The sequence below is a fragment of the Dysidea avara genome, chromosome 5, assembly GCF_963678975.1.
Source record: "Dysidea avara chromosome 5, odDysAvar1.4, whole genome shotgun sequence".
Taxonomy (NCBI): domain Eukaryota; kingdom Metazoa; phylum Porifera; class Demospongiae; order Dictyoceratida; family Dysideidae; genus Dysidea; species Dysidea avara.
In genome coordinates this window covers 30,030,127-30,169,737 of record NC_089276.1, presented here as the reverse complement: position 1 = coordinate 30,169,737, position 139,611 = coordinate 30,030,127, and the positions used below count along the sequence as shown (strand labels likewise).

Sequence of the window (139,611 nt, the reverse complement as noted above, 5' to 3'; positions counted from 1 at the left end):
CCTTTCTTCAGTTTCTTGAAAATGTCAGAGCACGCCAATTGGGCGCAACCATCAACACCACTTACTGCTTATTTTGTTTCATTGATTCCACGAAAATCCAGCAGAAATATTACATAACCCAACTGGAATTAGTCTAGTTTAAAATATCTACCCTTCGTAACTCTACACGAATGGAAATTTCGATTGTGTTTTTTGATAATCGGAATTTTCATTTCGGTAATAATAATAATAATAATAATAATAATAAACTTTACAGTGTACATATACCTACATACATACAAGTTGCAGATGTTGGTATGATACAATTGGGACATATGGCAGCACACTGATGGTCCACTGACATCCTGTGTCAGTGGCCGGAAGCTAAATTGTAGCAGTGATTAGCTACAAAGTTTACTTACTAGTCTAAGATTACTTAAAAGGGGGGGAAGTTAACAGTTAAAGGGAGTTGAAGTTAGGTTGGTGAGGGATCTTTGAACACTTTGAGCATGGACATAGAAATGAAAAAGAGCAGGTGTTGTTGGAGGTGAAATTGGCAGTGAAATGATTCCACAGATAATCTAAAAGTTTGGCCTTTATCTTGAGTGGATTGTCCTGGTAGTTGATAATGGGAAGGGCATTCCAGATGCGAGGAAGCCGGTTAAAATAAAAGTTACTAGTGGAATTGTCAGGTGATCTTGTTTGGAGTAGCTTGTTTCCAGAAGCTAGACGTGTGTGACCAGTTGCAAATTTAATGAAATTATTGATGTCAAATCCATTGTGGGGGTTGTGGAGATTTTTAAGAAAGAACATCACATCATTTACATCAAGAATGTACATCAGGGGTAGCATATGGAGATTAATAAGACGAGACTTGTAGTCAGTAGAGTAATCATTTAGAATGTATTTAGTTGCACGCCTCTGAACACGTTCGAGTTGCTGAATGTGCTTAATTAGGTGGGGTTTCCAGATGACCGAGCAGTAGAAAAATTGGGATCTAACAAGAGAGGTATATAGTCGAGATTTGGCTTGGACATAATTTTGTAGGGAGAAAGATCTTCTTAGAAGTCCAAGTACCTGATAGGATTTGGAGATAATGTGGTTATAGTGAGCATCCCATGACAGGTCGCTTGATAACATAATTCCTAGATCTTTGTATGTATCAACACAAGAAATCTGGGAGGTGCCGATATTGTAAGATGTTGGAGATTTCCTTTTAAAGGATAGCAGAAAGATTTTTGATAGACCGAATAGAAGATTCCAGTGGGTACTCCAAAAGTTTAAATTATTTAAGTCTTCTTGAAGTTTAAGTGAATCTAGTGGTGAGGAGATAGTTTTGATGCATTTGGTATCGTCTGCAAATAGAAACAATAGACAAAATTTAATGATGTCCGGAATATCATTAACATATATGAGAAATAGAAGTGGGCCAAGTATACTTCCCTGTGGGATTCCGGATAGAACTGGGAGAAGGTGAGACAAAGAGTTGTTAATCTTCACACACTGATAACGATTAAGTAGGTATGATTCAAACCATGACCAAAGCTTGCCAGAAATTCCAAGTGATCGAAGTTTGAATAACAGTTCCTTGTGGGGGACACTGTCAAAAGCCTTTTTGAAGTCAAGATAGACTACATCAGTTTGGTCATTAGTACTATGTATGGTGTTCAACATGAGAAGCAACTGTTGCACTGTGGATCGATTTTTTAAGAAGCCAAACTGCTGAGGTGAGAGAAAACTTGAAATGTAAGAAATGGTTTTGTTGTAAACTAGTTGTTCTAATACCTTAGATGTTATACAGAGTAGAGAAATTGGACGATAGTTAGTAACTTGAGTCTTGTCACCAGATTTATGTACAGGAACAATCGTGTGTATGCGCCATTCATAAGGTATGGAGCAACTATTTAAACTGATTGTAAACAAATGGTGCAATGGCTTAGCAAGAATGTTAGCATATTGTTTGAGAATCCTTGGGCCAATACCATCAATACCAGTGGCCTTGTCAGTATGGAGTGAGACGAGTGCTTCATATACTTCCTGTTCAGATATTTGGATTGATACTAAATGACATCTGACAGATGGGTCAATTTTGTCAGGGTAGGGTGGGAGTACGAAGTCTGAAGAGGTAAACACAGAGAAGAAATATTCATTAAAAAGAGAGGCTTTATCAGCACTGTCAGTGGCAGGAGCACCGTTGTAAAGGACAGAGGATGGTATAGAGCTGGATTTTTTGACACTTCTTATATATTTGTAGACCATGGAGTTATTATTTGGTGCAAAGTTAATTATTAACTTTCTTTCAAACTCTGACCTGGCTTTATGGATTTCATCAGACAGTGACTGTTCAGCAGTGTGTAAACGATTCCTGATACTGGAGGAGGGAGATCTGCGAAGTCTTCGTTTAAGAGACCTGATAGAGTTAATCTGATGTCTGATTGCTGGAGTGAAATATTTGGGCTGATGAGTAGAATTGAGCTTGATCTTTGGAATAAATTTTGCCATGGCATCGCATAAGGAGGATTTTATATATAACCAGATAAATTCAACATTGTTAGACTGGAAACAACTAGAAAAATCAATATTGCACAGAAAGTTAGTCAGGCCATCGTAGTCTCCCTTATTGTAGTCAAAAATGTAGATTGGTTCAGAGGTGATACTGTGCTGGGTAGTTGATAGCTGGAATTTGAAGCTGATTAAGTAATGGTCAGACTTTGTTTCCGGATTTAGATCATTAGATATAACAATGTCTGTGACTGAGTCGGGTGAATTAGTGAAGATTAAGTCAAGGGTATTGCCATGAATATGGGTTGGACTGTCAATAACTTGAGAGAAATCATTTGTATAAACCTGTAGAGTACAATATTTAGAGCTAGACTAACTCCATTTTCGCTCTATTACATTTTTGCTGGTTTTCCTGTCATTTTTTCGTGGAACCAATGAAACAAAATAAGCATTAACTGGTGTTGATGGTTGCGCCCAATTGGCGTGCTCTGACATTTTCAAGAAACTGAAGAAAGGTGCCTACACAGACGAAGGTGATTGAAATGTCCAGCAAGGATGCAGAGAGGTAAACCAGCATGTTTGACTTGTAAAACTTCCTAAAACTGATGACAAATGGTGAGATGGGCATTTTGATGGATTTTGGCCTCGATAAGAGAGCCGCCAGTGCCACCCTATGGACGAATATAACTAAACAAGGATGCAGCATGACTTTAGAGAGGCAAAGCATCACGTTTGATGTGCAAGATTTCTTTAATGCAGTGTAAATTGGTCGATATCGGCAAAATTCGTGGATATCGGCATTTGTCGGTTTTTGAGGTCGCTAGAAGAGCTGCCAGACCAATCCTATAAATGAAAGCTACTGGCTATGGATCTAGTAAGCTTTTGAGAAGTAAACTAGCACATCTGGCTAGCAAAGGTTCTCGTCAGTGAATAAAATCGGCATTTTAGACGAATTTTTGACACCCGTAAAGCTCAGCCAGATGGCAAACAATTTTGGAATTCCATGATATTTGGTGTGGTAGTAGTTGGACCCATGCCAGACCAGTTTGACCTGGGAGGGTTACTTTGGCATCGCTACTGTGTGCTTCAGTGGCATCGAAACTTTTTTCGAGTCCGAAATTTCATTTTCGCGATGCTGCGGCTGGAAATCGCTCCAGACAATGCAGCCATGGATGGTTTTAGTTTAGAGTACAGTTAGTAAGAAAGGTTGAGAGTGCATATTATAGCTTTAAAAGACATTTACTTGAAGATATAGCAAAAAATCTCGTAATTTGTAAGCATATTCGCCGATTTGCACGACAAAACGTTAATGAAAATTAACACCAAACTGGCGTTTTCTAAGTGGTACCTAGCCTAGCATTTGTGGGTGGTTTGGTAGTTGATTCTCGGAGGTCGAAATTTCACGTTGCGGACCCTACTTTAGGACTGTAGACGGTCTTCAAATAAGGTGTATAGTAAGCGACCGATTATCGACCGGTACCTATTATCGACCTAAGTATTTTCCGTGTTTCTTTCGGTTACTCCCCGTGTTATTCTACTACCTCGTGCTAATGGTCTTGCCAATTCTCACGTATTTTCAGTCGTCTGTAAGCTGAATTATGTATAGTGATATATGTTTAGCTTGTAACCATTGCTTATAATCATTTTTTACCAGGTTGTTCGATATGCCACGACGCCAAGGACAGAGGAAAGTATTGAAGAAAAGGAAGCGTTCGAAGTCAGCACCGGCGGTATTACACACACCAACTAAGAAAAGAAGGAAGCAGTGGACAAATGAGCAAATGAAAAATGCCATGGAAGCTGTAGAAACCACCACGTGTGGAGTTAATGAAGCTGCTAGAGTCTATGGTGTTCCAGCTACAACATTAAAAGATAGGGTTAGTGGCAGAGTAAAACATGGGACAAAATCTGGTCCACCAAAATACCTAAGTGATGATGAAGAGAAAGAACTTGCAGATTTTTTAAAGGAATCTTCTGAGGTGGGCTTTGGGAAGACAAGAAGAGACGTTCTAAATATTGCAGAATCATATGCAAAGCAAAAGGGTGTGTTAAGAAAAGAGAGTGGGATAACTCAAGGTTGGTGGAGGTCATTCAGGGATAGGCAGGGTGATTTGTCATTAAGAAGAGGAGATAATACTGCACATGTTCGCATGGATGCGGTAAACGAAGAGACAATTAGTGATTACTTTGCTTTGCTTCAGACTGTGATGCAGAAACATGGAATAACGAACTCCCCAGGGCAGATATATAATGTTGATGAAAGTGGAGTCCCTTTGGATCCTAAGGCACCTAACGTTGTGACAAAAACTGGAGCTAAAAAGGTTCGATATCGTTCAACAGGCACAAAAGGACAAATAACTATTGTTGCTTGTGGGAGTGCTACTGGGCAAGTCATCCCACCTACTATAATTTTTGAAGCAAATGGCGTTAACCATGCATGGACCAGTGGTGGTTTGCCTGGTATGACTTATGATTACAGTGATTCTGGGTGGATCACCACTGATTTGTTTGAATCTTGGTTGAGTGGACACTTCCTGAAGCACGCAGTGTGTGAATGTCCACTTCTGTTGCTCCTAGATGGGCACAGTACCCATTATCAGCCTGAGGCTGTTCGGTATGCTAAAAGAAATGAAGTGTTGCTTCTATGTTTGCCTCCACACACCACTCGTGAGGCTCAGCCTCTAGACTGTACAGTTATTTCCCCACTTAAAGCACAGTGGAGAACTGTGTGTCACGATTTTTTTCAGACCAATCCTGAAAAAAATCCTGTGTGTGTGTAGTGTTTGTGTGTGTGTGTGTGTTGTGTGTGTGTGTGTAGTGTGTGTGTGTGTGTGTGTGTGTGTGTAGTGTGTGTGTGTGTGTGTGTGTGTGTGTGTAGTGTGTGTGTGTGTAATGTGTGCGTAATAAAGATTTTTTTTAAATTCACCAATTTAAATGTGACTATTTTTTCCACAGGTTTATATGTTGGAGAACTGCAAACAAATAACTTGAAATTTTTATAATGACCATTTTTAAAAATATTTATTTGATTACATGTACAAAATACAAAGATGTATCACGTGATCAAAAAAAGTTATTAGCATGATGTACAAGGACTATTGACCATTGAAAAGTTGATGAATTAAACATTCAAGAACGGAATACTTCTCCATTGCAACTCGCCCACGCAATATAGCGCGCGTCACTAATAATCAGTGATCAGCCAGGGTATGCGACTATTGGATTGAGATAGTGATTTTTATAAAATTATTTGTACCGTGTAAAACGTTCGTCACGAACGGTATAGCTAGCTGAAGTAATCAAGAAAGGATAGATCTAGCCTGGTATAACCTGGAATCGTTAAAAAGTTCGCGCCTGGATTGTTGGGGTGAGCCAATATTTTCATTGCCAATGGTTCTATGTGTAATGTTAAACTCCCTACTTTGTACCATGAAGAAGACCGTATTAAGCTGTTACATTTTACGTGAAAGTAGATGTCATGCTGGCCATTCCTGCTAGAACCTGGGAAAGGTTTAAAAGTTATCTGACGCTCCATAACAGAGCCTTGAAAACCTGCTTCCAGTGTAGACGCGTGTATCTTGCCAATAAAAAAATTATTAAAAGTCGCTTAATTGTTGGATATGACAATTCAGGTGAATTTGCATTGCCTCCTCCACTAGGATTCGGCACCAAATTCACCTTAATTGTCGTAATTAAAATTTTTGCCATTGACCTACCACCACAGTCATTTCTTGGCCGCCACCTTGGATTTCACATCCTTTTTCATCTTGGCCTTTTTGGGGGCCGCACTTTTTTTTTACAGCTTGGCTGTTTTGGTTTAGATATACCTTACGGTATAATATATTATCTATGTCGCTACACACTGCTCTAATACTATAACTGCTTTATTAGAGTGACTATACTCTATTAGAGTATCTCGATCTTTATCGCGGTTTTCAGCCCCACTCCAAGAAGGACAATTTTGGCGTGACATCATTCTGAACGGGGCTTCAACCCCCTAGCCCCCTCCCCCCTTTCCGCCGCTTATGTACAAGACTACTCATCTGTTCATTTGTACAATAGTACTGTATGTACTGACTTAGCTAGCTACATGTAAATCATGGAGTTCACAAAACCTGTAAAGAATTGTGCAATTCCAATAATGAATTCCAAACTTTCATACATCTCTACTGTGCAATATTTCCATCACAAAATATGGCAAAGATTACAACAATCATCAAAATACATACAGATGGCCAGTTTATCATTGTACAACAACAATTATGGTTATTATGATGTCGACTGGTCAAGGTACTCTACTCGAAACTCTGTTCATCACACAAGAGGACACCACTTGAAACTTTTCAAAAAACCATCACGTCTACTTTTAAGGTCGAATTTTTTCACCCAGAGAGTGATAAATACATGGAACTCCCTGCCAGCAGAAGTTGTTTCAGCACCAACAATATTTACTTTCAAAGCAAGTCTTGATAATTATTGGAATGACATAGGATATGGATATGAACAAAGGCCTAGTGCCTAAACTTTACTTTTGTAACCCTGTTTGTATGTCCATCCATCCATTAATAATAGTAATTGATTGTAGCACAAGTTATGCTATATACAGTACGTTTTTTGCTATATATGCATAGACTATCGGGTGAGCTGGAGATGTACTATCTAGCAATGACAGCAGGGGCGTAGGGAGGGGGGGTTCCGGGGGTTCAGGAACCCCCCCTGTAAAATTTAGACTTCTGCAAGCAGGATCCTAACACACCATTTAGTGTGGCAGGACAAAATGAGTGAGCAATATAGTGTAATGGCACAGCACAACAATTGATAAAACTTACATTCATCTCTCAGGGAAGGATTTACAGAGGTAACATGAGCCCTCTTCAAAACTTGTTAAAAAGATCGATATACTCTAATAGAGCAGTCAGGTATATACTCTAATAGAGCAGTCAGGTATACTCTAATAGAACATGCATGTAAATATCCATGTCCATATGAAGTTTTTCAGACATTCCAACATTAAATGCAAAACTTAGCATGACCTTATACTGCTATAGCTTTGGTGTGCAGTGTTTAAAGATATAGAGCTCCAGTAATTTATCACTTTTGTTATGCAAAATGAATTCATACTATGCATATTTGTATAGTTATATTGTTTTGATTGTTATTTGTATCAGTGGATTCATGGCTCTTATACCACAGTGAGATATAACCATCACTTACAGATTACTATATCTGTCTCTATGTGTTATGCTGTCTGTTTCCACTAGGTGACTTTATCTAGTACTACCTTCATCCCAGGGCACTTAATGCATCATAATTAATGTACTTTTTGCATAAAATATAGCACTTTGCTGAGTTTTGATGTATTAAAATATTGAAAGTCTCTCAGCAGCTGGGCTGCACCCCCAGACCCCTGCTTCTACTAACTCAAAGCTGGTGCTGGAACCCCCCTTCAAAAAATCCTGGCTACGCCCCTGCACTACAATCAGCAAAACCCGCAATCATTTCTTTCTTGTGCCCACAATTTAAATCCACAATTGATGTTTAAAAACGTTTGTATAAAAGTAATGTGATGAATGCAGGTTTGTCACTTCCTTCACCTATTAGGCCGCGGCGGAGGAAGTAGTTGATATGAGGGGGGGCTGGGCTGACCCAGACTTATTTCTATAGTTTGGTAAGGTGATACCAAAAAAAAAAAAACAAAAAAAAAAAAAACAGGTCACAACCAACTGACAAGAGCTTTCCACCTCACTAGCTACCATTTCTAGCTGATAAACTACGTAAAAATCCTTACATATAGCTCGCTACACACTGACTACTTTATTAGAGTGACTGCTCTATTAGAGTATCTCGATCTTTATGACGGTTTTCAGCCCCACTCCAAGAAAGATAATTTCGGTGTGATATCATTCTGAGGGGGGCTAAGCCCCCTAGCCTCCCCCTTTCCGCCGCCTATGCTATTAGGTGAGCAGCTGCAGCCCTGAGTGGTATCATACAGTATGATATGCATGGTATTGTATAGTAGGGACCACAAAGGTTTGGGGGTCGTGGGACCACATAGAAAGGCTAGCTTTTATGATGACAATAATACTGATTGCAGAAAATTAATCATTTCTGTGGCTAGGCCTGTGTCAAATAAGCATAATAGGCATACTTCCCAGCAATTAGTAGGTGGATATTTCAGACTATGGAGCTAAATTGAATGAAATTAAATTGATAATCCCTACTAGAGCAGTCAGTGGAAACTGCAATAGTCTATTAAGTACCAGTTTATTACAGGGCAGATCTAGGATTTCCCAAGGGGGATTCTCCATGCATACACCCCATAAATCTACCCTTGTATTATGTTGGCATATAATAAATGCTTTGAAGCCGCATGCATAATAGGCAAAATGATGGTGCTAAACTGTAAAAATTTCCAATGAGTGTGAATCCCATTGTAAAAATTAATATCAATCTTAACATGCAGTAAATCTAAGAGGAGTTTTGAAGCCTGGAGTTCAGAGCCTGGAGTTTGGTAGGTAATATATATAAGCTTGTGAAAATGCATATCTTCATTTATACATTATGTGTGCTTAAACTAAATTATCAACCTGTTGGGGGAAGCTTCTGTACTAACTTAACTCCACTTTAAGGAGTAATCAATAGATGTGGAGCCCAGAGGAGGGAGTTTGGCTCTGACTATATAAAACCTAAGATTTCTGGGTTTTTGTAAGACTAAACTATAGGTATTGGGAGTTTTACCTTGTCAAATTGTTTAAGTTGTGTGATAGTAGGCCAACATGTTTCCTCGAAATATGTATGAAAGACTTTGCAATTGGTAACTGAGGGTTTGGACCTAATCACAAATGGCAAGACATTAGCTATATGTTTCTTATAGTCCTATTTGTGTTTTCAATGGCGGATCCAGGATAGGGCAGTTAGGGAAAATGCCCCCGTCCCATCCTTTGTGGAGCAGCCATAGCCATAGCTACGTACATAGCTACTCCTTTTGATTTGATTAAAATATTAGATCTTTCCAGGCCAAAATCACTTCAGCTATTAAAACATGCATTTTTGCAAACTCACCTAAACCCAAAGTCAAGCAGTTGTCAAACTGTTCCCAGCTCCCTTTTGTGTACTATAAATCATTTTCATGTTGCTGGTGTTTGAGACATTCATAGCCTTTTAAACAGCTTTTAAAACTTCACAGCTATCTATAAAGGCTATAATGGATGAACGGTGAGAGACTACTATGAAGTGATTATTTGCAGCTTCAAGTATACAGCAACTAACAAGAGAATCTGCTCAGTATCCCCAACCACATACAACTTAGCCTGTTTGTGCCCCTCCCCTTGTCAGCTCCTGGATCTGCCCCTGGTTTTGGTAGAGTTCTGAGATTCTGTCATTATAGTCTATATACCTTATTGACGTGAATCTCTGTGAATGCCCTCTACTTCTAAGCCGGGTTGATTTTATGTTTTGATTCACCATAGAATGTGTCTGCACATGAATTCATATGGAGGTATATATCTTTTCAGCTCACCTATGGCCATAGTCTTGCCTGTGCTAGGAGGACGTATAGTTGATAATGAATTTGTAGATTTTTTTGTAAGTTTCTGCATCTAATTTGAAAAATGGGATCCTTTAAGAATGTTGATATCTACACTGTAAGAAGGTGAATTAAGTTTGACTGATTTCAGAAGGGAACTTAATAGAAGGGTAGAAATATTCATGCTTAGACTGTAAAAAGTCAAGTAACTCAGTCTACTCAGATCAGGCATAGGGTGTGCCAGCAATACCACAATATCATCAATGTATACGTACCTGGCTGTGATAGTAAAGGGGCTTAATTTGTTTATTATGTTTTTATTTAATAAGACTTTACAGCACACAAGTTCTGAAGATCTGTAGGACTCCTGATCCTACAGCTTGTGTAAATTTGTTACAGAAACTATGTTTGAAAAGGTGGGGAAAGGAAAAAAATCCATGATTGGACCTGGGCAGCTTTGAACCTGCAGCCATCCAATTAATGGCTTGAATGCTTACAGGAGTTTTCCAGGTGGTCAGGATGTCTTCTCCTGGTTAATTTCAAGTATATATGTATCCATAGGAACCTTAAGAAGGGGCTGAGAGTGTATCGCATGCCCCAGTTTACCAATGAATATAATGGCATATACGATTATGTGATGTCATTCCTTGTATTTGGTGAAAGGTCTTCCATCAAATTCAAATCTGTTGTATTTTAAAACAATCTCCAACAACATATAGTAATAAAGTATCCGTATCTGGTTGTTCAGGGTTATTTACTTTCAAATTCATAAGGGCGTCTCTGCATGTATATAGCTATCAGGGTATTTATTACTTCTTGCAACATTGGAGAGTGAAAAGCGTAGAGTGTGGCATGGCTTCTTACATGTTAACTAGCCACAAACATATATATTTCACTCCCATTATGGTGGTTGTTTACTGTTATCATTCCTAATATGGACTATAGAACAACATTCTTTGGTCAATTAAAGAAGCCATATGACCCTTTATGCTTCTTGAATTTTGCCTTCTGTGTTGCAAGAAGTAATAAATCCTCTGTACCAAGACTCCACTACTATGTTAAAACACCACAAGACCATAAAATACTTCAAGATGATTTAAACACACTAACAAGGTGGGAAACTGACTGGATGATGGAATTCAACATCTCCAAATGTAAAATTTTACAGATAACAACACACCATAACAAAAGTACTTTCACATACAAAATGTCTGACATTCCACTGGCTACAGTATTAGAACACAATTACCTTGGAATCCGTCTCCACCACAAATTATCATGGGATCCTCACATCAATTACATCTGTGACAAGGAAAATCGACTCCTTGGATTCTTAAAAAGAAATCTCCACAATGCGCCATCAGAAATTAAAGAACACGTCTACAAACAATTGCTCTTACCATCATTAGAATACTGCTCAGCTATCTGGGACCCCTATCATCACACTAGTATTAGTAAACTAGAAATGATTCAACACCGCGCTGCTCGTTTCATTTTAAACAAACCCTGGCACAGATCTAACCAAAACCATGATAGCATCACAGACATGTTAACCAGTCTTGAATGGCCTACACTTCAAAACAGAAGAACAATTGCTAGACTCACCTTCCTATTCAAGATTGTCAGGGACTTACTAGCAATCCCTGATCATTGCTTACCGTCACCAACTCCAGTGTCCTGCACCCGTGCTCAACAACCTCTCACGCTAACTCAATTGCAAACAAGAGTTGATGTGTACAAATACTCCTTCCTCCCTCGAACAATTATTCAATGGAACTCCCTTCAAATTCCTAACATCGACACAATAGATCTCGAAACATTTAAGAACACTGTAAGTAATATAATATGTGATTGTAATGCTCATTAGCGTGTTGCCCCTAGTGGGCTTTGCTAATTAACAATAATAATCAAGACACACGGTAGTGTGTCGTGCGGCCAAAGAAGCCGGCGTGCCACCCGTGAGTATATTAACAGGAAGAAAGAAAACGCAATTTTCACACCTATGTAGCTCTGTGATCCCTTATCCGATTGGAACCAAATTTGCTAGAGAGGTGCCGGCCAGCAAGGGGAGTCTACACACCAAATTTGAAGAAAATCGCTCCTGCCATTTCCGAGATACGAGCGAACAAAATTTTGTTTTAATTTCTTCGTTTTTTCTTCTTCTATACTTCTTCATTTCGCACACTTCGCAAAATCCGCCATAAAACACGAATGCGTGCTCGGATCAGGCTGAAATGTGACTGGATCTACGAAAACCGTTCTTATCGCCCAAGACAGGAAGTTTGATTTTTTCACACAAACACAAAACTTAATGAATGCACTATCAAGTTTCACTGCCACAGTCGACCAGAGTGAAGTGGTCTGCTTTTGCTGGCTGATTTTTCAGAGCACAGTGGCGAGCCGTACGAGTGGTCTGGGGTCTTGATGGAGCCCTGGCCGAGGGGTCCGTCACGGGCTGGAATCCCGTACAAGTCATTTGGAATCCCTCGGAATCTCGCACAAAATCTGGAATCTTGCCTTGGAATCTGGAATCTTTTGGTTGATTATAGTCCGTGAATTTCCGAATAATTCCGGATATTCTAATAGCGTGCAACTCGTGGTATGCAGCTATAAGCTTGTTGGCCTGTTATAACTTGCCTTGAGCTGTTAAGTTCACTTCGCTTTAAACTTACTGTGTCTATATAGGTGTTTAAGAGCTTTTATGGATTCAACAGAGCACGAGTGTAGAGTCGAACTGCTGAATAGTTTTTTGTTTTTTTTTTAAGATTAGAACATACAAATAACAGTTAAACAATTAAATCAAAAACTGAGTCTCTGACTGCTGAATAGTCGAGTCTCGAGTTTTTCCGAGTCTGTAGTTGTGTCTCCGATTAACAGCGAACCACAAGGCGAATCCAGAGCCTATCCCAGGTACAGCGAAGTCTACAATGAGTAGCTAATGAAGTTTAGGTGCGAGTTGAACACGAAGTTGAGCAGCATTGTCTGAGCTCGCCGGCATTCGAGGAGAGTGTCCGAGGCACTGATCGTCTATCCAAGAGAGTAGCTCGAGGTAGCTGTTACTTTTCCACGCATTGCTGTAGGGCTAGCGTGTCATTAATTTAGTTTGAGTACAGAATTTTAATTTTGTTAATTGGATTTCAGTAATTTAAATATTTCTTGGAATCCGGAATCTTGCCTGAAATTTCGTGGGATTCGGAATCTCGTACAGGATTTTAAGGTCGTGGCGGACCCCTCGGCCCTGGCCAACCAGGTGATGGCTGTGTGTGGCCGTACAGCTCCGTGGTGTTGGACAATGACCTGTGCTGTAAATTTCCTTTCATTTTAGCCAGTTCTGAGCCCTGAATGGCCTACAACTTGGCCCAGTTCATCCCAGCACGTTTCTTTTCAATTTTTGAATACCATTTTGCCCGCCGTCCAGGGCCCCCGCCTCCCACCCTTCTGGAGCTCGCCTGATACAGACAACCTCGGTTTAAAAACTATCTAAAATGGCGGGAAACTTAGCTGCTGATTACTTCTTCAGTGGATGATCAGGAAGGTAAGACATTGCTGTGAAACGTGTGAAAATTTGGTATGCGTACCTACCACCATTGGCCAGCTACAACACACTGAATGTTTAAAACCGACGTTTCTCGATACTTTTGAATGGGCGATAAGACCGGTTTTCCCAGAGACAGTCACAAATTTAGCACACTTAAAGGGCTCATTAAGGCGGATCTCTGTACCAACTTTGGTAGGAATCCGATGAACATTCACGGAGTTATGACCGATTATTTGCGTAAATTAAGGTCGAAGGTCTGTCACGCCTACAGGGTAAACCCCTTTGAGGAATCAGCTGAAAATTGCAATGTAGATGGAGCAACCATCGTAGGAGTGCCTTTTTGTGGTTTGAAAGGAATCGGGATAAAGACCACGGAGATATGACACAAAACCCAACCTGTGTCAAAATTACGCGATCGATTTTTATGAATAAAAATACTATTAGTTTTCGTGTCTATCAGGCAAACCGCTTAGAGCAATGAGCTGAAAATCAGTATGTAGCTGGAATAATCATCATATAAAGTCCTTGCAGTAGTACAGAAGAATCGGATTACAAACCACTGAGTTATGATTCGAAAGGCAACTACGTGTAGCAATGCGAGATCGAGATACTCTAATAGAACAGTCACCCTAATAAAGCATTCAGCTGCATTTATAATTTAGAGAGTTCAGCTACAAAGAAACCATCATGTAGAGAGTTCAGCTCAAACAAATTGCCCTGTAGAGAGATCAGCTAGAAGAAGTTACCTTGTAGAGAGTTCAGTTACAAAGAAACAATCATGCAAAGAGTTCAGCTGCAAACAAATCACCCAGTACAAAGTTCCGCTATGAACAGATCACACTGTAGAGAGTTCAGTTAGAAACAAGTCATCTTGTAGGGAGATCATGATCAGCTAGAAGAAGTCACCTTGTATAGAGAGTTCAGCTACAAAGAAACCACCATGTAAGAGAGTTCAGCTGCAAACAAATCAACTGTAGAGAGTTCAGCTAGGAACAAGTCACCCTGTACAGAGATCAGCTAGAAACAAGTCACCCTGTAGAGAATTCAGCTACAAACAAATCACCTTGTAAAAAGATCAGCTAGAAGAAGTTACCTTGTAGAGAGTTCAGCTACAAACAAATCACCCTGTAGAGAGTTCAGCTACAAACAAGTCACCCTGTAGAGAGATCAGCTAGAAACAAGTCACCCTGTAGAGAGTTCAGCTAGAAGAAGTTACATTGTAGTACAAAGAAACTACCATGTAGAGAGTTCAGCTGCAAACAAATCGCCCTGTAGAAAATTCAGCTACAAACAAACCATCCTGTAGAGAGTTCAGCTACAAACAAGTCATCCGGTAGAGAGATCAGCTAGAAGGATAACCTTGTAGAGAGGTCAACTACAAAGAAATCACCCTGCTTCATCTTTTCTTCTTCCTGTGGTAAAGAAAATATGATAGGTTAAAAAAAGCCTGGGGGTATACAAATACAAAAAGAAGTGAAATCTAATCCAAAACAGCCAAGCTGTAAAAAAAGTGCGGCCCTCAGAAAGGCTATGGTGAAAAAAGATGTGAAATCCAAGGTGGCAGCCAAGAAATGGCTGTGATGGTAGGTTAATGGTAAAAAATTTTAATAATGACAATTCAGGTGAATTTTGTGCCAAGACCAAGCGGCACCAAATTCACCTGAATTGTCGTTATTAAAATATTTACATAAAACACGAATGCGTACTCGGATAGGGCTGAAATTTGGCACACTTGAAGGGCTCATTAAAGCGGATCTCAGTACCAACATTGGTAGGAATCCGATGAGCATACACGGAATTATGATCGATTATGTGCGTAAAATAAGGTCGAAGGTCTGTCACGCCTACAGGGTAAACCCCTTGGAGGAATGAGTTGAAAATTTATATGTAGATGGACTAACCATCGTAGGAGTGACTTTTTGTGGTTTGAAAGGAATTGAGATAAAGACCATGGCGATATGACACAAAACTCGACCAGTGTCAAAATTACGCGATCGATATTTATGAATAAAAAACTATTAGTTTTCACATCTACCAGGCAAACCGCTTAGAGCAATGAGCTGAAAATCAGTGTGTAGCTAGAATAATCATCATAGAAAGTCCTTGCAGTAGTACAGAAGAATCGGATTACAAACCACTGAGTTATGATTCGAAAGGCAACTACGTGTAGCAAATGCGAGATCGAGATACTCTAAAAGAACAGTCACCCCAATAGAGCATTCTGCTACGTTTATTACTTACTCCATTACAGAATTATATTACATTGCAGGATATTCTGTATGGAATTCAGCTACAAACAATTAATTTGATAGACAATTCAGCTACATGCAAGTCACCCTGTAGAGAGTTCATCTAGAAACAAGTCACCCTGTATCAGCTAGAAGAAGTCACCTTGTAGAGAGCTCAGCTACAAAGAAACCATCATGTAGAGAGTTCAGCTGCAAACAAATCACCTTGTAGAGAACACAGCTACAAACAAACATGCCCTGTAAAAAGATCAGCTAGAAGAAGTTACCTTGTAGAGAGTTCAGCTACAAAGAAACCACCATGTAGAGAGTTAAGCTGCATACAATTCACCCAGTAGAAAGTTCAGCTATGAACAGATCACCCTGTTGAGAGTTCAGTTAGAAACAAGTCATACTGTAGAGAGATCAGCTAGAAGTATCACCTTGTAGAAAGTTCAGCTACAAACAAATCACCTGTAGAGAGTTCAGCTACAAACAAATCACCCTGCAGAGAAATCAGCTAGAAGAAGTCACCTTGTAGAGAGTTCAGCTATAAAGAAACCACCATGTAAAGAGTTCAGCTGCAAACAAATCCCCTGTAGAGAGTTCAGCTAGAAATAAGTCACCCTGTAGAGAGATCAGCTAGAAACAAGTCACCCTGTAGAGAGTTCAGCTAGAAGAAGTCACATTGTAGAGAGTTCAGCTACAAAGAAACTACCATGTAGAGAGTTCAGCTGCAAACAAATCACCCTGTAGAGAACTCAGCTACAAACAAATCGCCCTGTAGAAAGATCAGCTAGAAGAAGTTACCTTGTAGGGAGTTCAGCTACGAACAGATCACCCTGTAGAGAATTCAGCTACAAACAAATCACCCTGTAGAGAGTTCAGTTACAAAGAAACCACCATGTGGAGAGTTCAGCTGCAAAAAAATGAATCACTCTGTAGAGAGTTCAGCTAGAAGAAGTCACCTTGTAGAGAGTTCAGCTGCAAATAAATCACCCTGTAGAGAGTTCAACTATGAAAAGATCATCCTGTAGAGAGTTCAGCTAGAAGAAGTCACCTTTTAGAGAGTTCAGCTACAAAGCAACCACCATGTAGAGAGTTCAGCTGTAAACACATCACTCTGTAGAGAATTCAGCTACAAACAAATCGCCACCCTGTAGAGAGACCAGCTAGAAACATGTCATCCTGTAGACAGATCAGCTAGAAGAAGTTACCTTGTAGAGAGTTCAGAGCTGCAAACAAATCACCCTGTAGAGAATTCAACTACAAACAGATAACCCTGCAGAGAGTTCAGCTAGAGTCAAGTAACCCTGTAGAGAGAATCCTGTAAAGAGTTCATCTACGTACAAGCAGATCACCCTGTAGAGAGTTCAGCTACATTTCAAGTCACCCAGTAGAGAGATCAGCTGCAAATTATTCTGTGGGGATTAATTGACATGTAATAAATATATGCATTATATATATATATAATTTGTACATTTACTGATAAAATCAGAATGAGTTAAAGTATTTATAAAATCTGCTGCATCTTTTTCTTTTTCCTGTAGTAAAAAAAAAATATATAGGTTAAAAAGCCCCAAAGCTGGCCATAGGCCGGCTTTGGGGTATACAAATACAAAAAGAAGTGAAATCTAATCAAAAACAGCCAAGCTGTAAAAAAAGGAGTGCAGCCCTTGAAAAGGCTATGGTGAAAAAAGATGTGAAATCCAAGGTGGCGGCCAAGAAATGGCTGTGATGGTCGGTTAATGGTAAAAATTTTAATAACGACAATTCAGGTGAATTTTGTGCCAAGACCAAATTCACCTGAATTGTCGTTATTAAAATTTTTACCATTAACCTACCATCACAGCCATTTCTTGGCCACCACCTTGGATTTCACATCTTTTTTCACCATAGCCTTTTCAAGGGCCGCACTCCTTTTTTTACAGCTTGGCTGTTTTTGATTAGATAATAATTATTATGAACTTTTGGTGGACTTCGATTCATAGCCAAACACTAGTGTATCTGGCTTCTTGTGTTATTGTAGTTATTGTTTTATGGGATCATCATATTAATGTAAACGTTTAGTACAGAGGCGGATCGGGGGGGGGGGGGGGGGGGGGCTTTGGGGGCTGAAGCTCCCCCCTTCATATTCAGGCAATATGCTGAGTATTATAATGAAATTTTGTCTTAGCATAATTATATGATCACTAATAATACAAATACTCATAAAACCACCTTATAAACATCTTTCCAAGGTATTATCAGTGGATTTATCCTAACAAGGACCCGGATCAGCATTGGAGGTGTACAAGATCGAGATACTCTAATAGAGCAGTCAGCTAACTACTCTAATAGAACATTCATTGGAAACATGTAGTTGGTTTTGTTACGGAATTTTTCCAAATCTGCCTGCACCTATACATACAATGAAGTGTATTGGTCTGTTTAAAGGGATTCATTCATCTACTTGTGTAGTTAATATGTATGGCAATACTTAATTCAGGTACACAATAACCATTGAAAATGCTCTCAGATTCAATCTTGTATTGTTCAAATTTCAAAATTTTCCACTTTCAACATTCTTATTCTAACATGCACCTATTCAGTGTTGTGCAATTGTGAGAGGGGTGCATCATGCACTAGGTTGTCTGTATCCACCCAAACTTTTCCATTAGCAAAATGCTTCAGAGAGCCATACCTAGAATCTAAAGGCAGTATATAAAATATCTACAGACAGAAAATATTATGAATTTTATGTGGAAATGTCTCCAAATTGCAGTATTTTAGCAACTATTTTTCAAAATTTTCCTGGGGGGGCATGCCCCCAGACCCCCCCTAGTTCCAGCATGTGACTTCGCACACGTCTACCCAAGAGATTAGTACCTTGAATTAGCCCCACCCCCTTTTATAAATCCTAGATCCGCCCCTGTAGTATTACAGTATATTCTTATTGTGGGTGGTTGCATGAGGGTCTAACAAGTGCTGTGACTGAAAGGTGATGCGCTGATTCTGGCTTTTAGTGCCGGAACACTGAAGTTAGCTACAATGGCACTGAATGGCTGGGGCGGGAATAGAGACGTACACGGATAATGTAGCAGTAAATTACTTCAACTGTATCACAACACTACAGCGGGAATGAAACAGCACAGTAAAAACAAACTAGTGAACGTCACTACTAAATGTAGTGAACGTCACTACTAATGTCTGCCACAATACTCACTATTTTTGTGTAGTGACGCTCACTACTAATTTTGTAGTGAACGTCGCTACATTAAGTAGTGACGTTCACTGCAAAATGAGTGACGTTCACTACAAAAAGTAGTGAACGTCACTACTCAAAAGTAGTGAGTATTGTGGCAGAGCAATTCACTACTAATTTTTTACAGTGAGCTATATTCCGGTACGACCCTACATGGGGGTAACGCTATAACGAGTCGGTGGAGGCATACCGTGGCGAATTTAAAACAAATCAGTGACTGGACTCACAATTAAACCCGGAGTTGACAGCACAGTGTCCATCAAATCAGCCAGCTCGCTATGGCTAATGACCTTGCCCACTTCCACGCTGTTCAGGGAATTGAGGCGGGCGCCTCACACCTCGACATCATGGCGGCAAGTTTGAATCTTCAAAGAGCACAAAATCGATCTCATAAACTAACAAACAACTTTTAGCGAAATTAAATTTACAGATACATTGTGTAAAAAGCCCCTGATAGCCGCAGCCTTTTTACAATACGACTTCATGGTTGAAAGAAAATCGCCCCAATGGGATGCGATGACGAAGAAAATGAAAAAAAGAACGATGCACATTTGAATAAATAATTCAATTAATGCGTTGTAAATGGGTGGGCGATGGAACAAACTACTCCAACAATTCGCCTGATTTTTCGTGTGGTAGTTACTCATTATACAATTAAAGGTGGAGGCATGGAGGCCTCACATTTGTTCGCCACAATGCTTTGCGAAACATCACTGCAGAGTGGCTTTCCAAGACATGTCATGGTGTGGCCCTTGAGCCACTTTTACAGCCACTTACTTGGGAGATCATTGCACCTAAGACTGCCAACCTTCAGGATGAGGCTAGGGCAGACATACATGCATGCTAGGGGATTCTGGGGCAGCGGCAAAGTGCCTTTTTTGACGTAAGGGTGTTTCATCCTAATGCACCGAGCTACTGCAACACCAGTGTCCCCTCTTTGTATCGACGTCACGATGCACAGAAGAAACGTGAGTATGGTGACCGTGTCAGAGAGGTTGAGCAGGCCTCCTTCACTCCCCTTGTGTTTGCGACCACTGGATGTATGGGAAGGGAGGCAATAGTTTTCTACCGTCGTTTGGCTGACCATCTATCTCGCCGCGGCTCTACTAGTTACAGTCAGACTCTGGCTTTTATCCGATGCACATTGTCTTTTTCTCTACTTCGGTCAGCTACAATGTGCATACGTGGAAGTAGGTCCATCTCGGAGCACAGGGACTTTTAAATTTTCAGCAATCTGGTCCTTTTTATTCAGTTGTCCAGCACGTGCTTTCTTTGTGCTGGGGGTGGTAGGCAAGGGCAGTCCATCCAGCCCGGGGAAAAAAATACAATTAAAGGTTACGTTCCCACTGGTTTCGAAGTGGAATCTTTTAGTAAGGCTGAGATTTCGCCATGCGGATTTTAAAAGATTGCGTAATCGATCTCTCATGTAAATGACTCACAGTGGTGGTCGCGTGTTTATTATTGTGGGCGCGCGCTTTGTGCTTCTTGGTCTCTAGGCTTAAGTCTATTATGCTCCAAAATATTCCTATTATTCTTTCTGGCACTTTTTTATTCACCTATTATGCTCAAAATTATTCCTGAGTCTACCTATTATTCTCAAATTATTCCTAAATATGTGTGCCAAATTAGTACTTTTGTTAGGGTTTTTAAACAAGTGACTGCTCTATTAGAATTATGTACTCGAAGTTGACTGCTCTATTAGAGTAAGTGACTGCTCTATTAGAGTATCTCAATCGTTTTCACCGTTTTTATGCTTGTACTGTTTTGGTAGTAAATCTAAAAGATTTTTACACTGCACCACAACAAAAACTTATAATTTTGTACCAATTATTCGTAGAATTGATCCGATTATTCCGGAATATTCCCCAATGCTTTTCAGTACCTATTATTCCAGAAATTATGCCGGCATAATAGACGCATGCCTTGGCCTCGCGATTCACTACCGTGAGCCTTGATTGGCTGACCACTACTATTACGGTGAGGTAGCTTTAGTGAGGTAGCTTTAGTGAGGTAGCTTAGCAAAATTATTGTTACTGGGTGGATAAAAGCACTGTCTATTTAGATTCTTTACAGTGTACTTATCAATGGTATACACAAGCTATTGTTATGTGTGGGCTGGAAACAAAATGGCCATCAAGTAGCCCCAGTACAGTATTAACTACATTCACAGTATATTACACATGCACTTGAATATGGAATGAAATGCACTTATGTAGTTTTCCTATTGTAATTGAATTATAATATTTTATTTTGCATTCAATATGTACAGACTTTTCAAATGGATTAGTAAATGGCACTGTAAGTTAATTTTACATGTGTGCAATTCGAGTAGTCTTCTTAGACCAGTTAGTGGCAGTTACTACCAACGTTTAAGATGCATGTTCACAACCATGCTTTGTTTAATGCATCAGCAGGCATTTAGAGTATATAGTCAAATTTGGTTCAAGCTATAGCTCATGCACACCATGTAGACTGTTAATGTTAGACCCATAAAGAAGACTGTGTACTCAAACTGTACACATGTGAAAGTTAACCTTGCTGATTCATTACAAGTTTGTACATGTTGAAAACCAAATTAAAATAGGAAAACTACACAAGTGCATTTCACTTCATATTCAAGTGTATGATATACTGTAAATGTATACTGGGGCTCCTTGACGGTGTTGGGCAAGTTACTTTGTTAAAGTAACTAGTTACATAATATTACATATTACTTGCAACTGAACTATTTAGTATTTAGTTACAGTTACATATTACCCATAAAATAAAGTAACTATAATAATATTACATATTATATTACTTTGTGCCCACAGCCTTATACTGTCACGTGTGAAACTACCACTTTATCACATGACATGATTGCGTTGTTGGACAATGTGCAAATCTTGGTTATAAGTAAGAAGCTGGTGAATAAGCTTCATTCAGTAGGCTTCGTTACTTCGTTTTGGCTAGGCGTTACTCAGAAGTTAACTAACGAGATTAGTAACTTCGTTACTTGTAGTAATAATATTACGTGAAATTAGACTCGTTATAGTAACTATATTACTTAGGTAACGCTATTAAAGTAAATCGAGTTATATTACCCGTTTTTCTAGCGTATTTCGTTATATTACTTAGTTACCACAAAAGTAATAATATTACGTAACACATTACTTATATAATGCGCCTATCAATGTATTGCCCCACTACCCCCCCCCCCCCCCCCTCGGGAATATATGGGGCTATAGTGGGGATTTGACACAGCCGAATGTCAAATGCCCCATAGTAGGGCAAACGTGACCTATCGTGTCAAATCCCCACCGTTGGCCCCAGTTGCAACGCGGGATTTACTCCGGATTTGACATAGCGAAGGAAGTTACAACAAAAAATATTTGGGCGCTTACTGAACGATCGTCAAATGCCCCATAGTGGGGCAGCAGTTTCGTGTCAATTCTCCCTGCAAAGCCCCACTTACGCCCGAGGAGGGGGTGGTGGGGCAATACATTGATAGGTGCATAACACGTTACTCCCAGCACTAGTACTTGATGACCATTTTGTTTTCATCCCATACAAAATTAGGGTTTATACATCTTTCTCAACACTTTTTAAAGTTTCCATCGATGTGAAAGATTTAGTATTGTCTTTATGACAAGCTAGTATAAAGATGCAAGGGTAGGTTGTTCAGCAAATAAACTGAATTTGCTGAACAACCTACCCTTGCATCTAGCTTGTCATAAAGGCAATACTAAATCTTTCACATTGCTGGAAACCTTAAAAGGTGCTGGGAAACACTGTGAAAAAGGTGGGATATAATATGGTATTTCCAGTGGCTTATTGAATACAAATAAGCCTTAATATAAATCCTGTATTATACTCATCTTATACTTTAGTATAATGCATACTATACTATTGCATGTATGGTTTCAGTTTAATTACCACAATACTTGGAATAGTTTATATCTGATATAATGCCCACACTATACTATCACATATATGGTTTCAGTATGTTTAACACATTAACTAAAGCCTTATAGGGATTGTTAGTATAATACAGGTTATACCAAGCTTTTTTGTATTCACTGGAAATACTATCTTATATCCCTCTTTTTTCACAGTGAAAGATGCATAAACTGTTTAGAATCTAGACAGCTTTCTTGGATGGCTACTAAAACTACACTTTCCACCAAACACACATTCTTGCTTTTTCCCTTGAAAGCTTGCTTTTTGCAAAAGTTAGGTAGTAACATTGGAAGAGTCTGTAATATAGGATTTTTTTCAAAATTGGCTCAATAGTTCAGAAAATGTGTTCAGCACCAACGTTTAAGCAAACTAGTAATCTATATTAATGTTCGAGCCACAATTATTGTAGCTATAGCTCATTAGACAAATAAGATGACTATACTCCCCAGGAATATTTTAGATTATAAAAGGTCTATTATAGAATTTTAGACCATTCTTACTGTGTTTTTGCTGATAAATTATTAGCTACAGCTTATTAATGGAGATATATACAATATATATTATTTTGTTAGACGTTGACTGCTCTATTTGAGTATTTAGATTTTTGCTACAAGCAGTGACCAACAATAACGGGGGCATGGCACCCCTTCTAAAAATGGTCCAAATGCTTCAACAAAATTGGTACTTTTATCTGCTTCATAATGATTTCTTCAGGATTTGATGCTAAGGTATCCTACTATATAGTATATTAAACACATAGCTAATACTAATCCACAAAGTAGCCTATATAGCATTAAAATCCATGTTTATTTTCACACAAGCGACAAGTTTATTATTATTATTAGCCATGCACAAGCCACAAGTTTAATGTCCATTAAAATTTATTAGCAAAACATGGGAAATAAGGCATAAACATTGAGCACAAAGCCATACAAACTTATTTGTTTCTCATTTCCACCTGCATGACTGCTTTTCTTACCACATCAAGGATTTTTGTACTACTGGTGGCTGAGTGCAGCTATCCAGCACCTTTAAAAGTTGTACTAGTTAGAGCATGCGCAGTCTAAGAACAATTAAATTAAATGCTTTCTGAGTCATTTAGCTATGAAAATCTGCTCTCTTGCACTGAGTATCAGGGAATGAGAAACTAACAAGTAAGTTTATGAGGCCTAATAGGCAGAATTTTTTAGCACTGCAGCATAAACATAGTAGATAAAACTAAAAGGACATAATACAGGCTGATGCTCATAGCTAATTATGTGGGCTAATGTGTAGCAGGGCAGGTCTATGATCACCCCCTTGGATCGTAAGAATGCAGAGAATGTACATAGGTATGACTTCTTTCATAGCTTGAACATTATGGTAGTCATGCAATATTATATAACTGTGCTTTTCTGGGAAGTGTTTGATTGCAAATGTCATCAGATAATTCCATACAGCATAACATTATAATTCACTTGCTTGAAAATCAGAGAAAAAATGTAATTACCTCATTGACTATATAGTCCTACACAATTTGGTGGTGCTAAAATGAAGTCTTGTTAACTAGCTATAAGGTGGCGGATTGTGAAGAAGTTTGACTTTCCATTGCAGTCAGTGACAGTTGTAAAGTTCCATTTTCTGTGCGTTGGTTTCTTCTGGAACTGCACCGACACTTCATGTAGCAGATAATACTAGTACATACTGTGATTACTCCAGCTATCATTGCCAAAACCACACCAACTATTGTTGGAAGTTTGCTTTTACTGTCATCTGATAAATGAAAAATAGTAGGGGACTGGTAGGGACCAGTTGGAAAAAGGTCAGTACAAGTTATCCCGTAGTATCCATAGAAGCAAACACATTCTTGTTGTCTTTTGTCACAATTACCATGTATACAGTAACTGCAGTTTATAATGCACTGTTTATCAATGTCCTGTATCTCGTATTCCGCCTCACACATTCTGGCACATTTTGTATCCGTCATATTAGTGCACTGTGCAACAACGCGATATCCACTCTGACACTTGCTACAGTTTGTACAGACGCTATTTGTTAGCTTCTGTCCTTCACCACACTGGCCTGCTGCACCTCTCCAACAATTCAGTAGCAGCAGGGCGGCAACACATATAGTGTTAATCCTCATGTTACAGGATCAATAACAAAATATTAATAACTATCCGAGGCATGCAGCGAGGCAGTAGCTCAAAGGGAAGTAGTTTAAATTTATTTTTCGAGAAACCAATCAAACATGATAGCAAACATGTTTGTGGTCACGCACAGTTCGCTTGGGGTACCCCTAACGTCTAAGTCCTTGTAATTAGGTTAGGTAATCCTAAGGCTGCAGCACAAGTTGCTGTCAGACCTTCAGTCCTGGTCACTGTAAAATGTTAATAAGGCCACTCCAAATTTTTTTTTTCCCGGGATAGATGTAATGGCCACTCCAAATAAATTCTCTGTTTCCCGTCCACCGCCCGCATCTAGTTACTGTCAGCTCTAAATATTCCATTATTCCGTATTCTTCAATTATTTTCCGGTTATTCTTGCATACCAGTGTCAGCTCACATGTCAGCAGTCATCAAGTTGGCACAAACTTCACACGTTTGTACTATTTTTGCAACTTAAAAAGGAAGGAACAAGCTTAAGCATGCTTTTTTTTGCAGCTTTTATGGCTGTGCCAGACAAATAATGGCTTGAAAAGCTGCCAATCTTATAATGAACTAATGGAAATGGACCGCCTGCCCGCCCGCATGCTAATATGCTTGAGTCCAGGACGGGAAACAGAGAATTTATTTGTAGTGGCCTTATAATAAAATCTGGTTTCTGATTAGTCTTGCGCCGCCCGATTCCTAATGTGGGGGCGACAAGTACTACATACAGCGAGAGATACAACGCGTCATAGATGTCCTGAGGTCATTAAACACCGTATGTAGCTATAAGTCAGTGGCGTTTCAATACGTACTATACAAGATGTTATGTTGCACCTGACGGGCCCAACCAACTGTTTTTTCAATGAAAGTCACATGATATCAGGGGCTGATCCAGGAATAAATGAAAGGGGGTGGCTGGCTTAGTTCACAAGCTTTACATGTGCAGTAAGGGTGTAGCTATACACTGGTGAGAGAGGTGACTGCAGACAGCGTGCGGAGCACGCTTAGCGAAGTGCGAAGCACGAGCTGTCTAGGGGGGTCTGGGGGCATGCCCCCCCAGGAAAATTTTTAAAATTAGGTGTTCAAAACATGCTATTTAGATCAAATTTTACTTAGTTTCAAAACTTTTGTTCTTATACAGTAACTGTTGGCTGCTACTGCTACTGCCCTAACTACACTATAGTGTACAGATACAATATCCTAAAAGGGTCCCTTTAGGATAAATTGTATCTGTACACTGTAGTGTAGTTAGAGCAGTAGCAGCTAAGAAAAGCAGTAGCAGCTAACAGTTACTGTATAAGAACAAAAGTTTTACCGTAGCCCCCTTCCCTCCACCCTGAATCCACCAAAGAATTAGATTGAATCTGGAAGTGATTTTGACTGAAAAGAACAATTGTATGTAGCTACTAGCTAGAATTTCAGACAGTGTACTAGCTGTTTAGAAGAAACACTGTAAAGCTAGCTACAGCATATAGTTTAAAAACTTGTTGGCAGCTGTGCTATTATGTCCATTTAACAACTGCAGCTGTAAATGAACAAAACCATAATAATAAATGTCCACCTGAAGGTTTTGCTTCAAATAAAGTGCACTGTTAGTGTAGATGCCATGTGCTAGTTTGTACAGATGTCCAGGTCTATTTTAGATTATTTTAGATCAAAAGTTATAGCCCAACAAGGACAGAATCCTCTAAGTGAAACCCTTACTACTGATGGAAGTAACAGTGACAGTGAAGTTGGGGAAGAAGGTTTGATTGACAATGAGACTGAGTCTGGAAGTGAAACTCCAGTCACAATCACTAATGAAAGTGGTATCAACAATGACAGTGATGGGAATGAATGTCAATCTCAGGGCATAAATGAAGAGACAGAGGCTACCCCTTCCACTACTGAAAGTATTAGAGTTAATGCGGATTTCATTGAAGCAGCTAACTGGCCAGATAATTTGACAGTGAGCCTTCAACAATCAACTGGTGAGCTTTGCCGTGAGGTTGCACCAGAAACTTTCCATGATAGTGATCCTGTTGAATTTAATAGCAATGGTGAGCCATCTTATCCTAACGTGAACTTTGTATCTAACTCAGAATCTAGTGATATTCTGCAAGTGGCCATTAGTAGATCAAGAATAATAAAAGATCATGAAAAATATGAATTGATTACTTCATCACAAAGCAATCTAAGGAGCACTGATTTTGACACAGTCTACTTCACTGTTTCTGGAGGAAGGAAAAGAAAACAGATAACTTTTCAATCTCGATGGCTTCAAGATTACAAATGGTTACGTTATGGTTTGGAGAATAGTCAAGGAGGATGGTGTTTGCCCTGCATTTTGTTTTTAACTGACAGTGAAAAGACACATCTCGGTGCATTTGTGTGTACGCCCTTCAAGAATTACAACAAATCCAAGGAGTTGATGGAGAGGCATGCCAAACATGCATATCATTTGAGAGCAGTAGATCATGCCTTTGAATTTACAAGAAGGTGGGCTAATCCTGAATCAAGAATCGATAGTCAGTTAATTGATAAAAGCTCTAAGAATTTTAAATTTAATACTGAAGTATTGCCAACAATTGCTGAGACAGTATTATTGTGTGCAAAGCAACGAATTTCTCTCCAAGGTCACAATCAGGATAAGGTGAACTTTACACAGGAGCCATTAAGAAATGAAGGAAATTTCATTGCCATACTTAGATTGCTGGCAAAGAACAATAAAGCACTGAGCGAACACTTAATACTTGGTCCAAAGAATGCAAAATATACCAGTAAGACCATTCAAAACGAGATACTGGAAATAGCTGCTGACCAAATTCGTGCATTTTATCGAACCTGCATACAGAAGTGTCCACATTTTTCATTAATTGCTGATGAAGCTACATCTCATGGTAAGGAGATTTTGTCGGTTTGCTTAAGGTTCTTGGAAATTGATAATGAAAATTTTCGTGTGAAGCCAATAAAGCACGAAGTGTTACTTGACTTCCATTTTCTTCAGAGGATAACTGGGAAAAGCATTGCAGATGGCATCTTGCAAGTTTTACAAAAACATGAAATTGATGTTAAAAATTGCCGAGGGCAGGCATACGATACAACAGCTTCCATGAGCTCTTCAAATTCTGGTGTACAAGCACATATAAAGAATAATGCACCAGATGCAGAATTTCAAGGTTGCTGCCTGCATAGTTTGAATCTAGTAATATGCCATTCTTCAAAGGTTCAAGCTGTAAAAAATATGATTGATAACTGTCATCAGGCGTTCTTATACTTCCACAACTCTCCAAAGAGACAACGGTTTCTTGAACACATAATTCAGCGCTTGTGTCCATCTGCCAGGAAATCTAAGATAAATGGGCTGTGTAAAACAAGATGGGTTGAACGGCATAATACTTTCACCACAATTTTAGAATTGTATCCTTACCTTATTAAGACTTGGGAACATATTTGTTCACCTGCTGATGATGACAATGAAATTTATCCTGATGGAAATACTTGGAACTGGGATTCTGAATCTCGTAGCACTGCTAATGGTTTGAAGCACATTTTTACTAGCTTTGAGCACGTGGTTGCATTTTTGCTATCAAAAGAATTATTGGAGCCGATTAAACCAATTGCAGAATGTTTACAAGGTAGACTACAAGAGGTATACTTTGGTTTTAAAAAAGTTGATGAAGTCAAGGAGCATTACAAGCAACTTCGTGAAAATGTAAATGCTGAACATAATAGAATTTATCATAAAGCTCTAAATCTATGCAGGGATATTAGCAGCAGCGAAAGTATGCCCCGTGTTATAAGAGGCCGTCAAACTAGACCAAACCCTACAGTAAGCTCACCAACTGATTACTGGAGAGTGACAATTACCATTCCTTTGTTAGACTCAATTATAAGTGAATTGGAAGCCAGATTTTCTGTAGATACACGAGCACATTATGAACTGTGTGCATTGGTGCCCACTGTAATTACCACAAAAGACGAACATCAACTGTGTACCATCTTAAAATCTAAATGGAGTCATTTGCTACCAGCAGAAGATGACCTTGACAGTGAACTTGCTAGATGGAAAGCTCACTGCAATAAATTCCATGCCACTTTAAAGGAGAAGTCTATAACTCACTTGCTGAGTGAAGATGCAGATCCAATATTCTTCCCCAATATAAGAGAACTCCTGTGCATATTGGTAATACTTCCGATTGGAAGCACTGAAGCAGAAAGGACCTTTTCTTGTCTCAGGCAAATTCATTTGTGGTTGCGCACCACTATGACGGATGAAAGACTGGGCAACCTTGGGGTGTTAGCAATGCAAGGATTTAGCTTTCAACTGAATGTTGAACAAATATGTAAAGAGTTTGCAACTAAACATAGCAGAAAAATGTGTACAAGTAGTGTTTTATATGATTAGTATGAGCTGTTAATGCTTAATTTGCATGCCGTGATATATAGTTTAATCCAGGGTGGGTGGCTAGCCACCCCATCCACCCCCCCTGGATCAGCCCCTGGATATTGGTCCAAATAAATTCTCTGTTTCCGGTCCACCGCCCCCATCTGGTTACTGTCAGCCCTAAATATTCCATTATTCCGTATTCTTCCATTATTTTCCGGTTATTCTTGCATACTGATAGGCTCAGTAAAAGCAGTCTTAGTTCACGTGTCAGTCAGTACAAACTTCACGTTTGTGTTATTTTTGCAACTTATAAAGAAAGAAGCAACCTTAACCATGCCTTTTTACAGCACTGTAAATTCAAAAGTGTGAAGTTCATACTGATGGTTTGACTCCTGTGGTCGCTTAGTGTGATCATCATACTTCAGAAGTATGAGCATCACACTTTGAAGTATGATCATGACCGCAGGAGTCATACCATCAATTTACAGTGAGCTTTTTATGATTGTACCAGGTAAACAGTGGCTTGAAAATCTGCTAATCGTATAATGAAATAATGGAAATGGACTGCCTGCCCGCATGCGAATATGCCTGAGTGCAGGACGGGAAACAGAGAATTTATTTGGAGTGGCCTTACGTGTGCTGAAATGGCATCACAAGACCACTTAAAATGCAATTGGGAGTGGTGAATAAGTCTTAAAAGTCTCAAAGATGCTTTACAGATGAAGATCTTCCAAACAAATCACTTCCTTAGCACGTAATTGCAAGAGATTAATTTCAGTGTAGCTATGTAGTAATACATTGTACAGAGTGTAAGACACCCTTAAGCTTCTTCATGTTTATTATTTTGTTGTTGTAGAACTCTTTTAAATTTTATCTTTGTTGCTTGAATTATGTTTTTGCAAATTATATTAATATTATCAAACTGCATGTGTGAGTGTGTGTTTATCAGTGTTGTCACAGGTGGAGCAACATCTTCAAAGTAATTAAATTGTTTAATTACAATGTAGAAAATAATATTAATTGGTGAAGAAAAAGGATTGCCAGACTGCACGAATTTGATTAATTGGAATGTTATACAGTACAGTGCATGGTTACAAAGTTGAGGCTCATCACATGTCACAGTAGAAGGGTAGCTACTATATTTGGGTCGGATCTAGGAACTGGTAAGGGGAGGCCAGGACCCAGGGGCACAAACAAGCTTAAGATTTGCACCATTAAAAAAGGGAAGCCACTCTGAACAGCTAGTGACTATAATAGCCATACTTTATAGCAATGATTGATCACCTCTCAGTTGTTATAAGTGTTGAATTTTACCATTTAGAAATCTTAAAAGGCTATTGAACCTGCCAAAGTAATGGTACTTATATTTGGAGGCACTTAGCTACTGTGCATGAAGGTGCTGGGTGACAGTTTGAGTTTGGTTTTGCAGTAAAAAGAGGAGATATGTCTGCCTTTCGACACATAATTCTTGAGCAATATACTGAATTTGGTCTTTACTGGCATATCAAAGTGACTATCTTTAAAGAATTGGCAGAGGAGGGGATGCTTCATACTTGTTAAAAGGAAATTGAGAAATAGGACCCTCTGATTTTGAAGACAGTTTCTATAAGCTATTGTGGAAAATGCAGTCCATCTCATTGCCAAACTTTAATACTGCCAAACTTTTGTAATTTTACGGTAGTTATATATTAATTTTATGATGCCTACAATGCATATCTAAAATGTTTACGCTGTTATTAAATTGCAATGAAGTTGTGCAATACATTAGTAACCACTAGCCAGCTAGAGGTTGCATAATTGGTGCTTTGACCCAATTGATCATGACTAAATGACTGCCAAGTGTCTCCAAACCTTACGTGAAGCCGAGGATGAGCATTGACGATAATTAATGATACATATGATAACTGTCTTCTATTCAAGTGAAAGACTTGCATAACACATTACCAGTATAGCTACTGTTGCTGCATTTGGATACCAATATTTTTGTTGTTGTGTATGTGGTAGAGGAAGTAAAGACACTCATTGTTGTTTCACGATTGGTGCTTGCATTATAGTTATATCACAGCATGGAGTAATATGTGTGACTTGGCCTGCAAAAATAGGGCATGTGGGCACACAATACAATGGCGGATCCAGCATGGGCATTTGGGGCAAATGGCTGGCTCAAATGGCTGGCTCCTCCAACTTGTGGAGGAGCCAGCCATGCTTCTGATTAAAATAGCTAGCTACTAAACTTTGTGTCAGGCCAAGATTAGTTTATCAACACATGAAAATATGCACATTTACTAATATTTAATACAAATTCACCTGAAACTAAAAGAAACCAAAGTCAAACTAGCAGTGAAATTGCCACCCAGCACCTTCGTGCGTACTAAGCGCCTCTAAAAATAATTATCGTGTTGCTGGTTTAAAGACATTCAGAGCCTTTTAAATAACTTTTATGACTTCACAACCATCTAAAAAGGCCAAAATGGCAAAAATCAACTGTGAGACACTACTAAGAGGTGATTACTTGCTGCTTCATATATGCATCACTGAACTAGAGAATCTGGCTTTCTTTAACCATCTACAACTTAGCCTGTTTGTGCCCCTCCCCTTGTTAGCTCCTGGATCCGCCCCTGAAATATTATATAAAATTCGAATTTTCATCATTCATAACTTTTTATGGCATCATGCTATGGCCATGCAATTTTTAGCCCTCTAAGTGCTATATTGACGTATAGCATGAGCCTAGGCAGTGCTTTAACTGTTATAGAGAGCTGTCAACTTGAGGTGTCCACAAGACACACTAAACAATAAGAAACTCACAAAGTAGTCTTATCATCAGTAGAATAAGTGCTGCATTTACATTAATCTTTTTGTGTACTTGGACAAGCCTACAGTAGTCCTGACATCTTATAATTAGCTATTAAAAAGATTTTGATTATGGTATAGAGCATATTTCCATGATACTCATCCAATAAACATAGTAGAAACATTCACTGCTGCTGACCATCATCATCAAAATCTATCAATACAATGTGGCTCAAAAGCTACTGAAATGAAGGAATCTTTGTATTTTTGCTTGTCATAAGTCTGAACAGTGCTTTTAGATAGAAAATAGTAGTCACTTGCCATTTACAATGAAATCTTACTGATCAATTATGTGAGCTACCTGTATCACTATTAGGCACCAGCCTATTATGCTGGCATAATTTTGAGCATAATAGGTGCCTGAAAGCATCAAGCATAATGCTAGCATAATAGGCAGAATAATTGTCATGCTGTAAGCAAAAATGCATGCCACAGAAAAAGGTTGACTTACAACAATAGAACAGTTGATGCCACTGATATAGCATTAAGTAGTTATCTGACACGACTGTTATTATGGTTTACAATGCAGCCAAATTCTCAATGCACAATGAGTACTTTTTACATTTAACCAATTGTTCATAAGCCAAAGTTTATTATTATCCATAGAAAGTAACAAAACATTGGAACTGCGGCAAAAGGTTTGAGCATAATTATGAGCATAATATGCAAAATTTTGAGCACTGCAGCATAGCATAATAGGCAAAATTAAAAGCATAATAGGCTGGTGCCTAATCGCTATCAACCCTTTTGGTATCAAGTATCAATACTCAGTTGTATGTATCATACTATCGTATTGCTAGTATCGATACTTTTGGAATAATATCTTCAATCTCTAGTACTGGCCAGAATGGGTGATTGTTCACTCAAAGCAGACTATTAGCCTGCAGATAGGCCTTGGCACATTAATGTGTCATACACAGTTCTGTATCTACCTGATGTAGAGCTGTGGGTCTATCAAAGTGTATTATAGAATTGTTGAGTTCTGTATATATGGCTACTATGGAACAGTTTTTTTTGCTTTGATCCTCCCACACAAGCTTAAGGTTCTTTTAATGAAACCATGCTTCAAAATGTTTACTAAAACTGTATAGTAGTTTTTTGCCTAGGCAGTTACCACCATACAGGTGTTTAATTATAACATTTGCCAAAAAGCAAATGCAGTAAAACAATTACTACAAGTGTGCAACAAGGTGCCCTGACATTAGACTTTCCTCTAATGTTAGTAACCCATGTACATAAAGTACCTGCAAGACTTTGAAAAGCCATTTAATTAGCTATACAACAGCACCCTGAAAATATCTAAATTATTGACATCTGTCCTCTACTTTGCCCCAGACTCATGTCAACAACTAAATAATATGTGACTGGGCCTGCAAAATAGGGCAGTTTGCATTCTGTAACTTGTATCATAGAGCCAATTAAATGTTTAATGAGAGTGACAGATTGGTGTCAATAAGAGCCACCCACTAGCTATTGACACCGATGTGGACTACAGAATGAAATGCACTAATTGTATAAAGGTAAGTTTTTGGTAAGTTCAAGGTAAGCTAGGGTTGAAGCAACCGAAGTGAGCATCCCAGCAAAGCCAGCTAGATCGTCTTGAACTCACCAAAAACTTGACAGTGAAAGATATCAAAACAAAAACAGCCAAGCTGTAAAAAAAGAGTGCGGCCTGCTAAAAGGCCAGTGTGAAAAAAATGTGAAATAAAGGTGGCAGCCAAGAAATGGCTGTGATGGTAAGTTATTGGCAATAATTTTAATAATGACAATTCTGGTGAATTTTTGCTGCCTCCTCCAAGGATTCGGCACCAAATTGTCATTATTAAAATTTTTGCCATTAACCTACCATCACAGCCATTTCTTGTGATTTCACATCTTTTTTCACCCTGGCCTTTTTGGGGGCCGCACTCTTTTTTTTACAGCTTGGCTGTTTTGGTTTAGATATCACTTCTTTTTGTTTTGCAAGCCACAAAGCCAGCCATAAACTGGCTTTGGTGCTTCCTTTTAACTTGTTTTTTTTTCTTCACTGCAGGAATTGTGAAACAAAGGAAGCAATTGTGTGTATACCTTTTTGTCTGATTAAATATTTGTATATTTAACAATGAATGATTATCACATAGGTAATATATAAAGTGACTTACATAACTGAACTGTAGCTGAAACTCTCATCTCATTGTTTGCAGTTGAACTCCTTTCAGGGTTACTTGTTTCTAGCTGGGCTCTCTACATGGTGATTTGTTTCCAGCACTTATTTCTACAGGGTGATTTGTTTGTAGCTGATCTCTCTATAGGGTAACTTGTTTCTTTAGCTGATATCTCTACAGGGTGACTTGTTTCCAGCTGATCTTTCTACAGGGTGATTTGTTTGTAGCTGATCTCTCTACAGGGTGACTTGTCTCTAGCTGAACTCTCTAGATTTAAGATTAGATACTGGGCAGACAGCTCAGTTGGTTGCCCTGGGGGTGAAATAACCTAAAAGATACAATAACATGCATACATTCTATTAAACAATAATTAAGATTAAGTAAGTAAGTAAGTAAATTCATCTATGTCTCTTGATTCAATGACATTCATTGGTAAATTGTTCCAATCTTTAATTGTTCTAGGGTAGAAATTGTACTTATAAGTATTAAGGGTGGCTTGTGGCAGGATAAAGTGATTCAGGTGGTGTTGCCTTGTGTGAAATTGGGTACGTTGGTAATGTGCGGAAATAGAGATAGGTAGTGAGTTGTTCATTTTTTTGTAGAATGTTAGCCTTGATGGTTGACGACGCTGTTGTATCGTGGTCTGTATTTATGACAGCTATACTGTGACGATTAGTAACGAATTACTAATTGTGCAGAATAGCTGACTCAATGTGTTCATCTTCAGATGTATCGACTAGGGAACTTAATGCATGACTTGTTTTTACTAGTATGTGAGTTGTTTTTGCTTACTTTGACTTTAGAATGCACAGTCTGGGGCCCAGCCTTTCTAATCGGCATAAATCAGCATGTAGCTACACTACAAAGGAAACAAGTATGGTGACAAACTGAATCAACTCAGTCTAAGCAGAATCTAAAGGAATTTTGTGCAGTGTGTGAGGAGCAAACATTCAGATACCTCAAGGAGTCTATATTGTGTGAACATCAATGATTCATTAACAGTGCAGTGGACTAATGCCAGATATCTCAGCCTGAGTAGTGAGTTGAATCCAGGATGGGGCCTATTTTACAGAATGGAATGCTTTCTGAATCAAAACTTGCAGCTTGGCTAGCCGCTATCATTGCTGAAATTGCATTCTATCAGTGGAGCCTCCAGGAAAATGGAATAGGAATAAAATATCAATAGTTGTCTCATACAGTGATTGTTCTACTACCTGATACGTCAAGCAGGTCTCTTCAATTCATGACCAAGGCAAGTTTTGTTACTATATACAATACAGTTGCCGACTGGATGTCAGTTGTTTCTGCTGATCTTGACAAGATAGTTTAGAAGACCACTCAATTTCTTCAGTTTCAGAGCATAATATCCACAGAGAAATTAACTAGAAAGTTACTGGTGACAGGAAAAGGCTAGGTGATCATGACTTTATTCAGTCTAATAAACAGAATATATTGTTGATTGAGTGAGGTATCACTTTCAGAATGTTCAGGCGACCAGCGATGAGATGTATGGATTCATCAAATTTTTGTTGCAGTTGGAGACATTAAATATCCAAAAGCAAATTGAATGTATAATAGATTAATTCACTTTATATTTTTTTCAATTTTGAGCCTGTATACAAATAATTACTAGTAAGTTGTTTAGTCAATAGAAATCCTAGAATAAGATGGGAGAGAAAATTATCTTTGTTTACCTATACTGTACAACTTCAAAGAAAAATGAAGAAAACATACAGACAAATCAATAAAATTAGTACAACTACAATAAGGTGAATTACAGATTTAAATACTTAATATGAATTAGAGCCTTTAGATAATTATTGTTCCAAAGCAAAATTGTAGATGGAAAAAATAAAGACTGGTAAGATCTTGGTTAATTAACGACAGTGGTTGGAGATTAAAAGGGTGGTAACTTCTTGAATATGTTGTAAAGTGGAGGTACAAATCAAAATGGGATATCAATTTCATTATGAAAAATTTGTATACATAAATAATCTAGCACTACTGTATTCATTTGTCCTCCACTTAAATATGCTACAACAATGTTGGTACATTGGCAGTCTACCTTGAAATCTCAACTCTAGAGTACAAATACATGTGATCCCACTGTAATTTCATGGACCAGCTGGATTGGGAATCACTTGAAAATAGACAAACAGATTTAACCTGTTTTGTTTGAAGTGAAGCATGTGAAATGTTATACTTAAGAAATCCTAGAATTCTTAGGTGGTATGTAAAGAGTGTTCCATTTCAGGTCTGACTAGATACATTGAAGCGAAATTACACACACATTTTGATCCAAATCACATTTTCCTGGTGGCTATGGGCATGGCTTCACATGCATAGAAGGCTTATAATTGAGATTTGGTTGATCTTGGAGTTTTGGCATTTAGCCTGATTCAAGGCTAGCAGTCAGACACATCCTTGAATTTGTGTAACAGAAAAAATCAGCTCACTATTGAACACGGTATTAGTCCACTGCACCGGCTGTTAATAACTCCATCAGCGTTGAAACCGGGTCGGATCATCCGGGTCACATTTTCTCCGGGTCATCCGGGTCTGACCCGGTTTACAATTTATCCGGGTCTGACCCGGTTTACAATTTATCCGGGTCTGACCCGGATTGGATCACGTGAGAAACGAAATTGTTCGTTTGACGACGTGGAACTTATAAACGCTATCGCGTAGCTCTTTCGTGAGCCACGCCCACCTATCGCATTACCAACATATGCTCAGCCACGCCCATTTGTTAGTAAGTGCAGTATGTAGCACGAAACTGAAGGTATCTATGGTGAGGGGTAGCTATTGTCAGTAGGTGAATACCTTTTTTTTTTTTTTTGGTCTCCAACCTACAACTAGGCTGAAGTTGCATTACTAAACACGAATCGAACGCTCAAAATGTAGACTCGTTCGCTCGCTCGAGACTAGCCGAAACACGTCTCGGCTTTAATTAATCCGGGTCACATCCGGATCTGACCCGGATTGCTATCCGGGTCAGTGGGTCATCCGGGTCAGCAGTAGTGACCCGGTTTCAACGTTGAACTCCATGCATACACTTCAGTGATGTTTGCAGAATATAGTCTCCTTGCGGTCTGCCAAAATATTTGCTCCTCACACACTGCACAAAATTCTTCAAGTTTTAATTCAGTTTGGCTCTTTCCTGTTACCAGTGTCTTCCTGCTTGCTTTATTTGTACACTGACTTATGACACTGACTTATGACTTGAAAAGCTGACCCAGACTGTTTTCTAAAGTAAAAATATGCAAAACATCTCACATAAAGTGCCCTTCTTGATATATCCGTAGGTGAGCTATGGATGAACATCACTGATACAGCTCATCCCACAATTAATACTTCGTTACTAATGACAACCAACAAGAACCCACAATCGATCCTTTAATTCTTTTTATCTTAAGCTTAATCACCCACTGGAGGTGCCACTGATAACTTGTAAGGGTAGTTTCAGCAATGGTAAGTTGCACGCTTCAATTTGAGAAAGCGTTCCGTTCCGTGGTTTAGTCCATCGTTCCGTTCCGTTCCGTAGAATAGACCCTAGTCTCGCGTGGCCAGACCGCTTTTTCTAAGAAAAAAAAATAAAAAACTTTTTTCTTCGTCACGGCGCTTATCGATTAGAGATTATAAGCGCCTACTCCGAAATAGGGTCTGGTCCAGAATCAATTCGTAAACTCGTTTTCACACCCCAAGCAAGAGCTCGGGGTGTTTAATCAACTTTCGTCATAAAACGTATATACTTCCTTTTAAATTTCAAGCCACGTACGCACCGGAAATGCCATGAACGATAGCCGATAGAGTCGATGAGAAACACTGAGGCTGGTTTTCTAAGGCTAAAAAGAACACGGGTTGATTCCTTGTTCAGTTCGCCTTTAGCCTTTTCGTTTTCACAAGGAATCGATCCGTGACCTTTTTAATCGTAGAAAACCAGCTTCAGTGTCTCTCATCAACTCCACCGGCTATCGTTCATAGCATTTCCAGTGCGTACGTGGCTTGAAATTTAAAAGGAAGTATACGTTTTATGACGAAAGTTGATTAAACACCCCGAGCTCTTGCTTGGGGTGTGAAAACGAGTTTACGTATTGATTCTGGACCAGACCCTATTTCGGAGTAGGCGCTTATAATCTCTAATCGATAAGCGCCGTGACGAAGAAAAAGCGGTCTGGCCACGCGAGACTAGAATAGACCCCACCCTTGATAACATAATATAATTCCTAGATCTTTGTATGTATCAACACAAGAAATCTGGGAGGTGCCAATATTGTAAGATGTTGGAGATTTCCTTTTAAAGATAGCAGAAAGATTTTTGATAGACCGAATAGAAGATTCCAGTGGGTACTCCAAAGGTTTAAATTATTTAAGTCTTCTTGAAGTTTAAGTGAATCTAGTGGTGAGGAGATAGTTTTGATGCATTTGGTGTCATCTGCAAATAGAAACAATAGACAAAATTTAATGATGTCCGGAATATCATTAATGTATATGAGAAATAGAAGTGGGCCAAGTATACTTCCTTGTGGGATTCCGGATAGAACTGGGAGAAGGTGAGACAAAGAGTTGTCAATCTTCACACACTGATAACGATTAAGTAGATATGATTCAAGCCATGACCAAAGCTTGCCAGAAATTCCAAGTAATGTTCTGAGGCTGTCGATTTGTATGCGTAGGCATACTTGAATTGAGTCCTGTGATTCAGTAGTTGTCACTGAAAATTCACTGTTGAACAACTGCACACGTACTAGTTTGTATTTGTATTTTAAGGATAAAGGCTTATGCCTGTACATCCATAAACAGATAATGTACTTAGAGTAAGCCACCAATGTTCAACCACCATTGGTTCGGACGCGATTTTTCTTCAAACGGCAAAGAAAATTTCTGCTATTGCTATGCCTTTGGAGAGGTCTAGGCCATAAACTCTTGCATGCAAAATTTCAAACCTGCAGCTTTCTTCGTCTGGCTGCAGGAGCTACAAAAGTGACCTGTCCGAATGTTCTCAATTCTCGGACAAAAATATGTATTATCGGTTGAGTGGCACTGCTCGTAATGCTTGAAGAGCTGATCAAGTCTTTCTGTGCTTGATATGAAAGAGCAACTCTTATACTCTCCAAATATATGCAGATATTTGGCTTAGTCCTTATTGGCTGTGAATTACAAAGCTCCAAAATCACCTCTGTCATGCAATCTTAAATTCGACCACATGTGACGCTCGTGCAAGTCATACTTGCCTAGAGACTGGAAAGTCCATAAGATTGTCCCAATTTTTAAATCAGGTGATTCCACCTCAGTGAAAAATTATTGTCCAATTTCTCTACTCAGTAATACATCTAAAGTTCTAGAACGTATTATCTATAACAAAATGGTTGATCATGTTTCAACCTTCATCAACCCTGCTCAATTTGGATTTATGTGCAATCAGTCTACTACTCAACAGCTACTTCTATGTTTACACAATGCATTTTCTTCTCATGACCAATTTGATGCCATCTACTTAGATATCAGTAAGGCATTTGATTTGGTTTCCCATTCTTATCTATTGTCCAAACTTCATAACTTTAACATTTCAGGTAGCTTGTGGCTTTGGCTTCAAGCCTACCTTAGTACCAGATTCCAGTTTGTTTCTATTAATAATTGTTATTCTGATCTTTTATCTGTTGAATCTGGGATACCCCAGGGCAGTATCCTCGGTCCACTTCTCTTTATCATGTTTATGAATGATCTACCTAATTCTATCACTGACAGTGAAGCTCTACTCCTTGCAGATGACACCAAATGTTTCAGGCACATTAAGACACCTCCTGGTGAACAACTGTTACAACATGACATTGACAACCTTTTTAGCTGGAGTACATCCTCTAATTTACATTTTAACTCATCTAAAAGCTGCCATTTATCTTTTAACCAGAAGTTTCCTACATCATATACTATTAGTGGTAACATAATCATTACTAAACAATCACATAAAGATCTTGGAGTTACAATAAGTGATAATCTTGAATGGAAAATTCATCATGACATTATTTTAAGTAAAGCCTATAAGACATTGGGTCTTGTACAAAGAACCTTCAGTTCATCTATACCACCACTGACTAAAGTTCAGTTATATGTATCTTTAATCAGGTTTCAGCTCATGTACTGCTCCCCTATCTGGCATCCATATTTAGTGAAAGACATCAATAGCCTAGAACATCTTCAGAGATGAGCAATAAAGTATATTCTGAACGATTACATTTCCGACTATAAAATTAGACTTCTCAAACTAGAGCTTCTCCCATTAATGTACACCTTTGAGCTTTCAGACATCATGTTTTTCATCAAATCTATCAAAAATCCAACCAGTAGTTTCCATATTCACCATTTCATTTCCTTCTCTACCAGTGCCAGATCAGGAGGCTTCAAATTACATCATAATCCCTCCACCACTAACAAGCAACGACACTTCTACTTTGTAAGGATCTGTTGCTTATGGAATGCACTTCCATTAATTGACATTAATTTGTCTATTAAAGCTATCAGGAACGGAGTCAAGTCCCACTTCTGGAATCATTTTATTCATAACTTTGACCCCTTAAATCCTCATACACTGCACTACCTCTGTCCCTGTAGTCGGTGTGTTACTGAACATTTCTCGATTAACTACACACTGTTTTAGACAATTTATCATGTGATCTTTTTTATCATCTTATAATTACTACTTTTGGCTGTAGGCACAAGCCTACAGACCTTTAGTACACCATATGTATTGTCAATCTTGTATCTGTGTGTGTACCTGAGCTCATGCTTGTGTGTGTGTACTATAAACCATTAATAAATAAATAAATAAAAGTCAATTAGTTACCTATATCGAATTCAAAGCTATTTTTATGAAGATTGAGAGCATCAGCTACCGTTCAATAGTAAATAGGTTGACCGCACCTTGATTCTTGCCTGAATAGCTACGTATACATTGCAGTTAGGCTTCTCTGACAGTAGCAGCCTAGCTATTGCACCCAGCACACATGGGTTTTGACTATCCCCTGTCTTAAAAATGTCAAAAGTTTCTCTTTAAAATGTCCAGGAGACATTAGCCAGATCGAAATACTCTAATAGAGCAGTCAATTACTCTAATATAATGATCAGCCAATGTATTATCACAAGTAATCAGTATTTAAGCATTGTAATCAACGAAATTCACATAGTAATAGTCTTATTAAAGTGAATGTGCCTGGGAGTGGCCCTCAGCTTTTCTAACTGCTCCAATTGTATAATAGGTGACTGTTCTATTAGAGTGTTTCGATCTGGCTAATGTCCTGGACATTTTGGAAAGAAATTTTTGACATTTTTATAACAGAAGCTAGTCAAAACTCCATTTAAGTGGATTTGGATTGTGTATATGTATGCTGGGTGCAGTAGCTAGGCTGCTACTGTCAGAGAAGCCTAAATGCAATGTAGCTATTCTGGAAAAATCAAGGTGCGGTCATCGTGCATGTATCTATTTACTATTGAACGGTAGCTGATGCTCTCAATGTTCATAAAAATAGCTTTGAATTCAATATAGGTAACTATTTGATTTGCACGAACTTCACATGTGGCCGAATTTAAGATTGCATGACAGAGGTGACTTTGGAGCTTTGTAATTCACAGCCAATAAGGACTAAGCCAAATATCTGCATATATTTGGAGAGTATAAGAGTTGCTCTTTCATATCAAGCACAGAAAGACTTGATCAGCTTCAAGAATTACGAGCAGTGCCACTCCACCGGTAATACATACTTTTGTCCGAGAATTGAGAACATTCGGACAGGTCACTTTTGCAGCTCCTGCAGCCAGAAGAAGAAAGCTGCAGGTCTGAAATTTTGCATGCAAGAGTTTTTGGCCTAAACCTCTCCAAAGGCATAGCAAGAGCAGAACTTTTCTTCACGGGTTTGAAGAAAAATCGCGTCCGAACCAATGGTGGTTGAACATTGGTGGCTTACTCTAGTTATTCTAATTAATATATACAAAATCAAGTAAGCAATTGCTGTAATGTCTGTCCAGCAGTGTTTTAAAATCATTGACAGGGAGAATCAACAATATATTGGGATAATGGATTTCAGTCATTGATTACTCTGTTGCTATAAAAATTAGATCTTGTATATGTATTAGTGTGATATTTGAATAATTTCTTTGTGTAACCTCTTGTTGCAGTAGAAGTGAATGGGGTAAATAAATGATTTTCTATGTCATAACTGCCTTTGAGAATTTGGTACAAATAGATCAAATCACCCCTTCATCTACGGTGTTGTAAAGATGGTATTTTTAGATGTCTTAATCTGTCATAATATGATAAATGGCTGATAGATGGAATCATTCTAGTTGCTTTACACTGTATTCTTTCAAGTTTTTGATTGTCAAGTGTGTAAGAAGGTCCCCATATGACATTGTTATATTCAACAATTGGGCGAACAAGTGTTTTATATAGTTTTACCATGACATCAGAGTCTTTACACTCAAATGATTTACATGCAGATGAGACCTAGAATCCGGTAGGCCTTTTTAACTACCATGTCTGTGTGAATATGAAAGTTTTAATTTTGAGTCAATTTGTATGTCAAGATCTCGAATGTTACCAATAACTCCAGCTGGATTCCTGCTATAGTATAATTGCCAGTGTATGGAGCATTACCAATATGTAAGACCTTGCATTTTACAATATTAAAAGATAATAACCAATGTTTTGACCAGTCAAGCAAGATATTTATGTAATTTTGCAGTACAAGGCAATCTTCAGAAGAATGGATAGTACGATAGAGCTTTATGTCATCTGCAAACATCAGTAACTGACTGGAGACAAGTGACGGCAGTTCGTTAACATATAGAGAAAACAATAATGGACCAAGTATTGAACCTTGTGGGACACCGCTGGAAACCTGTACCCAAGATGACAAGACACCATTAATTTTAACACACTGTAATCAACCTGTAAGAAAACTTTGAATCAGCTCAAAAGTTGACCGTTAATTCCATATGCTTAAAGTTTCAATGAAAGTCTGGTATGTGGGACGCTGTCAAATGCTTTTGAGAAATCAAAATGAACAACATCAGTAGAGAGACGTTCATCAAGTGATATGGTCCAATCATTTAAAGCATGAGTGTAGTAGTTGAGTACAACATGATCTTCTAGGAACAAACCCATGCTGATTAAGTGAGATTAAGTTATTGTCAGAGAGGTAATTGAATAGAGTATCCTTTATAACAGCTTCAAATATTTTAATGACAATAGACATTAGACAAATGGGACAATAATTATTTACTTTAGTCTCGTTACCCTTCTTGTATATAGGTGTTATGTAACCAATTTTCCAACCATCTGGCAGTACACTACTTTCTAAGTATTTGTTAAAAAGGATAGACAGGGAAATACATAACTGATCTACACACTGTTTGAAAACCTCCGCTGGCCATCCATCTGGTCCAGGTGCCTTACCAGTTCTAAGAGAAGCTAATTTTTCTGACACAATAGATGGATCTATGGTAATACTGGATAATGAGACGTCATCACTTTTGTCTATGTTAAAGGTTGGTGCTGTACTTGGGTCCTCATTTGCAAAAACTCTGGAAAAGAACTTGTTAGCTAAGTGCATTGGATTTATCTATATCTGAGGTATAAACTTTGCCATCAATTCCTTCAATATTTCCTATAGCTGGTCGTATAGTGCATGATGCTTTGCATTGCAAGAACCCGTACCAGAAATCTTTAATTTACAAAATTGAAATGATACAGAGACGAGCAGCAAGGTGGGTTTTTTCCAACTATAATTTCCATAGTAGTGTTTCATCCATGTTGAAAGATCTTAATTGGTCTACACTTGAAGAAAGACAGAAAACCAGTAGATTGACACCCTTATCTAGAATTGTTCACCATCAAGAACCAGCCATACAAATGCCACAATATTTTTTGCCACAGACCTCCACCACCAGACAATTCCACCAACTACACCACCATCATGCACCCAACATCATAAAGAATGCTTTTTTTACAGAACTACTAAAGAATGGAATGAGCTGCCACCATCTAGTTATGACAAACTCCTAGACCAACATTTATAAGTCAATTTATATTATTGGATGTATATCAGCACATTGCTGTCTTTCCAATATAATATAATCATAATAATAACTTGGAAAACCGCAGCACCGCTGATTGTATGAATCTTTAAAAATTGCGTGACGCATGCGTACAGGCGCACACACGACTCAATATGTTTTGTTTCACGGAACAAGATGCTAACGTCGAGAATCTTGGTCCCAGACATCAGCAACCTGTTCCGTGAAATGAAATGTTTTTAATCTGGTATACGCACTCGCGCATGCGTCATGCAACTTTTAAAGATTCGTGCAATCAACAGCATTACCGGGGTTTTCAAGTCCGTTGTCCTATGTATCATGGCGCATGCGCTTAGCAGTGCGAAATAAATGGCAGATTCAAGTGAGATCAGGTAACTGTTTGTGCCCTATTATGATGGATGATTGTAAATGTGGTAAAACTATTACTCACTGTGTTGTTGTGACTCCTTTATCACCAGTGAATGGCCCTTCAGTTAGTAGGTTTTTAGCGCATGCGCAATTATAATAGGACAACAGACTTGAAAACCCCGGTATCTCCTTAGTATATAGCAAAATTTAGATGTATGGTTACTAAGTATTGGACGGTTAGTTTGTTGCTATTCGGCAATTGGGCCATGCAGTGGTCCCTGAAAAATTGGCCATGAAATTTAGCTATTAATTTTTCTGCTTTTTATCAGCGCCCGCGCATGTATTTGACTATTTTCACAACGCTTGATACCCGTAAGTATGGTGGTCGAGATAGGTCAGCCACCATTCAACGCCTACGCCTGCCTTCGACATTCAAATGCGCCTCTAATATTAATGGCTAAGTCGCGAGGATGCGCGCAGTGGCTAATCTCGGACGTTTGCCCCGAGCTTATTCCCGAGGGATGCACGAGACTATATAAGCCATAATAATGTGACGTGATACCACTTTATTTCTACGAAGTTAGAACCATTTGAGAGCTCAAGCCAGGAAGGTTGACTGTTATCTTTCGCTAACGCTACGAAAACAATCTGTAATCTTATAGCGCAGCCTGATCAGGCTAATTGTGACCCTCCCGGCATGGCTGAAGAGATAGTAGCAGGTGTTGCAATAACTGCACTAACTCTAGATGTGATCAAAGGAGTCTTGGGAGAAATTGAAGCAGCAGCAAGAAAAATTGCAATGGGAGTGTTCAATGGTACTGACAGCAAGTGGAAAAAGGGCAGCGTTTACTTCGGTTCCGGTGCCTCCGACGTGATAATACCTTACAAAGTTGATGTGAGGAAATGTTTCACATATGGCGCTCGTAAAACTTTGGGGCCAGTTGCTACAGGCGCCGTAGGAGTGATAGCATATAACATGGACGATGGAGACACCCTTGCAATAATGTTTAGTGTTCCCTTTGACTACAACTTGTACAATAATTGTTGGAATGTCAAAATATATAACGGCCACCAGGAAGCAAACTCCACTATGTTCAACGAAATGTATAACAAACAGTCTTATTTCGTTGGGAATGATACTTGGGAAAGCAAGAAACTGAATGATAAGTACATGGTTGAAGGTATTATGACTAGTTCTTCAGAAAGCATACTACAAATTTACGTTGTAAAAGAACTGGATACACCGCCAGCTACGTAACTAGGCTAGCTAGCCATAATAGTGCATCGTGTATAATACGCTGTTAGCTAGCTAGTTATATAAATAGATACAATTAGAAATTTTGAATTCCATTCAGTGATAACAAATGTATGGCTGCATGCATGATTGCATTAGCTACATGTAAATTGCATGTTATTATACTTACACCCTGCACTATATGCATGCATATAATGCATAATCTCCATCACCTAGGCTGCTTGCTGGCATGATTAATTCATACCTACTGCTTCTTGAGTTGTGGTCTGTTGGCTTAACTATCACTGCTGTAGTATATAGCTTTCTTTGTTACTGTAGTATAGCTAGCTTTATATACCAATTAATAGACACCACAATAAGAACATACAAAGTACTTACACTGTATGTGAAATGTAATTTGTATTTTAGCTGTCAGATTAGGAATCCATGCACTGTCATCACACTAAAGTCACAGGAATGTAGGTGTATAAATGAACATTTCATTGCAGACAAAAGTCTATATACATAGCTATGTGGGCAGAACACTGAATGGCTGCTTAAGCTATTGTTAGCCAGGGGGTATTTTTCCTAAGTTTAATTGATAGTGATAAAGAAGCTTGCATGATATAATTACTGCATGCATTGGTACTATGAAAATTGTATAAACATGAGTACATATATTCCCTAACCTACATGATGTATAAAAGCATGCATTTATTATGCATATAGCTAGTTAATAGCAGAGCCTTTTTTCCAGAACTACAGTACTTTAGATCTTCATAGGGAGATATGCACCAACATTATAATAACCTGGTGAAAATTTGAGAGCTACTATTTTTATCATCGCTTATCGTGTAGTACAATAAATACGTAGTTGTATAAATTTTGTCTTTGGTGACACTATAGTTAGTTACAACTATATATATGCAACATTTAATGATTAAAAATTAAAACATACACTGTACTGTATAGTAACTACCTGAGGCTGTCATAAGATGCATATGCAGCCTTCAATTCAAATACACTGATCTATGGAAAAATTGTATTAAACATGCAAAAATACATGTTGCGGTTGGTCTCCTCTTAGGGCTTCTTACCTTTGTGCTTGTGGTTCCTCCTTCTCCGTTGAGCACGTGCTATCATGTCCAAAGGGTGGACTTCCTACTTTGAAACACAATGATATCAGGGACCTTATAGCTTCTCTATTGACTGAAGTTTGTTCTCAGTTCATAGTTGAGCCTGAACTGCAACCTGTCTCAAATCCAGCCGAGTACCCTCTCGCTACTTCGAATACTCAAGATGGCGCTCGTCTGGATGTTGCGATGAATCGTTTTTGGGGGGTCCTACATATATTTACTTAAAAACGTAATGAATTCCTTGATATATACGGGGAAACTTTAAGTAAGCAACGCCACTTATATTACGGGGAAATTTTAAGTAAGCAACTCCATACCTTATACGGGGAACTTTTAAGTACTTTTCAAAGAATCACGTGATCCATTAACCTTAGTGTAGACGTGCAAGACAAAATGGCGAATAGTCAGCTGTAGCATGGTGCCTGTGCTGCATCCGGAATAGCTGAGAACTGGTATCACACTAATTCCTGACATCCAGTTGTGGTAAGTTAGTAATTATACACCTATAATTTGTATCACCTAGTACCCGGGGGTGATTTTTTGAAAGGGGGGCTAAGCTGGACAGGGACATAAGTAATTAGCCAGACATCAGAAGATACCAAGCCTTCTCACAAGTCCCTAGTTGTAAGATTCATGTAGTATCCATGGTAAAATTAGCTATTTGGAATCAAGGGCGGATACAGGTTGAGGGGGGGGGGGGGGAGGGGGTCAAAGGGGGCTCTTGACCCCCCTCCAAAAATTATTAGTATACCAAGATCGAGATACTCTAACAGAGCAGTCACTCTAATAAGCAGTCACAGTATTAGAACAGCGTGTAGTGAGCTATTTAAGGATTTTTATGTACTTTATCAGCTATAAATGCGTGGTTGGTGAGGTGGGCAGCTATTGTCAGCTAGTTGTGACCTTTTTTTTTTGGTCTCACCTTATCAAACCAGAAACAATGTAGTGCCTCAGTTAAATTTTGACCCCCACTTTCCATAAGTCTGGATCTGCCCCTGTTTGAAATAATGACTACATTAGTGTGCAAACCAACCTAGGGGGTCTGGGGGCATTCCCCCCAGGGAATTTTTGAAAATTAGGCCCTCTAAAGGTGAATCTGAGAGTATTTTAGCAGTTTTTCAGTGGAAAATAATGGAAGTTTATTATTTTATCATTTAAATTTTACCTTTCCGTTAAATCAAGACTGCTTGCAATATGCATTGAGTATGGCTATCATACATTCCTTTTTACTTGTAGCTACCAAGCTTTTAGATATAGCTAGCTATATGCCATAATGCATCAGCTCCTATTAGCCATGCCTAAATCTGTGAAGCAGAAACATGTATAGCTAAGTAGTAGTGGTATTGAGCTTCACAACTATGATGCATGCTCCTTAGCCTATTTGTTAGCCATAAAACCAATGAAGTGTACTGAAAATGGAATGCAATGAAGGGTACTAGTAGCTATTAGCTAGTCCACTGGCAATCCTTAGCAAAGTGCAACTATATTTGCATTTATGGACTTTCTGAATTTATTGTTGTGATAGTCAATCTAATCCAAAACAGCCAAGCTGTAAAAAAAGTGTGCGGCCCTCAAAAAGGCTATGGTGAAAAAAGATGTGAAATCCAAGGTGGCGGCCAAGAAATGGCTGTGATGGTAGGTTAATGGTAAAAATTTTAATAACAACAATTCAGGTGAATTTTGGTGCCGCTTGGTCAATTGGCACAAAATTCACCTGAATTGTCGTTATTAAAATTTTTACCATTAACCTACCATCACAGCCATTTCTTGGCCGCCACCTTGGATTTCACATCTTTTTTCACCATAGCCTTTTTGAGGGCCGCACACTTTTTTTACAGCTTGGCTGTTTTGGATTAGATTTCACTTCTTTTTGTATTTGTATACCCCAAAGCCGGCCTATGACCTGCTTTGGGACTTTTTTAACCTATCTTTTTTTCTTTACCACAGGAAGAAGAAAAGATGAAGCAGATGTACCTTAAATATTTCTGATTTTATCAGTAAATGTACAAATTATATATATAATTCATATATTTATTATAGAACTGTCCATGGTGGTTTCTTTGTAACTGAACACTCTTCAAGGTAACTTCTTCTAGCTGTTCTCTCTACAGGGTGATTTATTTGTAGCTGGATTCTGTACAGGTAATTTTTTTGCTGCTGAGCTCTTTACAGATTGGTTTCTTTGTAGCTGAACTCTCTAAAAGGTAACTTCTTCTAACTGATCTCTCTACAGGGAGATTTGTTTGTAGCTGAACTCTCTACAGGTGATTTGTTTGCAGCTGAACTATCTAGATGATGGTTTCTTTGTAGCTGAACTCTCTACAAGGTAATTTCTTCTATCTGAACTCTCTACATGGTGGTTTCTTTGTAGCTGAACTCTCTACAAGATAACTTCTTCTAACTGATCTTTCTACAGGACAATTTGTTTGTGGCAGAATTTTCTATAGGGTGATTTCTTTGCAGCTGAACTCTCTACATGGTGGTTTCTTTTTACTGTAGCTGAACTCTCTACAAGGTAATTTCTTCTAGCTGATCTCTCTACAGGGTGATTTGTTTGTAGCTGAATTCTATACAGGTGATTTGTTTGCAGCTGAGCTCTTTACAGAATGGTTTCTTGTAGCTGAACTCTCTACAAGGTAACTTCTTCTAACTGAACTCTCTACAGGGAGATTTGTTTGCAGCTGAACTCTCTTCATGATGATTTCTTTTTAGCTGAACTCTCTACAAGGTAACTTCTTCTAGCTGAACTCCCTACATGGTGGTTTCTTTGTAGCTGAACTCTCTACAGGTAATTTGTTTGCAGCTGAACTCTCCACATGATGGTTTCTTTAAATTTGTAGCTGAACTCTCTACAAGGTAACTTCTTTTAGCTGATCTCTCTACAGAGTGATTTGTTTGTAGCTGAACTATCTACAAGATAATTTCTTCTAGCTGATCTCTCTACAGAGTGATTCGTTTGTAGCTGAATTCTGTACAGGTGATTTGTTTGCAGCTGAGCTCTTTAAAGAATGTTTTCTTTGTAGCTGAACTCTCTACAAGGTATATAACTTCTTCTAACTAAACTCTCTACAGGGAGATTTGTTTGCAGCTGAACTCTCTTCATGATGGTTTCTTTGTAGCTGAACTCTCTACAAGGTAACTTCTTCTAGTTGAACTCCCTACATGGTGGTTTCTTTGTAGCTGAACTCTCTACAAGGTGACTTCTTCTAGCTGATCTTTCTACAGGGTGATTTGTTTGTAGCTGAACTCTCTTCATGATGGTTTCTTTGTAGCTGAACTTTCTACAAGGTAACTTCTTCTAACTGAACTCTCTACAGGGAGATTTGTTTGCAGCTGAACTCTCTTCATGATGGTTTCTTTGTAGCTGAACTCTCTACAAGGTAACTTCTTCTAGCTGATCTCTCTACAGGAGATTGGTTTGTAGCTGAACTCTCTACAGGTGATTTGTTTGCAGCTGAACTCTCCACATGATGGTTTCTTTGTAGATGAACTCTCTACAAGGTAACTTCTTCTAGCTGATCTCTCTACAGGGTGATTTGTTTGTAGCTGAATTCTATACAGGTGATTTGTTTGCAGTTGAGCTCTTTACAGAATGGTTTCTATGTAGCTGAACTCTTTACAAGGTAATTTCTTCTAGCTGATGTCTCAACAGGGTCACTAGTTTGTAAATGAATTTTCTACATGGTGGTTTCTTTGTAACTGAACTCTCTACGAGGTAACTTCTTCTAGCTGATCTTTCTATAGGGTGATTTGTTTTTAGTGGAATTCTGTAAAGGCGATTTTTTTTGCAGCTGAGCTCTTTACAGAATAGTTTCTTTGTAGCTGAGCTCTCTACAAGGTAGTTTCTTCTAGCTGATGTCTCCACAAGGTCACTAGTTTGTAGCTGAACTTTCTACATGGTGGTTTCTTTGTAACTGAACTCTCTACAAGGTAACTTCTTCTAGCTGATCTTTCTACAGGGTGATTTGTTTGTGGCTGAACTCTCTACAAGGAAACTTATTCTAGCTGATCTCTCTACAGGGAGATTGGTTTGTAGCTGAACTCTCTACAGGTGATTTGTTTGCAGCTGAACTCTCCACATGATGGTTTCTTTGTAGCTGAACTCTCTACAAGGTAACTTCTTCTAGCTGATCTCTCTACATGGTGATTTGTTTGTAGCTGAACTATCAACAAGGTAACTTCTTCTAACTGATCTCTCTACAGGGTGATTTGTTTGTAGGTGAATTCTGTACAGGTGATTTGTTTGCAGCTGAGCTCTTTACAGAATGGTTTCTATGTAGCTGAACTCTTTACAAGGTAACTTCTTCTAGCTGATGTCTCTACAGGGTCACTAGTTTGTAAATGAATTCTCTACATGGTGGTTTCTTTGTAACTGAATTCTCTACGAGGTAACTTCTTCTGGCTGATCTTTCTATAGGGTGACTTGTTTGTAGTGGAATTCTGTACAGGTGATTTTTTTTGCAGCTGAGCTCTTTACAGAATGGTTTCTTTGTAGCTGAACTCTTTACAAGGTAACTTCTTCTAACTAAACTCTCTACAGGGAGATTTGTTTGCAGCTGAACTCTCTACAAGGTAACTTCTTCTATCTGAACTCCCTACATGGTGGTTTCTTTGTAGCTGAACTCTCTACAAGGTGACTTCTTCTAGCTGATCTTTCTACAGGGTGATTTGTTTGTAGCTGAATTCTGTACAGGTGATTTGTTTGCAGCTGAGCTCTTTACAGAATAGTTTCTTTGTAGCTGAGCTCTCTACAAGGTAGTTTCTTCTAGCTGATGTCTCCACAAGGTCACTAGTTTGTAGCTGAACTTTCTACATGGTGGTTTCTTTGTAACTGAACTCTCTACAAGGTAACTTCTTCTAGCTGATCTTTCTACAGGGTGATTTGTTTGTGGCTGAACTCTCTACAAGGAAACTTATTCTAGCTGATCTCTCTACAGGGAGATTGGTTTGTAGCTGAACTCTCTACAGGTGATTTGTTTGCAGCTGAACTCTCCACATGATGGTTTCTTTGTAGCTGAACTCTCTACAAGGTAACTTCTTCTAGCTGATCTCTCTACAGGAGATGGGTTTGTAGCTGAACGCTCTACAGGTGATTTGTTTGCAGCTGAACTCTCCACATGATGGTTTCTTTGTAGATGAACTCTCTACAAGGTAACTTCTTCTAGCTGATCTCTCTACAGGGTGATTTGTTTGTAGCTGAATTCTATACAGGTGATTTGTTTGCAGCTGAGCTCTTTACAGAATGGTTTCTATGTAGCTGAACTCTTTACAAGGTAATTTCTTCTAGCTGATGTCTCTACAGGGTCACTAGTTTGTAAATGAATTTTCTACATGGTGGTTTCTTTGTAACTGAACTCTCTACGAGGTAACTTCTTCTAGCTGATCTTTCTATAGGGTGATTTGATTTTAGTGGAATTCTGTAAAGGTGATTTTTTTTGCAGCTGAGCTCTTTACAGAATGGTTTCTTTGTAGCTGAACTCTTTACAAGGTAACTTCTTCTAGCTGATGTCTCTACAGGATCACTAGTTTGTAAACGAATTCTCTACATTGTGGTTTCTTTGTAACTGAACTCTCTACAAGGAAACTTCTCCTAGCTGATCTCTCTACGGGGAGATTTGTTTGTAGCTGAATTCTCTACAGGTGATTTGTTTGCAGCTGAACTCTCTACATGATGGTTTCTTTGTAGCTGAACTCTCTACAAGGTAACTTCTTCTAGCTGATCTCTCTACATGGTGATTTGTTTGTAGCTGAACTATCAACAAGGTAACTTCTTCTAGCTGATCTCTCTACAGGGTGATTTGTTTGTAGCTGAATTCTGTACAGGTGATTTGTTTGCAGCTGAGCTCTTTACAGAATGGTTTCTATGTAGCTGAACTCTTTACAAGGTAACTTCTTCTAGCTGATGTCTCTACAGGGTCACTAGTTTGTAAACGAATTCTCTACATGGTGGTTTCTTAGGGTTATCCAATAAATTAAACCAATAACAGATGGTCGATCTGATATTTGCAAGGCACAGTTTTCAACAAATGTAGCCAGCCATAGATAATACTATACCTATCTATGATCTACTGTAACTCTTTTATGCTAAATGCAATCTATGGTCTATGTTTGTGGTGTCGCTTCCATTGTGCAACCCAGAAGCACCACAAATAATTATTTTATGCATGCTCCCATCAAGGCTTAAAAGGATTACTTTGCATTACTTCACATTTTAATGGCTGGTAGAGAAGACAGATTCTGCCTTCCTTAGTTCTCCTGTGGCTTTTTCATCATCTCTAAAGTACTGGCTTTTACTATTTCATTTTAAACAATGGATAAGCACTTCAGCAAGGAAACAATCGCCTGTGTTTGTATGGCTTCTAGCTTTGTTCAGCACAGCCTCAATAGACAAGGAGCAGTGGCACTTTTAGGATTAAGTAAGAAACCAATGTAATCCCACTGTGTGAATATTGCTAGCAATATCGATTCTTGTAGCATCTTTACCAATTACCGATATAGGCTAAAATTCCCATATTGGTGACCAATCTGATTGTCGGTACACCTCTAATTGAGGATAAGGTCCATTAAGGGAAGGTGGAGGTTGTATTGTTAAAATTTAAGGGTGCCCAAGAGCAATACCAATGCAAGATTTGAAACATTCTTTGGATGCCAGCCACTACACTTGTATTACTAAAGCCTGGCTCAAAGTCAGAATATAGATCACATATACATGCAACTGCGTATATCCCCTCCTAGCCATGAACCTCACGTTTTGCTACATGGGGGTTTATATTGTCGATATGTCTCAGTACATGTAGGCATGAAATTGTAATTTTATGTCAATATCACAATTACATAATAAAAATGTCCTGCTTAAAGCTTGTCATATTCCATTTTAATGTCTGTCTGGAAAAAATCACATAATTGGTATAATCATCATCTTTAAAGTAAATTGTCCACTGATCAATGTCTTTATTGTAGGAAACCAGTTCTCCTGTAAACCACTCTCAGTCATATTTTGCCTTTACTTTTCCTCCTATCTTGGGTTTATTGCTAGGACTGGCACCCTTCTTTTTCTTTGGTTCTTTAAGTCATCTTCATCATTCAAAAAGTGTTGCTGCTTGTCTGGAGGACCATAGATAGCTGCAGTATCTCTTGGCTTCTCTTGGTTTGTAATCGTTTCTTTTTAGCATCCTCTGATCTACCAATAGCATATAAGATTAATCATTAAGCCATTAACTAATATATATTAACAGTATTGTAATGTTGCACACACAGAACAGTCAGTAGGGGTCCACAGGTGCTGGCAATCTCCCTTGTTTCCTGACCTTTCTCCATGAATCCAAAGCTTATTAATATTTTTCTTTCTACCTGTTTTTGTTATAACAGAATTTAATAACTTGTTTATCAGCACATGTTACATACAAGACTCTAATTACAGTGATAATTGTGTTGCAAATAAGTAAACAAATGTAATCATATTTCTTGTACTTGTATGGTGTGCTTAGATAAGAATCAGTGTGCTGGTAATCCTGTGCATAGCTCATTTGGCATAGCTAACACAGACATTATTGTCCGAATGTGTGTCCCTCCTATTAATTTGTAAAAGTTTGTTAGCCGTATCATTATCATTACAGCTATGTCCCCGTTACACAGCATTTAAACAACACTTAGTAGAAAAGCCATTCTGTATTCAATCCGGTCATTATGGAGGAATGGACAATTTACTGGGAAACCATAAATGCCACTGTGTGGCCAGAGCTACAGAATCAACACCTTGCACTGTAAGAAATTCGACAAAAAGGAGGACAATTGAAAGCATGTGAATGGCTTGATGTGTGTGTGCATTGTATATACTACAGTATGCCAAAAGGCAACGGTCAGCATCTAACAGCGAGCTTGTATCCTTAGCTGTTCTGACTGAAGGCAGTCCGTCATTACAAAATTCTGTTTTTAAAAATTCTGTATCAATCTATCCGAAACATTTATTGGCTGTTCTGAAGATACTGTTAGGTTTGTTACTACCATAAACAATGAAAGTTTAGCGTGGCTTAAGCAAATTTGACAAACAAAGGAAATTTGCCAAACTTTATTTGCCTATTAGTTATTTTTATACTGTTCAGTACTGACCATATACAGTATGTTTGCCAAAAATTTCCTGCTTTGCATGTTGATTTGCCAAAATTAAGTCACCATCATTTATGGTACCTAACTAGTACGGCCCATAGTTGCTACGTACCTACAATATTTTGCTAGGGTATATTAACATTTGCAAATATTTTACTGACACTGTTGATAGTGCATTAATAAGCATAGAAGCTATTCTTCCAGCTAACTCAACCAGTCTATTTATTTAATTCTTCATAATTATGTTACCACTAATATTTATCAACAGACTTCAGTATTATCAAACACACTAGTATAAATTTTGGTTAGGGTCTGCTCAGTTATTCACTTCAACCCATGCTCGCCTTGAGCTCAGAAAAAAATTACCTTCGTACGGACAGTGAAAGTCATATTTTGGTAAACAGGCAATACTAAAGTTATGGTTAAGGTTGACACAGATTAACATATTGCTATATATTGACAAATCCATGAAGTCAGTAGCTACCATGGTGGCACAGTGGTTTCATTCTGAGATCAAACACTGAGATCCAATCCCAAATGTTTTTCCCTTCGTTTATAAATATAGGAGCTAGCCTGACAAAGTTGGCATCCAGGACCAGACTTGGGAATTGTAAGCAAAGACTTTTCATATTTCCAGTAGATTGGATAATGATTGTGTTCTTCATATCCAGTACAGCGTCAATGATGGACTTCTGATACGGATAAAAGGAGAGAAGCGAAAAAGATTCAACTAAAGTTAAAACTTTACTGGCCTCGGCACTATCCAAAGAATCATTACTGTGATGGGAGCTCTGAGAACTAACAGTGTTGGTGCTGGGCAGTCAGGTGCTGGGGCTCTCTTCTACAGGCACCTATGCACACAACACAATATTATTTAATTTTGTATGAAGATTCATGAGGTATAAGACTCACCAGTGAATGTCCAGTTCCTTTGGGGTTACGTTGTAATAATTCTGAGCAACTGCTGCAAAGAGGCCTTCCTTCAGGACTGCAGTCATAGCATAGAAAATCTGCAGCCTCATTACAGCACACTTCACAATCCATGTGGTTGAACCGCCAAAGTCACGTGATCAAAATCAAGTGGTTAAGGGCCGCTAAAATCACGTGGTACTGGCTAAGGCAGCGAGTGATTATAGAGGGTGTGCGCGATGGTACCACAATTGATTTGAAAAGCAAAAGATTAGCAGCCCAGTAATAAGCTAATAAAATTAATACGGTACTGTAGTAGTGAATTCATGGGACGGATTGCGTGACAGTGGGAGGCAGACACGTCACAACTACAGATAACTAAGATCACGTGACGCAATGACTTAAATTCTCCCGTAAAGATGACGGAGATAATTACTTAAAGTTTCCCCGTAATGAAGACGGAACACATAACTTAAAGTTACTCCGTAAGTATGATGGCGCTGGTAACTTAAAAATTTCCCGTAAAGGGTATGGTAATTTTTGCGTTTAAGTAAATTTCTGCAAGACCGTTTTTGGGGTGGTCAATCAGAGAAATGCTTTGTCGATGTCAGAGTTTTCAATCCTTATGCTGCCTCAAATAAATGCTCATAATTGTCTGCTGCCTATAAGAGCCAATAGGAACATCAAACGTCGTGCTCATGGCCAACGTATCGTCCGAGAAGTTGAACACGCCTCATCCTCTCCCTTGGTTTTTTCCGCTACTGGAGGTCTGGCTCGTGAGGCCACTATCTTTTACAAACGTCTGGCTTCTCTTTTGTCCAATAAGTGGGAGGATAATTACTCGGTTACTCTAAACTGGCTCCGTTGCTGTCTTTGCTTTTCTTTGCTGCGTTCTGCTATTGCATGTATCCATGGTGCTCGGTCATCATTCGGTCACTTCGACAGAACCCCACCTCCAATGGATCTAGTTAGGGTGGAGTCACGTTTAAGGAACTGATTTTACTTAAAGTTTTGTTTATTGTAGCTACTTGTGTGTTGTTATTACAATTTTATACTTACAAAAAAAATTAAACATGCAAAAAAATACATAGCTACTGATTCTTGTCTATATAAACAACATTTAGCTAGCTACCCTTTTTATAGATGTGAATCATCACTAGACCTTGTGAAGAGTTTGTCATGATTCCTCTTATGGCATAAGTATCATCAAGGTCCTTTTCTTGCCAGGAATTATTGCCCTTAAAAGGTGATTCGGTGTAATATAATTCCTTGAAAACTGAGTAGTCGGCCTTGCGATGATCCTTATATAGTGTGACATTCCAGTAGTTGTCATATAAATTGTAATCAAAAGGAACTTGAAACATCACAGCAAGAGTACAGCCATTACTCATTTTATAGGCTACAACACCAACGGCTCCAGCAAGCCATGGCCCAGCAGTTTTTCGAGCAGCATACGTGAACGCTTTTCCAGGAGCAACCGAGCGAGGAAGCACTATATCAGACGTACCAGAATAAAAATAGACGCTACCACCAAACCATGTAGTTTCTGTTTCATTGCAAACTCCTATGGCAACTCTTCTGCCAACATTGCTAAGTCCTTTAAAAGCACCCTTAATTACTTTGTGAGTTAACTCAGCTGCACCAACAACAGCTTTTACTGTCTTTGCATTACTGGAGGTATCACTTTCGGAATTTTCCATGTTTATTGGAGTGATTACTCCTTTTCCCAGCAACTTCACTTAGCCGCACTTGCAGATTAATCACGTATCTATACTATTAATCGGCGAGTGCGGAAGCTCTCGAGTGACCAGGCCCCACGGCGCTTATCGATTAGAAATTATAAGCGTCTGCTCGAAAAGCGCCTTTTCAAGCAGGCGCTTATAATTTTAATTCGATAATCGCTGTGAGATAAAAACTGTCTGGCCACGCGAGACTATATGGAAGCTACGTCACGTACGTATAGCCAGCTAATTAATGTATTCAATAGCTATAACCAACATTCATAACAAGCTCACCTTGTCCGTCAAATTACAGTTGGCGCGAGCCTCTTAATAATAATTACTCATTTAGAATGGTCATAGCCACTAAAATGCTGCTGACCACCTTATGCAGGTTTTCTCTATAACAGCAGTGTTGGGCAAGTTACTTTGTAAAAGTAACTAGTTACATATTACATATTACTTGCAACTGAACTATTTAGTTACAGTTACATATTACCCATAAAATAAAGTAACTGTAATAATATTACATATTATATTACTTTGTGTCCACAGCCTTAAGCTGTCATGTGTGAAACTACCACCTTATCACGTGACATAATTGCGTTGTTGGACAGTGTGGAAATCTTGGTTATAAGGCCCCTATTTGGTGATTATTAGTTTCTCATCCAGCCTTTCTAATTATTATGATGTGGGCGGGAGGGTATTACCATTATGCCATTATTTTCACACTGATGTACAGACCTTGTTCAATTTGTCTTTCTTTCTTACTACAAACATTTCCTTCACCTACTTTTCGTGACTCGCCAACTGTTTTTCGACAGTCAACTGAAAGCGAAGTCGATAGAACACGATTGCAACTGGCACTGCAGCAATTTACTAAGGAAAACAACAGTTCTCCTGGCGATATATAGCGAAATGTAGCGTTCATCAACAAAAAATTATAAGAGTTTGGCATCACGTGTTCTTCTGAGCTTGCACAGAGTAAATAATGGCTTCCCGTGCGGTAGCTTGAGAAGGATGCGGGCGGTGGATGAGAAACTAATAATTACCGAATAGGGGCCTAAGCCTACTGAATGAAGCTGGTGAATAAGCTTCATTCAGTAGGCTTCGTTACTTCGTTGTGGCTAAACATTACTCAGAGAATAACTAACGAGATTAGTAACTTCGTTACTTGTAGTAATAATATTACGTAATATTAGACTCGTTACAGTAACTATATTACTTAGGTAACGCGTTAAATTTGTAAGTAAAGTAACTTGAGTTAGATTACCCGTTTTTATAGTGTATTTCGTTATATTACTTGGTTACCACAAATAAAGTAATAATATTACGTAACGCGTTATTCCCAACACTGTATAACAGCCACCTGTATATAAAAGCCAGATATATCTGGTGACCATTATAGGCAGGTTCCACTGTAGCAGATTCCACACTGAGCTGCTCTTGGCTGTTGACAGGGAGAAAGTGATATTTTTATGTGGGTGTCATCAAAGACAATGATGTACTGTATGAAAATTAACTGTTAACAATCTTGAAAATATGATAGCTTTTTTTTCCTGCCTCCACTGTCACAGAGCTGGCCAGATCTATTTACTTAGCATATCTAGTTGTTAGCTATACATCAAAGTAACCTGAATAATCCATCATTAGAATCACATCTTATATGGAAACAATTTTGTAACATCAGTGAATGTTCTATTAGAGTATGTAAATACAGTCTTCATGGATTTCATTGATATACATAACACCTTCAGTATGTTTCTGTGTATGCACACTCAGTAAAATGCTATATACATCATATGGACCAATGAATTTGCTTTAATAATGAATAACATTTAAGAAACCAAATATGTCATACCTGTCTCATTGAGTGATACGAATACTTAACAGTTGTAAGGACTTCATTACCTGAATAAGTAAGTAGCTGACCACTAAAGAAAGCAATACAGAGCAACTGATTATGATAACAATTATTTTGAAGATCTCTAATAAAGCAGTCGGCCAGGTTTGGATTTAATTTTTTTACAGTAAACAGTGATCATCATTTTGAAGAAAAATTGAAGGGTTTACCTTGAAGATGATTATTTTGTACACTGTATGAGCTAAAGAATTCCCTTCATTAATGAATCATGTTAAAGAAAATTAATACAACATAGAAAAGGCTTACTGTCACATATTGCTATATGAATATATAATTTGCACTTGTAGGGATTTCATTGGTTAGATAGGCAACTGATCAACAACTAAAGAATTTGTATACATCAATTATCTCTCAGTATAGCTATATCTCTGTTATATGACAGAAAGATTTTCAAACACTCTAATAAAGCAGTCTGTCACTTTTTTGTATTAAATTGTTCCATATGTTACTTTTTGATATCACATAGTAGGTTAGGAGACCAAACTGCAGAAGTGTACTCTAAAACAGATCAGACATAATTATGTGTTGTAACCAGGTGACTTAGGTAGATACCTCTATAGAAATGCTCCACTTATGGAGGTAATGTTGGTAACCAGACTGAAGGGATTAAGTGTATTATAGTCACCACACTATAATACAATACCTCGCTGATAAGCACAGGCATATATATACTTGCTGAGTGCATGGCTGCAAAATAGGGTGGGTTGACTGATAGGATTGTATCATGGCTAACTTAAATTGATACATACTTGGCTAATTTTAAACTCATTTCCACTCATCAGCAACCTATCTGCATCTTTATTGTCTGCACTATGATTGGTCCTGTGTACAGTTGGTAAAGTATCATCCCTGTACATGGCCTGTACAGTAATAAATGGGTGATTTTTTTGTGAGGTATATCCATGTAGATGATAGAAAAAGTTGTGGAAAACAGTTCACATTAAGGTTGAAAACCAAGTCATACATCTGTATTACACAGAAACCTTAAAACAGAAATATGGGACTTATGCACTTGTCCAAATAAGATAAAAACTGCTTTTCTAGGAAACACTCTTGACTAGTCAATAACTTGATTAGTAGTAAACCATCTAATCACTCATATGTCCAAATAAGTGAATGTTGATAAAGATCAATTTTCCAGGAAAATGCTCTAGACAATACAGTAATAATACAGCAGAGTTGCTAACTTGATAATTGGTAAACCATGAAACCATATTGTTACACCATGAAACCATATTGTTACTACTCTGTGTGCAGCTGCAAAATAACAGCTAGTCTTTTGTTATTATTCTTTTGTTATTATTCATAACTCATAAGTTTTGTTTATTGTAATTTACTTGCATTAGTTGTAATACTATCTAACAGCTATTAATGTGCGTGTTCGAATGAGATATACCGTTGGCATGTGATTATGGAATTATTATGTCAAAGTGCAGTGTGTGATGACGTTCTTGGAGGACAAATAGGGAGATGTTGACTAGAATTGTATTTACAAAATACTTTCAGTATAGGCACTAAAAAGGCATGCTCTCTAAGCTGTATTTGTGGAATAAAGCAAAATAGAGTACGTTTGTGCTTATTTTTTTGTTAATTCTGAGGTACTGTAGTATGTTTTGTTACAGAGAGCAAACGGAGAAGAGGGAACTTGGTCTGGTGATTATTCAGAATTATAAAATGAGGAACTCTGACATTACAGTAGCTAGTGTTGTCTAGTCAGGCAATAAAAATATGTGATGTACCAAATTTACCCTTGTGTAGGAAGCATGGTTGTATTTCGGAGGTTCCGGATACAAGGTACAGTGTTAACTAGTGGTATTGCCCTCAATTCCTGTTACTCACAGCACTTCAAAGCTAAATCTATAAATAGAATCTCCCACTTCCGGTGGCGCTCTTTTCTGTCGCTCACATTAGCACGTGTTGTTATTTTTCGTCTTCTTGCCGATTGACTTCTGATGGATGATTCATCCCTTCGAGCCTTGTTCCAGAAGATTTCCTCTGATGATACGCTTCGCAGGTCTCTCCTAGAGGCGTTACAACCGACCCTTGAAGAGACAACCGAGGATCCTGGTCGGACCATAGAAGCTGGAAGTGACACCTCTGCTAGCAACGTGCCCCAGCCAGATGACAGGGACAGACCTGAAGATACCTCGCTGGTAGCCGATGTGCACCAGACGGGAAGAGATGCCTCGCTGGTCGCCGATGCGCGCCAGTCGAGAGGGATTGGCGAGCAGGGCGCCGATGAGCCCCTGTCAACGTCCAATCCTCCTGGGAGCCGGAGTGACAATTCTGGGAGTAGTAGCTCCCACCCTCCAACATTCAATCCCGTCCTCTTCGACCCCAGCTCAGTCACCTCAGAGAGTGAGTACACATTTGATGCACATCAAATAATTACGGATTATTTGGAGAAACATTTTAGGGTGTCTCTCACAAAGGAGGTACGAAACCCCATGCATAAAACACACCCGGTCCCACATACACCTGTAATGAAGGTGCCTAAAGTAGACCGTTTTATGCTCGATCATCTTAAACAAAATTATCCGAAGTCACGTGATGCAGAGCTGGGCACGATACAATCGGCACTGCTGTCTGCCACAGGCCCGCTCACGTGTCTATGGGCTGATATCATTGACAGTGAGTTACACACCAATGAAGAAGGGGTTGTGAATGTGCATGATGTTCTGGATATCGTGCAGCGAACTTTGGTATTATTGGGTAACGCCAATGAGCTGATATCCCAATCGAGACGCAGCAACATTCTGCGTTGTGTTGACGGCTCGCTAGAAAAGTATGCTTCTGAACCACGACCGAATAGTGGAGGGTTCCTTTTCGGTGAAGGCTTCTGTGCACAGTTAAAAGGCAAGGTAGAGTCCGACACGACCCTTGCTCAAGTAGCCTCGCTGTCGAAGCGCTACCACCCGTATGGCGAGAGACCTCGCGACTTCCGTCGTTCTACCCTAGGACGCAGTAAGCAGTTTTTTCGAAAGAGCCCTGCCGGAGGAGTTGGGCACCGGCAGGGCCAATCGTCCAAATTCCAGCACAGGAGAGGATCGGGCACCTATCACCGCTCCCAAGCCCCGCCCACATTCAACAATTCGGCCAAGTCGGGAAAACCCTAGTCAGTCTGCCCACACCTCACCCTTCCTTGTTAGACCTACGGTTAGACTTCAGCCTTGTCACAAAACATACGACAAAGCCAGTGGGAAGCAGAACTTCTCTCTTCATGGCAAACTGGGCCAAGTTGACACAAGATCAATGGATCCTCTCCACCATCCAGGGTTATCACCTCCCTCTGGTCAGCTGGCCCCACCGTTGGCTATCAAGCAGCAGACTGGACGACAGCAAACCCTCAGCCTTACAAACAGAGGTCCAGAAATTAATAGAAAAAGGGGCCGCAGTGCGAGTGCAGCCATCTCAGGTACATGTCTCCAGTCCCATGTTCATAGTCCCGAAAAGCGGCGGAGGCTGGAGGCCAATCATAGATTTGCGGTTCTTGAACACGTACCTGGAACCTCCGCATTTCAAGATGGAGGGGCTGTACATGCTACCTGTCATCCTGAAACAGGATTGGTTTATGGCAAAGATCGACCTCAAAGATGCCTACCTAACGATTCCAGTGGCAGCAGTGCACCACCCCCTGCTATCCTTCCAGGTACTAGCTGGAGAGTGGATACAATTTCAGTCCCTACCATTCGGGCTTTGCACCGCTCCCTTTGTATTTTCGAAGGTAACAAAGCCCCTTGTTCAGTTCTTACGTCAGCTGGGAATCTATCTAATCATTTATTTAGACGATCTACTAATAGCATCCCCAGGCAAGCCACAGCTATTAGAAGACCTCTCAACAGTGTTTTGGCTGTTCACAGCTCTGGGGTTCCTGATCAACCTGCCCAAGAGTATAACCGAGCCAACCCAGAGTATCGAGTTCCTTGGTTTTGTAATAGATTCAGCTCAGATGACAGTGACTCTTCCTCCCCACAAGGTGGAATCAATCCAAAAGGAGGCATCCCAGATTCTGACATTGGAGACTGTACAGATCAAGACATTGGCACACCTGATTGGAACTCTGGTAGCCACGAAGCCAGCAATACCACTAGCCCCGCTCCACTTCCGCAGTCTCCAGGATCTAAAGGTCCAGACTCTGCGGTGCCACAAGGCTTCCTACCACACCACTGTCCACTTGTCACAGGAAGCACAGAGAGATCTCCAGTGGTGGGCAACTCAGTTGCCCACTCATTGCTCCAACAGTATTGTGAAGACAGAAGCCTCTGTAGTGATAGAATCAGATGCGTCCAAATCAGGTTGGGGAGCCATATGCCAGGGAGTGAGCACCGGGGGCAAGTGGACTGCAGGGGAAGCAGCATCACATATCAATTATCTAGAGCTAACAGCAGCATTCCTGGCACTACAGTCTTTCACCAAAGATCTGAACAATGTGGGTGTGCTGATACGGATGGACAATCGGACAGCAATAGCTCAGATAAACAAGATGGGAGGTCCAACTCTATCCCCACTATGTTGCCTAGCCTTAGAGATCTGGGAATGGTGCCAGGCCCGCAACATCACTCCACATGCAGAGTACTTACCTGGGGTGGACAATGTCAGTGCAGACTGGGAATCTCGCCACCACATGGACAGCAGCGATTGGCAACTTTTGCCATCTGTTTTTCAGTCACTGAACAGTCAGTTGGGTCCATTCAGTGTAGACCTATTTGCCAGCAGGACCAACGCTCAGTTACCACGGTATTACAGCTGGAAGCCGGACCCAGCAGCCATAGCAGTGGACGCCTTCTCAGTGCCATGGGCTCCAGAACAGCCATATCTTTTCCCACCATTCAATTTGATTGGGAGAGCTCTGAGCAAAATTCAGTTAGAGGCAGTGACATGTGCATGTCTTGTAGCACCGGCATGGCCAGCTCAAGTCTGGTATCCCCAGTTGTTGAGTATGTTAGTGAGCAACCCAATACTCCTTCCAATGACTCAGGATCTCCTCATGAGTCCAGACCAGCTACCTCACCCTCTGGTGATGGAGAGTCGAATGCCCTTAGCCGCGTGGCTTGTCTCAGGCAGGGATTTGCCATGCAGGGATTTTCAGAAAGGGTTACCGATATGCTCCTCCAATCTTGGAGAGTCAACACTCACACATCATATAGCTCAGCCTGGAAAAAGTGGTGTGGCTGGTGTGTTACAAGGCAGATCAATCCACTTTCAGCCCCTTTAGCGGACATCTTAGAGTTCCTCACAGATAATTTTGTCTTAGGACTCCAGTATCGCACATTAAACACTCTCCGTTCTGCCATATCAATGACACATGCCAGGGTAGACAATTGCCAAGTGGGAACTCATCCAGTAGTGGTTAGACTATTAAAAGGAATGTACAATGCTAGGCCACCTACTCCTCGCTATTCCAATTCTTGGGATGTAACACCAGTAGTAGAATCCCTGAGAGGTCCCTCCACTGAATACACCATTCTCCAATTAGCCAAGAAGGTTGCAACGTTAATGGCCTTGAGTAATGCTGATCGCTGTTCTGACTTGGCAGCGCTAGACAGGGACTATATGAGATGGACTACTACTAGTGTGCAGTTCACAGTAGTACAGCTTACTAAGACAAGGTCATCAGGACCGCCCAGGTCAGTAGTTTACTCAGCCTTGCCTAATGATCCAGACATTTGTCCAGTTGTTAACCTTCGTCAGTATATTGAAAGGACTACCTCTCATGTCACTACTATGGCTCCAAAGCCAGTCTTTATTACTTCCAAGAGACCTTTTCGAAGGGCGCGCCCTGCTACTCTGGGGCACTGGATTAAGGATACCCTTAAGACAGCAGGAGTAGATACTGAAAGATACACGGCCCACTCAACAAGAAGCGCCAGTACTTCTCAGGCAAGAAGAAAGGGAGTGCTTGTCTCTGATATTCTGAAAGTAGCCAACTGGTCTACCAGAAGCACTTTTGAAAGATTCTATCATAAGCCAAGTGAACCATCAGCATTTACAAGAGCTGTCTTTCAGTCAGGGCAGAATTACAGGTATATATTGTGTGCTTTGAACGTACCACTAGTTAACACTGTACCTTGTATCCGGAACCTCCGAAATACAATTCACAGATTCCCCGAGGACAAGGTCCGTAAGGGGAGGATGGATTGTATGAGGAGGTGAAGGATACAAGGTACAGTGGGTTCCCACCCAAATACATGTATTTATCATGTTACCCTCCCCTCTAGTCATGAGGAAGAAGAGGCAAATTACCAGTAAAGGAAAGCACGATTAGCTGTCAACAACATTGTTAATGTGATTTATGTAGGTAGTACTGATAACTAGCTATATAACATTTAGGTTCTGATCATGTGATTATATACATGTGTATGCTCATGTGTGGTATATGACATTTAGTTATCATAAATACAGCAGCAAGCTGAGTCTTGCTAACCTGTGTAAATATGTATATAGTCAACAGTGCTATTTGTTCACTACATCAAAGAGCGCCACCGGAAGTGGGAGATTCTATTTATAGATTTAGCTTTGAAGTGCTGTGAGTAACAGGAATTGAGGGCAATACCACTAGTTAACACTGTACCTTGTATCCTTCACCTCCTCATACAATCCATCCTCCCCTTACGGACCTTGTCCTCGGGGAATCTGTGAATTCCTACACTTTTAAGGCTATATTATTAAGAAATTTTGTAGGAAATATTCCCACACTGTTGAATTTTGTAAGAAAAATTCCTACACATGACACAATGTGTAGGACATTGTAGGAACAATTCCTACATTTGTAGCAATGGTTCCTACGCTACAAGAAGAAGTCTTACACTTTGATCAATGTGTAGGAATCTTTCTTACAAAATTCAACAGTGTGGAAATATTTCCTACAAAATTCTGCAAAAATTCTCAATAAAGCTCTACACATGTAGAAACCATGCATGTTCCTACACAAGTGTAAAATTCCTTCGTGCACTGTACCCCAAAATTATGTTTTCTTATTTAATTTGGAATATGTTGTACTAGCCACAATGGAAAGCACGTAGGAGCGATGTATGGTGCACCATAGCTACTATGGTACAACATAGCTTTTTTGGAACCTACTTGACCTGGTCACTATAATGAGGCGATGGTGTTATTATAATGAGGTCATAAAGTACACCTTAGCTATATTTAGTTGTGGTCACCATAAGAAGTTGTATATCAAGACACACGATAATGTGTCGTGCGGCCCAAGTTCGCACAAGTTCAGCCGCATGCTGCTTATTCCGCTCTCACTCATGGCTTGTCAAGCCATTGGCTCTACCTTTGTCGCACTACTCCAAACATATCAGAGGCTTTACAACCCCTTGAGGACAACATCCGGCTGGTACTTATCCCTACTTTGATGGGTTGCTCTCCACCAAATGACACAATCCGTAAATTATTTGCCCTTCCACCTCGATATGGTGGTTTGGGTATCATAAACCCAACTCTTATTGCAGCTGAGGAGTATTCAGCCTCGTATCACATTGCTGAGCCTCTTTCACAATTCATTCTGGACCGGGGTATCAATTCGGCTATTGTTAAAACAGAACAGCTATCTCGCAAGTCCGCAATCCGCAATTCCAAATCTTCCAACTATTCGGATAGATCTTCCAGTTTGCGTACCCACTTAGATCCCTCCTCTCAACGCGCTTTAGATCTAGCCTCAGCCAAAGGGGCCTCCAACTGGCTTACCACCCGGCCCCTACAGGAACATGGCTTTGCACTGCATAAGTCCGCGTTTCACGATGCCGTGGCACTACGTTATGGGTGGTCTCCTCAGCGGACTCCTGCTCACTGTGCATGTGGGACTTCCTTTTCAGTGGAGCATGCTTTATCCTGTCCCAAGGGTGGCTTACCTTCTATCCGACACAATGAGATCAGAGATCTAACTGCTACCCTGTTGACTGAAGTATGCTCTCAGGTAGCTGTTGAACCAGAACTCCAGCCGGTTTCACAGCAGGACTACCCTGCTTCTGCCAATATCAAAGATGGTGCCCGTCTTGACATCGCCATGAATGGTTTTTGGGGTGGAAGAAGTGAAAGATGTTTTGTGGATGTGCGGGTGTTCAACCCTCTGGCTGCTTCTAATGCGTCCTCATCACTGGCCTCCTGTTATCGGAGGCACGAGAACATTAAGAAACGTGCGTATGCTCAGAGAATTCGTGAGGAGGAGCATGCCTCTTTTACCCCCCTGGTAATGTCTGCCTCTGGTGGTCTGGCTCATGAGGCTTCTGTTTTTTATCAACGCTTGGCTCATCAACTTTCAAACAAGTGGGGCGATGATTACTCTGTTGTCATGGGGTGGTTAAGGTGCTGTCTATCTTTTTCTCTCTTGCGGTCCTCCATACAATGCATCCGCGGAGCCCGCTCATCCATCGGTCACTATGTTAAGACTCCCCCAATTGTGGAGCTGATTCGGGCAGAGTCTCAGTTTGCCGTGGACTAAGAAAGTCCCGGTTTGTCCAGCACAGGCCATTTATGTGCTGGGGGTGGTAGGCAAGGGCAGTCCATCAAGCCCGGGTAAAAAAAAATTAAAAAAAAAAAAAAAGAATCCGGCGCGCCACACCGTGAGTATATTGACAGGAAGAAAGAAAACGTCATTTTCACACATTTGTATCTCGGTGATACCTTATCCGATTGGAACCAAATTTGCTGCAGAGTTTTCCGCCAGCTAGGGAAGTCTACATTCCAAATTTGATGGAAATCACTCAAGCCATTTCCGAGATACGAGTAGCCAAAGTTTAGTTTGTTTTTCTTCGTTTTTTTTTTCTTCTTCGTCTTTTCGCACACTTGCAAAAATTGCTATAAAACGCAAACTCGTACTCCGATCGCCTTGAAATTTGGCACACAGAAGGGGAGTCCAAAGGCGAATCCTAGCATCAAATTTGGTGCAAATCCGATGAATGATTCAGGAGTTATTACCGATTATTCGCATAAAACAAGATCGATTTGTTGTCACGCCTACAGGGTAAACCGCTTCATGGAATAAGTTGAAAATTGCTATGTAGATGGAGTAACCATCGTAGGAGTGCCTTTTGGTGGTTTGAAAGGAATCGAGATAAAGACCATGGAGATATGACACAAAACCCAACCTGTGTCACAATTACGCGATCGATTTTTAGGAATAAAAAAGTATTAGTTTTCACGCCTACTAGGCAAACCGCTTAGAGCAATGAGCTGAAAATCGGTGTATTGCTGGAACAATCTTCATTGAAAGTCCTTGCAGTAGTATAGAAGAATTGGAATACAAACCACTGAGTTATGATTCGAAAGCCAACTCTGTGTAGCAAATGCGAGATCGAGATACTCTAATAGAACAGTCACCCTAATAGAGCATTCAGCTAATTTATTTACTCCATTATAGAATTCTATTACATTACGGGTTATTCTGTAGGGAGTTCAGCTGCAAACAGTTAATCTTATAGACAGTTCAGCAAGAATCAAGTCACCCTATAGAGAGTTCAGCTACAAATATATCGCTGTAGTGATCCAGAACATTACAAGTCACACTGAAGTGAGTTCAGCTATAAACAAGTCATGCACCCTGTAGAGAGTTCGGCTACACTCTCTGGAGAATTCAGCTACAAACAAGTCACTGTGGAGAGAGTTCAGCTACAAAGAAACTACCCTGTAAAGAGTTCATCTATAAAAACAAGTTACCCTATAGAGATCACCTGCAAACAAGTAAACCTAAGAAAGTTCAGCTACAGACAAGTCACTTTATAGTTTACACAGTGCTCAGCTACAAGTAAGTCACTCTGTAGAGAATTCAGCTGCAAGTAAGTCACTCTGTAGAGAATTCAGCTACCAACAAGTCACTCTGTAAAGAATTTTGCTACAAACAAGTCACCGTGTAGAGAGTTCAGCAACCAAAATACTACTCTGTAAAGAGTTCAGCTATACAAACAAGTTACTCTGTAGGGAGATCAGCTAGAAACAAGAGAGAGTTCAGCTAGAAGAAGTCACCTAGTAGAGAACTCAGCTGCAAAGAAACCCTGTAGAGAGATCAACTACAAACAAATCACCCTGCAGAGCATTCAGCTATAAACAAATCACCCTGTAGAAAGTTCAGGTAAAAACAAATCACCCTATATACAGTTCAGCTACAAAAAAATCACTCTGTAGAGAGTTCAGCTACAAAAAAGTTATGCTACAGTGAGATCAGTTTGAAACAAGAGATTTCAGCTACAAACAAATTAACCTGTAGAGAGTTCAACTATATATGAACAGATCATCCTGTAGATAGTTCAGCTAGATACAAGTCACCGTATAGAGAGATCAGCTAGAAAAAAGTTGCCTTGTAGAAAGTTCAGTAACAAGGAAACCATCCTGTAGAGAGTTCAGCTACAAACAAATCACCCTGTAGAGGGTTCAGCTGCAAACAAATCACCCTGTAGAGACAAACAAATCAACCTGTAGAGAGATCAGCTCGAGGAAGTCACCTTGTAGAGGGATCAGCTAGAAACAAGTCACCTTGTAGAGAGTTCAGCTACAAAGAAACCATCATGTAGAGAGTTCAGCTGCAAACAAATCACCCTGTAGAGAGTTCAGCTACAAAAAGACCACCCTGTTGAGAGATCAGCTAGAAGAGGTCACCTTGTAGAGAGTTCAGCTACAAAGAAACCATCATGTAGAGAGTTCAGTTGCAAACAAATCACCCTGTAGAGCGTTCAGCTATAAAAAGGTCACCCTGTAGAGAGATCAGCTAGAAGAGGGCACCTTGTAGAGAGTTCAGCTACAAAGAAACCATCATGTAGAGAGTTCAGCTGCAAACAAATCACCCTGTAGAGCGTTCAGATACAAAAAAATCACTCTGTAGAGAGATCAGCTAGAAGAGGTTACCTTGTAGAGAGTCCAGCTACAAAGAAACCATCATGTAGAGAGTTCAGCTGCAAACAAATCACCTTGTAGAGAGTTCAGCTACAAAGAAACCATCATGTGGAGAGTTCAGCCTCAAACAAATCACCGTGTAGAGAATTCAACTACAAACAAATCGCCCTGTAGAAGGATCAGCTAGAAGAGGTCACCTTGTAGAGAGTTCAGCTACAAAGAAACCATCATGTAGAGAGTTCAGCTACAAAGAAATCACCTTGTAGAGAGTTCAGCTAGAAGAGGTTACCTTGTAGAGAGTCCAGCTACAAAGAAACCATCATGTAGAGAGTTCAGCTGCAAACAAATCACCCTGTAGAGCGTTCAGCTACAAAAAGATCACCCTGTAGAGAGATTAGCTAGAAGAGGGTACCTTGTAGAGAGTCCAACTACAAAGAAACCATCATGTAGAGAGTTCAGCTGCAAACAAATCACCTTGTAGAGAGTTCAGCTACAAAGAAACCATCATGTGGAGAGTTCAGCCTCAAACAAATCACAGTGTAGAGAATTCAACTACAAACAAATCGCCCTGTAGAAGGATCAGCTAGAAGAGGTCACCTTGTAGAGAGTTCAGCTACAAAGAAATCACTTGTTGGGAGTTCAGCTACAAACAAATCGCCCTGTAGAAGGATCAGCTAGAAGAGGTCACCTTGTAGAGAGTTCAGCTACAAAGAAACCATCATGTAGACAGTTCAGCTACAAAGAAATCACCTTGTAGAGAGTTCAGCTAGAAGAGGTTACCTTGTAGAGATTCCAGCTACAAAGAAACCATCATGTAGAGAGTTCAGCTGCAAACAAATCACCTTGTAGAGAGTTCAGCTACAAAGAAACCATCATGTAGAGTCTGAGAGACAAAGAAACCACCATGTAGAGAGATTAGCTGCAAACAAATAACCTGTAGAGAGTTCAGCTAGAAACAAATCACCCTGTAGAGAGTTCAGCTAGAAGAGGTCACCTTGTAGAGAGTTCAGCTACAAAAAAACCGCCATGTAGAGAGTTCAGCCTCAAACAAATCACCATGTAGAGAATTCAACTACAAACAAATCGCCCTGTAGAAGGATCAGCTAGAAGAGGTCACCTTGTAGAGAGTTCAGCTACAAAGAAATCACTTGTTGGGAGTTCAGCTACAAACAAATCGCCCTGTAGAAGGATCAGCTAGAAGAGGTCACCTTGTAGAGAGTTCAGCTAGAAGAAGTCACCTTGTAAAGAGTTCAGCTACAAAGAAACCACTACGTAGAGAGTTTAACTTCAACAAATCACCAGTAGAGAGTTCAGCTAGAAACACATCACCCTGGAGAGAGATCAGCTAGAAGAGGTCATCTTGTAGTGAGTTCAGCTACAAAGAAACCACCACATAAAGAGGTCAGCTGCAAATAAATCACTTGTTGGGAGTTCAGCTACAAACAAATCGCCCTGTAGAGGGATCAGCTAGAAGAAGTCACCTTGTAGAGAGTTCAGCTACAAAGAAATCACCCTGTAGAGAGTTCAGCTAGAAGAAGTCACCTTGTAGAGAGTTCAGCTACAAAGAAACCATCATGTAAAGAGTTCAGCTGCAAACAAATCACCCTGTAGAGAGATCAGCTAGAAGAAGTTACCTTGTAGATAGTTCATCTATACAAACAAATCACCCTGTAGAGAGATCAGCTAGAAGAAGTTACCTTGTAGATAGTTCAGCTACAAACAATTCACCCTGTAGAAAGATCAGTTAGAAGAAGTCACCTTGTAGAGTGTTCAGTTACAAAGAAACTGCCATGTAGAGAGTTCAGCCTCAAATAAATCACCCTGTAGAGAATTCAACTACAACAAATCGCCCTGTAGAGGGTTCAGCTAGAAGAAGTTACCTTGTAGAGAGTTCAGCTACAAAGAAACCATCATGTAGAGAGTTCAGCTACAAAGAAACCACCATGTAGAGAGTTTAGCTGCAAACAAATCACCTGTAGAGAGTTCAGCTAGAAACAAATCACCCTGTAGAGAGATCAGCTAGAAGAGGTCACCTTGTAGAGAGTTCAGCTACAAAGAAACCATCATGTAGACAGTTCAGCTGCAAACAAATCACCCTGTAGAGAGATCAGCTACAAAAAAGATCACCCTGTAGAAAGTTCAGCTAGAAGAAGTCACCTTGTAGAGAGTTCAGCTACAAAGAAACCACCATGTAGAGAGTTTAGCTGCAAACAAATCACCTGTAGAGAGTTCATCTAGAAACAAATCACCCAGCTAGAAGAGGTCACCTTATAGATAGTTCAGCTACATTTCAAGTCACCCAGTAGAGAGATCAGCTGCAAAATAATATCCTGTGGGGAATAATGGGCATGTAATAAATATACATATATAATTTGTATAATTACTAATAAAATCAAAAATAATTGAAGTATAAAAAATCTTCTTTAAGTTCTTTTCTTCTTCCTGTGGTAAAGAAAAAAAACACATGGGTTAAAAAAACCCCAAAGCCAGCCATTGGCCGGCTTTGCAGTATACAAATACAAAAAGAAGTGATATCTAATCAAAAACAGCCAAGCTGTAAAAAAAGGTGCGGCCCCCAAAAAGGCCATGGTGAAAAAAGATGTGAAATCCAAGGTGGCGGCCAAGAAATGGCTGTGATGGTAGGTTAATGGTAAAAATTTTAATAACGACAATTCAGGTGAATTTTGTGCCGCTTGGTCTTGGCACCAAATTCACCTGAATTGTCGTTATTAAAATTTTACCATTAACCTACCATCACAGCCATTTCTTGGCCGCCACCTTGGATTTCACATCTTTTTTCACCATGGCCTTTTTGGGGGCCGCATCTTTTTTTACAGCTTGGCTGTTTTTGATTAGACATCTAACTTGTGCTAAGAGGTTAATGATCCAGTAGTATAGACAACCACTTCCATCCAGCTGTAGAGAAAACTTATGGAAATATAGATGCTGAAATATTAAGTGTTAATTAATGTTTGCACTTTCAGATGTTTATACAGGGAATATTACATACACACTGACCAAGCTATTATTATGTTATGTAGTGGTAACCTGTGTACAATATGCAAAGTTATATAGTTTACTGCAAGTCATGTACAGAAACCCATCCATACAGTATCTGTGTGTATATTGGTTCATAATTTTCATCTTTGTCATGGACTCCACCAAGTACAAATATTTTATCTTCTGCGATACTAACAGCAGATGGCCCATCTCTTATTGATGGCATATGATCGACTAAGTCCCAATTACAACTAGCCTTATTGAGCATATAAACATTTGTAGTGTACACATTACATCTCAATAGTGTTGGTTTAACTCCTCCAAATATCGGCACATGCTCACCAAACACAGCAGCAGGAGCTGAACGAACTCATGGGGTAGGCTTCAAAGTATTCCATTCAAACTTCTGGCTCAACAAAGTATCCAAACGTGCAGAAAATACACTTTGCGAATAATTACAGTCTTCATCAAATCCTCCCAGAAGATAAACTGCATTGTTCACAACAACAGACTGCAACCAATAGTGTGGTTGTGGTAAGTTTTCACAAACATACCATTATCCTGTTTTACTGTCAAACAATTCTGTAGAACTGAACACCTCTAGATAAACTCTTCCTCCAGCTATAAACAACATTCCTTGATCACCAACAGCTGAAGCATAACCCCTTGACAATTTCATTTTAGTGTACTCCTTCAACAGGTTATTGTTTAATGTAAATATCTGATTAGTGGGATCCCCTCTATGATCAATTCCCCCAGCAATGATCAAACTGTTGTTTAGAGATGGCATGGCAAAGTAATAGTACTGAGTGTTAATAGGAGAACTCCTTGAATTTTTGTCAATGTTGTGAGCATTTATCTGATAGAGAGGTTGTAGATACTCTTGGTCTCCTCTGCCTACATATATCTTCCCATTAAGGAACACTGCAGTATTAGCTGAATGACCCACAGGAGCTGAAGCTCTCTTCTTCCATTGTATGTTAACTGTTAAAAGGTCACCAATGGAAGTAGATTCTTTGGCACTCTTCAGTTGCTAAAGTATTACTACATGTGTTACACGATACACAGTAAATTCAAATGGATCAATTCAACCTCCAATGGTAAATTTAACCTACAAATTTTTTTTGTTAAAATGACTATCTATAAAAGTGGTTATAACTAGGGTAGGCTTTTGGACTAAATTGGTCAAAATAACTAGGGTAGGTCAATATAACTGTTCACTTAGGATGTTGAAATAACATATTTGGGTAATTTCAGTGTGTATGGTCAAGTCTACTATGGCACAGATTAGATGACCAGCTACATGGTTAAATTTACAGTACACTAGCCGTTATAATATTTGTGTTACATCCCACAATCAAAAGTGAACATGGAGAACATAGGTTTTACATACAATCTGAAACTTCTATAAGATCAGGTATGTTTAAAGTATTAAGATGCAGTACGTAACAACTATTGCGAATATGTGTCACACATAGATTAATGTATGTTATTACTAATGATGACTGACTTGTTAATTAATGTAAACAAACAAATAAACAAATATTTTGTGACGTGAGTTAATTTTACCACAGATGGTTAAAATAACCATGATGGTAAGGTTATTTCAAACACTTGGCTAGAGGTTGAAGAGACTTTAGGGCATCTGGGTAATATAACTATATCTTACAAAGTTAAAATAACCAAGTACATCCTTGGGTCATTACTACCAAAAAATCGGTCATTTGAATTGCAGGTAAAACAACCCAAAAATTTGGGCCATTTGTACCCATTTGAATTTACAGTGTACAACACTAAACAATGCTGCACCTGGCAACAAGTGAATGGGTATGTAAAAAGTGTGCTAGTGCATGTAAAAGTTTGAAATGAAGCGCAGTAGCCATTACAAAATAGCTATGTGGGAAAATCCCTACATTGTCATATTACTACCATCCATTACTTTCAAATAGGGATTTTCCCACATAGCTATGCCATAATAGCTACCATCATTCATTCTCACTACTTTTTATTGCTGAAACCCTACAGCCTACTTCATTTTTCAATTAATAATTAATTGTACTTTTATTCTATTTTGGTATAGCATAACTATGTTATACACATATGGCTGTGACTGCTTTATTAAAGTATCTTGATCCCTTGTTGAGTAAGCTATAATAGATTAAGGGGCATGGTTTTCCATGTCTAGTATTCTACAGCAAAAATCTACAGCTGATTGCAGCTAGATCTTTAAGGGATGTGGTCATGATGTGCTCTGATTGTTAATGGCGATGGTGTGTCAGCATGTTCTGATTGTTTAGCGGTGTCGAGAAGCATGGTCAAATAAATTAAAGCCTTGCACTTGTACATCCATAAACAAATTACACATATAAAATTTTGTTATACTAATAAATAAACATAACTGTTTCAGTAAATTATGCCACTGAACGCACATTATTGACAGTAATGTGTGTCCAGTAGCATAATGCAATTGTTTTATACTGTAATTTGAATTTTTTTTCCTGTAAAATAATCTTCGTATGCAAATTTATATGAAAATTTCTTACACAAAATTTTTGCATGAGATTGAAATACTCTAATAGAGCAGTCATGCATACAAACAAGCATATGCACATACACACACTTTCCCCCAGATATCTCATAAATATGTAGCCCATTTTATAGGAAAATCATTATGACAGTATATAGTATGTAAACAAAGAAACGCAAAGACCTTTGTAATAAAGTTAGCATACACTGTATTTCTGAAGGAATATCATTGCATTTCAAGCCACTCCCAGTTCCTTGCAATTGTGTGAATGTTTGGATTAATTAAAATACCTGACTGCTTTATTAGTATAGGTTGATTTTATAAAACCATTACTTGAAAGGTAACCTGAAACAAGGATTAAACAAGTAGTACCCATTTTAATAAACCGTGTCTTATATACCCTTTCAAAATTAATTATAAGTTATTGGAATGAGACGTGCTCATACATTTCAATTTGGAATAATTAAATTTAGCTAGAATTCAAAGCTATGGCACATCCTTGCAAGAGCATAGGGGCATATGTGATTGGCAGTGTGAGTTATTGCATTTTGAGTAGCTGTGTAAAAGAAGTAATTTTGCAGTCTTGAGATGATTTCTTTTTTTCATGGATAGAGTAAGCAGTTGCACTTGTCTGATCTTAGTGTAAGGTACTATAAGTCCAATTAACAGTAGAAGTAATTTAGCATTACTCTCAATTCTGCATGCTATAACTTTACAGTGGATTTATATGCATAACATTGCAACATACTGTATCGTCACCATCAACTGCCATTTGAGCTTTTTTACTTTCTGCAAGCTTTGTTGAAAGCATTCTGATATTTTCTTTGAACCTTTTCAATTCATCATCTTTTAATCTCAACTGTAGATGCAATTCATTGTTATCTTCCTGGAGTTGTAACTTTTCCTATGAGCAAAATGCACACATTATACCTCCTGCACTGGCTCGTTCAAATAATAAAAGTCTTCCTATTCTATCATTATAATAGTAATACAACTATATGTTTTCAAACTTGTTTCTGCTGGCTTTGTTCTATCCCACTATGCTTAAGGTGTTGAGAAAGGTTCTAAGGTGATAAGAATTACTAAGTACAACATTACATGTTCATACACACCTCTAAACCATCTATATCATTTTCTAATGCTTGCATGCTCTCCATTACAGTAATTGAGGAGCCTTTGGTATCTTCACACTCTAGTTTAGCCATGTCAGAAATAATGGCCTGTGATAAAAATGATCACATTTAACAAAAGACAACCATAACATACTTCACTGCTTATAGCACTTTCAAAGTCCTTTCTATGATTGGTAAGTTTCTTTTGTAAAGTGATAAGTTTTTCAGCAATCTCTTTCTCAGTCTCTTCTTTCATTGTGTGATTTTTTTTCAGTAATTCCTTGTTCATTTGATCCAGTTTTTCAGCAGATACACGAAACTCTTCACCATGTTGTTTGCTCCTTTCAAGCTCCTTTTTTGAGATAATCCCGTTGCTTATACACCTTAAGAAGAATACATACATGTAGTTAAGTATGTACGTATACAGTTGTATACATTATGACTACTCATACATGCTTCATGATAGCATCGTCAGCCTGAGATTCGCCATATGATATTCCACCTGGAGGTGCTATCTGTATTGATGAACAGTACACAATTACATACCATACATAGATAGTAGATGTAACTCAACAATGAAGTATGGATCTTTGCACTAAAGAATTATTCGTGGAACAAGAGACATGATTATGCACTATAGCTATATACTTTGGAAAAAAAATTTCTAATTCAGCTTGTATTATACCAGGAGCTTATAAGCACTGAAGGTGCCGAGTTTATAAGTGCCGAAGGTTCGAAAGAACGTGATATTAGTGGTTCCAACATTTGAATAACTACTTAAACCTCAAGTAACCTCAAGTCCATATGGGGCATTCATCCTACGTATATTCACTGCTACTCAGTGGTTTATTGCATCATCCCATCCAAGCTGTTATGATATTGGTTTTTCAAAGGAAGTCATGATGAGTCTAAGTGCTTGTGTGCTATTTGTAAACTAAAGAGCTGGAACAATTCTTAACAATAAACTATTAAGTAACCATTTCGTAAGCTCTCTGTGTTGTAGAGAACAAGAACAGAAACTTGTTGAATCATTCTTTTACTACCCTACCAGTATTACTGATAAATCTATGGCTGCATATTAACTGCTAGCACCTGTTAACATAACCAGGCACAGCCTAGGCAATTACTGCTCTCTCTATAAGAACATGTGGCTGCAAAGGCATTTTTCACAAAGATGAAACAGAGCTATATCCTGAGTGTTACGCTCCTTTGCGCGGCCTTGCGGTGCTTGCAGTGCTTATGAGCTCCTGATAAATTTTCAATGCTAAAGTATATTATACATAGTTGTGGTATTACAAAATCACTTTTGCTAATGCTATTGCATGGATCCCTATTTAATTTTAATTACTTTGGTGTGTAAACACTTGTGAATTATAACTGTTCTGTTACAATACCATTACAATTTATCAGACTGATGACTGCTTTATTGAGGTACTTGCTGTTTACAATAATTGGCCATGCCATCCCATGTTTTGTAGCAAAAATAATTGCTCAAGTGAAGCTCAAGGGTAGATCTAACTCTGGGGGAGAGAGCCAAGTACTCTCTTTTTAAGAAAATTTGCATAGTATTACAGCATTTGAACAAGTGTACATCATACATTGTGGTACTCTAATAGAACAGTCATGTACTCACTAGTAGAAAAGTACAGCTATTTAGCTTATATTTAATGGCTAAAAATTCTTGGAGTAAACACCTTCATCCAAAACTGAATGGGGCAATAAATTCTCTATCAACACATAATGATAGATTATGCTCTACACGAAGGGTCACATATTCCTCAATTCATACTACAGACAAAATTAATGTAGTTAATCTCTTCAGGTGAATTAATTATTCAGCATTAAATATATTATCCAGTTACTTATAGTGGACATCAGCACACCTAGATATGCACCCCACTACTATTGCAATTGCACTAGCATAATTATACAAATATTTAAAGGAGTAAAAATTAATAAACAAATACATTAGGTGCTCACCATTGATTTCAGTAGAGTTGCTGGCAGGTATGATAACTATATGGACTAAAAAATCTGATTCCAAGCTTTACGTTTAGAATTACTTATTTGGTAATTATTTTCTTAATTTTAATGCTAGATGTGACTACATTAAGAATTTCTCATTGGAACAATAACTGTGGTTCACCAAAATGGCTGTGTTTCCAGAAAATAAAATCTTTGCTAAATTTTCAATAGCCCAGCAGCCCCAGCACTACTCAAGTGTTGTAGTGTTATAGTACTATCAAAATTTTTACAATACAATGACTGAGAAAATTATATAGCCAGTTGAATGTTCTATCAGAGTATGTGACTGCTCTAATAGAGTATATTGACTTTGACACAAAGTATTCAACCTTCCTTGCCCAATAGTTTCATAATCTGATTGTCCAGTGATTTCCTATGCTGAGTATGAGTCTCCACTTCCCAATCTGTTTATAGAGTAGCTATAATATTGTCCTAAAGATGCAAGGGGACCAGAGAGGGTTTAGTAGTTATACTTTGTCCTAGACCTATAGGTACATGGAATCTTAAATTTAAGACATTTTGATACATGGAAAACTGATCACATATGTATATATAAGCTGGTTTGCTTACCCTTTTGTCAGCAGCAGTAAATATAGGCTGGTGTTCTGTCACACCATCTTTAGCTAGTTGGTATATTAACACTTCCATTATCCCCTTTTCATTAATACATGTTTTACTTTCCATCTCTTTCAAATGCAAGCCAGCAATGTTTATTACACACTTTGGTATGATCCAGTAGATTACAGTAGGGTCGTTCCTCACTGCCAGTAGCTAAAAGCAATGTTGTGTGATGTCACACTTGTCCATTAGCAGAGTTCGAGTGTTGTATACAAACTGGAGAGAAGGTTGCTCAGGGCAATTAGCCAACCTGACAGCAAGCATTGTGTATACACTATTCTCAGTGGGTACTGCACTGGAGAACAAATACAAAGGTGTCCCATAACATTTGATTGGTAGGAATGGATCTAATTTGGATTCAAATCCATCCAGCAGCTTGGTGGCTTTCTCACTACAACCAGCCAACATTCTAAGAACTGAGTGATCACTCCATGTTGAGTAGGAGGTCAACTCCCACACCAGTGACTGAACACTGGTATATCTGCTCAATTTCTCCACATACTCATCAGAGAAGAGATTGATTTTGTGTACATCACTAGCCATCAGATTTCTACATGTTTCCATCAACACTTCTGGATCACATGACTGTAGCAGTTTCCTCACTTTATCAATGAGATAGAGAAACTCAGTGTACACCACTAATGGGTCAAAGTAGTGATTCGTAGTAGGAAAACTGACTTCAGTCAGGTATATCAGAAACAAGTTGTATCCTGTTATCAGCAGTCAGTGACAACCCAGGAATAGCTCAATGAAGTTAATTTATGACACCACTGCAAGTCTAAATTTAATTTACATACCTGTAATAAGCTGTTGAAAAACTTCTGGCTGACTTTGCTGCACTAGCTGACAAAATGTCAGTAATGATAATGAGATAACACACTGTAGTAGTAACCAGTTTCTCTGCAAACCAGTAGGTGCACCTGAAATGATCACCTTGTCATCACCCATGAGAGTGAAGCTTGGGTAGCATTATCAATGCGGTAGAGTATGTGATCAATTAATCCATTCATTTTGTGGTGACAATGATTAGGTTGGAATGCTATTAGAAACAATAACAAAATTAATATATTTTCAGTTAGCCTAAGAGCGGAAGGTTATATTGAGTGAGTACAAATATATGTACAATATTACAGATATGGCACCACCCAATTTCACATATGTGACCGGATTTGACAAAACCAGGCTTCCACACACATCCAATTCTTCAACTTTAACCAGTTGTAGCTTGGCCACCAAATATGCTATTGATCTACAATTTTCACAAAATTCTTTTACTGCATGGTGCAATAACTGTTCATAATTTGAAAGTGATAGCTAACTCCCAAATTGAGTTATGGTTCTTCAAAGTCGCAAATCTGGATGTGTGTGGAAGCCTGGTTTTGTCAAATCCGGTCACATATAGGCCTGCGTCAAATATGCCAACATAATAAAAGCATAATAAGCTGGAGTGCTATGCTAACATAACACTAACATATTGTGTATGTGGATATTTCAAACTATGGAGCTTAATTCCATGAAAATACATTGATACTCTCTAATAGAGCACTAGCTCAAATGCATTGTACATAGCTCCTAGGATCGACACTCTCTATTAGAACAGTCACTTTGTAGAGAAATACTCTAATAAAGCATAAGAAATGCTGATAACCTAGGAGCACACAATAAGACACTGAAGAACATAAGAAGTAGAAATTTTGGGCAAAATTTTGACTCAGGCTTACTCACATACAGTATTATAATTTTTAGTATAGCGCATAAACTTTTGCATAATCACATACTGCATTTGCAAGCACTTACACACAAATATGCATAAAAGAGCAGAAATTTTATGCCAACTTTATACCTGCAGCAATTTCTTTGGACTGTGCATATCTTGGTGAAAAGATGGCAGGAAAACTCCCAAACTTGAGGTACATGAATGTATCAAACTGATGGAAATTAGCCAGTACAGAATTGTACGCTTGGCCAATATGCTCCTTTGGAACTAACCACAGAATCGCTACACAGCCTGTTTTAATTTTAGACATTTTAATATCTGCAGTTTTGGCTAGTTTTTCAAGCTGATATTGAAACTTCCTAATATCTCCATCAGTCAAATCACTTAGACTTTTGTCAAACTTCTTAACCACAGTATTGTATTTGCTAGATGGAAATAAATCAACAGTTGGAAACATTTCAAAGGTTTCGCTCAATTTTATTTTAGATGTGTGTTCCTCATATTTTTTCCAGAGTTTCTTTAGTTTCACTGATATCTGTAGCATCAACCATTGCTTTTAGCAGACATGTATCAAACCAGTTTAAATAGCCGAAACAGCTGAGAACCGAAGTAAGATCATCTAGTTCTTTTGACATGGCTATACCTTATGAACAAATTCTTCTTCACTGGAATATTGTAAAATGTCAGGACTTGTGATGTAGAATATGCATGCTTGCCTAATAGTGGAAAATTTTACCTTCTCAAGCAGCCGGGTCATAACTTTCATTTACTTAATAAAAGCATTGTGATGCTTGAGTGAAGTAAAATCAGCTGTGTCAGCATCATTACTCTTTGTCATCATATTATCTGAAATATCCATGCATGTCTAAGCAATATATTGTACAGTGCACAGGGGCGTAGCCAGGATTTTTTGAAGGGGGGTTCCAGCACCAGCATTGAGTTACCAGAAGCAGGGGTCTGGGGGCACAGCCCGGAGCCGCTGAGAGACTTTCAATATTTTAATGAATCAAAACTCAGCAAATTGCTATATTGTATGCAAAAAGTACATTAATTGTGATCCATATAAGTTCCCCGCGATGAAGGTAGTACTAGATAAAGCCACCTAGTGGAAACAGACAGCATAACACATAGAGACACATAGTAATCTGTAAGTGATAGTTATCTCACTGTGGTATAAGAGCCATGAATCCACTGATACAAATGTACAATCAAAGCAATATAACTATACAAATATGCATAGCATGAATTCATTTTGCATAACACAAGTGATAAATTACTGGAGCTCTATATCTTTAAACACTGCATACCAAAGTTATAGCAGTATAAGGTCATGCTAAGTTTTGCATTTAATGTTAGAATGTCTGAAAAACTTCATATGGACATGGATATATTTATACATGCATGTTCTATTAGAGTATACCTGACTGCTCTATTAGAATATAAACCTGACTGTTCTATTAGAGTATATACCTGACTGCTTTATTAGAGTATATCGATCTTTTTAACAGGCCTAAGGCTCATGTTACCTCTGTAAATCCTTCCTTGAGAGATGAATGCAAGCTTTATCAATTGCCATTACACTATATTACTCACTCATTTTGTCCTGCCACACTAAATGGTGTGTTAGGATCCTGCTTGCAGAAGTCAAAATTTTACAGGGGGGGTTCCTGAACCCCCCGGGAACCCCCCCCTCCTACGCCCCTGGACTGCATATATCCATACCTAATAAAGCAATCTTTTTCAAATCAGTGAGGCCCTTTTCAAGTTCACTCGAAAACATTTTACACACACCAGGTCACCATATTCTTTCATTTTCAGCAGTATCTTATGAAATGTAGCATAATATCCTGCCTCGAGATGGCTTAAAATTGTGTCTATATATAATCCATTTTGCTTTTGATGTTGGAGAATGAAGTGCTTCAGTGCAGTCATTGTAAGCTTCCAAAGTGACAATCTCAGTAGACACAAAATGTGAAAAAATGTTATCACTTTGCACTTTTAACACACCGATCAGCTTGACGTAGTTTACTCATAGAAGTTTCAACTCAGGAACTGTTTTGAGAACAGTCAGAAAACCCATACATTTACTTGTTACACTGATTAAATAAATTATTTTGCACTGCATCATATATAAGTAATATTATATTATCAGATTAAGGTTCAAAATAAAATAATATATGCATACACAGTTGTGAAAGGTTTCTTTCCAGACACACTAGTCATGTACTTTTACTATGTCAATAAACAGTTGTGCATATACTGAACATGCATTAGCATTATTGTAAACATGATAATTATCACTCTTATTCCACACATGCAGATGAATTGCTTACCCAAGTGTATATCAGAGAATGATGTATTATTACTGGCCAGAGGGGTACAATGTTCAATTAAATCAAGAATTCATAATACTGTATACACTCTTGGTAGCATTAAATTTATGTTGCTGGGTATAAGTGGATAGTCAATGCTCATAATCAGATATACGTTTAGATAGCTATACACAAATATGTGTGCAAAAGTACAGTAGCGTCTGCTGCAAATATTTTTAATTCTGCTGTAGTACATATGTACATAGCTATCCATTCTGGACTATTTGGAATTGTAGTAAAAGAATACATACTGTATGATTGTATGGTCAAGGCCATGCTTGATACGTAACAACGTTGTTAGTTTTAGAGCTCAACAATCAATATCGGCATTCTACCTTATTTAAGAAATGTAGCTGCAGCATTGGATCTTTCCACCTATTAGGTGAGTGGTACATAACAGTTATACAACGTGGACTTGTGCTCTGCCTGTATAAACGCACTCGCCTGAGGGCCTAACGGCCCTCAGGCTCATGCATTTATATCAGGCAGAGCACTCATGCCTGTTGTATAACTGTATAATAACTGTTGCAGAACAGAAACACTTTCACTTTCATGCGTGTACATACTGACACACAAACTATATTTGATTCAGCACTTGATCATCAAGACACACGATAGTGTGTCGTGCGGCCCAAGAAGCCGGCGCGCCATACCGTGAGTATATTAACAGGAAGAAAGAAAACGCAATTTTCACACCTATGTAGCTCTGTGATCCCTTATCCGATTGGAACCAAATTTGCTAGAGACGTGTCGCCCAGTTAGGGGAGTCTTCATACCAAATTTGAAGACAATCGCTCCAGCCATTTCCGAGATACGAGCGAACAAAATTTCGTTTTAATTTCTTCGTTTTTTTCTTCTTCATCATCTTCATTTCGCACACTTCGCAAAATTCGCCATAAAACACGAATGCGTGCTCGGATTGGGCTGAAATTTGGCACACTTAAAGGGCTCATTAAGACGGATCTCCGTACCAACTGTGGTAGGAATCCGATGAACATTCACGGAGTTATTACTGATTATTTGCGTAAAAGAAGGTCGAAGGTCTGTCACGCCTACAGGGTAAACCCCTTGGAGGAATCAGTTGAAAATTGATATGTAGATGGAGCAACCATCGTAGGAGTGCCTTTTTGTAGTTTGAAAAGAATCGGGTTAAAGACCATGGAGATATGACACAAAACCCAACCTGTGTCAAAATTACGCGATCGATTTTTATGAATAAAAAAACTATTAGTTTTCGTGTCTACCAGGCAAACCGCTTAGAGCAACTAGCTGAAAATCAGTATGTAGCTGGAATAATCATCATAGAAAGTTCTTGCAGTAGTACAGAAGAATCGGATTACAAATCACTGAGTTATGATTCGAAAGGAAACTACGTGCAGCAAATGCGAGATCGAGATACTCTAATATAACAGTCACCCTAATAAAGCATTCAGCTGCATGTATAATTTACACAGTTATATTACATTGCAAGTTATTCTGTAGGGAATTCAGCTACAAACAAGTCACCCTGTAGTCAGATCAGCTAGAAGAAGGTACCTAATAGAGAGTTCAGCTACAAAGAAGCCATCATGTAGAGAGTTCAGCTCAAATAAATCACCCTGTAGAGAATTCAGCTACAAACAAATTGCCCTGTAGAGAGATCAGCTAGAAGAAGTTACCTTGTAGAGAGTTCAGTTACAAAGAAACAATCATGCAAAGAGTTTAGCTGCAAATAAATCACCCAGTAGAAAGTTCCGCATGAACAGATAACACTATAGAGAGTTCAGTTAGAAACAAGTCATCCTGTAGAGAGATCAGCTAGAAGAAGTCACATTGTAGAGAGTTCAATTACAAAAAAACAATCATGCAAAGAGTTTAGCTGCAAACAAATCACCCAGTAGAAAGTTCCGCTATGAACAGATAACACTGTAGAGAGTTCAGTTAGAAACAAGTCATCCTGTAGATAGATCAGCTAGAAGAAGTCACTTTGTAGAGAGTTAAGCTACAAAGAAACCACCATGTAAGAGAGTTTAGATGCAAACAAATCACCTGTAGAGAGTTCAGCTAGGAACAAGTCACCCTGTACAGAGATCAGCTAGAAACAAGTCACCCTGTAGAGAGTTCAGCTAGAAGAAGTTACATTGTAGAGAGTTCAGCTACAAAGAAACTGCCATGTAGAGAGTTCAGCTGCAAACAAATCGCCCTGTAGAGAATTCAGCTACAAACAAACCACCCTGTAGAAAGATCAGCTAGAAGAAGTTACCTTGTAGAGAGTTCAGCTACAAACAAATCACCCTGTAGAGAATTCAGCTACAAACAAGTCACCCTGTAGAGAGTTCAGCTAGAAGAAGTTACATTGTAGAAAGATCAGCTTGAAGAAGTTACCTTGTAGAGAGTTCAGCTACAAACAAATCACCCTGTAGAGGGTTCAGCTACAAACAAGTCACCCTGTAGAGAATTCAGCTAGAAAAGGTTACATTGTAGAGAGTTCAGCTACAAAGAAATTACCATGTAGAGAGTTCAGCTGCAAAAAATTTCCCTGTAGAGACAAAAAAATCACCCTGTAGAAAGATCAGCTAGAAGACGTTACCTTGTAGAGAATTCAGCTACAAACAAATCACCCTATAGAGAGTTCAGCTAGAAACAAGCCACCCTGTAGAGAGATCAGCTAGAAACAAGTCACCCGTAGAGAGTTCAGCTAGAAGAAGTTACATTGTAGAGAGTTCAGCTACAAAGAAACTACCATGTAGAGAGTTCAGCAGCAAACAAATCGCCCTGTAGAGAATTCAGCTACAAACAAATCACCCTATAGAAGATCAGCTAGAAGAAGTTACCTTGTAGAGAATTCAGCTAGAAACAAGTCACCCTGTAGAGAGTTCAGCTACAAACAAGTCACCCTGTAGAGAGATCAGCTAGAAACAAGTCACCCTGTAGAGAGTTCAGCTAGAAGAAGTTACCTTGTAGAGAGTTCAGCTACAAACAAGTCACCCTGTAGAGGGTTCAGCTACAAACAAGTCACCCTGTAGAAAATTCAGCTAGAAGAAGTTACATTGTAGAGAGTTCAGCTACAAAGAAACTACCATGTAGAGAGTTCATCAGCAAACAAATCGCCCTGTAGAGAATTCAGCTACAAAACAAATCACCCTGTAGAAAGATCAGCTAGAAGAAGTTACCTTGTAGAGAGTTCAGCTACAAACAAGTCACCCTGTAGAGAGTTCAGCTAGAAGAAGTTACATTGTAGAGAGTTCAGCTACAAAGAAACTACCATGTAGAGAGTTCAGCAGCAAACAAATTGCCCTGTAGAGAATTCAGCTACAGACAAATCACCTTGTAGAAAGATCAGCTAGAAGAAGTCACCCTGTAGAGAGTTCAGCTAGAAACAAGTCACCCTGTAGAAAGATCAGCTAGAAACAAGTCACCCTGTAGAGAGTTCAGCTAGAAGAAGTTACATTGTAGAGAGTTCAGCTACAAAGAAACTACCATATAGAGAGTTCAGCTGCAAACAAATTGCCCTGTAGAGAATTTAGCTACAAACAAATCACCCTGTACAAAGATCAGCTAGAAGAAGTTACCTTGTACAGAGTTCAGCTACAAACAAATCACCCTCTAGAGGGTTCAGCTACAAACAAGTCACCCTGTAGAGAGTTCAGCTAGAAGAAGTTACATTGTAGAGAGTTCAGCTACAAAGAAACTACCATGTAGAGAGTTCAGCTGCAAACAAATTGCCCTTTAGAGAATTCAGCTACAAACAAATCATCCTGTAGAAAGATCATCTAGAAGAAGTTACCTTGTAGAGAGTTCAGCTACAAACAAATCACCCTGTAGAGAGTTCAGCTAGAAACAAGTTACCCTGTAAAAAGTTCAGCTAGAAGAAGTTACATTGTAGAGAGTTCAGCTACAAAGAAACTACAATGTAGAGAGTTCAGCTGCAAACTAATTGCCCTGTAGAGACAAACAAATCACCCTGTAGAAAGATTAGCTAGAAGAAGTTACCTTGTAGAGAATTCAGTTACAAACAAATCACCCTGTAGAGAGTTCAGCTATAAACAAGTTACACTGTAGAGAGATCAGCTAGAAACAAGTCACCCTGTAGAGAGTTCAGCTAGAAGAAGTCACATTGTAGAGAATTCAGCTACAAAGTAACTACCATGTAGAGAGTTCAGCTGCAAACAAATTGCCCTGTAGAGCATTACAAACAAATCACCCTGTAGAAAGATCAGCTAGAAGAAGTTACCTTGTAGAGAGTTCAGCTAGAAACAAATCACCCTGTAGAGAGTTCAGCTAGAAACAAGCCACCCGTAGAGAGTTCAGCTAGAAGAAGTTACATTGTAGAGAGTTCAGCAGTTTAGCTGCAAACAAATCGCCCTGTAGAAAATTCAGCTACAAACAAATCACCCTGTAGAAAGATCAGCTAGAAGAAATTACCTTGTAGAGAGTTCAGCTACAAACAAATCACCCTGTAGAGAGTTCAGCTACAAACAAGTCATCCGGTAGAGAGATCAGCTAGAAAGATCACCTTGCAGAGAGGTCAGCTACAAAGAAATCACCCTGCTTCATCTTTTCTTCTTCCTGTAGTAAAGAGAAAATGACAGGTTAAAAAGCCCTAAAGCCGGCCATAGGCTGGCTTTGGGGTATACAAATACAAAAAGAAGTGAAATCTAATCCAAAACAGCCAAGCTGTAAAAAAAGAGTGCGGCCCTGAGAAAGGCTATGGTGAAAAAAGATGTGAAATCCAAGGTGGCGGCCAAGAAATGGCTGTGATGGTAGGTTAATGGTAAAAATTTTAATAACAACAATTCAGGTGAATTTGGTGCTGCTTGGTCTTGGCACAAAATTCACTTGAATTGTCGTTATTAAAATTTTTACCATTAACCTACCATCACAGCCATTTCTTGGCCGCCACCTTGGATTTCACATCTTTTTTCACCATAGCCTTTCTCAGGGCCGCACTCTTTTTTTACAGCTTGGCTGTTTTGGATTAGATATAAATTATACAAATATAAACAAACATACTACATGCATGAGATTGGTAAATTACACAACTTGATAAATCTATTTGAGTACAGTGAATGAACTATCAATTTATTGAAAACAAAAGAAACCATTACAGTGCCACAAATAATCAGTCAACCTCAACAAAAGTGACAGCAAAAACAAATTGTTGCCAGTGTACTGTTAAAGTCAAGACCATGCAGATAAAAATTTCAAGACAACCCTATCGTACAGTAAAAAAAGGTATTCATGGTCGTGTCCAATTGTGTATTTACCATAAAGTACTCACAGCTGGTGATTTCATTACAAAAAAATAGCAGCTAAGTCTTCACTTTATGGTTTCTTTTCATGAATGGTGTTGGAATTAAGATATCTATGAAGAGCAACAGTGTCTTGTCAACATGCAGTAACAGATTGTAAATAATTTTTTCTTCAATTATTAGATGTTGCCAAGTCAAGTTCGTCATGACCAAGTTGTCTTTTATAGCATCTTAATAAATCTTAATGAAACTGTCAGCAAGGAACAGATAAATCTACTCAAAGCAAGGTTTGCTAATAATTAGTGCAACCACTGGTCATAAATAATTGGTTTTTGCCGGTGCATGCCTAATCAAGGCACTCTCATGACACACCAATATCACAATCCCTATTAAGGTTATTTGTCAAAACATGATTGTCTGCTAATGATGCATTAGAATGTAGGCGAATCAGTAGATGAATCTGGTGCCAAAAACTATAGCAGTATTGAAAGCTCAAGACTCAAGAGGAATACCCATCTATATTATGTATGTATTAGTGCTGTTACTCCATAACACTATGATCTGTCATTAGTGTTTGATGGTGTACTATGTACAGAATTCTCTACAGATGTACCACAACCTTGTACAAAGTCTAAGTCATGTCCTATTGAGTGCTGTACATTTTCAGTGCTGTACATTTTCAGTACCACATTCTGCTTTAGTGCCACATATCCATTTATTATGTTAATGATTGTTACTGTAAATAATAGTGGATATTCTTTATCTTCAATCTGAAATTAACAAAACTATATTTTCTTTTCATAACCTAGGTTGTTATTGTATTAAGCTTTTTCATTATCGCATTCAAGTTCACTTAGCATGCTTGTAGCTTGCTGTTAAAATTGTATTAAAATTTTGTCTGTTCATCAGAGTCTTTTGACAGCTACATTACCTTTTAAGTTGTCCATGTCAATTTACTGGCTATCTATATATTTCCATTCCATCATGCAGTATTCCTATCCTAGACACTTTATTGTAAACATCACATGAAGAATGATTGTGGCATATTGGATATGTGAGATTGTGAGTGCTTCCCTGTCACGTTTAACAACTGGTTAAAGTAGACACTCTGCTGCAGCTGAAACTTTTCAATAACATGCCGTATATAACATTTGTAAACGTGTAACAAGCCAAGCTTGTTGTCTATATCCATAAAAAATCCTCACAGAATCATTAATGATGCAACACTTACACAAAATACATGTAGTATTCGGGCTGTGAGCTATTTCAGCTGCTGGACTTCTTTTACAGACAACTGAGATGGTGCATGCACCATATTACATCCTGGCTTAACAAAGACCTATACAGTGTGTGACGCACAGACAAGAATTGTCCAAGTCTCACAGTGTTGATTTATTTCCAGTGAGTAATGTTATAGCTATAGATACTGGAATTGCTTGTCTCTTATTGAGTTCAAAGCTTGTGTTATGTTCATGAGCTGAGATGGTACTATAATTATACATAAAATTGAAAAGATATATAATGCAAACTGTGGGGACAATTGCAAAACCAGAGCTACATGTAAATAACAGTAGTAACTAGTCTGGCATAGGCGGCGGCGGCGGATAGCCAACCCATGCATGAGTCAGCTACACCAGATTAAGTAGCTATGCTTGTTTATAAGGCGTGCATTTTTACTGACCGAGTGATTCACTACCATGCATGGGTGTTGATTCTTAGACTTATGCCGATTCAAAAGGATAACTAAATATCTGGCTAATAATTAAGGTTGTAGAAGATTCTGCTTCAAGTGCTAGCCTGTCTGGCGGAAGGCTGCATTCTACAATTGCAGCCTTCCAAAGATTTGCTTAATCTCATATATACCACAACTTCATAATATTATGCAGTAGCTTTAGAGTAAACAAGCAGGTGTCTGCATGGGCAAGAGGTTTCCGGATGAAATGAAAGTATTACCAACATCAGCAGATATGTCATTAGACAAGTTGGACCTATAGCATTAAACGAAAGTATTGGCACTGAATTGCAAGGTCTGTAGCTATAACTGAATCATGCATTTAAGCAACTACACACTGTTGTACGTACCTGACATAGCTAAAGGACAGACGACAGATCACTATCCTGACCACAGTTTATGGCAACAGTTCTCTAAAACATCGTGCTACTCTAAATTGATGGCAATATAAACTTCAAATTATTTCTTTGTTGATAATTCACGTGAGCATCTGATCCGTAATGACGTCATAGAAACAGGGTTAGCACCTGCCTCAGTTGTGATTTTAGAAACAACCAAGCTTGGCCACAATGCTAATAACTATAGCACTAGGATTTGTCTTATGCTGCTGTATAGCTCATTTCACATTTTGTCATGTAGCTAATGGACAAAAAATTACAAAATAGCTTACAAGATTGTTAGCATGCGCAACGTGGCAGGTCATATATGACCTTCAACACTTGTGCTGCAAAGCTTTAATAAATCGAAATATAGCTACCGTTGTAAATGTAGCTAAGACTAAGTTACACGTGTTAGCTACCAGTGGACTAGCTAAAAACTTTTCAAGTATAATGTAGCTAGCTATTCAGTAAGGTATCTGTACCTATTGCATTACAGCGGCTGCACGGACAATAATGACAAAAAGGAGGGCCTTGACGAGGGAAGAAAATGACCGAAGCATGTTTCCGGCATTGTCCCTCAAAGTCCAGACATTACGCGCAAGCGCTTAACAGTCATACTAGCCACGCCCAGACTAGTAAGCAGCTAGATGCAATCACAGATTGCAATTAAACGTTTCATCACTCTAAAACATAGTATGGCTATACATGAAAGATATGAAAAAGTGTAAATGCCAAATGATTATCACGCAGCCTTCTCATTGAACTAATCACGTGATCAATAGGGAGGCACCGTTTCACCAGTTTGGTCCGCGCGTTTGGTTAATAGGCGTATTTGCGCAGTTGATAATGGCGCTACCAAATGTTACCGAAAAGCTAAAAGCCATTACGCTTACTGACGTAGATCATGAGTATAGCGAGTTAGGACGAGGAGCGTATGGAATCGTTTACACTGTGAAGTACTGCGGGGTGGTGTGTGCTGCCAAGAAGATCCACTCTATACTTGTTGATGACGGGGTGGAACCTGAAGAAAAGGAAGCAATGAAGAACAGCTTTATTCGCGAGTGTTATCAATGCAGCGTATTATCCCACCCGAATATCGTAACTCTCTTTGGTGTTCACTATCCAGACCAGTCAGGCATACCTGTGATGATCATGGAGTTGATGGATGAGAGCTTGACCAAACATATTGAACAGAATAAAAAGGTACTTATGAAAGAAAAGATTGGCATTTTGCTTGATGTGGCTAGAGGGCTCTGCTATCTGCACACCCTAAATCCTCCTGTGATTCACCGTGACTTGTCCCCTAATAACATTCTGTTAAAACAGCTACCAGCATCTTCTGCTGTGGATTGCTTGTGGGTTGCAAAACTTGCAGATATGGGCGTGGCTAAATCTATTAATCCCAATGTTAAAAAATTACAGAGACTGACCAAAGCACCAGGAACAGCAGATTTCATGCCACCTGAAGTGTTATCAGACAATCCCATCTATGATACTTCACTGGATGTGTTTTCCTTTGGAGGGATCATCTTGTTTGTAGCCATTCACACATGGCCCACACCAACCCAGCCTACTATAATGGATCCTGTCACTGATAAACTCATTGCTTTAACTGAGGTTGAGCGGCGGAAGAAATTCCTAGATAAGATGACTGGTGAAACGAAGCAATTGAAAGCACAAGCCACTTCTTGCTTGGACAATAAAGCAGTGAGACGTCCTACTATTGTTGTGATTGTTAAAGAGCTTGAGTTACTTAAGGTTAGTCTAGCTTTGTGTAATATATAATGCTTTCTTTACAATTGCTATTTATTTGACAAATTCTATCATACATGACTGTAAAGGTTTCTATACGGTACTGTGCCTTGCCAAAATGTGCTCTTTGCAGTTGTTTTGGTGGCCTTATAATTAATGCAGACTAGCGTAATGAACTAGCGTAATGAACTGTACCACGTGAACAAATGCATGAGTGCAGTGTCGCACAAACTTCCAGTTTGATTTCCTGATGAATTATTTATTCAAGCTGTCTCACAAGAGAAAGTAGATTTGCAACTTGAAGACTTCACCCAGTGATTGCTGAAAGCAGATACGGTAGAATACTGTTTATCATCACTGTGTCCGTATTATTATTTCACTCGTAAACAATCAGTCCACAAAGCCACACAAAGTTTTTTACTATTGCTAGCCAGTTTTCTATTAATACTGTAACCACTTGATAAAAAATCATGTTAACCGGCAACATCTTACATAAAGAACAGGTTTAAAATTAGTGCTGAAACAAATAGTAATTTTTACTATTCGTAATAAAATGATCAAATATTCAACTATTAAGGAAGTGGTTCTATTGAATAAGCACTGAAACCTTTGTTAGGGAGTAAGTGAAAAATCTTTGTATTGCTTCTAAACTAGAACTTTTTCTACAGGCATCTGCCACTTTTTCTACAGGCACCTGCCACTTTTTCTACTATCTAAAGCATCAAAGTTGGCTTCATGTGTATCTGAGAAATGTGGATGAAGAATTGTGTGTGTATGTGTGTGTGTGTGTGTGTGTGTGTGTGTGTGTGTGTGTGTGTGTGTGTGTGTTACAGTTATAGTCATGCCAACCAAATAGTCAAATGACCGAATAATTGTTTCGGCACTATTTAAAATATACAAAGTTACAATAGAACTATTCATATAACACACTGACATGGAAAAAGGTGCTTGCAAGATGTTGATTGACTTTCAGTAATGCCTGTTTCATTGTCAACCAGTGATGCAGGGTGGTACTGGAACTGCTATGCAGAGAAGTCATACTAAAAATGTTCTCAGGAGAACAAAAACAAAATTGTGGTTGGCATTCTAAAATTTCCTTAGACATTCATCATTTTAGAAATCCTACTGTCAAGCGTTTCCCAGAAGGGTGGTGAGTATAGGGTGTAGCACTCAGAAGGAGCATGTGTTTGAAAAGGTTTACATCAGTAATATACAGTTACAGGGTACAGTTGTATCTGTCAAATAAGAATAGTTTTACATTCTGTAAAAAATGAAGCTATAAGTTGTGTAAAAGTTTCCTGCGGTTGTACTACTTATAGTAGTAACTATCATATTGCACTATTCTCAAAGGGGTGTTATATGTAAATAGACTGTGGTTTACCATATGTGGTATTATGATAAAACACCATGCAAACCTTGTGGCTTAATGGTTATATTTAGTGTATTATAAATAAAATCAGTGTATTGGTTTTCAAAGAAGGGTGCATGTACTTATTGTAAAAGCACTGCATCTAATGCATCATGTACTTTACGTTATGTACAATGTATCAATCATATAGCAACAGGTCGAAAAAAGTGCATTGATGCCGAGGAAGTCACCTGCACGACGACTGTAAGTTAATTTTGTAATTGCCTTTGTGACCTAAGCATGTGTGTGTGTTTGTACTGTACATGTACACATCAATATTTCAATCTGATAAAGTATAACATTGTCTGTATACTTTATAGAGGACAACGGCCAGTTAGCATGCCAGTTCTAAAACCTACTGATTTCCTAGGACAGTATCCATGGTACGTATGTGCACTGCAGTTATACGTAATAGCATGATTGCTTCATGCTGTATGTCAATGGTTACAATTACACTTATCAATGTAGACACACCTCTGTATCGCAGACAGACTCTGCAGTACTTTAGTTATACATATTAAAGTGTCCCTTTCTAATAAAAAGGAGTGAGGGAATGGGACAAAAATAATTTTGTATTTAATGGTGGGTTAGAGGAATTGAGAATTGTTCTGACATTGAAGCAGTTTCATTGGCATAATACCAAACCTCACATTAGTGTGTTGTGTGGCCAAGAAAATAAAAAGTGCACACCTCAAAATAAGATACCATGAGTTATTCATGTAGCAACCGTTTCGCAATTCTCATTGCAATTCACATGAATCCCATTTCAAACACCTCAGCTCATGGATGTGTATGCCAAGCTTAATACTAAAGACAAATATACTAAGTCACTCACCTAAATAAGAGTTAATCAACACTATAAAACAGTTCTTTCTCTCACTCATGGTATGTATAATAGCCCTTTGTTATTTTCCTCCCCATGTAGTAAAAATATTTCTTTTTCTCTAGACTTCTTATATCGCCATTACCATATCACTACAACAGATGTTATCTTTGCAGTGTACTAGAAAACACCTGCATAATTTATATGCCTGTATATGTGGTATCATGAACTGATTCAGATCTTCTGTAAATTGTTTTTTTTTTGTAACTCCAAATTTGTACAGTAGCTTTTTAACAGACTGACTGCATGGACACAACAGTAGTCATATAAACACACTGTCACAAGCCATCTTGTCCAACCTTAAGGAATAATCTTTCTAGCCACAAATTTAAAGCCCTAGAAGGGCATAGTGCTAGGCACACCTCTACACTTATCATTTTCAAGCAAATGATGTCTTGCCATATCTAGTAATGTATTGTTATATGGTGTTTGTAATAAGGTCTTTCTAATAATCTAAGTATCATCACATATTGTAAAATAAACTAAAAAGCAATATTATATGAATATTTCATCATAGATAATAGAGTACATAAAAGGGATAGGAAACGCATACGATTTCCGGTTTGATTTCCGTTACATGTAACTTGAAAGGACAAGACAGTTTTGTACTCAAGCATGGGAATTAATGTTCTAAGCAACATAAATAGTAATCCAACAGACTACAGCAAGTGTTTAGGCATTTGTGAGAGATTTTGGCGAGACCATAGATTTTGTAACAAAGCATATTGCATTAGCTAACCGTGATCATACACGCTGTCATACTTTCGCTCATATTACCTTCATGCCTTGTCCATACCGCTTCTTGCATAGCCGGTTCCACATTTGAATCTTGTGGTAAACTAGGCGTGTCACCAACACAGTCTTTTACCCTTGCATTGTGCTGCTAGGTGGTTTACACTTTTGGTAAAAAATGGAAGATACTTGGTCGTTTCTTCAAGCAGCAGTTCCTGTTTTGCTCTGATATTCCCTCTGGTTCTCTCTGTTAAATGGTAAGGGATAGGTTTATCACAGTTAAAAGGATAGAATATATTTACGAAGAAAGTTAAGTGGTTTAAAGTAATTTTTGGGCCGTTTTTTTCACTTTCAATCTCCTTTAATTTTGCGTATAACTTCCTTGAGGGTTGGTACCATCCTAGTTCCCTCGATTACTTACTTGAGTTCACTGTAGCAAAGTTTCACAGTCGTTGGTTACAAAATTCTATCATTACAACAATTTGTTTCTCTTTGATACAAACGCAGCAAGCGTAACAAGTATGTTCGTGATGTAATACACAGAATCCCAATAGAAATGTACGTATTGTGTGACGTCACATTATTGCGTTTCCTATCCCTTTATGTACTCTATTATCTATGATTTCATGTACGCAGGTTTGTGAGATTTACTTACACTGAAGTTGAAGATGCACTGAAAGAGTTAGATGATGGTGTCTTCTTTGTACGAGAAATGAACGAGAGCGATGAAAAAGAGTATGAAATTTGCATAAGGTATATTGTTAGTCAAATTGTTTATACATACAACATTTTATTGTATTATGATCTAATAATAATAAATGTTTAATTTTTAAACCAGGTGGAAAAATGATGTTCACCACATAAAGATATCTGGTGGTCAAGTATTAAGACCTTTCAGAATTACTGATGATAAGAGTTTTAATACACTAGCGGTAAGTGTATTATTTAGATTATTATTTTGAAGGATTGATAGCAGGGACATACACCTGCAGGGGCAGATCTAGGATTTCAGAAGGGGGGGGTTGCTAACATATGAATGATTGGTTGGCTAGACAACTGGTTAATACAAACAGACTCAGCATGTGGAGCATGCTCTATCTAAGGGGATCTGGGGGCATGCCTCCACAGAAAAACTTTGCAAATTTAGCCTACTCAGTATTAAATTTGGTAATATCTCGGGTAATATTTTTGACTGAAAAATGATGCCATTTTGTTTAAGTGATTCACAATGCATGCTTGTAAAATATTGTGAGTCACCTAAGTGTAATAATGATGAAATGACACCATTATTCCAGAACAGTTGTAATGCTAGGTGCCATATAAGGGCACAGCCAGTAACTAAAAATCTATTCTTTACATAAAGAACAGAAAGGGGAAGGATATGAATATCAGCTATGCATGACCCATTGTTTGAAATACCTTAATTTAGCGGTACATTAAATTTGGTAATTTAAGCGTTTTGGTTTTTTGCCAATTGATTACATCAATTCATGAATTAATAAAACTTGTATTGTAAATTCATCAATATACAAGATCGCTAAATTAAGTGTATTGCTTGGCTTAAGTATAGCTAGTGTGCTTTACAGTCTCGTGGCTCAAACTATAAAATTCAAACAGTATCAATGAAGAGAAGGCTTGAGAAGGCAAGTATACACTCACCATGAGTGTGTAGAATACACATATGTAGAATTTTCCAGCTAGGGGGCCAGGGTCTGGAGTGATGCTTCCTCTGGAAATTTTTGGAACATAGCTATCACAAGATTGAATCTGGAAGCTATTTTTAACCATGTACTGAAAGGCTGTGGGTACAAGATATGAGTGCAGTTGTAAGCAATTTTAGAAACACAGAACAAGCTAGCTACACTTTTTAAATGCTATTAGATTATAAGGCAGTACATAATAGAGGATTGTCAAAGACAGTACACAGGTTGATTGGATCTTAAGGTCATTGTAGAGATTTAAAATGCACACAAAAATAACTTCAACTTTGTAGTATCAGTAGCTACAGACTGTTTTGTTGCTATTTCAATCTGACTTTTTACTACTATGGCCCCATCACCGTATTAATTTTTTACAACCAGAGTCCAAAGTCCCTTACATATACAACTAGTTTTTGGCCACAACTAACCCCCTTATAATGTAACAGCATAAATGCTGCAGTATCATTCGAGCTTATAAAGTTGAGCTTCAAGGGGTTTGGGAGTGCAAACCCTGTATGACATTAAATTTTATTAGCTTCAATTGATGCTAGATTCAGACAAATGCAGCATGGAACTTTGGTACTGATAAAGCAAAAACAAGCAGTTCTCACATAGTTACTACAGCCTTGTTAACTGTATACATGCTAAGAAACTAACTGTTTTACTTAAGCATGTCAACCCAAGCATCAAGTTGGTAGCAACAACTGAAAATACCCACTATAATATTAAACCATTTGACAGAAGTTGTTCTCAGAAAGTGATTAGTATATGGCAGGATGTTTGGAGCAATGGTAAGATAGCAGTGCACAGATCAAGAAAACACACTGGCAACTTCTTAAAAACAACATTATGTTGGATGTTCTATTCAGTGTTTATTGTAAGGCTGTTGGGGGGGAGCGTTCCCCTAAAATCTCACCCCTAAATTGTGAGTGACTACTAAACTATACTCAGGTTAAGCTTGTTTTTAAAATGACACACTAAACTTATCAAAAATGCTCTCAGATTCAATCTAAGAGTGGTTTACATGTAACATTTTTCCTGGTTAAAAATTGCAAACACAACCTTAAAATGCTCTCAGGTTCAGTATCAGATTAATTTTAAAAATCTTCTAGGGGTATTATGTATACAACTAACAAAAATTCATGCATATAGTGATGGCTATTCAATATCTGAGAGCCCAAGTTTACCCAGTTTAGAAAATAATAATATGTTTAACTCACAAAATTGTTCCTTAAATTTTTATTTCAGAAAGCATAATTTTGTAAATTCTACCTTCAAATTGGCATGCACAGCTAGTACAAATACCCACCAGATTTAATCTCAGAAAGCCTGATTTCAAACAAAACTTCCTGTTTTGCTATAACCATGAAAATTCCCTAGTATTTAGTTTTAAACACCATAAGTTTTAAATTATTTCTTGGAAGAATCCATCTATGTAGATCTTTTAATTTGCTAGTGTTTTGTGGAATCATACGTACAATGAATATGATGGCTCATTACTACGCACTAATGTATCAAGCTCTACCAACCATGAAACATGATCTGGCTTCACCCAATCATAAAAATCAGAACCCATGACACAACCTTATATATATGACTAACCTGCAAGTGTTTGGGAACTATTCCAACTGCTGTACATTGGACAACTATATAACAGCTAGACTTCACCTGGTCACCCTCCCAAATTCCTGATTCCCCCCAAAGGAGAAATCCTAGAATAAACACTAGTTCTATTAGAGTAGTTGACTGTTCTATTAGAGTATTTTGATTTTTAGCAGCTTTTAGGTTAAGTCTCACACCAAAAGTATAAGTTGAATCCTTCTTAGTAATTCTAAGACCATTCTCCCTTGTCTTTCCATCTTTTCATTCCCCATGCATACGTATAAGATGCAATTGCATCTGTACTGTAACTTCTAGAAGCTTCCTAGCTTGCACATGGTAAAAATTTTTGGAGACGTAATCTGCAAATCTGACCATTGCATGGTCAGGAATGACCTCCTAGCTATGTATTAGAGAAATAGTTTACCTACTTGATTTGTGATTTGTACTGCTAGTACGACTGTCACCTTGTTTCTAGAAAACTATATATCTTTTTTCCAAACCTTATAAGGGGGTGACTACTGACTAGGCCACAGGTTTAGGAAGGAAAGGTGCACTAGGGTACAGTAAGTATATGTGACTGTTTTTGGAAAAACTGGGGTTATCACTAGGGATCCATCACTTATATATGTTAGCATAATGTAGGTTTTAAGTATTTAGATTGTTGTGTCTTGCCAGTGATTGAAGCAATATGTACCAAAATTTCACATGCGCCTTACTTTCTGATCACCTAATATTATGGAAATAGCTAACAGCTAATAGGTTTTCCACCATTTTAGATATGTTTTAATTTGAGGTTGACTGTATCAGATGAGCTCCAATAGAGGACAGTGGTGGGAAGGGTAAACGGCTGTTCGAAAATTTATGAGGAAGGTGTATATAGGGATAAGTTAACCTCACGTATGGGCCATTTTCAGGGTTCAAAACTGGCTAAAACGGAAGGAAACTTATAGGCACATATGTACAGCCTTTCCTAGGTTGGCCAGAGCTCCATCAAGGCCCCAGATTGCTTGTATGGCTTGCCACTGGTCTTGGGAAAGCAGCCAGCAAAAGCAGACTACTCAAACCTTGATGGTCTATTCATATACAGTACAGCATTGTATTCTTTGATCCACCAATAGTATTTTAAACTATTGTAGGTTTTAGAGTGAGGGTATACTTGCTTTGCTCCCTGTGCACCCCTGGAACCACTGTGACAATTGATCGATACTGATCCAACTTGTTCCTACCAATTAGTAACAGTTGTTTACTTACAGGTGTACATGTACAATAGTAGTGAATAGCATGTAAAGTTGAAGCAAGAGTAGGCTTAACTATTATATGCACCGTTTAATTCTTGGTTAAAGAAGACTGTACCATGGATATGTATGTCTGATCAAACCAGGTCATAGTGTGATATGAAGGATTTTTTAATTGTTACAAGATGGTGTGTCATGTGGCCCAAGAAGCCAGTGCACCACACTGTGGGTATATTGACAGGAAGAAACAAAATATAATTTTGTACATGCCTAGCTCTGTGGTTTATGATCCAAGTGAAACAAATTTTACAGTGATGGTTTACAATGTACCTTGAATTTACAATGTATTTACTATCTATGTACAATATTTTACTAAGTTTATGCACACTAAATTTGCAGGAAATTGCTTCAACCATTCCTGAGATATGAGCAACCAAAGTTTTGGTGTTTTCTTCTTTGTATTTTTGCAAACTGTGCAAACGTTGCTATAAAATACAAACACATTATTTTTTACATACAGATCATAGTACCAAGTTTGGTGCAACAATTTAGGACTTATGATTGATTGTAGAGATATGACTCATGTGTAACGATTGCACATTCAAGTTTTGTGAATAAAAAACCATTAGTTTCATGCCTCCCAGGCAGATTGGGATGTAGATGGAATGATAGTCATAGAAAATCAGAATAGAAGAGCCAAATTAAAAGCTACCAAGTTGATATGAAAACCAACTACATGTACGTAGCATGTGTGTGATCGAAATACTCTAATAAATCAGTCAACCTAGTAGACCATTCAGCTATGTTACTAGGTTACTCTATTAGAGCGTTCAGCTCAGCCTGTAAAGTCACCCTGTAATGAACTCAGCTATAAACAAGTTGCCCTGTAGAGAGTTCAGCTACAAGCAAGTCTCCCTGTATAGAGTTCAGCTACAAATAGAGAGTTCTACTAAAATCGAGCCTCCCTGTGGTGAGGTCAGCTACAAACCAGTCACTCTGTAGAGAGTTCAGCTACCTTACAAATCACCATGCAGAACATTCGGCTATGTAACTAGTCACCTTTTAGAGAGTTCAGCAACAAACAGTTCACTCTATAGACAGCTACATAACAAGCCACCCTTTACAAAGTTAGCAACAAACCACCCTGTAAATAGTTCAGCTACAAAAAAAGTCACCGTGTAGAGAGTTCAGCTACAAACAAGTCACCCGGAAGAGAATCCAGCAACAAACAAGCCCTGTAGAGAGTTCAGCTGAAAACATCATCCTGTAGAAAGTTCAGCTACAAAAAAGTCACCCTGTAGTGAGTTCAGATATAACAAGTTATCCTTAGAAAATTTAGCTACGAACAAGTAACCTTGTTGACAGCTCAGCTACTAGGGACCCACTGATTATGCTTTGTATTTTATTTGAGGAACAAGAATTTATAGTATTGCACAAGTGGTCTGCCTATCATGCCCAATGCTTTCAGATACCTATTATGCTCATTATTATGCAAGTATAATCGGTGAGTCCCTATCAGCTTCATTACAAGTCACCCTGGAATGAGTTCATTGTCACTTGTACACAGCTCAGTTATAAACAAGTCACTCTGTGGAGCTTCAGCTACATTGCAAGTTACCCTATGCTGAGTTCGGCTACTGTGTAAAGAGATCAGATACAATAAAATTAATCACAGTTCAGATACATTACAAGTCACTCCCCAAAAAACCCAAGGTGAAAAAGACACAAAATCCAGCAGCCAAGAAATGGCTGTGATGGCAGGTTAATCATAAAAAAATTATTAATATTTGGTGCCAAGCTTAGACCACAAATTTGTCCAAATTTTCAAAAAAGTTTTACCATTATAAACACTTCTTGGCTGCCACCTAGGATTTCACAGCAGATTATAATGCACAGGTTTGTTACATGGCATGTAGCTACTGTGCAGTAACTGTGTCTAAATTAAAAGTGATCTAGGGATGGGAACTTAGTTACAATGAAGAGGAAAGTGTTCCAGATTTTAAGTACAGAGGGAAAAATAAAACTTGCATGAGTCAGTTATTGTGGGCAATTTCATAGCTGTTTGTCTGTTAGATGCAGCACTACATGTTTTAGAAATGTATTTGGATATTGTTTCAGGAGATGGTTGTGTACTACCAAGAACACTCACTGGGCAGTCATTTTCCTGATATTGACACTACACTAGAGTACCCATATTGGGATCACCATAAAAATCGTCTTTCACAATATGCCATCAATGCCACTATCAAAGTAACTATAGATGTTTGTTCTTACCTAGATCGTGACAGTTTATTGAAGTGTTTTAATATGCATGTTTCTTCTGCAGAGTATAAAAATGTGTGTAGTTGGTATTTTTTTTATCTGTGATGTGTTTACAAATAAGTATACCTACATATATTAAAGCCAGTGATCAGAGAGCTCCTGCAATTGCCAATGCTATTATTGTTATATTGACTGGTGTCGTCTCCTTACCACACATGACAGAACCGTATATCTAGTGTGAAAATATTTTTAAGACTTTAAATTTGCTTTTATAGTTTTACTTTTCACCTTGAAATTGTGACCAAGCTATGTGGTACTATACGCGGTTCAGGCAGTCCTTCTTAATACATGACTTACAGGAGTATAATAATAATATTATACAGTTAACTTCCAGGAGTACTCAGTTAACTTCCAGGAGTACTCAGTGGCAATTTACAATTTTTAATACATTTTATAGGCATCAACAAGTGGCAAGCTTGGAAAAGGTGGCACTGTAGGAAAAATGTTTTCAAAAATTATACATCGCAATGGTAATGTGGAATCCTCATCATCTACCTCACGCAAAGATAAAGTCATTAGGCGCAGCATGCCACAATTTGACAACCATGAGCTACCCATTCCAGTGACTCCTGATCTTGATAGTTCATTTGTAACTACAGCAGAGAGTAGCAATGTGTATGAGCCAGTGTCTTATAATACAGAAAATGGAATGAGCAATACTGAGACCAGTAAAACACCAGAAACGTCTAGTGCTACTGTCGCTACTAATGATAAGGTGCTATTATGCATAATATATTATTATAATGATCATGTTTCAACCATACCAATACTTAAGAATTGCAGTTGTATGTGTATGTGTATGTGTGTTATCAGGGCAGCATTGATGATGCTGTACCAATACCATTCAAGCACTACTGTCAGTGGCTAGAACATAGATCTCATCCTGGTGTTGTGTACTGTAGCAAATACAGTGGTCCCTCTATTATATCCTAACTCATTGAGCCCTGAATGTAAGATAATGGAAAAGTTCAGATAAATGAATCCCATTCATTTATGTATATACAGTGTTCCATTAAGCTACTCTAATAGAACATACACCGTAGACAATATACTCTAATAGAACAGTCATATTTACTGTACTGTTTGAAAACGGAAAAACAATTTGATGGCCAGAAAATGAAGGCACTACTCTATTAATAGTCCATATCCTGTTTGATGGTGATAAAGGACATTTAGTATGTACTCAAGTCATCATGGTGCAACTTTCTGTGGTAAACTGCTTGTAGTCCTGTGACTCCCGCCTGCATGAATAGTTGAATGTGCATATATATATATATATATATATGTGTGTGACTGAATTTGACAAAACCCGGCTTCGACGCACAAAGCTTCATTAGGAGATATGGCGATTGTAGGTAATCATTGTGTAATAACTTCCCAGTGCCTACAGCTGTGCAAACAAAATTTGCACCAAGTATGCATCTATTTACTAGCTATCACTGAGTGGGTGTATACATTTCTGATACCCAAAATTAGCCCTGTTTTGGGCAGCTTTTCTCAAGCGGGTAATAATATCACAGGTGGTAGTAATAGGGTGGGAGGGTGGGGGGCAGTGGGTGGGCTTAATATAGGGGTATAAAATGAAGCAAGAAGACGATTGGAATCCAGAGGCCAAGTTTGGGCTCTCCATGGCCCTCCATGGCCCTCAAATCACTCCAAATTGACTGAGAACACTGTTGGCGAGCTCTCTGTTAAGTCCCAGCTCACTACACACCATTATCACAAAGCCATGGCCATTCAATGACACCAATCTCCCACTCGTGGCTTTGACAGGGTCGGAAGAAAGCTGCCACAGAAACCAGACTTGACAGTCCTGAAGGAAGTACAGTGTGGAATATGATAGTGTATTAGGCCAGCAATCCATTTCTGGTAAAAACGTAACTTTGATTTTGTGTGTGTGGAAGCCTTGTTATATGAAATCCGGTCACATATATATATATATATATATCAAAGCTCACAGGTGTGCAACATAAACCAGATAAAATCTTAACTGTGCCAAAACAATTTAGAAAACCAGATATGGAGGATAATCTTACAGCTGGCACTGTGCATCTGCTGCTGTCACTAAATGCAGTGCATATTTATAAACATTTTCTTTATTATTATGTATGTATCAAAAGTTTGTGTTTCAGATTTTAGCGGAGAAGCTTGAGTTGTGGTACTATGGGAATATCTCTCGCTCTATTGCCATTCAACTGTTGAAGGTAGATGGTGATTTTCTATTAAGATATGCAGAGAATAAGAAGTGTTTTGTGTTGACCACCCAATGGGATGGAATGGATAAACACTTCATTATTCGGAAGATAGAAAACCAAGTATGTTGCTGCAATTTTAGTTACTATGATCTGAATTTAATTTTATCAAATACCTTTCATAATCCTTGTTTCTAGCACACTTAGTTGTAACGGTTTCTACTAGCTTTAGGTTATAGCATTTGTTCTTATCTTTACTATCACCAACCATTAGCATACTGTCCTTTTTAAAGTTTATTTTAATAGCTGGCTTAGTTTCTGGTTGATACAGTAGTATTTGTTTAGAAAGTAAATCTTTGTGATTCTTACTATAAATGTTTTATGACTGTGCCATCCACAGGATGGGATAAAATACAGTTTTGAAAGCAACGCATTTTCAAGTGTCAGTGCACTTCTCAAACATCATGTTGAGACCCAGATTCCCATCACTAAACAATCACAAGCATTACTAAAGAGACCTGTGTGTAAGAAGACAACTTCTACTAGCCAGTCATCGTACATTATCAGCTGTGATAATATCGTACTCAATGGGCAGCCACTTGGAAAAGGGTTTCTTGGAGAAACCTTCTCAGCCATTCTGAAGGATTCTGGGATACGAGTGTGTGTTAAACGGTGTTCTTCTGATAGCAGTAATAAAGAATCCTTTTTGAATGAAGCTGCAGTTCTAAAACAGCTTAATCATCACAATATTGTTAAACTACTTGGAATGTATGCTGATACAGAAACATTGTACATTGTAACAGAATCGCTGCCCGGTGGAAACTTTCTTTATTTCCTACAAAAGAGGGAAACTAAGCTTACTCCATATCAATTACTACGTTTTTCTCTTGATGCTGCTCAGGGAATGGAGTGTGTAATTTCACAGAAATACATTCACCGAGATTTAGCTGCCAGAAGCTGTTGGGTTGATAGAAATTTAAAGATATCTGGCTTTGGCTTATGCAGAAAAGCAGAAGATGGTCATTGTCCATTAACATTGGATGACAAACAAATTCCTGCAAAGTGGACAGCTCCCGAAGTGAGTACTTTGTAGGATTAAAATAACTTTACAGTGCATTGCATGGTACAATTACAGTAAAAAGATGGATAACATTACATTACATATTGCACTGATGGTCTGCTAGCAACCCATACTAGTGGCCAAAAAAACTTTAATATTTAAATTTAAAATTAGGGGTAGGAGCAATGTTGCAGCAATTATACCAAGGGCAAAGGAACTTATTTGTGCATGAATTACTTGGATTAAAATGTTCTGTAAAATGGTTCCACAAGTGCTCGTAAATTATTGATTTGATTGTGTTGAAGTGTTGATAGGGGGAAGAGCATTCCCAAGTATAGGGAGGTGATTGAAATAGAAATTACAAATTTTATTATTTGATGAATAATTGTGAAGCAACTTGTGAGCTGTAGCTGATCTTGTCCTGCTATAAGAGAAGGTTACATAATTCAGAATATTAAAGCGATCACTTGGCTGTATGTTTTTAGAAATTCCACAAAAAAAATTTAGCTGTTGGCTACTTGTACTGTAGGAGCTCTGGAAAGTAAGGAATTGGTGTAAAGCATGTAAAAAATTTTCTACATTGTCTACAACTATTGGCGAGCTACAACACAATAAATACATAAACCAACATTTCTCAATAGTTTTAAATAGGCAATAAGACCAGTTTTCCCAGACCGGGTTACATTTATTGATAACTGAGTAGCTACCTTGCTTTTTCATTATTACATAGTAGAGATAAATTTCTTATACAGTGCATTATTTCAACCATGTAGGTATTCAGCACTTATCAGTTCACTGGAGCTTGTGATGTGTGGAGTTATGGAGTACTACTGTTTGAGATCTATTCTTCAGGGTCACCACCATATGTTGGAATGAAAAATGCAGTAAGTATACAGTATGAATATGTTGACAGATATCTCAAAAGAATTCATGATGTGAAACATTTGCATTGCTACAGTATGACCGAATTTCAATTATCCAAACTCTCGTGTAGTATAAGTGACTGCTCTAAGAGTATTTCATCTTAACTGAACGTTATATTAGAGTAATTCTATTAGAGTTTTTGAACGAAACTGTTGCAATGGCGGATCCAGGATGGGGCATTTGGGGCAAATGCCCCCCCCCCCCCCCCCCCCCCAGTGACCTTGTGGAGGAGCCATAGCTACTTCTCATACTATTACAACTTTATGTCAGGCCAAGATCAGCTTATATAACTCATGAAAATATGCACATTTATTAGCATTTATTAAAAATTCACCTGAAACCAAAGCGAACCAAACTCAAACTAGCTATGAAATTGTCACCCTGCACCTTCGTGCGTACTAAGCGCCTCTAAAATAATTATTGTGTTGCTGTTGTTTAAGACATTCAGAGCTATTTAAACAGTTTTTAAGACTTCACAAAGGTCAAAATGGTAAAAATCAACAGTGAGATACTACTAAGAGGTGTATTATTTGCTGCACAAAAATGCAGCAACTAACAACAGAATCTGACTCTCCCTAACCACCTACAACTTGGCCTGTTTGTGCCCCTCCCCTTGCCAGGTCCTGGATCCGCCCCTGTGTTGTATCTGTAAATGGAATGGGCTTCATTTATCCCAACAAATATCACTTATCTAAACACTTTTATGATTGAACCGGGACACAAGTGTTTGGATAATGGAGGTCCTACTGTACTATTTTTGACCAATAGCATATAATATACTGAAAGTTCTTCCTATTAATGTCACACTGGTCTATTGCATCATATCTCCAGCTTTTTGTGTCACACAATAAATAGTACTACCATGTGACAAAGTATAGTTAATTATAATATTAATTTTCTTTTAACAGCAAGCTCGAGAGTTTGTGGAACAAGGACACAGGATGGATGCACCAGAGGGTACTCCTAAGGAAGTGTATGATGAGATCATGTGCAAGTGTTGGCTCAGTGAACCAGAGAAGAGACCAACATTCAGTGAAATTGTTACCTTGTTAAAGACTATCATTGCTAAAATTATAGATGCAGAATAGATCTATATTTTGCTTTCTAGGGGAATTTTACTGTATGAATAATTATGATTTAAAGTTTCAGTGTGTATGCACAGACCTTTTCTATCCTTATTCAAGTACATGGCTGCAATACTGTAGCTATTAATTCCATAAAAATGGCTACATATACAATGCCTTATTGCACATTAATTGATTGGATAGAGATTAATAATTTTAGTCTCTTCTTTTGTGATAATAGGAATGTTTACAATTATATAATATTTTATACGTAGCTCAAAATTTGTGGAGTTAAACTTCTGCTGATTTTGATATTTCTTGAGTGCAAATAGGTTCAACACTGAAGTAGCTATCAGGAAAATTTCACTACTTGTCTAACATCTCTGCCAAGTCACTTTCCACTATCACATAGGATTTCCTGTATGGTCAATTCTTCCAGCAGCATAAAACTAAGGGATGTCATTGCAAAGTGTAATAGTACCAGTTTAGTTACCAGTACTGACACATGCTGACACATGAATAAGTTACTGATCACTGTATGCATTTTAATTCACATAAAGTTTTCTTTGTTTAATTATTTTACATAATTCTTTGGTGCTTGGTTTTGTAGTTGTTTGTTTTTGTTGTTTGTGTTGTGTGTCATGTATTATACTGTAAATATGAAGTGTATTTGTTGGGGTGTTCTTATAGGCTCTTTAGCCTCCTGCTCTCCCACAGTTAATTTTCACAAATTAATAAACATCAGCCAATCACGATGCCATTTAAAATTCTAGTGCTAGCAACAAATCCAACATTGGAACAACCTACCTGAAGAAGTAGTTATGGCTGAAACAATCTCAACATTTAGACAGACACTGCGTGGATAGATACTGGATATGGACATTGTCAAGGCCCCTGGCCTATTAATTTAAGTTTGTAATTGAATTGTGTCCATTACATAATAATAATAAATACAGTAGTACCTGTTGCTATAAATATTTCGAGCCTGTTACAGTCTTGATGCAATGACTTTCAGTTACCACATGCAGCCATATTTCAATATGGCTTGTAGAAGGCTAAGAGCAAAGCTCTTCTTGCTGAATTCGTCACCACCACACACATGCTACTGTTAACTGCAGTAGAACTTTCCACACTCACACTGATACCAACACACACAATCAAGCGTATGCACATCTTTTCCCATTGTATGCAACAAATTTCAAACAAGATCAGATACAAGTACACCATTATGACAGTGTTTGCATAGTGTGTAAAATGAAGAAACTCAAAGACTTTATGCATGTTTTGAAGACTTATCATAAATTCAAGATCATTTCCAGTTCCTTGCAAGCTGTGTGAATGTTCTGGCATTAGAATAATACTTTTACCTGGCAGCTTTGTATATCATCTTAATTGCAGCTACAAATCTACTAGTTGAAAAGTAACTTGACACATACATGTCAGTGGCGGATTTAGGGGTTTCAGCTGAAACCCCCTCTGACAATAGCGCGCGCCCCAAATATATTGACTACACTGTAGTTGTAGTGTGGATGATAAAATCGCCACGAGTTATATATAGTGTGTTATAGAAGCACTCTCTACTGGCGAAAAACTTCATACTTTAGCCTTTGACATCACAATTACGGCTTTCTACAGCTGGTTGTGACCTTTTTTTTTTTGGTTTTTTTTTGGTCTTTGACTTACAGCTAGGCTGAAGGTAAGTGGAATCTGAAATCCCCTCTGAAAAGTTCTAGATCCGCCACTTTATGTATACAAGAACATTAGCAGTTGCAGCAACAATACTGAAATCACCAACAGGTCAATAGAAGATCATCAGCAGACACATTAGAAATATCAACAGCATAAATAAAGTATATTATAGTCAATATCAGAGTAGCAGCCACCATGCAGCAAGTACTAACATCAAACACAAGCAACACCTTGTACCAGCAGTTATAAACAACAGCAGCAACAACAAACTTCAACAGCAATCAGCATTGGTATATAGCCATTGATGTATAGTACCAACAGTACATATGTCTAAAATGCATAGCAGCAAGGAGCAGATTAGTCTAAAGCAACAACAAATATAAGCAGCAGTTAATTTAGCAGTATCAAGAGGCAAAGCAGCAGCTAAGGCTAAAGCAACAGCTAAATGCAAAACATCACCAACAGCAGTTAAGGTTAAAGCAACTAAGCAGCAGTTAAAGCTAAAACTGAGGCCAAAGTCAAAATTAATTAAAGCAACTATGCAGCAAGACAATACCAGCTGCAAAAGCAGTACCTAATGCAGGAGCAACTGAGCTGCTCAGCTAAAGTGGCAGTGGCAAATTAAGGCAGCAGCTGCTACTAAAATTGTTGCAGCCGCAGCAGCTAAAACTGCATATGAGGCAAAAAGTGGTAACACTTAATTACAAGCACAGCTGCTGCAGCAGCAGTATAGCAGTTAGACTAGCTGTTCAACTTTTCCTTTGGGTTCAGCTTTAGCTTGCTGCTGCAGCTGTTTTAGATTTAACTTCAACTTCAGCTTAAACTACATTAGCTCTTAAGTTAAAAGGTAAGTTGCTATAGCTAATACTGAAGTTAAACCTGAAATTGAGTTAAATCTCAGACATCTGTAGCAGCAAGCTAACGCTGAGGCTAAACAAAAAAGTTGAAGCAGCTAATGCAACAAAACAGTTGCAGTTAAAGCTAAGACTAGAGCCAATTTAAAATTTAAGCTAAAATAGCTGGACCACCAACTGAAGCTGAAGTTGATGTATAGTTAAAGAACAAAATAGCAGCAACAGTAACAACAACAGCAGCAGCAGTAACAGCTAAAACCACAGTAGCAAACAGTAATCTTTAACAACACAGCAGTATAGTTGTCAGACCTTCAGTGCTGGACACTATTAGCTAAGCTCTATTAAAATAATGATATTAAAAATAAAACAGCAGCAGCAGCAGCAGCAGCAGCAGCAGCAGTAGTGCCTAATAATTAAGCACTAACAGCAATGCAGCAGACATCAGCAGTGGCTAGAGCAGCAGTGAACAACAAGACTGATTAACAAATTATTGCTAGACGATAGTGTGTGCGCCTAGGCGACCACTTAAGCGGTAGCACGTGTGGTAATACCATATGATCACGTGGTAATACCACAGTTGCTAGGGAGGTGCCTTTCTTGCTTGTTTGTATGCACGGCACGGTACAGTTGCAGTGATAATGACACAGCCGTCAGCTACAAATATTAGCGAAAAGTTGAATTCCATCACGCTTAAAGACGTGCATCACGAGTACAGAGAGTTAGGACGCGGTGCGTATGGAATCGTTTACACCGTCAAGTACTGTGGATTTCTGTGCGCAGCCAAGAAGATCCACTCTATACTTGTTGATGACAGGCTAGAACCGGAAGAAAAGGAAGCAATGAAGAACAGCTTTATTCGCGAGTGTTACCAATGTAGCGTATTATCCCACCCGAATATCGTGACACTTTTCGGTGTTCATTATCCAGACCAGTCAGGCATACCTGTGATGATCATGGAGTTGATGGACAAGAGCCTGACTAAACATATTGAACAGAATAAAAAGGTGCTTATGAAAGAAAAGATTGGCATTTTGCTTGATGTGGCTCGGGGGCTGGGCTACCTACATACCCTAAACCCTCCTGTGATTCACCGTGACTTGTCTCCTAATAACATTCTGTTAAAACAGCTACCAGCATCTTCTGTGGATTACTTATGGATTGCAAAACTGGCAGATATGGGTGTAGCTAAAGTCATTAAACCCAATGTCAGAAAACTAAGGCTGACCAAAGCACCAGGAACAGCAGATTTCATGCCACCTGAAGTGTTACCGGATAATCCTACCTATGATTCTTCACTGGATGTGTTTTCCTTTGGAGGGATCATCTTGTTTGTAGCCACTCACACATGGCCGACACCAACACAGTTGGCAATAATGGATCCTGTCACTGATAAGCTAATTGCTTTTACTGAAGTTGAACGACGGAAGAAGTACTTGGATAAGATGACTAGTGAAATGAAATTACTGAAAGCACAAGCCACTTCTTGCTTGGATAATAAGGCAATTAGACGTCCTACTGTTGTAGAAATTGTTAAAGAGCTTGAATTATTCAAGGTGAATCTGCATAATTACATACATCAAAGCACCAATCATTTAGTAAATAATTTAATGCGGTAGTTATATTGTCTGGGTATTATCTGCCTTATAGTTCCTGGAAACTTTGAGGTATGGCTTCACAGAGATACAATATAAACACTATAAGTGTAATGTGGCTCTGTGAATATACAACTTTCAACTGTTTACATGACTTTATTATTCCATTACATGTGATTTACTCTCCTGACAGTCGCAGTTAGTTGTATGCAAAATAGTGTGTTTATTTACCATCTAATCCAAAACAGCCAAGCTGTAAAAAAAGAGTGCGGCCCTCAAAAAGGCTATGGTGAAAAAAGATGTGAAATCCAAGGTGGCGGCCAAGAAATGGCTGTGATGGTAAGTTAATAGTAAAAATTTTAATAACGACAATTCAGGTGAATTTTGGTGCCGCTTGGTCAATTGGCACAAAATTCACCTGAATTGTCGTTATTAAAATTTTTACCATTAACCTACCATCACAGCCATTTCTTGGCCGCCACCTCGGATTTCATGCACATCTTTTTTCACCATAGCCTTTTTGAGGGCCGCACTCTTTTTTTATAGCTTGGCTGTTTTGGATTAGATTTCCCTTCTTTTTGTATTTGTATACCCCAAAGCCGGCCTACGGCCAGCTTTGGGACTTTTTAAATATATCTTTTTTTTCTTTACCACAGGAAGAAGAAAACATGAAGCAGATTTACTTTAAATATTTCTGATTTTATCAGTAAATGTACAAATTATATATATATATATATATATATATGTAATACATATATTTATTAAAGAACTCTCCATGGTGGTTTCTTTGTAACTGAACACTCTACAAGGTGACTTCTTCTAGCTTCTCTCTCTACAGGGTGAAGTGTTTGTAGCTGAACGATCTACAAGGTAACTTCTTTTAGCTGATCTCTCTACAGGGTGATTTGTTTGTAGCTGAATTCTGTACAGGTGATTTGTTTGCAGCTGAGCTCTTTACAGAATGGTTTCTTTGTAGCTGAACTATCTACAAGGTAACTTCTTCTAACTGATCTTTCTACAGGGCAATTTGTTTGTGGCTGAATTTTCTACAGGGTGATTTCTTTGCAGCTGAACTCTCTACATGGTGGTTTTTTTGTAGCTGAACTCTCTACAAGGTAATTTCTTTTAGCTGATCTCTCTACATGGTGGTTTGTTTGTAGCTGAACTCTCTGCAAAGTGACTTCTTCTAGCTGATCTTTCTACAGGGTGATTTGTTTGTAGCTGAACTATCTACAAGGTAGCATCTTTTAGCTGATCTCTCTACAGGATGATTCGTTTGTAGCTGAATTCTGTACAGGTGATTTGTTTGCAGCTGAGCTCTTTACAGAATAGTTTCTTTGTAGCTGAACTCTCTACAAGGTAACTTCTTCTAACTGATTTTTCTACAGGGAAATTTGTTTGTGGCTGTATTTTCTACAGGGTGATTTCTTTGCAGCTGAACTCTCTACATGGTGGTTTCTTTGTAACTGAACTCTCTACAAGGTAATTTCTTATAGCTGATCTCTCTACAGGGTGGTTTGTTTGTAGCTGAATTCTCTACATGGTGGTTTCTTTGTAACTGAACTCTCTACAAGGTGACTTCTTCTAGCTGATCTTTCTACACGGTGATTTGTTTGTAGCTGAACCCTCTAAGAGGAAAACTTCTTCTAGCTGATCTCTCTACAGGGAGATTTGTTTGTAGCTGAACTTTCTACATGTGGTTTGTTTGCAGCTGAACTCTCTACATGATGGTTTCTTTGTAGCTGAACTCTCTACAAGGTAACTTCTTCTAGCTGATCTCTCTACAGGGCGATTTGTTTGTAGCTGAACTCTCTACATGATGGTTTCTTTGTAGCTGAACTCTCTGCAAGGTAACTTCTTCTAGCTGATCTCTCTACAGGGCGATTTGTTTGTAGTTGAACTCTCTACATGGTGGTTTCTTTGTAGCTGTTCTCTATACAGGTTACTTGTTTCCAGCTGATCTCTTGAATTCTCTTCAGGGTGACTGCTCTATTAGGATGACTGCTCTGTTAGAGTATCTCGATCTCGCACTTGCTACACCAAGTTGGATTTCGCGTTATAACTCTGTGGCTTTCAGTCTGATTCTTCTACACCATTGAAGAGCCTTTCTAAGATGACTACTCCATCTATACAGCGATTTTCAAAGCATTACCCCAAGCAGTTTATCTCCGGGTAGGCGTGGGCAGCAGTCATTTTTTATTAGCTTTTTTCAGCCCTTCTAGGTATTTGTCCCGTTTCACTTCACGATATTTAGCTCAAAGATTTTTGCTTAGGCTCCTAGGCTATGGGTAAACACCTCGAACAGGCTCTGCCTTCTGTGTACACCCTCCAGTGCCTAACTGGTAAAGTAGATAATAACAGCTAATCTCGATTGTGTAGTTGTTACACACTGTTGGTGTTTTCATTGTATCTTCCTGGTTTTTAGCTCGATTTCTTTCAAACCACAAAAGGTTTGAGGTTCAATAGTCAACCTATTCACCCACCGAGTTTCAGCTTCTTCCCATGCGCGGTTTACCCTGTAGGCGTGACAACATATTGGTGTTATTTTTCGTGAATAATCGTTCATAACTCTTTGCCTGTTTATCGTATTCCTGCCAATGTTGGTACCAAGATGCGCCATTATACCCCCCTTCTGTGTGCAAAATTTGAAGGCAATCGGATATGGCGTTCGCGTTTTATAGCAGTTTTTGTAAGTGTGCGAAAAGAGGAAGAAAACAAAAAAACAAACCAAGCCAATTTTTGAAGTAGAATATCTCGGGAACGCTTGAAGCGATTTCGCTCAAATTTGGAATGTGGAGTTCTGAAGGTGGAGGGAGTGTCCACAGCAAAAATCATCTTGTTTCGTCAAGGAAGCACAGAGCTACGGAGGTGCGAAAATGGCATTTTCTTTCTTCCTGTCAATATACTCACGGGTGTTGCGCGCCGACTTCTTGGGCCGCTACCATATGTCTTGATATCAAAACTAATGTCAAATTTACTGGATTTTGCTAGGCTTTGCTCGTTTTTAGTAAAAATTACACCACCTCATAAACAAACCACTATAACTTCCACATACTTCAGTTTATGGAAACACAGTTTGGTTTATTGGATTTGTTGATGTCAGGCGAGTCCCATGGTATATCAGATTTTGCTCTGACATGAACAGAAAGGGCCCGTTATGGTGAATTACGCATCATCAGGTACATAAATAAATGCTGGAAAAAAGGTTTTTTGCGTACTTCTCTGTAAAATTACCAGTTAAACACTCAGTACAAGTGAATTCTTAATCAGTATGCTTCAACACATAAAATGTTACCAAATTTAGGGAATTTTGGTTGAGGATAACAGGTTGTACTTTTGGGACTTGTCCACCCGCATAATCAATTCCTCCAATAGACTTTTGTATGGAGTGCGCATTATTCCTTAATCAGTAATGAATAAGTGACACTGCGGTAACGTTACAACCACAGTACGGGTGGCATTGTATAGGGCTTTCTTTCATTGCATCATTTTAATGGTTAATTCTTTAGAATTAAGGGTAAAATTTGTATTCTGTGAAAAAATAATTGACCATTGGTAGGATGGCTGTGATTTGACAAAATGTACAGAGTAGTTTTGATATGCTGTGTTACTGTATAAATACACACATGCACCTAGACTGTGGCTTACCACATGTGATACAATCAAACCATCAATACATACTTGTGGTTTAGTGATTGCATGTTTATATTGCATTGAAAGTAAAAACACTTTGCATGCTAAGTTTCTACTACCTCAACTACTGTACTGCAGTGCAGATCAAGACACATGGTAGTGTGTCGTGCGGCCAAAAAAGTCGGTGCTCCACACTATGAAGAAGAAACAAACACATACACTGTACGTACATAACTCTGTGTTCCCTTTTTGAATTGGAATCATTTTTATACTGCAAACTTCCTTCACCTTAAGCACCCCACATACCAATCTGAGCAAGATTGCCTAGCACAATCATGAAATACAAGCCTTCAAAATTTGGCTTAATTTCTTTTTTTTTTTTTCCTTTTTCTTTTTTTCTTCATTTAGGGGGTTTGGGGTAGGGGGAGGGGGGGGGGGGGGGGGGCTTTGATTGTTCTTTTTGCACACTTTACAAAAACCATTATAAAATGCAAATACGTAGCTTGATATTGTTCGAGCTTTGGTACACTTTAACATATTGTGGCACAATCATGTACCAAGTTAGGTGCAAATCTGATTAATATCTGATTAATAGTCAGAGTTTTGGACAATTGTTTGCATTAAAAAGCCAACTTGTTGTCATGCCTACAGGGTATGGGAATAACTTTAAAATAGGTATGTGTATAGGTTAGCCATCATAGCTCAAACCTTTAGTAGTTTAAAAGAAATTGCATTGACAGCTGTAGAGCTACAAGGCAAAAACCAAACAGCTGTAAATAGCAGGGTCGAAATACTCAAATAGAACAGTCACTGCGGGGTAAAAATGTGCATTAAAATGTTAAAAGAAAACTTAGCAATTAAACCAGGAACCTCCATACTGAACACCCAAATCCTTATCCACTGAACCACTGCAATCACGTCTGTTCATCTCACTTAATTTCTACTTTATTAAATTCTAGCTTAAATAGTAAAAGTTCATAATTTCATAGGTCTACCAATGGATAATCTAAATTGTTCTAGAACATTCTACGAGTGTTCTTAGAAATCCTCAAAAAAATGTCTGCTCTATTAGAACATTACAAGACAATACTATTGCAACTTCTCTAGTATTCCATCGAATCAAAGCCAATATTACAGCTATTTTGGTGCAGATTGGCTGGGAGTATGCACTATTATCAAGACCTACTTGTGCCAATCGTAATCATCATAATAAGTGCTATGCTAATGAAACTTGTAACAACAGGCTGGAAATCATATTGTAGCATAAAAAGTGCAGGATTTTCCTTATTAAAAAATGAGCAACTGCAACTTATCATGTTTCACATGAAAAATCGAGATACTCTAATAGAACAGTCACTGAAAATCTTAATAGACAAATAGTATACCTAATTTTGAAGGAATTTACTTTGTTATAAAACACTATTGCAAATAAATACAGGCACTACATGCATTTTACAACTTTATATAACCATGGACAAGCAAGCACAAAATTAATTATATCAGTATAAATTGTCTTTGGTATTGGATTGGTAGGCGATTTTCTGTATTGGTAGAGCAAAAGCCAGTTTATAAAATAGAAAATAAGTGAAATCCATGCAAAAACATCCAAGCTGTATAAAAAGGGTATAGCCTTTACAAAGCCTGGGTGAAAAAAGTTATGAAATCAAAGGTGGTGACCATGATATGATATGGCTAGCTGCAATGATGTTAATGATAAAAGATTTAAGCCATTGTTAAAATTAACATCATTGCAGCCATTTCATGGCCACCACCTTTGATTTTCACAACTTTTTTCACCCAGGTTTTTTGAAGGTCGCACCTTTTTATGCAGCTTGGCTGTTTATATATGTATGTGACCGGATTTGCGAAAAGGGGTCTTCCACACACATCCAATTTACCAACTTTGACAACTCATAACTTCAGATTGGAAATGGCTATTGATTTGAAGTGTGGTCAGTATTGAGAAACAACATAGCTTAGTGGATGGAGAAAGTTCCAGGTTAATATGCTTCTTGAATACTGAGTTATGGTCTTCTGAGTTCATAGAATTGGATGTGTGTGGAAGACCCCTTTTCGCAAATCCGGTCACATATATGTAATAGTTGTAACATGGGCACTTGTAAATTGCCTGAAATATACACACTTGCGGGCCCTTGTGCTCATGCGTATATTTCAGGCAAATCACAAGTGTCCATGTTACAACTAATATATTCTACTTGGGTGACTCACCTGCAGGTGTGGGAAACTGAAGGAATGCTTCACGAGTGTATTTATATGGGACCATGTGAATTTCGATTGTGGAGATTAGAGCAATGACAAGGAGCTGCTGAGGGGTTCAACGTAAGTGTTTCGACACTATCATACAGATTGTGGGTACACAATAGACACATTCCAAAATTACGTCACTGTCATAGCAACAGCCTTCCGCCATTTTGAATGGGGCCACTGACAATAATCATGATTGCGCTACGTTGAAATACGATGATGAAAACAGCTCGAAAAAAGTGGTATTATTGAACAACAGGCTATGGAAGCCTTCAAGGTTGCAAATTAATGTTTCTGGTTAGACGCAAATGGTTATCAGGGTTGAACAGGTGCGAAGCGTTGACAACAGTAATTGCCTTGTTTGCCAGTACAAGGAGGCGTCTGGATGGCCAGCCGCTATTGCTGTCACTTTCACTAACACAGCAGTAATGACTACTAGACAAAAACGCTATCCTTGTACTGGCAAACAAGGCAATTACTGTTGTCAACGCTTCGCACCTGTTCAACCCTGATAACCACCTGCGTCTAACCAGAAACATTAATTTGCAACCTTGAAGGTTTCCATAGCCTGTTGTTCAATAATACCACTTTTTTCGAGCTGTTTTCATCATCGTATTTCAACGTAGCGCAATCATGATTATTGTCAGTGGCCCCTTTCAAAATGGCGGAAGACTGTTGCTATGACACTGACGTAATTTTGGAATGTGTCTATTAAACACAGGAAGCCCAAATGCAACCTGAGCAGCTCATAATGAAGAGTGTACTATAAAGTACTTACTATACTAGCCATGAATAATCTGCAAATATGTTTACAGTGCTATAATGACCTAGTAGATTAAACGCCACATCCAGTCACTAAGCATGTGTAACATCGCGCCAGGTGTCAAAACAGCAATACAAAGATGATTCAAATGCACTAAAGTACTTACTTTACTAGCCATGGATAAACTAAAGTAGTGAATATGTTTACACTAATGGCTAAATCAATTAACCAGTGTCTGAACATCGCCACATGACTAGAGGGCAATCACAACAGCAATATAAACTAACCTGTGACCTTCTTCATTCAGTAAAACTATCTTCTTCTCCAAGCCCATTATCTATGCTATGGCTCACTTTACAAAACTAAAACCCACTATACTTCCTGTGAAGTGTCACTATATTAAAGCAGTCCTAGGAGATCACACAGTTTCATCAAAGAAATCAGATGATTTGAGAATACTTGGAATGCGTTAATGAGAATAGGAGGTAGTATATACAAGTTATATCTCTCCTAGGAGGGTTATATATAACTTGTATATACTATCTCCATTTCTCGTTAATGCATTCCTGAGCACTGATAGTGCTATTATACCACTTATACACCTTCCCTTCCCTTTGAAGTGAGGTGTGAAAGTGGTTATATATATATACAAGTAGAAGGAAAAATTAGGAATTTTAACTGGATTAGGGATCAAAGAACAAAAAAGCAGGGAAACAAGGGAACAGCTGAAAGTTGTGAAACAAGGGAAGTTGCCTATACCTGCAGATATACTAGTGGACATCTAATCCCTACTCTTCAGTCTATAACCATGACTGAATTAGGGATTACATGTCCACTAGTATATCTGCAGGTATAGGCAACCTCCCTTGTTTCAAAACTTCCAGCTGTTCCCTTGTTTCCCTGCTTTTTTGTTCTTTGATCAGTTTAAAATTCCTAATTTTTCCTTCTACTTGTTTGTTAACTTTTTTTATAACACAATTATGACTACTGAATCCACTTGTGCTACATTAAAAGAAAGAATGGTGCAAATCAATATTTTTTGTGTCTGAATGCGCACCCTAATAATCAAGTACACACTGAAAAGTGAGGTGGCCATTACACTTCGTTTGTAGCTATGTTCCACTCGTTACACAGCATTACAAATGAAGAGCAGTACAAGAAACTTCTCTGCAATGAATCCAGTCACTACGAAAACTGCGGGCAAAAAGCATGACACAGCCAGAGGGAAGCCGTGTTGCACTATTGCAAATCGACACCTTGCCTTGTCACCGAATAGAACTGGAGCACAAAGGAGGACAAAGGTAAGTCCATGATACGTCCATTTTAAGTACTGTGGTTGGTGAAAAGGCACGTTTCAGGATGAAGCGACGTCGAACAGTGAAAATATCAAGCCCGTAGCCTTATCTATTGTCGAGTTATGCTTGGCTGAAGGCATCAGTTAGCTAGTTAGTTATTTACAATGTAGTTAGTCAGAATAAAATTCTGATTTTTTAAAATTCCATAGAAACTAGTTGGAAGAGTTTGGGGTCAGGTCAGTCTGAAGGAATTTTTTTAGGCTTGACTATGCCTAACCAATACTACCAAGCTGTTATGAAGGAAATATGAGGCTGGTTTTAGAGTGATATTTTTGGGCAAGAAAGCCAAACACTGCATGATCCCTCAGTACTACCGTACTGTATGATATATATATGTATACCACGCCTGTGGTTGAGATCAAAAGCGCCGCGCTGTGGTATATAACTGATATACCACGGCAAACTGTGGTATATAACTGATATACCACGCTTTGTGGCTACACTTACCATATATGGTGTAACTTCACACATTCCGCGAAATCCTTATCTAAACGGTAAACAAGTCTTTAATAAAAAGCGCCTAAATCAACCAACAATTATTCACCTCAGGAACTGGAACAAGTTTCGATTAACTCTTGTCTCCTTTGTGGATAACTCACTAATCGCGACTATGTGGGCATAGCACCGTTAAAGGTGTAAAACGTCTGATCCATCAAGAATTTCTATTGGTTTCCATCTCCAGGAGGTGCTGTTTCACTATAACGCACTATCTATAATCGTTTTCATCTACTAGGGTGTAGAATATAACAGTTATAACACGATTACTCGGGATATGACTAAATATCCCTCGTAAGCGTGTTATAACTATAAAAAAAAAATATATATATAAATATAAACGTATATACAGTATAATGTATGTATATACATGTAAGCTATGTACAGTGGTATCTTATATGTACATAGCAACAGATCGACAAAAATATATTGACACTGAAGAGGCCACCCTCACATTTGTAAGTCAATAAAGAGTTATTGTTATGTACATACAATATTATATAATGAAAAGTGTACATTTTGCTGCATATTTAAACTGTGTACATATGCATACATGTGTGTGCAGCAACACCTCTGATAAGTGAAGATAATAACCAAGCATCCACAATAGCTCCTAACCATATTTTGTTTTTATAAGTCATAACTGAAATGATGTAGTTGTCATATATATTAGCCTGGCTCTTCTCTTCTAAAATAAACTTTCAAGACCTGCCGTTCTTTGACAATAAATTCATGTGCACAATTAATGGTAAGTAACTTGCTTTCACGTGATAAAACATACTGGCGTAGATATATCATCACTCATGCTATAGCGACTATAATGGTTAAACATTACTGCATCAACTAGCTGATCCAGATACGTTAGGTTTTAATGCCATCTGTTGCAATTTTGCCAATAGCTGACTTATGGAATAAATCATCTCTATGCACTGGATTATTTGAAATCCACTTGGACTTCAAAATAATTACACATTCTTCAAAGCTTAAATCCTTCAAAATTCAAATTTTGCTACTTCTGCAAATTTTCTGCTTAGAAAATAACCCTCTATGGCATATCACCATTGACAGTTGATAGTCATTTAAATCCAAAGCATTTGTAAAGAATTGACAGATCCATGAATAGTCTCAGTGGTACCATTTTCTCATACAATATATACTGTATGGTTAAGCTAACTAAACTTAAACATGCTCTTTATCATAGAGTACAGTAGTACTACATAGTAGGGATCATGAGGGTTTGGCCTTTTCTGTTCAAACATATCACCCCAAAATAGCTGAAAATGTAGCAGAATGGCAACTTCACCTTTCAGTTATTATTATATAGTTAGGCATTGTGCTAAGTTATGAAATTGATTTTGTACATCAGTTACCACTTCTTTCATTTTTACAGTATGCACTGAGTCATCAGTCATTACAAGAAGCAAACAAATAAGTTCACAGAAATTTTACGTTTCAGTAGGGAATCGTATGTACTAGTGAACATTCATCCCTACTTTAGTCATGGCTATAATTATTATGACTGAAGTATAGAGATTAAATATCTGCTAGTATAGCCACAACTGCGTCTGTTTCATTTTTTTTTAAATTAGCTACTACTATGTATGATCCTTACTCAGATGAATTTCAACTTTTCAATTTACTTTATGTATGTTGTATATTGTCTTTAGAGTAGTACAACAGACAGCTAGCCTGCCGATTATGAGGACTACAGATTTACTTGAACATTATCCATGGTGAGAATGTACTCTCAATTTCGGTTGTATGTATGATAATTTCATCAGCAAATACGGTAGAGTAGACTGTATTTACAAATAAATGCATCTCTAACAAAATATTGCTGTAAAGCATACCCACGCCAAACAGCCAAGCTGTGAAAAAAGGGTGCGACCTTCAACAGCCTGAGTGAAAAAATCGTGAAATCAAAGGTGGCAGTCAAGAAATGGCTGCAGTGATGTTAATGCTAATAAATTAAGAATGCACACAGCCATTGTCATCAACATCAGTGTGCTCCCCTAGGAAATTTTTGAAACATTCACATTTTGAGATGCTGTTTTGGAGGCAATTTTGGGCTGTAATACTGTGTACAATGTGTGGATAAAACTGGACACTACCAAGAAGCACCTCTCTAATGCTGTGCAACTCTAATTTGAGTTTATTAAGCAATAAACTGCAAGGAATGCTTCCAAAGTAGCTATAAAGCCAAAGCTAAGGTTATTTTTAGAGGTGCTTAATACGGCCAAAGTATATCTGAAGCTGTTCTGGGTGAAAGACAAGTTAGATAAATGTCATCGATTTTTAGCCATTAAATAAATGTGACTGGGTCTGGGAAAATTGGTCTTATCGCCTATGTAGAATTTGATTTTTCACCAAGAACACAAAGCTACATGAATAAACTATCAAATTTCATCACCTAAACTTGAGTGATCTGCTTAAACAGCCTCTTGCCATCTCCTGGGCCCCTGCACCCACCCCTTTTGAGTTTGCCAAATAGACTCAACCTCGGTTTAAATAAAATGTTAGCTGTTGGCTACTTGTACAGTGCATGCTCTGGAAGGTAAGAAATTTGTATAAAACATGTGAAAGTTTGGTATACATAGCTTGGCGAGCTACAATGCACTAAACACTTAAAACAAACACTTCTTGATACTTTTAAGTAGGTGATAAGACCAGTTTTTCCAGACTGGATCACAAATACTAAGTATTGCATGTTTACTACTTATAGCTTTGGCTTCAAGTTAAACAACTTTTTCAAAAAGTTTGCACCTACTCTAATTATCTACAGAACAATGATTATTGAAGACAGAAGTTGTAATTATATTGCCTTTAGGTAACATTATTCTAACATTCTGAAGAATTCTAATGGAGCACATATAGAACTTCCATTGGTAGATCTAAACTTTTACCATTGAGTAGAGTTTAGCTAGAATTTTTACACATAAAAATAGAAATTAAGTGAGGTAATCAGCTGTGATAGCAGTTGCTCAGTACATGTAGTTAAGGATTTGGGTGTTCAGTATGGAAGTGCCTGGTTCAAACTCTGGTAAGTTTTCCATACATTTTTTACTGCCCCCAGACCCCCTTTTATTTAGTATGCTTCAAAACATGCTATGTATGAGTGTGCAAGCAGCAGGTACAGTAGTTGGAAACCAGTCATCACAATTCTTGGAGCTGCTCATAGCGATGTAATGTTATTTAAAATGTATGTACGTACTTACTAGTCCAGTAACTCAGAAATTAAACATTAATTTGCACACAAAGTTGGGGTCACTACTTTAAAAATGTAACTTGTTACATATTACTAGTTACTTCTATACAATGTAACGCGTTACAGTTATATATTACTCCCAGAAAAATAGTAACGAGTTGCATATTACACGTTACTTTGATGGCTGTAACTAGTAATATTATTACATTTGTTCGTTACAAGCTGTAAATTAAGCTCAACCTTCTAAATACATTGCTCCCAGCCTACGACTACAAGTGACACGAGTGAGACACGCGTTTCTCTGATAGAATTCAGCCTCAAAAACATACTTTGTTGTAGTATCTTGGTCTCAAGGGCACTCTCCATACACTATCACTCTTTGTTCTTGCCGTATTCAGTGCTGTCAGGACCCAAACTCCAGCCAATCATGTGCTGGATACAACACGCATTATAAAGAAGTAATGCGCTACAATTTTTGGATGTAATATCTGTTGTATTACTCGTTACTTTGTCATATAATGCGTTATATTGCTTCATTGCAACAGAAGTAATATTATTAAGTAACGCGTTACAAATGTAACTCGTTACCCCCAACTCAGGTTTGTGAGTTTCACATACAAGGAAGCTGAAGGAGCATTAAATGGGTTGGATGATGGTGTTTTCTTTGTGCGAGAAATGAAAGAGAGTGACAACAAAGAATATGAAATTTGTATAAGGTACTGCATTATTTGTGAAAGATCACTTTCAATATAATCAGAGATTGACTATGTAGCTACATGTTACTTAAATTCTATTCAGGTGGAAAGAAAAAACTCATCACATAAAGATACACGGTGGTCAATTATCCAGCACTTTTAGCATTACCGATGATAAGCATTTTGTTACGCTTAACGTAAGTGCATAATGTATTTGTATGAAATGTATCGTAAACTTTTACATATAAACTGTCAGAATTGAGAGATAGAAAAAACTTTTCCAGCTAAAGATAGGCTTACAATACCTCTAAGTTATTTAAATAGAACTAGCACAACCTGTGACCCTTCACCCCTATTGGAGCACGTAATTGAAAGTCCAGTTGATTCAGAAGGGCATTAGCTACTTCAAGGCTACCGAGTTAGTACAGGTATAAGTACAGTACTTTACTGGTGTGTAAGTAAATTTGTTGCACAGGGCCTCAAACCAAGCAGTTCCAAGTGATGCTGTGAGAAAAACAATAATATTATATATTTTTTCAGATTCAGCAGGTAAATACAGTATTTCAATGCCATGCAGTAAAGTACACATGTTTTCTAGTGTCCACATGTGACTGGACACTAGAAAATCAAGTAATGTACATGCAAAAATTTTAATTTCATATTTTAGAGTGCGATATAAACCAGTCTCAGTAAATGTGCAGGCAAACTTTTCAGAGCTATCATGGCCTTCAAGCCTAATACCATGGGTAAATGTAAATGTTTACAAAGTTGCCTGCCACTGTAGGAAGATTTTCTTGGGGTTGGCAAATTAGTTAATATTTGTAGTAGGCACCACCTAGCTTTAAACTAATATTTTTGTCACCACAATGTTAAATGACAGTTATACGAATCTTTGTATATAGGCCATCATAAAACTAACATACTGTATTTACTGTATAAAAGCCACATTTGATTAAATGCCTGTCTTGATTATAAGCCAGGGGATTTCCAGCACCTTTGGAAATTAAATACCCGGTCTCAAATACGTAGAGGCCAGGGCTAATTGTTTTCATGTTGCTGCTGCTTCTTCATAATTGAGTTTAGAGCCTTCTGAGGGACAAAGGTACAACAAGTAATCACATGAGTAGTCTGGGGCGAGTCCACGTACATGCAGATATGTATGATGCAACCATTTTACAATCATTTTAAGCCTTGACTACACTTGTTTATAGTCAACACACCGTATCACTGTTTTCTATGCTTACCATTACAGTAATCCCATTCTACCACCACCCAAATTTGAGTAAACGTTGGACCAATCCAAAATAAATGTCCAGTCTCAAATAAAGACCCTATTCGTTTACAGGCCGGGTCAAAAATGCTAGGAAGGAAATAAAATTCCTGGCTTTTATATGAGAAAATATGGTAATATACCCAACAAGTCGAAGACAAGGAAATGGTTAGTCTGGTAGTGCAGCAACTATATGCTGGTGTTGTCTTTTTGCGCAATATCTTTGGGTTAATTTTCAAACCCCAGTCATAAAATGTGACTGGATTTATGAAAAGGGGTCTTCCACACACATCCAATTCTATGAATGTGGGAGACCATAATTTGGTGTTTAGCTAACATATAAACCTCCATCCATTAAGCAATGTTGCTATTCACTACTGACCAAATTTCAAATCAATACCTTAAGTTGTTAACCATCAAAGTTGATAAATTGGATATGTGTGGAAGATGCCTTTTACAAATCCAATCACAAATTTGACATTTGACAGAACTATTGTAGTTGCTCAAGTTTCTATTATATAACACGTGATGCTGTTGTTATCATTTGCATTTAGTATTGTTGATAGTTAGGCTATACCTATATGTTTTGTGGACTTTTTACTCCCTAGTTATGACCCAGCAGATCAAAATAATTTTTTTTAAATTCTTTCAGCTGGAACTAACTGTTATATTGGAGTATATACAGCTGCTGTACCAAATGCAGGAGGTCAAGCCCTTCTGAAATACAGTGAGGGAGCTCCATTCTCCTCCACATTGTTTTCTTGCACAGTACTTAGGAGTCTACACCCATATTATTCACAAAATTTAGAATTTTGCCAAGCAGTGACCTGCCACATTCATGAAATACAACCTTGTCATGCCCTTAGCCGGTATTGTAAAAAAATTCATATACATGCAGCTACATGAAAGTGTAAGAAAAGACAAAAAAGTGGAATAAGTGAAGCTCAAACTGCCAGTCGACCCCTATATGTAGTTCTTGATTCCAACACTATATATCATGCCACTACTGCTAGTTACCAACTTCTTTTTGCTTTCCACTATTTGAAACTTTAGGGGTGAGGTACTTATATAGAAAGCATATAATGTAAGAGACCCTAGCTAACCAAGGCTGAATCCAACCCCAACCCAAATGCTATACTCCTGTAACTGAGATTTGCCTGTTGTGTCTATCATTGTGCATGTTTATGGCACAGTAAGTTTAAGGCAAGCTAGGGTCGGGCTCCAACCCTAGTTCATCTCAAACTGATCATACACTCACCTTTATACAACTGGTGTGCTTGATAGTGCCAGGCAATATTCAATCCAGTCCAACTGGCTAAATATCCACTTTGTATTTATATACATGTATTTCTTCCTGTTAAAATATTAGGAGATGGTTGATTACTACCAAGACCACTCATTGGGTAGTCACTTTCCTGACATTGACACTGCACTGATTTTCCCTTTTTGGGGTCAGTATAATGATTACCCTTCACATAGTATTGATAAAGATACCACCAAGGTTAGTATAAATTTATTGAACCTGTGAATATAGGTACTGTATAGTAACAAATTTTGACAGTAAAATCTTTGTGGCGAATTTAGCGATTAGCATTACAATCGCCAAAGTTTTATCTGCCAATTATTTTTAGCAATCACATGAGCAGATTATGTTGAAAAGATGGGTATCATGGGTATTTCCAAACATTCCCTTCGATTGCGCAATAACTTATTGTCTAAGTGAAGCTCAAACTGCCAATTGTCCAATTAAGTTCATACCAGGAGGTCTTTCTTTTCTATCAGTCTGGCCCATGATACCTTACATAACAGAGTTGCCATCCCATTTTCTAGATATTTTCAATTTTCTACTACCATCACTAGATCTCATCCAATGATGCTATGTATCCCATCCTCAACTATTAATCCTCGCCATTTCTCTTTTTTGTCAACACTCATTTCCTATGGAACACAATTTTCCTTCGCATCCTCCAACTGTCAAATCCAATTGTATTCCGGACTGCACTTCGTCGTTATCTTTTTGTGTAAACCCTGTATTCTAAACTTTCTGTTTTGCCTGTTGTTAATGCGTTGTGTATGTATATTTGTATGTTTGTGTGGGGAGCACTTTTGCAGGCAATGCCTTCTGTGTACTCTTGTCTTTGACAAAAATTAAAATCTAATCTAATCTAATTGTCCACGAGGTTCACTGTCCCACAAGAGTTTACAATTGCTCTCGATATTACAAAACCAGCGAACGATTGTACAGTAGCTACGTAGGTAGCACTCAAATTTAACGTCACTATGCGAAAGTGCAAGTGATTAAAAGACTTGCCAATTTAACCCGGACTTGATGGACTGTCCTTGCCTACCACCTCCAGCACAAAGAACAGCACGTGCTGGACAACTGAAAGAAAAATAAGAAGTAGAGAAACACTGCCAGCATGTTACTCGGATAGGCAAGATTTCACTTGCACTAAAATCCACTGACTTGCTAATCAGTTTCCATCGCAAGTTGTCATCCTTCAATGCAAGGAATAAAGACTCACAATCAAAATGGCTGCCATGCCCCTTAATTGGTGAGTGGCTTAATCGCTTGCACTCGGGTTGCATTTGAGTGGTACAGTATGTGGTAGCTACCTTTTATTATAGATAATAAAAAAATTCAAGTGAAGCCTCATTTGCCAAAGTTTTCTTTTCTTCGCCAATTTGCAATAGTGGGTTTTCGCCAAACTATTTTACCACCAAAGTTTTTTACTATACGGTACGTACATAAACAAAATATGCCGAAGATTCATGACACATAACTTATGCATATCATTATGCTATCATCAAATCCTCACTCAACATTTGAATTGGTTTTTATAATAGTTACGAAAGTTTTCTATTTTTGCAGGCCCATTCACAATTACTTTGCAATTTTTCCAACCAGTTCTTCATAATGCATTGTTGTTATTGCAGAAAGTAATAGGTGATATGGTTAATCAAGCAGTACTATTACGCTTTAATTTGTGCAAATGTAATATCTAAAAGTCTATACTACTAATAGACATATTGTGATGTTTTAGCTTAATGTGTGCTTTATTGCAGTTTATGTATGATGCACAATGTTTTATAGGATTCACCAAAGCCTAGAAAAGGTGGTACTTTTGGAAAAATGTTTTCAAAATTTATGCACCACAGTGGTAGTATGGAATCTCCATCACCTCCATCTCATAATATTAAAGTATTGAGGCGTAGCACATCACAAGTTGACAACAACGAACAACCTATTCCAATGTCACCTCAACTTGAGAGTTTGTGTGCAGCTTCGCTGGAGAAAAGCAACATATATGAGCCTATGGAAATGTTTCATAGTAGGAGTGATGCTGGTACCAGTAAAAGGCAAAAGCCCTCCAGTGATATTGTTGCTAATGATAAGGTACAGTATAATACGTTCTTAGTGCAGAGTTTTATTTTCGTAACCAGCTACAGTTTAGGGGAAGTCACTTAAATAGTTTAGATATCATGCTTGTGTATGTGCATGAGTGCCAGATTAGCAGCAAGAAAGAAGCATTGGTATGGTAATCAAAAGAGCCTGGATTCAGTGCTGAGCTATTACTGACTTAAATAAGCAAAAAATTTTACTTGTGTTGCTTTGTACTATATGTACCTGCACAGGGGTACCAGGTTAATATGTGGTATAGTTGCTAAGTCTAAGAACCATCTAAGCAGTACTAATTGATATAATATTATGTTAGTTACTTACAATTTATACTATGATAACACCTTTAGTCTATTTACAGTAATCTTCTACAGTGTATCACATATTGGTTCAGTCAGATTATACCGTGGACAATCCTTCCCTAGAAAAACAATGCGTATGCGTGTTTACAGTTGTACGTACTTACAATGAGAGGGTAAGAAACTATGTTTCTCGCTTCTGTTTGTAATGGCATGGGGCCAAATGCTACCATGCACAGTGTGCAAGAAGCTGGCTTCCATGTTGGCTGATGAACAGGATATAATTATATGAATTATAGTTTGGTTGAGATGTAGTTTTGCTTCTCTCTGTTAAGTTAGCCATCATGTGATTGAGGGAACACTGTTCTTCTGTGCGTCATCCTGTATTGATCTGAATGTTGATGCTCTTGAATAGCTTTGTTTTGCAGTCGCTGGTGTGATATCCAGCTGTCCAGCACTTCTTGACAGCCAATAATAACACAGCAATATAAACTGAAATATGGTAACTTCATTTTCAAGTTCACAGCTTAACTATTCACATTACTCACAAAACTAAAACCCACATTCGATCCCTAAAGTGTCAACACCAAAGTTTCATAAATGATTCCTGGGAATGCTTGGAATGCATTAATGAGAAATTATATCAAAAATATGTTCCCTCCTATGAGGGATAAAACGTTTTCCTCCTAGGTTTTTTTCTACCTCCGTTTCTCATTAATGCATTCCTGAGCACTGATAGCAGTATTATATGGCATTTATACACCTTCACTTCCCTTTGAAGTGAGGGTGAAAGTGGTGCATATCTGTATAAGCAAATATTCACAACCATGGTAAAGAATCTGAAAACAGTATCAATTGTTTGTGTTTCTTCAGATTTTAGCAGAGAAAGAGTTGTGGTACTATGGGGATATCTCTCGTTCCATTGCCATTCAACTGTTGAAGGAAGATGGTGATTTTCTATTAAGATATGCAGAGAATAAGAAGTGTTTTGTGTTAACCACCCAATGGGATGGGATGAATAAACACTTCATTGCTCGGAAGATAGAAGACCAAGTATGTTTTGCATGTTGCAGTACTGTGTGGTTTGCTGTAATTTTATCACTATCAGAGCTACAGTAAATCTTGTTGCAGTGCTATCATACAGTACGGTAGTACTGTGTATTAGGTTTGCTTTTCTGGCCAACAATATCACCCAAAAACCAGCTTCACAATGCCATCCCAATCCCTTGGCTGGTATAGCCAAGCCCAAAAGTACCTTCATGACCCTTCCAGTAGATTGCTACAAAATTTATTCAATAAAATTTTCCAATGACTGACTAACTGCTTGCCTGATTCCTTCAGACAAGTGTAACTCAATAACAACTAAGACTACGGGCTAAATTGTTTCACTGTTCGACAATGCTTCAGCTCAACATATGCCTTTTGGCATAACCGTAGTATGCACATTGTGTTCAATTTCTTTTTGCTGACAGCTCAAAGGTGTCAATTTGTGGTAGCATGATGATTTCCCTATGTTTGTAAACGGGAATCGTCCATATTTTCCAAGGTGACTGGATTGATTGCAAAGGCGTACGCTTTTGAAAATTAACTCACCACTTCCCAGAAAAGCAGCAGGTCATAATCGAGCAACCACCACATGTTTAATTACATATCAAAGATTGTCCCATGAAGCGCAAGAGTGAATTAATCAAATTTTGAGAAAATTGCTAATGGTGGCTCTAAAGAGGTGGAGTTCCAAGATTTGTACTGAAGAAACTTAACTAGCCAAAGAACTTGTGATAGTAAATCCAAGGCTGTGGAACTAACACAGTCTAAGATATAAGTGTCAAAAAATGGGCGGCTAGCGCTAACGAGTATGCGAAGGAGGAGGAGAAGAATACAACAATTTCAGCAAAATTTCATGCAGCATTAGTAATACGCTTATATGACAAAATACCAAAGGTTTTATTGCATCTCAGAGTTTTTTTTACAAAAGAATAGTTTTAAAAGTAGGTTTTAGGTGTGCGTTCTATTAGAGTTAGTTGTTCGTGTAAATAACTCACAGTAGTCGCGCACCCCTCTTTCCTTAGCCGCTTGACTCACTACCATGAGTCTTGATTATAGTAATGGTTTCTATAATACTAATCTTCATTATAGTCAACCATTAGTGTACTGCCCTATGTCATGTTTATTTTGCAGGATAAGTAAACCTTCACGGTAATTACTAAAAGTGCTATCTATTCTTTATGATTGTGCTTCCACAGGATGGGACAAAGTACAGTTTTGAAGGCAAACCATTTTCAAGCATCAGTGCACTCATTAAACATCATATTGAGACCCAGATTCCCATTACTAAACAATCACAAGCTGTGCTAAAGAGACCTGTGTGTAAGAAGACAACCTCTACTAGCCAGTCATCGTACACTATTAGCCATGATAATATTATACTTGATGGGCAACCACTTGGCCAAGGATTCCTTGGAGAAATGTTGTCAGCCATCCTGAAGAATTCTGGGTTACAGGTGTGTGTTAAAAGGTGTACTTCTGGTAGCAGTACTGAAAAACTGTTTTTGAATGAAGCTGAAGTTTTAAAACAGATTAGTCACAATAACATTGTTAAATTACTCGGAGTGTGTACTGATAAAGAGCCAATGTACATTGTCACAGAATCACTACCTGGTGGAAACTTTCTTCACTTCCTTCAGAAGAAGGAAATTAAGCACACTTCATATCAACTACTACAGTATTCTCTTAATGCTGCACAGGGAATGGAGTATGTGACTTCACAGAAATACATTCACCGAGATTTGGCTGCCAGGAGTTGTTGGGTTGATAGAAATCTAAAGATATCTGGCTTTGGCTTATGCAGAAAAGCAGAAGATGGTTACTGTCCATTAACACCTGATGACAAACAGATTCCTGTAAAGTGGACAGCTCCTGAAGTAAGTACTGTTGTATATGTTAAAGCATTGCCTTGCTCATGCGATATGAAAATAAAGCACTAGGCGAGCATCTCGGCTGTGCCTCATGCTTTACTTTTCATATGGTACTCGCAGCAATACTTTAAATGATTTATGAAACTTTCTAGTCATGTAGCTTCACCGTACACTAGGACTTGTAATTAACACGCGTTGCATGAATTATTAGCAGCCTGAATGTACACAAACTAGTTTAACAAAGTAACTCACGCATAGTTCACCATAGTTTGGCATACTAGACGTTCATTGCGTATTTTGGCAGGTTTTGGTCACAACCCACAATCGATTCTGTTGTAACACACCATGAAATATTTCCGTGATATCTCCAGGACTTGTCCGTTTATATTAACATAACAGCAATGTTACCTTCTTCCACCCATCATCGAAGCATTTAGGTATGTCTATAAAAGCAATCCAGTGGCAAACTTCGTATTGGCTGGGGTAATTGACCACTCAGCATGGCGAGGGCTATCAGCCTTCACTGGCTTGGGTGATTAGTCGTCCTGGCATGGGCACCACAGGCTATTAGCCTGCACTAAAGCATGTGGGCAACTGTGCTTTATTGCCCACAGAGTACTTTATTGTTGTTGCCCACAAAGAGTGCTTTATTACACCACAAAGAGTGCTTTATTATATGATCAAAGCACTCTTTATGGGTAATAGAGCACTGTTTGCCCTAAAGTATACTTTATGATATTTAAAGTACACTTTTCCTTTGATCTCGCCCACACAAAGTTCTATAATAGAACTTAAGTGGTTCACAGTTCCTATAGAGTATTGATAATGGCCTTTTTCTGCCATGATGGTATGATGATACCGTGATGGTATGATAACACAAGGTCCTGCAACATTAATAATATTATGTATTTGACTAGCTGTATAGCATTAAATTGTTTCAATTTCTGTCCGTATTTATTTATAGTTGAGTACCTTGGCTTTCCATTAATAGTCTAACTCTTTTTATAAATTATTCCAATCATGTAGGTATTCAACACTTATCAGTTCACTGGAGCTTGTGATGTGTGGAGTTATGGAGTACTACTAATTGAAATTTACTCTTCTGGGTCACCACCTTATGTTGGAATGAAAAATGCAGTAAGTGTTACAATATGATTAGGTTAACAGATATTCTTTATCAAAAATTGCAGTGTTACTGTACTACTAAAAAATATTGAAAATGTACAGTCTAATGATAATTCTGTTGTACGTATATAACCTTGGGTCTAATATATTTTGCTTAGAATCTTGTTATAAAATCTGAGCAGTAGCTTACAATTGGTGATTATCATGGAAGAGTTGAAATAGTTGGGTGTAGTTTAAGTACTTTTCGGATATGCCATCTAGTATATGTGACTGAATTTTGGGAAAACGTTCCAAATCACACATTAGAAGTTTTGAGATAAATGGTTTTAAAGAATTGAGTCAGTATAACTCACCAAGGATAGCAAGCACACGAATGAAATTTACACAAACGATGCATCAATCTGTTACCTTTCAGACCACTTCCAGTACTTGTAGCTGCTTGTGGAGTTTCCCACCAAATAAGATAGAAAATCTGAGCAGTTGGACAAGTGTAGTAGTATCACGAGTGCTCACAAAGGGGTGGAAGGTGGGGGATGGTGGGGATAGACTTCAAAATGGAGGCAGACCATGATTGGAATCCAGAAATGAGATTACAGGGCTGTGCTGGCTTCTTAGTGGCTGATATGTAGCAAAATCAACAGAAAAAAAGTCTGGCTAACATTATCAGACCATCCACCAGTAAACCACTGATTCTTGCCAAGCCAGACCCTTCATAAGACCAGAAACTGCCATTCGAGCTCTCCACACCACCCAGAAAAGATGTCTGTTAAAACCAACCTCAAGTAGTTTGAGTAGTACTGAGGGTCAAAACTAAAAGTACGATAATGTAGCTATCCACTGGTGGTGTTAGTTTGATTTTGCCTGATGTGTGATTTGTAAAATCTGGTCACATATAATATTATTGCACCTATAGTATTTTGTATACAATGCTGAGTAAATTAAATGCTTGATACATGTATAAAAGTAATAATTTTCTGTATTCTTGTAATTCAAGTTTACAACTTATATAGTTATTGCATGTGACCTATTACTTGATTATATATACATTTCGTATGTAGTTGGCTCTGTAATACACGATGTTGATGTACCAGCCTAATGGCTGACTAGTACTGTTCCATCGAAATGTATTTGACTGATTATTCTACTAGAGTTTTGCAATCATGTGCTTGTTACATGTGCTTTGTTTTTACATTGTAACTCATTCCAATTACCTTGCAGCCTCAAAGACACTTCAGTCTATCTACAGAGTTTATTACATTTAGTGGTACGGGAGTATACCCTGTGTATCACATGACAACAAATTTAACAATTTGCTTGCAGAAAACTGTTCATTCTTCTGCCAAAGTGCAAAATATTAAGGCAGCAAATCTAAAAGGCAAAGATGGCATTTTTACTGAAACCTCAATCACACTATAGGCTTGCAACAATTTTGCTGGCATTTTGAGGTAATAGGCTGGTAAAAGCATCAAGGATTGCACCAGCATAACAGAAAGAATTACAAGATTTTCAATGAAAATACAGAATATATGTGTCACGCTAACTAACACCTACTGTTATTGTATTAATTTTGTTGCTTCTTAGCTGTTTTTTACACTAAAACGATTAAGTTACTCTAATAGAGCAGTCACTTACTTTAATACAGCTGTCAGTGAATACTGAAGTAATCCAATAAAGCAATCAACCTTTAAGCATAATCTTGATTTTGAAGACATCATTTTGAGCATAATAAACTTGATTGAATCTGTTTGTAGAATTTAATTACAAAAAAGTGAAGAAAAATTTATAAAAAATGGGAATAATTTTGAGAATAATGAGTACATTTTGGGAATAATAAAAGTATTGCATAAATTTTTTTGAAAGAAATTCAGAATAGAATAATGATGAAATTTTTGGCAGGAAGTTACACTGTACAAGCTTTCATGGAGAAAAATGAACTTGTATACATATGTACATGTATGTTCCTCTTCATATCACACTAATATGTTGCTTGTTGTGTTTATTGTGTAACATACCACTTTAGTGTGGGTCTTCAAGGTGCCACTTGGGGATTTTTACAGTAGCTTGCATATATTTCCTGGGAAATATCATGCATGGGAACATGGCTTTCTCATGGGTTGATGCCCAACCAGTTCAAAGATACAATTTGCTTTGACTCATTGTATATTAGACCAACACAGAGCATAAATTGTGGGTTTGGATTTACAGGCTAGGCTAGGCTCAGGGGGTAGTTGCTAAATTTTTACTAGCTGATAGTTTAATACTAAACTCATTTTGGGATGTATATTTCTACTTGCCGCATGTCAGCCATTTAGTTGACCACAGAGCAACACAAAGAGGATGGCAACTAGATTACTATATGTAAGCAAGGGACCACAGAATATGCTAGAATAATTTCAAGAATAATAGGTGTTAAAACGAATCAAAATTATTTCAGAATAATAGAATGATTTTCAGAAATAGTTAGTTTACGCTCATAAAATTCAGTTGCAATATAATAACAAATATATGTTTCTTACTCCCTGTATTCACAGGCCTTAAGCCTCCTCACAAGTCCCTAGTGGGATAGTATTCACATAATCGATAGCATTCACCTATCCTAATAAAGCAGTCACCCAACTGCTCTGTCAGAGTATTTTTTGACTTTAAAGCTACAATATATATGCTACCCTCTATAGCTCCAGAAGAAAACAAATGGGTGTATTTACATAGCTGCATTTCAGGAATCACTTTAGAGAATAATTTCTGGAATAATAGGTGAAGAAAAAAAGAATTGCTAGAAAGAATAATAGTGAGATTAAAAGGGTCTCAATGAGTAACTTATAAATCCTAAACACTTATTAACTGAACTGTTCTAATAGGAAAGTTTATACTAAAAACTAGATCCTGCAATCACAACTTAAACTTTTCTGGCATTGTGTCCAGGGGCGTACGCAGGAATTTTGAAAAGGATTTTCCACTACAGCTAAGTGACTGTTATATTAGATTACCTGACTGCTCTATGCTCTATTAGAGTATCTCGATCTTTTCACCAAAATCATAATTCAGAACAATGCTATAAGTGTTGCTATCATGTCCAAACTAATATTTAACGTTTAAAATGTGTCCTGTTCCATGATGGATTCCAGATTATGGAACCTGAAGTTTCAGTTTCTTAATGTTTCAAAGCGGTGTGTAAAATCCAAAGGGGTTTCCTGAAACCCCTGGAAACCCCCCTTGGTACGCCCCTGGTGTCATAATGATGTATGAAAAATGTTCTGATTATCGATCAGCAGATAAAATAACCATGATGAGTGCTCATTAGTTCTTTCATCTGTCAGGTGAGTGTGTCTATAGAGTGACATATATCACTGGGCTTTGCTGATATGTACATACACCCTCAGCCATAGGGCCTGTGGTCCTTGAATTATTAGGTGTATATATCAGCAAACTCCCTCACAGCCATGGTATAACTATTACTTACATCATGAATGGGTGTGTAGGAATTTCAGCCCCAACCTTGATCATGTCACCAACTATTTGGGTAACCCTACATACTGCAGTACCATGTGATAAAGTATAGTTAGTTATAATGTTTGCCTTAACAGCAAGCCCGAGAGTTTGTGGAACAAGGTCACAGGATGAAAGCACCAGAAGGTACTCCTAAGGAAGTGTATGATGACATCATGAGCAAGTGTTGGCTCTATGAACCAGAGAAGAGACCAACATTCAGTGAAATTGTCACCTTGTTAAAGACTATCATTACTAAAATTATGGATGTGGAGTAGATGTACTACTAATTTATATGAATAATAGATTATAATTATACAGACTTTCCAGAAAAATAAATGCACGCGAAGTTATGGAGTTTTAAATTTGGAGTATATTCTATTCTTACCAAACCTGTGATGCGCTGCAATAGCTATAAACAACATAATATTATTTTAAAATTAAGTTCTATGTTATAATGGTTATATACATACACCTTTTTACTTTAATCGCTTGGATAGCTAGTTATTAGATTAACCTTTAGTTGTCTCGTTTAATCTGGTCTACATACTAATACATGAGTGGAACGGAAGCAACAAATCTCTCAAGTACATCAAGACCTATAATTTATATGTAGAAATATCTTTCTAGGCTCAACACTGAATCGAGTTTCTCTGCCTCGTCACTTTCCTCCATCACACACCACTTCATGTAATTGATCTGTAGCTACATCATGATACACTGCAGCCATTTATTTCAATTTGGATGTCATCTTGATTTCACAACCTTATTCACTCTGGCCTTTTTGCAGGGCTGCACCCTTTTTCACAGCTTGGCTGTTTTGGCATAGATATTATGCTACACAGTAATCATACACTTAATAGTGGATCAGCTTATTGCAGGAATCAGACCTATATTCTGAATGAGTTGATGACTTAGCTGATGTCCACTCCAGAAGATCTACAAGCTGTATTTTCCATTTATCTACCAGATAAAACTTTGCCCACCACAGATATCTTAACTGAACCAGTACCAATGGGACCTAGTAAGAACAACAACAACAGCACCAACAACAATAACAACAGCACCAACAACGATAACAACAGCACCAACAACAACAGCAATAGTCGTGCATGATGACAGTAGAACAACTGATAGTGGTAACTACTGAATTATTTAATGCTCTTTATGGGCTTCACTGTGGCTGCTCTCATAAATTTTGTATCTACTATTATTTAGTGTCATAACTAGCACTATAATAAATGCTGTAGAAATGTTACATTGCTTATTTGTAGTAAGGTTGTGGACTTGTATTACTTGTATTATAGATATTACAAGCTGAAACTGGCAGTGCTTGGTTTCGTCTGTGTAGCTAGCTATATATATTATATATATACCATGCAAAAACAGCCAAGCTGTATAAACAGGTGTGGCCTTCAAAAAGAGTAGGTGAAAAAAGTTGTGAAATCAAAGGTGGCAGCCATTTCCAATAAAATAATAAATATAATAATGGCTTTGTGCATTAATAAAACTTTTTATCATCAACATCATTGCAGCCATTTCATGGTAGCCGCACCCTTTTTATACAGCTTGGTTGTTTTATGTGGATTTCACTTCTTTTTGTAGTTTGAATATATATATACCCAAAGCCAACCATAAACTGGCTTTGAGGTTTGTTTTTCCGCAAATAATTGTTCTTATCTACAGATGCAATGAGAACAAACTAGTGCTCTACCAATACAGAAAAATAGCTACCTACTGATCTGATACTAAACCCTAATTATACTGATAATTTAACTTGTTCTTGGTTATATAAACTTGTAATATATATGTAGTGCCTGCATTTATTTGCAATATACAGGAAAGGATCTCGATCCGATCATATGAATTATTGTCCTATCGCTGTTCTACCAACTTTATCACATTTTTTGAATGTGTGCTTGTACCTCAGCTATACAAACATATTATTCCACATAATATTATATATTCCATTGGAACAGTTTGGTTTTGTTAAAGGCTCAGACACTCTTGATGCTGGACTTTCACTTGCATCCACCATAATGTCAGCCCTTAACCAGTGAGCAGAAGTGAGATTGGTTGCTCTAGACATCAAGGGAGCATTTGACCATGTTTGTTGGAAAGGTCTTTTGGCCCACTTATGGAGCATTGGGTTTTGAGAGAACATTTGAATCATATCTATCAGATTGGTACATTAAAGTTGTCATTTCTGTAGATTCTTCTGAACTTTATTCCATC

General features: G+C 38.2%; 7 protein-coding genes across 9 annotated transcripts; 6 read left to right on the top strand and 1 right to left on the bottom strand.

Moving 5' to 3' along the window:
- Positions 1 to 4,145: 4,145 nt before the first annotated feature.
- On the top strand, positions 4,146 to 5,261 carry LOC136255175 (uncharacterized). Its single transcript, XM_066047895.1, has one exon. The coding sequence runs from the start codon at positions 4,146 to 4,148 to the stop codon at positions 5,259 to 5,261; it is 1,116 nt and encodes a 371-aa protein (XP_065903967.1).
- A 20,704-nt stretch (positions 5,262 to 25,965) lies between these two features.
- LOC136256265 (52 kDa repressor of the inhibitor of the protein kinase-like) lies at positions 25,966 to 29,481 on the top strand. The gene has a single exon (XM_066049192.1). It carries the CDS (start codon positions 26,706 to 26,708, stop codon positions 29,466 to 29,468), a length of 2,763 nt encoding a protein of 920 aa, XP_065905264.1. The 5' UTR covers positions 25,966 to 26,705; the 3' UTR covers positions 29,469 to 29,481.
- Positions 29,482 to 45,584: 16,103 nt separating this feature from the next.
- LOC136255174 (DELTA-sagatoxin-Srs1a-like) lies at positions 45,585 to 46,145 on the top strand. The gene has a single exon (XM_066047894.1). It carries the CDS (start codon positions 45,585 to 45,587, stop codon positions 46,143 to 46,145), a length of 561 nt encoding a protein of 186 aa, XP_065903966.1.
- An 11,251-nt stretch (positions 46,146 to 57,396) lies between these two features.
- Positions 57,397 to 57,972, bottom strand: LOC136255173 (DELTA-actitoxin-Afr1c-like). The gene has a single exon (XM_066047893.1). It carries the CDS (start codon positions 57,970 to 57,972, stop codon positions 57,397 to 57,399), a length of 576 nt encoding a protein of 191 aa, XP_065903965.1.
- Positions 57,973 to 63,081: 5,109 nt separating this feature from the next.
- Positions 63,082 to 66,479, top strand: LOC136256462 (uncharacterized). Of its 2 annotated transcripts, none has more exons than XM_066049430.1 (2): positions 63,082 to 65,937; positions 66,133 to 66,479. In XM_066049430.1, exons 1-2 carry the CDS (start codon positions 63,167 to 63,169, stop codon positions 66,161 to 66,163), a joined length of 2,802 nt encoding a protein of 933 aa, XP_065905502.1. In that variant the 5' UTR covers positions 63,082 to 63,166; the 3' UTR covers positions 66,164 to 66,479. The 2 variants fall into 2 exon arrangements, with proteins under 2 accessions (XP_065905502.1, XP_065905501.1); XM_066049429.1 differs by having other exon boundaries at positions 63,082 to 66,077; positions 66,133 to 66,187.
- Positions 66,480 to 92,240: 25,761 nt separating this feature from the next.
- On the top strand, positions 92,241 to 108,413 carry LOC136256161 (tyrosine-protein kinase Fer-like). 2 transcript variants are annotated; one of them, XM_066049099.1, is made up of 11 exons: positions 92,241 to 93,219; positions 94,773 to 94,825; positions 94,942 to 95,004; positions 96,873 to 96,989; positions 97,075 to 97,168; positions 102,892 to 103,023; positions 103,493 to 103,810; positions 105,228 to 105,410; positions 105,688 to 106,365; positions 107,121 to 107,231; positions 108,180 to 108,413. In XM_066049099.1, exons 1-11 carry the CDS (start codon positions 92,308 to 92,310, stop codon positions 108,357 to 108,359), a joined length of 2,841 nt encoding a protein of 946 aa, XP_065905171.1. In that variant the 5' UTR covers positions 92,241 to 92,307; the 3' UTR covers positions 108,360 to 108,413. The 2 variants fall into 2 exon arrangements, with proteins under 2 accessions (XP_065905171.1, XP_065905172.1); XM_066049100.1 differs by lacking the exons at positions 94,773 to 94,825; positions 94,942 to 95,004; positions 96,873 to 96,989; positions 97,075 to 97,168.
- Positions 108,414 to 111,466: 3,053 nt separating this feature from the next.
- On the top strand, positions 111,467 to 137,967 carry LOC136256932 (uncharacterized). The gene is made up of 11 exons (XM_066049999.1): positions 111,467 to 112,431; positions 121,390 to 121,439; positions 122,649 to 122,714; positions 124,786 to 124,902; positions 124,985 to 125,078; positions 127,521 to 127,652; positions 129,246 to 129,548; positions 130,724 to 130,903; positions 132,094 to 132,771; positions 133,792 to 133,902; positions 137,475 to 137,967. Exons 1-11 carry the CDS (start codon positions 111,517 to 111,519, stop codon positions 137,652 to 137,654), a joined length of 2,826 nt encoding a protein of 941 aa, XP_065906071.1. The 5' UTR covers positions 111,467 to 111,516; the 3' UTR covers positions 137,655 to 137,967.
- The last annotated feature ends 1,644 nt before the right edge of the window (positions 137,968 to 139,611 follow it).

Excerpts from the sequence above, each read along its gene's own strand:
- LOC136255175 (XM_066047895.1), top strand. The coding sequence starts at position 4,146 with ATGCCACGACGCCAAGGACAGAGGAAAGTATTGAAGAAAAGGAAGCGT.
- LOC136256265 (XM_066049192.1), top strand. The coding sequence starts at position 26,706 with ATGTCCAGGTCTATTTTAGATTATTTTAGATCAAAAGTTATAGCCCAA.
- LOC136255174 (XM_066047894.1), top strand. The coding sequence starts at position 45,585 with ATGGCTGAAGAGATAGTAGCAGGTGTTGCAATAACTGCACTAACTCTA.
- LOC136255173 (XM_066047893.1), bottom strand. The coding sequence starts at position 57,972 with ATGGAAAATTCCGAAAGTGATACCTCCAGTAATGCAAAGACAGTAAAA.
- LOC136256462 (XM_066049429.1), top strand. The coding sequence starts at position 63,167 with ATGGATCCTCTCCACCATCCAGGGTTATCACCTCCCTCTGGTCAGCTG.
- LOC136256161 (XM_066049099.1), top strand. The coding sequence starts at position 92,308 with ATGGCGCTACCAAATGTTACCGAAAAGCTAAAAGCCATTACGCTTACT. Across the intron at positions 105,411-105,687 it reads TTCGGAAGATAGAAAACCAA|GATGGGATAAAATACAGTTT; the intron begins GTATGTTGCTGC and ends TGCCATCCACAG. Across the intron at positions 106,366-107,120 it reads CAAAGTGGACAGCTCCCGAA|GTATTCAGCACTTATCAGTT; the intron begins GTGAGTACTTTG and ends TCAACCATGTAG.
- LOC136256932 (XM_066049999.1), top strand. The coding sequence starts at position 111,517 with ATGACACAGCCGTCAGCTACAAATATTAGCGAAAAGTTGAATTCCATC. Across the intron at positions 121,440-122,648 it reads AAGAGGCCACCCTCACATTT|AGTAGTACAACAGACAGCTA; the intron begins GTAAGTCAATAA and ends TATTGTCTTTAG. Across the intron at positions 124,903-124,984 it reads GAATATGAAATTTGTATAAG|GTGGAAAGAAAAAACTCATC; the intron begins GTACTGCATTAT and ends AATTCTATTCAG.